Consider the following 144,179-nt stretch of genomic DNA (forward strand, 5'->3'; position numbering starts at 1 on the left):
AGGTATTTGGACCAATTGGGTATAATATTAACCTTCAACCATAAAGTTTATTATAGACAAATTTTGATTGGAGGAAACTATACTTTGCTAAATACAACATCATTCATTCCTAATCCAGATTATTATAGGTATGACACAAATTTATTCATATTCATATAAGTAGTTATATTAAATATCATTTTTTTAATGAATAACAATTTTATTTTCTTTAAACAGAAGATAGTTCACCTACGTACATATGCTCATTGTTCTAAAGAAAGGGTAAGCTAGTAATTTGATTTATACATTTTAAAAGTTTTTTATTTTCAATTTTAAGATAACTTTTCAAAAGTTATAACATATTGGATCTAATTATTGTCTCAGAGCAGAATCACATTACTACTAATAAACATGGAGAATTCGACATCTTTCGATGTGTCCCTTTTGAATCACATGAATCTTTATTCGGAGGAGTTGCTGGAATAAACAAAGTGAATTTGATGGATTCATTGAAAAGAGAAGAGTACCACTTAACGCCTAAAGATGAAAACATTCAAAGTGATGTTGTGCTTTTGAATGGAACTCCATTGGAACTTACCAAGTCAAAGAAAATTTCAGAGTTTAAACCAAAGATTGTTGATGCTTCTTCTTCTTCTCTAATCAAAGTTGCACCTCATTCAATAATCTTTGTGCAAATCAATAATTTCAATGCACCTGCATGTGCACCTCCTACAAAATATATTACTAGGGTTCGTTATTGTTTTTTTTTATTTTTCTTATAGAACTTAGATAGAGTTATTAAGACATAGAATATACGCATATATATGTACTTTGCTGGGAATAGTTTATGATTAATTTTTTTTATAATTTCTTTTATTTTCAATTAGTTATATATTTTTAAAGGATTCAAATTCCTTTTTTATATTGATGACTTCAAGGATACGCATATTATTTACATCATTAAAAACTAACTGATTAATTGTCACTATATATTAATATATAAATAATTTAAATTCACAATCGAATAAAATTTGAAATATTCATCATAACTTTTTAATATTGTTTTATAATAAAAATCTGGTATATTATAATACTTGTGGTAAATTGTCAGCAAGTTTCATTCTTAATAATGTTAATTAAGTTATTAGTAACAAGAATTATCTTTCTTAGCTATTTTAAGTTTTTAACTTTTGTATTATAATTAAATTTTTTTTCCTCTGCAAAAAAAAAGAGAAAATTTTTTTTAAAAAGTTTTAATAAAAAAAATCTCAATCAGCTAAACACGAGAATTTAATGCTTAGATGCAAATTTTAATAAAAGTTTACTTCATTTTTAAGCCACTGAATAATTATACTATAGCAATTTGTTGATTTCCTCGTTAAATTAGTATGAAATCACTCTTTTCAAGAAATAAGTATTAGTTCCATATATATCATTGAACTATTCACTTGTTGGACCTAAAAATCCGTATTTCAAACTATGTACAATAGTATTAAATATAATTAAAAAATGGGTTAAACTACACAACAAAATTACTAATTTTTTTTAATAAAAAATCTAAGATTTAAATTTTTAATATAATTATAGTAATTTGACCTGTTGCCAAAAATCATAAACTTGTGTTTACCAAAAAGAAGAAATTGTGCATATTAAGAGAAGAAATTAAGAGTCTTTGGACTACAAGAAAGATATTAACATAAACTTTTACTAATTTCCAAGATAATTGTCACAGAAATATTTGTCTACTAATTTATCTTAAGCATTATATTCTCATGCATACCTTAAATCATTGATTTTTCCAACAATGTTGAAATGTACCATTCATTCTTCTAAATCCCATCATGATCAATCTTCCTACCAGCGTGCCATCTAAGTCTGTTGAACCCAACTCTATCAAACATCGGCAAATAAGTTTCATTAACCTGTGATCCAAAGTAGAAGAAATGTTCAAGCCAGAAAATTTCCCCAGGTTTCAACACCCTATACACATCATATAGCAAAAACTCAAGCATGCATAGTCTCTGGAAACCAATTTCCTACGAATTTCATGAAATGAACAATATCAAGTGTGTTCTCAAAAAATAGAAGCCTCTGAGATATGCTGAGATGAATTGGAATCAATCCTCTTGATGCAATGAAGCGGCTGAATGGACCGTCCAAATCCAGTATGCTTGTGAGGATTATCACATTCCTTTCTTTCATCCTTGCAGCAAATGTCCCTGTTCCACTATCAATGTCAAGTCCGATACTGATCGTGCTGCCGGATTTTTCGTCCCAAAAACTCGGTCTATCCCAAAATCAAGTTCACCATCATCAAAGATCCACCTATCCTTTTTCCTTCCTTGTAGATCAGAGCAATCTTTATATTACCCTTTATTATTCTTCCTCTCAATGAGGCACTTGTGGCTCTTACAAGTATCAAGATCCCAAACAATGTTGTTATCTGGTGGAATTTTTCAAAGGCTATCTTGCAAATCTTGATTTGGCTCAACAAAATCTTTTGGAGACTTGGGATGCCACCTTCTTTTAGGGAGTGGCTCACACCCTTTTGACACAAGCATTTGTGCAAACGACTCATCTGTAAGGTATTCACGTCCTATGTCATATGACATGTATTAGTTCAACTCATCTTGGAACCTCAAACACACGGCGCCAATTGGAGAATGAATCTCATCTGATCCTATCCATTGCGAGTATCCAAAAGGGAGTCTATAAGAGGCAAGTGCAAAATTAAGCTCTTCATTCGAAAACCTTTCGCCATTGTTGTTTCTAGAATATTGCTTGTCTTGTTAGCGCGTTGTAAGATCAATGAGCAATGCTTGGACAAGAAGGTTAGTTGAGTTGAGTCTATGATAAAGCTCAGACAAAAGTGAATGGCTTGTAGCAAGTTGAGATTTTGTGGTGTTGAGTTCTTGTAAAATTGAGTTAAAGTTATTATTAAGATGAGGAGGATGATGATACAAAGAGCTAAATGGGCCAATAACAATGTATATGATGACAAGGTTTGTGACTATTACTAGCACAAGTGGATTCAACTTGTGTTTTAGGGTGTGACTATGACTATGTCCATGTTGATCATCATAACCTTAAAGCTTTTTTGAATACTCTGCTTCCTCTTGAGCTTCAATTCCCATTTCTTTCTTCCCTCAAAAGGTTTAGAAACGATGGTGGGGAAGAATTGCAAAGATAAAAATAAAATTATCAACATGGAACTAATGATACTTCACAAATATATATTGGTTTTTCATTGGCCAATAAATTATTGTACGTTAATGAGAATTGATTTAAGATGAGCACTACGGGGCCAACAGATTTTATAATTTGTAGCCATCAATTAGTCATCAATAGAGTTTTTAATGATGTGAGATTTCATCTAATGGTAGAGAATTACTCATCTTTCTTTTGCTGGCTAAGTGCTGGCCATATTTTGATAGAAGTGCTGGTCTTTTAAATTTTCTCTTAATTTAATTGTATTTTAATGGGATAAGTATGATTTTAGTTCCCAACGTAGGGGCTGAAAATTTATTTCGTCCCTCGCCTTTTTTTCGCTCCAAAATGGTCCCCAAGGTTTTAATTTGTTTTAAAATCGTCCTTTTTACCAATTATATTTTTTTATTACCAAATTACCATTTATTAAAAAAATTATAAAATAAAATAAATATAAAATAAATAAATAAAAAAGAAAAAAAAAGAAAGAAAGGGGGATACAGAGAAGCGGGGTGGGTGGGGAGAGAAAGGAGGGGAAGGGTGGAGGGGGGAGAGAAGGGGGATGCTATGCCGCCGCACTGTCGCCCGCCGCTTCTTCTTCTTCTTCTTCTTCCTCCCGCCGCCGCACCGCTGCCCGTTTCTTCTTTTTCCTGCCGCCGCACCCACCGCCGCCCGCCGCTTCTTTTTCTTTTTCTTCTTCTTACCGCCGACCCCACCGCCGCACCACCACTTCTTCTTCTTCTGTGAAATTTGTGAATTTGATTTTTTGTAAATTTTTTTATGAAATTTGTTATGAAATATTGTTGTTGCTGAAATTTGAATTTAGAGTATTGTTGTTGATTCTAGGTTCTTGATGATGATGATGATTTTCTGAGTTGAATTTTTGTTTGTCGGGTTCTGATGAGGATAACGATGATGATGTTGATTTTTTGAGTTTTGATTGGTGTGATGCAGATGATGATGGGGTGGCAATGGGTGGGGGGTGGTGGTGGTGGTTCTGAGTTCTTATGATTCCATGATGATGATGATGATGGTGGTAGGTGGTGGGTGGTGGTGGATGTGGTGGTGGTGGTGCTTATGCTTTTGTTTCTGCTGGACATGATTTTAGGGAAGAAGGGATAGGAGTATTTTGGTTCGAAGGACGATTTTAAAACAAACTGAAATCTTGGGGACCATTTTGGAGCGAAAAAAATGCGAGTGACGAAATAAATTTTCGACCCCTACGTTGGGGACCAAAATCATACTTATCCCTATTTTAATAGATATACAATAAGATAGTTTCATTCCAAATGTATCAATTATGTTTGACATATGTTTATTAGTTTATTTAGCAAAATATTTGTGAAGTAACATACATAGGCCGATATGAAAGGATCAACAAAGAGTGATCGTAATAATAATTTAGGTGCATACTATGATGTTTATATACATTTGTCTAACTTATTAAAATGAGATACAATTTAATATTTAAATTAAAAAATATAAAAGTAAATACTTTTTAATATTTAAAATTTACCATAAAATATAATTTTGACAATTTAGATACCAAAATTACAGGTACCACAGTATTGACCAATAATTTAAATGCCTCGTTAGTTGTCCGTATTTTACAAATAAAATTTTCTGAGAATTGGGTTATTGACTTTCTTATTATTTTAGCATTATATACGAATCTCATCTATCAATGCACCTTTCTTGTTGGATTTTGACGTCAACCCCTAATTAAATAACAAGTCTATATTTGTTAACACTAGTTAAGTTCCACGAGAAATTTGACGGGTTTATCGTAAACCGAAATTTGGATCTTATGCACATTAACCCAATTATTTCTCACAAACTTATTGAAGGTGAATCTGTTCTCCCATGACACGCACTGATCCTCTTTCCACCATTTAGCCAATTCAAGAACTGTAATAGTGACAGTAATATCTTCATACACACCCCCACCATCTTTTCCATTATAAATTAGGCCACTAATTAAAAGCCTTCAACACATGTTCTGGAGCTTGTAAACTCAAATCAGAACTCCTAGGAAAGTACCTTTTCATCCCTCCATCTTTTAACAATATCCACACTTGACACCAAGATGATACCATTACATCTAAAGCATCAATAATGGACATAGCTTGGATAAAATCAACCAAGATACATGTTTTATATTACCAATCCCTTCTGTTCCCCATCAATAATGCAAGCTTGTTTTGATAACAAGTGTCAAAAAAGTAAATTAAGATTAATCTATTAGGCAATGTTAGAATATATACAATCATTATTTCTTCCAAGTTTTAACTTCTGTCATAATAAATAAAGCAATGGCTATTACTTCATCTTTAGGTAAAATCTAAATTAAATATAAATAATAATATTAATTTTGTGAGGGTATTCTCTGCAAGAAACCTTTAGCTATGAGGCTCTCCACTGCTTCTCGCACAGCATCTTCAACTGGGGTAAACACAAAACCCAAATCTATTAGTCTCTTTGCTGCATCTTTATATGGTGTCAAGCCAGGTTGAGTTTCTTCAGGGAACCTGCATTTGGCCCTTTTTTTCAGAGAACTAGAATTCTATGTATAATTTAGCAGACTACAAACACAAAAACAGAATTTTCATGAGCTCCTAGTGATCTCATTTGCATCGAAGATGAATAGGATGAAAACCAAAGTGAGATAATGTGACATAACAAGCTACCTGCCCCTCTAATTGTTGAAATCATAACATTGCTTTCATAGTCATAACTAATAAAGAAAAAGCATTTGAATGTGTCAATAATATCACCAGACACCTCACTATTCCTACACAATATATGCAAACATAAACCAAGCTTTTACCCTATATTCTACTTATAACAGGAAGATTGGAGTAAAGGTTGGATCGAAGAGCCATACTTCAATATTTTAAAACTCAAGCACAAGGATTCAAGGAAAGATAACTGAAATACTTCCTTCAAGGGACATGAAACTATGTACAAGGGAAGTGAAACTAACTACTGCAGGAATCCAAAAGGAAAAAACATGTGAGGGGAAAAAACGTGGTGAATCACAATAGCAAAACAGAAAGGAGTTGCACAGTTTAAAAAGCAGAATTAACAAAACAAAAAGCAAAAGGTTTTAAACTCTTTCTTAGTCCATATACCATGAACTGAGAAGCATAGCCCCACCATCTAAAATCTACACTTCATACATTACTAGCAGTTAACTCCACCTAGCTACATAGCCGGTCCCAATCTCAAATAAAGGAGGAGGGTTGTGTTAGGCCCTTGATAGCCAACATAAAAACTTTATCGAATTTTCATGACATGGACCAAATGCGTTAGCCATCGCCACCTAGTTGGATAAGGCTTTATTGTTGATACATAACTAGCAGTTCATAGACTAGTGCCACATTACTAGATGGACATAGACATACTTCTACCAAACAGTTTAAGCGCCTTTGAGAGCCATAGTTCATGATACAGTATTAGATCATCTACCACTAAAAAGTCTAAACTTGGATGCATTTTATAAATAGTAATATGAACAAAAACTGCAGAACATAAGAGAATAATGAGAATTAAGAAACAAACCTGTAGATAGGAAAATCAGGGTACAACTCAGAGAGAATCTTTGCAAAGCTAGAGAACTGGTAGATACCATTGGTACACAAGTATCTAGCAGCAGCAGAAGGAGTCTCATAGATCAAAACCTGAGCCCTAGCAACGTCCCTCACGTGCACTGCACCCAACCAGTAATGTTCCTGCGTGTCCCTCGACCCCGTCATCAGCCTCTGCAGGACCGCCGAGCTTGCATTCAGCTCCTTCTGCAGCAGTTCCCCAAGACACGTCGACGGAAGCACTGCCACCACGTCAGCGCCGCCGTTCTTTTCCATTAACTCCCACGCCGCCTTCTCCGCCGCTGTCTTCGACACTGGGTACCACTTCCCCCTCTTCTTGCAGAATTCAACGTCCGTCCAGGAATCCTCGTCGAAAGGTTTGTTTGGAGGCCAATTAGGGTTCGGAACCATGGCGGATATTGAGGACGTGAGGACAACGCGCCGCGCGTTTGTTCGCTTCGCGGCCTCGAGGACGTTTAGGGTTCCTTGGACGGCAGGCCTGAGGAGGGAATTCTCCGGGTCTGCGGGGTCGTCGAGAGTGCAGGGGGAGGCGACGTGGAAGACGCCGGAGCAGCCGGAGATTGCGGCGGATATGGCAGCGGCGTCGAGGATGTCGGCGGGGAAGATTTTGATGCGGGAATTGGCGTCAGGGTGGAGGGTGAGGAGGTGGGAGTAATCGGAACCGGGGAAGACGGTGGCGTTGACGGTGTAGCGTGGGTGGTGGTGGAGGAGGGTGTGGACTAGCCAGGAACCGATGAAGCCGTTTGCACCGGTGACACAGACGAGCTCGGAGTCAGTGGTGGTTTGGTGAGACGACATGTCGTTTTGGAAGTGGTTCTTGTTGAGTGGGTTTGGATGTCGTTTTGCAATTTGCAGTTTGAAGTGAAGAAGTGCTACCGAAGACTCAAGACCGAAGTGGGAACTGAGGTGGTTGGAACTTGGAAGTGTTGAAGTGAATGATGATCCGATGCCAACTAAGCTAGCGCGGGTTTTTCTAACTCTTATTAATTGTTTTTTAAATAATAGAATATTAGAGCCTAGAGAGTTAGAGCAGGTAGCAGCTAAATATTGGTTTAATATTGAGTTTGATTTTAATCCATTTTAAGTGTTTATTTGGGTGCCATTAGGAATTTATTTGAGTGAGTTTAAAAAAAAAAAAAAGATTTTTTTTGAGTTATTTTTTCTTAAAAGATTTTATAAAAAAAGTTTGGATATTTCATGTAAAAATATTTTTTTATTTATCAATTAATATAAAAGTATTTTTTGTTTATTTATTATTTATAAAGCATCTTTTTTAAAAAAAAAGATCTTTTAAAAAAGATATAAATTGTAACTTTTAAAAAAAATATTTTTTTATTTTTCTAGTACTTTTACTTTTATTATTAAAAATTTGTCAAACACGTTAAAAAAAAAGATCTTTTTTTATCAAGATAATAGTGTCCAATGAAAAAGATATTTTTTCAATGAAAAAAAAAATATTTTTTTTTACTTTTTAGCGTGTTTGGTAAATTTTTAGTAATAAAAGTAAAAGTACTAGAAAAACTAAAAACACATCTTTTCTGAGAAGATGTAATTTACATCTTTTTTAAAAGATATTTTTTTCTTAAAAAAAAGATGTTTTTCAATGAAAAAATATCTTTTTTTATTCTAGTGTATTTGACAAATTTCTAATAGTAAAAGTAAAAGTACTAGAAAAATAAAAAAAATATTTTTTTGAGAAACTACAATTTACATCTCTTTTTAAAAGATTTTTTTTAAAAAAAAAGATATTGTTTATATAATAAATAAATAAATAAATAGTTTTATCTTATTTTACCCAAACATAATTAATAAATAAAAAATATTTTTATATGAAATATTCAAATATAAAATTATCTTTTATTTTTATAAAATATCTTTTAAAAAAATATCATTTAAAAAAAATCTTCTTCAAGAACGGCGTCTAAACAAGTCCTAAATATAGAATTTGCAGAACAATTATTTTTGTTGATAAGATCTTTCTATAAAATTCTTTTGCATGCATAAAAATTAAATTTATAAAATAATTATTTATTTTTAAATTTCGCATAAATTAATAAATTAATCGCATTATGTATATATAAAAAATTAGTTATCAAATTAATTATTAATATACAATACTTGTTAAAATAAAAAATATATTATAAATAAATTAAAAAATATATATTTATACATAAATATATAATAATTAATTTAGTAGTTAATTTTTTAATGTGCACATAAATTGTTTATTACTAAATAGTAAATAAAAATATTATGCACACACACAAAAATAAGCAATATATATTTGTATATAAATATATATATTATTTCAAAAATTATTTTCATATAAAATATGTATTGGTGTTTTTGCTGAATATTGAGGAGGGAAGTATTTTACTACTTTATGCGTGTCATGGTCAACACGGAGGGAGCGTAGTACCGGATCCGTCAGAGGTGTGTCAGTCCCCCAACAACACATTGTGGGCGTGGTGACGCAGCGAGCATGCAGGCGTAGAAGCTCTTTGGTAATACGCAGTGGGCGTGTTGCCTGCGAATCAAGCAGGTGTTGCAGAAATTTCTGCGCCTTCCCAAGAAGCTACAGCAATATGAGGTGGGCGTGTTGGAGGCTGTCTGCATGTAGGGGACAGCTCTTCCACCCCGGTAAGCAGCAAAGAGAGAAGAAGTTTAGCGAGAAAAGAAGAAGGAACTTTAGGATAGAGTGTTTAGTGATTTTAAGAAAAACGGAGAAAAAAATATTAGTTTGTATTTATTTAAAAAAAATAGTACGTAATTATACGGCACTCGAAAAATATATTATTAATTATTTGGATCATTCAAATTATGTAAGTTGATAAAATTTATTCTTTATATATTTAATTTTCTGTAATTTTTGTTATTGTTAGTATCATATGATGAAAATATAGTATTGTTATTATTTTTTTATAATTTATTAATATTTTCAAATAATATTTTTATTTGATTAATATAATCATATTTATTTTATATAAATATAAATATATAATTTTCTTTTGAATTTTTTTGTTATAATAGGGTTATTTTTCTGTACATTTAATAAATAATTTAAATATTAATAAATAAAATATTATAGAAAATATGTGAATATTTATATAACATGTTATTATTAAATATTGCAAAAATAAATATTTTAATAAATAGATATTAGCAAAATATTTTATTTAATTTCAAAATAAAAATATTTTTATTTATTTATTTTAAAAATAAATATAAATATTTATTTATAATATTAAAGAAATAAATATTTTTTAATTATGATTATAGATAACAATATTTATATTGATGTCGATTTATATTATAAATAAATATATTTTTGTTGAATCAGCCTAATAGAAATTTGATGGTACTGGATCCGCCGCAAACGTGAAATCCGATGGTCGAAAACTACTTACGCTCAACGAGATTCTACCATGTTTCTAGGATTGAGGTGATCAGAGGATTTTACCTCTTATTAGCTACTCTGGTGGAAAGGTGGAGGCCAGAAACTCACACCTTTATATTGCAGGTGGGTGAGGTTATTGTGACATTGGAAGATGTTTCTCATATATTTGGCCTATGCATTGATGGAGAGCCTGTGAGCGGCTGGATAGATAGTAGTAGCGACTTCCAATAGAGCCAGAGCATCGCTATATTTGGTCGCAAACCGGTTATCAGTAATTCTTCGAAATCTTATATAAAGTTAGGTTAGGTTCGGTGTATCAGAGACGCAGAGCCATTGGACACTGATGAGTCTATTAAGAGATACGTCAGATGCCAAATTTTCTATTTGTTGGGTTCAACCCTATTCACGGATAAGTCAACCGCATATGCCTACGCGAAGTATCTACCGTTGCTTCGCGATTTCGAGCGGACCCATACTTATAGCTGGGGTCAGCATGTCTCGCACCTTTACAGAGTATTATCCGTGCATCACGGTATGATACTAAGGAGATGGATGACCCTCTTAATCTGTTGTTTGTTTGGGCATGAGAGCAAATGTCGTGCATCACGGTATGCTCTTTGAGGTTTCCAGTTACCTCTGGAACGATTACTGATGCCCGGATTGACTCATATCGGTCTGAGATCATACCCACACCGTCTCTTCTAACAACATGCATTTGCAGATTCCTGAGAAGAAGTGCCATGCATCAGCTGTCTCCCCTTCCTCCAAGACAAAAGTGATAGGTACAATGTTCTGGTTCCCATCTTGTGCAACAGTAACCAGAAGTGTACCTTCGTATTTTTTGTATAGGTGTGTGCCGTCAACCTGAACTAGAGGCTTGCAATGCCTGAACGCCCTAATGCATAGATTGAAACTCCAAAAGACGCAATGAAGTATTTTGACACTGTGCACCTCCTCATTCCCGTTGTACAGTGGTCGTGTTTCTATTTGGATAACTGAACCAGGCATCTTCTGAACTATGACCAAGAGCCACCATGACAAAGTTTGGTAAGAATCATCCCAACCACCAAAAATTTTGACTATAGACTTCTACTTTGCCAACCAAGCCTTTCGGTAACTGATGGTATAGTTGAACCTTGACTGGACTTCCGCTATTATAGATTTCACCTTGATGGACGGATCAGTCTCGACCAATGGCCTTATAGCCTCAGCAACTGTATCCGAGTCCAACTTGGAATGATCCTGTGAAATTGTTCCCATTGTACGCGTGTGCCTACTATTGTATCTGTGTATCTCCCAACAACCTTTTTTTCGTATCTAGCTGGCTCGGATAAGCCAATCGCACCCACGTTCATGTCTTGCATTTTGCATAGAACGTTTGTAACTCAGACTCATACACATTGTAGTCAACTCCTTTAGAGATAGCATAACTTCTAATTGCTGCGACGATCGACTTTCTAGAACTATATTCCATTCCAATCCTGAACTCTCTGTCCTCAGGATCAATAATGCCTACAGAAAGCAGAAATCATCATTCATTAATCAATCCAAAATATAAATTCACAAAAACGTATTATTCACTTATCACGTACCTATGTTTGGATATTCTGAAAATTCCGGTACATACATAGCATCAAGATCCAAGTTACGCATAAAAGGTGGAACGTTCATTGGTTGACTAACTGAGGGATGAACTACTACATTCTCCGCTTCTGCCTCAACTCCCACATCACCATCCTCATCTTCGTCGCTGGCTTCATAAGTGGCTTCGAAGTCTTCTTCGCTATTACTATTCATTCCTTCGTACACTGCAGCTCTATCATCCTCTATATCTGAATCATTTTGAATCTCATCTGCCTCTATGTTTTCAAACTCAACATACAGCTCAATCTGTGGCTGTCGCATTTGAGTCTGCCGGTGAATTTGGAACATATTCTGCATACTCACTTCGTCAATGATCGGCATGATATCAAACTGTATTAGACCACCAAAAACTACAACTGAATTCCAGTACAGAATACTGCTCACTCTCCTCAACATACTGTTCTCCATGCTTTGACAGAGACCGTTTTGAAGCTCCATTAATGTCATAGTGCATGAAACTACAAATGAAACGGATTCTGACACACAAACTTTACTCTCTCATGAGTATACCGTATAATACTATAATCTCACTATTGCGATACACTACCAAGTTTACGGTACCCTCCATTACACTACCATCACACTCAAAGAACACTCTTTTTTGCAATGAAAATGGTACTGAGCTTTGCCTTATATAGAGGGGAGCACTCAGCATGCTCTCTACGTGTTGCTTCATTAGCCAATCAGAGTGAGCCACGTGTCAACACGCCCAACGCGTGCTGACTCAGCACGCCCCCGCGTGCTTCAGCTCCAACCAACCAGACTTTACCACGTGTCAACACGCCCCTGTGTGCTGACTCAGCACGCCCCCCACGTGCTGCAGACCCAACCAAGCAGACTATGCCACGTGTCTTCCACGCCCCCAACGTGCTGCATGCAACACGCCCCCCACGTGTTAGAGCTTGGTTCTGACATGTCCACCAAGCTGTAAATACACTCATTACACCCATTTCCAACCAAAACACGAACAATACATCCATAATCAAATTCTTGAGTCTTGTTATTTATCTTAATTATATATATTTTTTATTTCAACATATATTTTATATAAGTAACTAATTTAATAATTAATTTTTTATGTACATATAACGTAGTTAATTAATAAAAAAATTTTAAATTTTATGCACTCATGTTAGTAAAAGGTCATTTTTTTAACAACAAGTTAGTAGAATAATTATTCAAAAATAGTAGTTGAATAATTATGAAAATTATTTTATAGTATCAACTAATAAAAAACATACGTTTAAAAAAAATAAGTTAAAAACAATATTTAAATTGTGAAGAGTAAAAACTTTATAATTATTTATAAACATGTATAATGATTAACAAGTTAATACTTAAAACGACTCTTGAAATTAGAATCCTGATTTAATTTGGCCCCAAATTTTCAATTGATTCAAATTGCATCTTAAAATTTTGAGGCATGACTCAAGTTGGTTCTTCTGTCCATTTCCATCACCGAATAGATGACGTGGCAATTTTAATCGACAAAAGAGTGGTATCAACTCGAAGTTGTGCAGAAAGTGTTGTGCTTGATAGAGATTGCAGTAGCTGATATCATCTTTCTTTGCATCCTTAATCAAATCCCTAGTCTCAAGAGCTTTCTTCCTCATCGTAATGCCTTTTTCACTCTCATCCATAACTAACTAAATCTTTGCCACCAAATTCTCCCACTTAACTTCACACTTCTTCCCTCTCGTAACCTCAACACAAATCCCAATCTCTTCCTCTAAAAGCTTGCAGTTAAAAAATTGCTCCGTCGCTATCAGCTACCCTAAAATCAAAATTTTCTCACTCAACGATTCCATTACCGAGTTTCACCTACATTGGCTTAAAAACGTCGGCATAGTTGAGTACGACAGAATCTCCACCTGCATTGCCTAATCGTGAACAATCTGCACTTGATTTTTTAAATTTAAAATCAGCTCATAATAATAAATAATTTAATAATTACATAAAAATAAAAAAAATAAGGTACTACCAAACATAGCTCATATCCCTTTTAAAAAAATTCAAATTATTTCAATCTAGATCGAATCTAATCTTCACTTCAACTCTTCCCATTGAACTCAAACAAAAAGAAAAAACATACCAAAAAAAGGAAAGCCAAAGTGAGAAAGAAGAAGAAGAGAATGGAGGAACCTTTCTTAACCGATGGTGTCCCAGATCTAGGCCTTGATCATTTTGGAATCAATGTTCAAGGTGTGACTAGTGAACTCGACGCCAATGGTGAACTTAGACTCAAGGTTGAACTCGTTCTTAGTGAACCGTGAGAGGAGGTTGGATTTTTCGACGCAAGAATCGTCGATTAGGACCACCTTGAAGAGGCAATCGTAGTTGTCGTTGGCTCTATAACCCACCATTGAAGAGAGAAGAAATAAGGAAGTGATAGAACAGAACCCAAAATAAGCTGAAAAATCAAAGAAATGGACTCCTTTACCTCAATTTGATTTCCTGATGCAACAATTAAGGGAATCACTCTACTTCACCTGTTCACACCCAAGTTTCTCAAAGAAATTTTCATTCATAAAAATTAAGAAAAAAATTGGCTACCAAATTTTAGAAGGTTTTTATATGTCTTAAGTTTAAAACCCTAACTCATAAGTTCACTAAAATAAAATGGGCTAAATCATAACTAGGCATAAAATAAACAAAACAAACTAAAATAAACATAAAATAAATACTAATAAAGTGATTAATAAAGTGATGTCTATTTAATTCTGTAAATCATGTTGCTTGTATGCGAAGTTTGTATTCGTAGGTTTTGATGAATGACAAACCAACAAACGACATGAAAAAACATACCAACAAACAACTTGAATGAACAAGCATGAAGAGTTGAAAGCAAACACAACAACAACAAGAAACTCAAGTCCACAACAGTTGAAGACAAGTATAGAGTCTTAGGACTTAGGTAACTTCTTGTTAAGAACCAATTGCTAAATCTCTCAACACACACTCACAAAATGTTTTGATGCACATCTTGCAATTCGATGCTAGCCAAAAGGTTTAAAAACTTGTTTTCAAAAGTACAAAAGCATAGGAATTGACTCCAACAAGTTTGAGATCAATCCTAAGCATTTTGAAGTGATTTTAAGCCATTCTTTGAGGTTTGCATCGATGCACACTCATCTTGCATCGATGCAAAGCATGCAACGACTTGTTGCATCGATGCAAAGATGTTTGCATCGATGCAACCTAGCTGAAAATTCAAATTTCAGCATCAAAGACACATTTGCATCGATGCAAAGTGTTATGCATCGATGCAAATAATTCAAAAACATAAAAAACAGCTAGTTTTGACATAAATGCTCCATCCCATTAATTCCCCAACGTTTCTAAGGTTTGGGGAATCTATAAATGAATGGATTGAAGCCTTATTTCACAGGTTTTGATTTCAGAAAAATATCTCGTTCATATTCTTTCATTTCTACACATTTTTAAGTGATAGAATACACAATTTGAGAGAGAAATATCAATTGGTTCAATAGTGCTAAACTTGTAATCACACACTCTTCTAGAGAGCACTCATTTCATCTCAACAATTCTTTGAGAATTGTTTTCTTGTACACCTTGTAAATTGGAGTGTGATCTCCAAGGTTGAGTCAAGAGTTATAAACACTATAGTCGGTGAGGATACCAAAGAGGTATACTAAGTACTCAAGGCAAATCTTAGAGAAGGTATCTCTAAGTGGAGTGGGTTAGTATACGAGTGGTGATCATATACCGTGAGGTGTTAGAAACTAAGGACTCGGATTGTAAAAGGTTTTGCGCGAGCACCTTGAAGCTTGGCAATAGTGGAACTTCTCGATTGCGATTGAGAAAGAAAGTGGACGTAGGACAAGGATTGTGCCGAACCACTCTAAATAGTGTTTGCTTCTCTCCAAACTCATCTCTTCAATAATATTGTCTTTTACTTTTGAGCAAATAAATTGTGATCGAATAGTAGCTTCGTAAGTACTTAAGGAGTGGCTTAAGTCCGATTGGTGAAAATCTTGATCAATTTATTTGAGTTGGTGTCTATTGGAAAGTAAAAGCTCCTTATAAATGCTTAGCAATTGAGTTAAGCTCTTGGAAAAATACTAGTACAATAACACTTTTGTATTTTGTCTTTAAATTTCGTAAAAAGATTCATTGTTGTTGCATTACTCAATTCACCCCCCCTCTTGAGTAATTGTGCATAGGTTCTACAAGTGGCATCAGAGCTTAACCCTTTGAAAGACTTAACCGTTTAAGGGAAAAGATCATGGCAAGCACAGGCTTTAACAACAACAACACTAGCGAAGGTAACTCAACCGCTAGACCTCCTCTTTTTAGCGGAACAAATTACTCTTATTGGAAAAATAAGATGAGAATTTGGATTCGCTCTCAAGATGTGAGAATTTGGAAAGTAATTGAGAATGGAAATCATATTCCAACAAAGACAACAAGCGCTAAAGAAGAAGGAGTCTCCGTCTCGAAGCAAGTACCGAAAGGAGAAGATGAATATAGTGATGATGATTGGAAGAAAGTGGCTATGAATGATAAAGCCATCAACTTCATTCATTGTGCACTTAACGAGCATGATTATATGAAGATCTCTACATGTGAAACCGCTAAAGAGATTTGGGATAAACTCCAAATCACTTACGAAGGAACCGACCACGTTAAAGAATCAAAGGTATTTATGTTGGTTCATGAATGGGAAAATTTTAAAATGAAAGACGAAGAAGGCATTGAAGAAGCTCTTGAAAGACTCTCGAAGATCTTCAACAATCTAAGCATGCTTGGCACAAAGTACAATGATAAACAAATCGTGACCAAGGTGCTTACAAGCCTTACACCAAAATGGAACTCCAAAGTGAACGCCATTGTGGAAGGAAGGCTCTATGATCAACTTACATTTGATCAACTGCGAGGAAATCTTCTCACCTATGAAATGACTATGCTAAATAGACAAAAAGGTGAAGAAAGCAAGAAGAAAAGTCTCGCCCTTAAAACAACATCACTGCAAGAAGAGAGTGATGATAATGAAGAAGAAGGAGATGAAGAATTTGCACTCTTATTAAAAAGATTCAATAAGTTTGCAATGAAGAAAAACTTCAAGAGCAAAACAAAGGCACCAAAATGCTATGAGTGTAGAGAAGTTGGACACATCAAACCCAATTGTCCAAAACTTCAAAAGGAGGACAAAAACAAGAAATTTAAGAAGAAGGAAAAAGCATACATATCATGGGAGAACGAGGATGAATCCGACTCCGATGACGACGAGGTTGCAAATCTTTGCTTAATGGCAAGCGAAGAAAAGGTTAGTGATGATAACCCCACTTCTTTTAATTTACAAGATGAATATGATGCCTTACTTGAGGTGTACACAAAACTCACCCAAGATTATTCTCTCCTAAAGAAAAAGAATATGGAACTTTTAAAACAAAATGAGATGTTGAAAAACGAGAATATCAATCTTGGAAAAGATCAGTGCAGCACAAGTAGTGATCCATACAAATCTTGTAAAATGCATGAAATTGAAATTACAAATCTTAAGAACACTTTAGCTAAGTTCAATGAATCTTCAAAGAACTTAGATAAAATGTTGAAAAACCAAAAGCATGTTCATAATAAGGAGGGTTTGGGTTTTGAAAAAGGAAAATTTAAAAATACTAAAACTCTTATTAAGCAACCGCAAGCCCAAAAGGTAAGCATGCCTAAAAGGAATGAAGCCTTTAAACATCCTCCTCAACATGCTTCATTTAGAAATTATAATCACAATGCATATAGATCAAAAAATGTTGCATTTAGGAAACAACCATTTAGAAACATGCATAGGATGCATAATCCAAATGTCATATGTCATTATTGTAATAAAGTAGGTCATATAGCACCCGTATGCTTTACTAGAATTAAACACATAAACTTTCATAGTCAAGATACGAGATGGGCACCTTATGGGCATTATGCTCATACTAACCATCAAGGACCCAAATTCACTTGGGTACCTAAATCCAAATTTTAATTATTTTGTAGGTACGTGTTGGAGCTAAGGATACAAATTGGTATGTTGATAGTGGATGCTCCAAACACATGACCGGCGATGAATCAAAGTTCACCGCAATAGAGCCTACAAACGGAGGAAACGTGGTCTATGGAGACAACAACACCGGCAAAGTAATCGGCGTTGGAAAAGTTGGTAAAAATCCTTCTACCTCCATAGATAATGTTATACTTGTCAAAGGTCTCAAACATAATCTCATTAGCGTTAGCCAACTTTGTGACAAAGGAAACTTAGTCACCTTTGATTCAAAATGCTGTTTGATAAAAAGGCAAGACACTAATGAAATTGTGCTAATTGGGCACCGTGTTGACAATGTATACATGATTGATCTAAATGGAGTTTCCTCAAATGATGTGAAATGCCTTGTTAGTAAAAATGATGAAACTTGGTTATGGCATCGTAGAGTAGCTCATGCTAACATGGACCATCTTAACAAGTTGGTCTCTAAAGAGTTAGTAATTGGCTTACCAAAACTACGTTTTGAAAAAGACGTCCTTTGCGACGCATGTCAAAAGGGAAAACAAGTAAAGGCCTCTTTTAAATCCAAAAACATTGTTTCAACAACAAGGCCATTACAACTTTTGCACATGGATTTATTTGGTCCTTCTAGGACTATGAGCTTTGGTGGCAATTACTATGCTTTAGTTATTGTTGATGATTACTCTCGATTTACATGGACCTTGTTCCTAGCAAACAAGAGTGATGCATTTCGAGCATTCAAAAGATTAGCCAAAGTTATTCAAAATGAAAAGAATGTGCATATATCATCTATTAGAAGTGATCATGGTGGAGAATTTGAAAACAATCTTTTTGAAACTTTTTGTGAAGAAAATGGCATTGAGCATAATTTTTCCTCTCCTAGAACACCACAACAAAATGGTGTGGTTGAAAGGAAAAATCGTCATTTAGAAGAAATGGCGAGAACTATGCTCAATGAGGCTAATATTCCTAAGTACTTTTGGGCGGATGCGGTTAGTACCGCGTGTTATGTTATGAATAGGATTATCATTCGACCTATTCTTAAGAAAACACCGTACGAATTCTACAAAGGAAGAAAGCCAAATATTTCCCACCTTCACGTCTTTGGTTGTAAATGCTTTATTCTAAATAATGGAAAAGATAACTTAGGCAAATTTGATGCTAAGGCTGATGAAGGAATCTTCTTAGGCTATTCTTTAACTAGCAAAGCTTTTAGAGTATATAATAAACGCATCATGACTATGGAAGAAAGTATTCATGTCGCTTTTGATGAAACTAACAGTTATTGTGCTAGAAAAGATTTTGATGAAAATGTAGAAAACTTTGATTCACTAAATTTGAATGGTGAAGACAAAGAAAAAGGTTTAAACGAAGCCTCTACAAGCTCAACAAAGGATAGTGTTCAAGTTGAAGAAATTGAACCATCACAAGCACAAATAAATTCACTTCCAAAGGATTGGCGTACTTCAAAGGACCATCCTCTAGACAACGTCATTGGTGATGTTTCGAAAGGGGTAACAACTCGATCCACTTTTAGAAATTTATTTGCATATAGTGCTTTTGTTTCTCAAATTGAACCATCTACCATTGAGTCCGCAATTAATGATGAACATTGGGCTATGGCAATGCAAGAGGAGTTTAACCAATTCAAACGAAATGACGTTTGGGAATTGGTGCCTAAACCAAGTAATCAAACAATTGTAGGAACAAAATGGGTTTTTAGAAATAAACTTGATGAAAATGGTACAATTGTTAGAAACAAAGCTAGATTAGTAGCTAAAGGTTATAATCAAGAGGAAGGCATTGATTATGACGAAACTTATGCTCCCGTAGCTAGATTAGAAGCAATTAGAATGTTACTTGCTTTTGCATCCTCTTATAACTTCAAACTTTATCAAATGGATGTTAAGAGTGCCTTTCTTAATGGTTTCATTAAAGAAGAAGTATATGTTGAACAACCTCCCGGTTTTGAGGATTATGAAAATCCTAATCATGTTTTTAAACTCAAGAAAGCTCTTTATGGTCTTAAACAAGCTCCAAGAGCTTGGTATGAACGTTTGAGCAAGTTTTTAATAGAAAAGGGTTTTAAAAGAGGGAAGGTTGATACAACTTTATTTATCTTGATAGAAAACAAAAATATCCTTTTGATACAAGTTTATGTCGATGACATAATATTTGGTTCAACTAACGAATCACTTTGCAAGTTTTTCTCAAACCTCATGCAAAGTGAATTTGAAATGTCCATGATAGGCGAACTCAACTTCTTCCTTGGTTTGCAAATCAAACAAGGAAAAGAAGGAACCTTCGTTAGCCAAACCAAATATTGCAAGGAATTGCTCAAAAGATTTGGAATGGACAATGCTAAGGCAATGGACACACCAATGAGCACTACTTGCTACCTTGACAAAGATGAACAAGGTAAAAGCATAGATGTAAAGAAGTATAGAGGCATGATAGGATCATTACTTTATCTAACGGCAAGTAGGCCAGATATCATGTTTAGTGTATGCATGTGTGCGAGATACCAAGCTAATCCTAAGGAATCTCACTTAAGTGCGGTAAAAAGGATTATGAAATATCTCATAGGAACATTAAATGTTGGATTGTGGTATCCGAAAGGATCCACTTGTGATTTGATTGGTTATTCCGATTCCGATTTTGCCGGGTGCAAATTGGATAGGAAAAGCACTAGCGGCACTTGTCACTTGCTAGGAAATTCTCTTGTTTCATGGTATAGTAAGAAACAAGTAAGTGTAGCCTTGTCTACCGCCGAAGCCGAGTATGTAGCCGCCGGTAGTTGTTGCGCCCAAATTTTATGGATGAAACAACAACTTATGGATTATGGACTCATGCTTGACCACATTCCTATCAAATGTGATAATACTAGTGCAATAAATTTAACCAAGAATCCGGTTCAACATTCAAGAACCAAGCATATTGAGATTAGACATCACTTCATAAGAGACCATGTTGAAAAGGGTGATGTGGTTATTGAATTTGTCGAAACTAGTAAACAACTAGCGGACATCTTCACTAAACCTTTATGCAAAGAAAGTTTTTTTAACATCTGAAATGAACTTGGTATCTTGGATTCTAATCTAATATGATTTGTTTGAATTCATTGTATTCATATTGTTATTTTTTTTATCTCTTACTAACTTAAGCATTGGAGATATCCAATTAGCCATTGTTTTGTAGGTTTATGAGTTGATGAATGAGTGATTAATCTTGAGGTAGATTGAAGAATTTGAAGATTATAAACAATGGAGGATCAACAAATTGAAGTTTATAATGGTTTAAGTGAGTATATACATAATGGAACTCAAAGGTTTGAAGAAAGAACCACCAAAGGATGAAAATTTGGTGATTTTAGGCAAATGATGCATGTTGCATCGATGCAACCAAGCTCTGCATCGATGCAAAGCACACGACGTGCTATGTGCATCGATGCAAAGCCCTTTGCATCGATGCAAAGCACACAACGTGCTATGTGCATCGATGCAAAGCCTATTGCATCGATGCAAACTCGACCAAATTGCACAAAAACACGTGAATTTGGCATTTTTTGAGCAACAAAACCCCACTTTTTCATCATCTTCAACCTCACAACTCATATCCCCACATTCAAACCTCCATAACCTCCAAAACAAGCTCACATATACCTTCATACAACTCACAAAACTTTGATACCCACTACAAACAAACTACATATTTGAAGTCCCCACATTCTCCTCTACAAAACCCATAAAACAAAATCATCAACAATGCCTAGAATCAAGAGAACCATGAAGAAGTCAAAAGGCTCTTCAAGTGTGGTTCCACCTCCAAGTAATCATCCTTTGGCAAGGTACTTTGCTTCTAATGAAGATCTTCAATTCTATGAGGCAAGGCTCGCCGGAAGAAAGGAAATTCCTCCGAGGTATTTGGATCCGAACCTTCTTATCATTCATAAGTTTGATACTCTTAAGGCTATTCTAGTTCAACAAGGCCTCATGGATTTTGTTCAAATTAAGAGTAAATATTATCCGGATTTAGTTGCCATAGCCTATAGTACACTCATGATTGAGATTGTTGAGGAAGATGAATCAAGTTTCACATTACTCTTCAAGATAGGAAAAAAGGATTATAGGCTAGATGGTGATGAGTTAGCCACCATTTGGGAGTTGCCAAATCAAGGTGACTTGTTTCAAGGTGGTAAGACCCCAATTGATGAATGGGGTTATTCAAAGGAAAATGCCATGCATTTATTCAACCTTGTACAAGGAGCTCACTCAAAAATTAGTTGCAATTCCATGAGTGCGGAACATAGAACTTTGTTATATCTAGTCACCTATGTATTGCAACCTAGGATATCCGGGCATGCGAATGTAAATGATGAAGATTTGATTGTCATGTGGACTATGATAAATGGGATTAAGATTAATTGGCCATACTTTATATTACAACATATGATTAGGCTCAAGATGAAGGATAGGAATGGTGGATTAGGATTCCTTTGCCTATGGTCTAAAGTCTTCGATTATGTTGGTATTGATGTATCAAATGAGATTACCAAGGAAGTACCACCTCAATCTTGTATCAACACTCATCTTCTCAACAAAATGGGAAGAAGAAATGTTGATGAACAAGATCCTCAAGAGCAAGCTCCCCCACAAGCACCTCAAGCTCAAGAACCACCCTCCTTGGTTGATGTAATGAGAGAATTACAATCCATCAACCAAAACATCCAAAGGATTGAAGTAGAGCATAGTAGGTAACTTGAAGCACTTAATCGTCGTGTGTCTCGTGTAGATCATCGCACGGGTCGCTTGGATCGTCGTATTGATGACTTATATGAGCATTTCGGCATCACCCTACCGTATGAAGAGGATAGTGATGATAATGAAGACCAAGATTGATTATCTCCTCTTCATCAAGTCACTTTTTATTGCTTTATGTTTATTTGATTATATGAACTGTTAAACTAACTCTTAGTAAGCTAAGGATTTCTATTATGTTTTAAATACTTTAATATCTGTTTAAAGATTAATGCTTGTATGCTTATTTAGTAAATGACTCAAAATAGGCTTGGTACCCCTATTTTAAGTTAATGTGCATGCTTTGATATATTTCATTTCTTTAGGGGGAATTATGCATGCTTGTTAAAAATAAAAAGAGGAAATCAAATTCTTTTTGAAAGGAGGAATATCTCACTCTTGAGATTAATAGGGAAATTGAACTCAAAAATTCATTGTTTTATGCATGCTTCTATAACACATTTTCAAAAATCCTTTCTTTTTGATAATGTCAAAAGGGGGAAGAAAAGTTTGAGGATATTTGAAGTTTTGAATTTTTTTTTTTTTTTGATTTGAAAAGAAGAAATAAGTTTGCGAAACAAATGATTTCAAAAAGACTTCCGCTAAGCAAAAACTTTGATATCTAAATTGTTTTCTTTGATAAACGCCCTTTAAAGGAACAAATGCACATATTTAGGGGGAACTTCTGCAAAAATTTTTTTAAAAGCTTTCTATAAAACAAAGTGCATTATTGTTGCTTTCAAAATCATTTATAAATGCATATCCTCAAAATTGGTTTGTCATTATCAAAAAGGGGGAAATTGTAAATCATGTTGCTTGTATGCGAAGTTTGTATTCGTAGGTTTTGATGAATGACAAACCAACAAACGACATGAAAAGACATACCAACAAACAACTTGAATGAACAAGCATGAAGAGTTGAAAGCAAACACAACAACAACAAGAAACTCAAGTCCACAACAGTTGAAGACAAGTATAGAGTCTTAGGACTTAGGTAACTTCTTGTTAAGAACCAATTGCTAAATCTCTCAACACACACTCACAAAATGTTTTGATGCACATCTTGCAATTCGATGCTAGCCAAAAGGTTTAAAAACTTGTTTTCAAAAGTACAAAAGCATAGGAATTGACTCCAACAAGTTTGAGATCAATCCTAAGCATTTTGAAGTGATTTTAAGCCATTCTTTGAGGTTTTCATCGATGCACACTCATCTTGCATCGATGCAAAGCATGCAACGACTTGTTGCATCGATGCAAAGATGTTTGCATCGATGCAACCTAGCTGAAAATTCAAATTTCAGCATCAAAGACACATTTGCATCGATGCAAAGTGTTATGCATCGATGCAAATAATTCAAAAACATAAAAAATAGTTAGTTTTGACATAAATGCTCCATCCCATTAATTCCCCAACGTTTCTAAGGTTTGGGGAATCTATAAATGGATGGATTGAAGCCTTATTTCACAGGTTTTGATTTCAGAAAAATATCTCGTTCATATTCTTTCATTTCTACACATTTTTAAGTGATAGAATACACAATTTGAGAGAGAAATATCAATTGGTTCAATAGTGCTAAACTTGTAATCACACACTCTTCTAGAGAGCACTCATTTCATCTCAACAATTCTTTGAGAATTGTTTTCTTGTACACCTTGTAAATTGGAGTGTGATCTCCAAGGTTGAGTCAAGAGTTATAAACACTATAGTCGGTGAGGATACCAAAGAGGTATACTAAGTACTCAAGGCAAATCTTAGAGAAGGTATCTCTAAGTGGAGTGGGTTAGTATACGAGTGGTGATCATATACCGTGAGGTGTTAGAAACTAAGGACTCGAATTGTAAAAGGTTTTGCGCGAGCACCTTGAAGCTTGGCAATAGTGGAACTTCTCGATTGCGATTGAGAAAGAAAGTGGACGTAGGACAAGGATTGTGCCGAACCACTCTAAATAGTGTTTGCTTCTCTCCAAACTCATCTCTTCAATAATATTGTCTTTTACTTTTGAGCAAATAAATTGTGATCGAATAGTAGCTTCGTAAGTACTTAAGGAGTGGCTTAAGTCCGATTGGTGAAAATCTTGATCAATTTATTTGAGTTGGTGTCTATTGGAAAGTAAAAGCTCCTTATAAATGCTTAGCAATTGAGTTAAGCTCTTGGAAAAATACTAGTACAATAACACTTTTGTATTTTGTCTTTAAATTTCGTAAAAAGATTCATTGTTGTTGCATTACTCAATTCACCCCCCCTCTTGAGTAATTGTGCATAGGTTCTACAAATTCATCTTGACTAACGAAAGTCTTTAAAGCATCTTGTAAATAGTAAGACGTTTGGGTTTCCATAATCGTTAATAATTGTTTTAATGGACTCCTTGTTTAAAGGCAATCACATATGAAAATGTCTTAATGAAATTCCACTCATTTAGCATGTCTTTTATCAAACTTACCTTGTTCTTTTAAGTGCTTCAAAGATTCATGATCCGTGTGAATCACAAACACCTTAGGTAAAAAGTAGTATTGCCAAACCTCCAAAACTCAAACCAAAGCATATAATTCTTTGTCATAAGTTGAATATTTGTGCCAAGCTAAATTCAACTTTTCATTGAAGAAGGCAATGACTCATTTTTCTTGCATCAAAACAGCACCTATACTAATCCCAGAAGTATCACATTCAATCTCAAAGTTTTTATCAAAGTTAGGTAAAACAAGAATAGGGGAAGAACATAAATAATTTTTTAGGGTATAAAATATAATTTGTTGTTCCTTTTCCCATTTAAACCCAACATCTTTTTTTATAACTTTTGTGAGAGGCACAAAAATGGTAGAAAAATTTTTTCACAAATCTCTTGTAAAATCCAGCTAACCCATAAAAGCTTCTTACCTCAAAAGCATTCTTGGCGTTGGCCGTTCACAAATAGCCTTCACCTTTTCCTCATTAACCTCAATTCCACTAGCACTTACAACAAAACCAAAAAATACAACTCGATCAATACAAAATGTGCACTTTTTAAGATTGGCATATAATATTTTTTTTAAAAAAATACTTCCAAAACAGCTGAAACATGTGACAAGTGATCATCCAAACAAGTGCTATAAATAAGAATATCATCGAAATAAACAACAATAAATTTACCTAAAAATACTCGCAAAAAATGGTTCATTAAATGCATAAAAGTACTAGGTGCATTAGTTAGCCCAAAAGGCATTACTAAGCACTTATATAACCCATGTTTTGTTTTAAATGCAGTCTTCCATTCATCCCCTGGTTTCATTCTAATTTGGTGATATCCACTTTTCAAATCAATTTTTGTGAATATGCAATCACCATATAACTCATCAAGCATGTCATCTAACCTAGGGATAAGATAACAATACTTTACTGCAATCTTATTAACTGCATGACAATCCACACACATCTGTCAAGTACCATCCTTCTTTGGAACCAGCAAAACTGGTATAGTAAATGGACTCATATTATCCCTGATGTGACCTTTGGCTAATAACTCTTCCACTTTCCTGTGAAGTTCCTTTGTCTCCTAAGAGTTACTCCTATAAGCTGGTCTATTAAAAATGCTATCACCAGAAACAAAATTAATTTGGTGCTCAATCCCTCCTAATGGAGGCAACCCATATGTCACGTCAGTAGAAAAGACATATGCAAATTTCTGCAATAAAAGGACAAAATTATTTGACAAATTTGGGTTAAGTTTAAGGTCAGAAAATAAAGTATCACTAAATCAAAACTTTCTTGCCTATTAAAGCACTCTTTATTATATCTCTCTCTTTTGCAAAGAAACACAATTTGCTCTCAACTTTTTCATTTTTCTCTGTATTCGCACTATGCTCATAACATTGCATGTACTCTTTTCTTTCTTTTCACTTACCTTTAGGCCTTTTGTTATATTATTTTCTCTCATAGCCTCTTTTCTCTTAGATTTTTTTGTAATTTCACATCCCATTTTTTTCTTGGTATCCTGTTGAAACTTCAACTGGTCAAAGTAAACCTCCTTAGGTGATAATGGAGCAAAAGTGATCTTACAACCATTAAAATCAAAGGAGAACCAATTTGTAACCATTATGGAATGCTCGACAGTTGAACTGCCAAGGTCCCCCAATAATAATAATAAATGAGAAGCTTGCATTGGCACTACACCATACAATGCCTCATCAACATACTTTCCAACAGAGAATGTAATTATCACCTGCTTGTCAATTATCACTGTCATTCAACCACTGCAACATATATAGTTTAGGATGTTGAACACGTGTGAAACCTAATTTCTCCACCATAAGTGTTATACCCACATTAATCCAACTCCCGCCATCAATAATCAGACTACACACTTTTTCACCCACTAAGCATCTAGTGTGAAAAAATTTGCCGTTATTCTAGACTATCTTCTTTCACCTACAAATTCAAATCACGTCTAACAATAAGAGATTCACTATAGATGATAAGTGGATATTTTATACGCTTTTTGACATTATTTTCATATAGTTTTTAGCATGTTTTGTTTTGTTTTTATTAAGTTTTTATAGGTTTTACTGTTAAATTCACATTTTTGGATTCTACTATGAGTTTTTGTGTTTTTGTACAATTTCAGGTAATTTCTGGCTGAAATTGAGGAACTGGAACAAAACTCAGATTCAGGGACAGAGAAAGCACTACAGATGCTATCCGGATCTGACCTACTTGCACTCGGAAGAGCTTTTCTGGAGCTATAGAAGTTCAAATGAGGCGATCTCAATGGCTATGAAAAGCTGACTTCCAGAGCTTTCCAGCAATAGATAATAGTCCACACTTTGCTTCAAATTAGAAGGCAAAAAATTGGCGTCCAACGCCAGCTTCCTGCCCCCTTCCTGGCGTCCAACGCCCAAAGAGCAGAGATTAGCGGCCAAATGCCCAAATAGGACCCCTAGCCAGCGTTTCACGCCCTAGGAGCCTTATAGCACGTGGATCTCATCAAATTTCAGCCCAAACACTCACAAAGTGGGCCCCATAAGTGAATTTTAGCACTAAATAGACTGTTTTACCCTTACCAGTCATCTATTTAGTATTTAAAGTGTATTTTACATAATCATTCGAACATCATCGAGACTTTACACACCATACACATTTTTACTTTGTATTTTCCTTTTAGTATGAGTTTCTAAACCTCCTAGGTTGAGGTTAAAGACTATCAAAGTAAAGTCCTTGATGGAAAGAGAGGGAGTAAGAGACCCGCGGGTAGAGTGAAGTTGTTAGGTTGAATTATGATAGAGGAGCCCTGCTGAGCCCTATGATTTAATAAAAGTATTACTATTTCTTCTTCGATCCGTGTTTGATTTACTTCTAAGATGTATATCTGCTCTTCAACATGGTGAATAGGATGATCAGTGACAATTAGCTCTGTTCATCATACTAAGACGAATGTGCCTGACAAACACCCGTGTCTACTTGGGTTCGTGTGAATACGTGACTAGAAAGCGCAAACCAATAGCTATATTTATACATCTCTCAGACGGCTAATCCACGACTTCGTTGGGGATTTCTCGAGACACCAGTTCAAGCAATTTTTGGGGAGATCAGGGTCTCCGTGGTATAGGCTAGAATCCAAAGAAGCGGTATTCTCTTATTAGAAAGATTTGACCTTGTCTATGGCATTTTGAGTAGGATCGCCAGGAGAATGAACTGCTAGAGCTTCACCCTCCATCAGATTGGATGACCATGGCCAATGGCGTTTAATTTGAAAGCAGAGAAGATTGATGACCACGGCCCATGACGTCAATCACATACAGCCGGCCATTAAAAAAATCACTCACAAGCAAAGAAGACAGTAATACCAGAGTTAATCCAGAAAGGCAAAGCAACTCCAATCTTCAACTCTATTCCCATTACTGATTTTAACATATACAATATATCTGTAACCCAAAATGCTAATACAACTTCGTATCCAACAACCAAACCTTCTGATTCGCCTGACTAAGACCTGCAAGATAACCATAGCTTGCTTCAAACCACAATCCTCGTGGGATCGATCCTGACTCGCTCAGGTATTACTTGGACGACCCAGTGCACTTGCTGGTACAGCTGTACGAAAGTATGGAGATTCGTACACCAATAAACTGCATACTCAACATCACCATCAGAACAATCCTCCAAAGGTGGCATATTATTATGATCAAAATCATCACTATATTCAAAATTAGACACAATATCATCCCTTCTAATAACCATTGTTCTCCTGTTTGGACAATCAATAGCATAATGACCCATACCATGATACTTGAAGTATTTAATATCTCTATGCCTAAAAGTAGCAGAAGAAGAGTTAGAATTATCTTTCTTCTTTGTAACATCAAACAACTCCTTGGGTTCAACACCTTTAGTCTTTGTTGTGTTAGCACTACGAGACTCCCACTTTAGACTAGCAAGAGACAATCTCGTTGGTGCTCTTCTTTGTTGTTTTCTCTCCACCTTCATTGCCATACTAACTAAATCCTCCATCTCTACATAATGATGTAACTCTACCACATCAGCAATCGCTTTATTCAAATCACCTACAAATCATGCTATAGTAACCTTAGTGTCCTCTTCTATGTTGGCAGTGATCATAAGCATCTCCATTTTCTTATGGTAGTCTTCAACGGACTTGGAGCTTTAAATCAGCCAACGTAACTTCTGATACACTTCCCTGTAGTAGTACGAAGGCACAAATATCTTCTTCATGAGGTACTTCATAAGATCCCAAGTCTCTATAGGGTGATAGTCATTTTACCATCTTATCTTCACTAGTTCATCCCACCAAAGTAAGGCATAGTCAAAGAATGCAACTGCTGACGAACCTATTTTGCTTCAAAGTAATTATGACAAGTGAAAATTTATTCCACCTTACGTTCCCGCTCCAAATAAACTTCAGGATTATTTCACTCTTTGAATGGAGATATTTGCATCTTGATGACATTGATATTGCTACCTTGGCTTCTGTATTAAGGTGTTGGAGCCCCATCAGAGTCATCAATAGAAGGTAGATGATTCTGATGCCGATTCTAAAAAATTCTTTGTTTAATACTCCTGGACAATGTATGTGTCACCTCCTGCCTCCATGCTTCCAATTCATTCAATTGATTACTTAAGTGTTGAATGGCCCTTTGCATCAACTCCATGTCAACTAAAGTATCTTTTGAATGAGCCACCATAATAATGAACCTGTAACAAAAATGTTATAGAAAAGGACCTCACAACCACTTTCTCACATGTTTTACTCAAGGATAGACTCTCGTGTGTACTCTCAAAATTGACATTTATCCTCTATTGAACTCACTACTCTTGCCTTTTACCACTCTTGAATCTCTTTGACTGTTGTATTTTAGAAATCAAATAAAATAAGAAAAATAGAGAAACCTAACACAATGATAAGAGAAAAAAATGACTGAAATAAAAGACAAAAGACACAAAAATAAAGAGATAAAATAATAATAATAATAAATTATCTAAGTATGTTTTTTTTTTAGATTTTTTTAATTTTTTTTATGATAACACAATTCTTTTTTTTTTGTGCACTCAATGCTTTTTTTTTATCTTTTTTTGTCTTCTAACACTAGGTGTTCCAATTTAACTTGTACAAAAATTAAATTAGAAGGTAATGGTAAGAGTTTTTTTAATGGTGTAATTTTTTTTTAAATAAACCAAATGCTACCGAAAAAAAAAAGAAACCTAATGTTATGGGAAACAAAAGGAACCACGAACAGTAAGGAAACAACCTAATGCTATGGAAAAATAAAAGGAAACCATGGATAGAAAGGAAACAATAAGAGAAAGTATAGTAGAATAATGTATATAATAAACAATGAAAATAATGGATTAAAAAAGGAAGGTAAATTAATTCAAATTTTTAATTAATTAAATAATTAATATTAATTTTTGAAATTTCAAAAATAAGGATTCACGTAACTTTATTGTCACTCATATGATTACTCTATTGTCCCACGTCTGTCGCTTACCAAACACCTTCCATCTTCGGTCCACCACCACAACTCGACATTGTTGCTAGAGACAGCCGTCCAGGCGCCGCCATTCTCCCTCACCACATTCAGACGCAATAGAACACTATTGTCTCTCCGTCTCACCTCTCACCCGTCTGTTTCCGTCACCTTTTCGTGCTGCCTCCGTCTCACCCATTCACGTGTATAAGAGTGCCGCTGCTGTAGTTGTTGTCTTACTATTTTCGCGCCACTCTTCCCTGGCAGCGTTGCTATAGTGTCACGCCGGGAGTTGTTGCGGTGCTGCTACTGGCTGTTGCCGTGCGAGTGATGTCATAGTGTGCGTTTCACATGCGCCATTGCAGCTGTCTCGCGTTGTCTCATTGCCATCCTCCCTCCGCCGCCATGGTTCTCCTCCTCCTCCTCTTCTTCTCCGTTTTCAAATGTGGATGTTCATTTTACTAGGTATGTGGATGGTTATTTATATTTTAAATTAAATAGTCATTTAAATTGAATTGGATTTAAGTAGATACATTGAAATTTGCTGAATGTTCATTTTACTAGATATGTGGATAATTATTTTCATTCTAAACTGGCAACTTGATGGAGAAGAAGTTCGGTGGCATTGAGGCTAGCTGGTGAAGGAGGGCCGACGGGAAATGATAGTTTGGGGAGGGAGTATATGGTGGTAAAAGGTTAGAAGATGGATGGTTAAAGTGTAAAAGGTGAAAGTAGAATTTTTGGGAGGATAATTTGTGATAGACCATTTTTTTCATCTTTTATGGGCCGGAAGTGCAGCCTATAGTTTACGTTGTTCACAATCTCTGTTGTCTACCTAGCAGAGTTAAAATAATAAATAATAAAAGAGACAACGAAAAGAAGGAACAAAAGAGACGAAGGAAGACATGAAGATGAACAATGCACGACGTAGGAAATGATGTGGATTTTTTTATTTTTTTAAATTAGGATAAAGAAGAACGAATTTAGATTAATAAGGATTAATCTAATATCTGAAATCTGATACCAAATGATACAGAATGAAACCCAAAATAAGTTAAAAAATCAAAGAAAGGGACTCATCTACCTCAATTTGATTTTCTGATGCATCAGTTAAGGGAATCACTCTACCTCACTTGTTCACACCTAAGTTTCTCAAAGAAAGTTAAAGAAATTTTCATTCATAAAAATTAAGAAAAAAAGTGGCTACTAGGTTTTAGAAGATATTTATACCTCTTAAGTTTAAAATCCTAACTTATAAGTTTCCTAAAATAAAAATGGGTCAAATCAGATCTGAGCCTAAAATAAACATAAAATAAATACTAAGAAAGTGATGGCTGTTTGATTCATCTTGACTAACGAGTATCTTCAATGCATCTTGTAAATAGTAAGACGTTTGGCTTTCTATAATAGTTAATCATTGTCTTACCCAATCCTTGATGCATTTCCTAAACAAATGATTTAGCCTTGTTTGCAAAACCTTCTTTTATTATCTTAGTTGTTACTCTTGTAATTGAACCAATTGGCATATGACAGTTCTCAGTTTGTCCCACAAAAATCATATCAGGAACACAATGGTGTTAGTGTTGGGGTGAAGAGAAAAAGAAGAGGAGAGTCAAATGGACAGAAGGTACTGTTAATTGTTAAATGTGCCACATCATCTTTTTGGTGACGAAAATGGACAGAAGAGCTAACTTGAATTACGCCTCAAAGTTTTAGAGTACAATTTGAGTCAACTGAAAATTTGAGAGGCCAAATTATGTTAAAAATCTAATTTCAAAGGTCATTTTGAATATTAACTCAAGATTAATAGTAGCTGTGGTATTCATTTGCACTAATGATTAAAATTTGATTAGCAAGTTAGATTGAGAGCAAAGCAACAAAAGGCGAGAACTCACTGTAATTTTATTCTATACTTTTAAAAATTTCTATTCTAGAAGTTATAACTTATAACTCCTTTATAAGTTGCAAACTAAAATCATAAATCGTTCACAAAGAATTAAAACAAACTACAATATCTATCTTCTTGTTAAGGGATAGAGTCAGTTAGGCTGTAAGGATTGTTTAGAATCTGTTAGTTGACATTCAAGAATTTAAGAATGCATCTTGCTAGATATGCTGTGTGAATTGCAGCTATATATATAGTTGTAACTTAGTTTGTAGTGTTATCTAAAAGCTGATAGCAATAATATATAATTCTATTTTACCATTCATTTCTCAAAGTCTCTCTTAAATCTTCTCTACTTTCTAACTCGCACAGTAAATCTTTTAGGGTTCTGTTATGGTATCAAGAGTCGTTCATTTGCTCACCTATCACCATAAAAATTTTTCTATCTGATCCATCAAACAAGAGGTCATTCTCACCCATTGCAAATAAGTTGAATGAAAAAAATTATTCCAATGGAGGTATCAAGCATTGCTCACAATTCAGAGCCTAGAGATGGAAGATCATTTAGATGCAACAAAAACTCCACTCGTTTATACAACTGATGAAGACAGTAAAGTTGGAAAAGAATCAGAATCCTTCAAGACATGGCGTTTACAGGATCTTACTCTCTCTACGTGGATTATGGCATCTATGACTACCACCTTCAAAAATAAGGTACTTCATTATCACACATTTCATGAAGTGTGGAATATTATTGAAGAATACTTTTAGGTGGTAACAGTATCAAGAATTCAAAGCTTGAAGTCTCAAATAGAATCTTGCAAGAAAATTGGTATTGTTGAAGAATATCTTTCCACAATTCGAACATATGTTGATTCTCTTTTTGCATTGGGATATGAAGTTAGAGAGGATGATCATATACAAGCCATCATATATGGTCTTTATAAAGAATATACTGTCTACATAAGATCTGTAATGTCCAAGATGGGCTCTATTAAAGTCATTGAAGCTAAGTCTTTTTTCATATCTTTTGATGATATATTGAATAGATTTAAAAGACCTGAGACAAGTATGCCAATTGCATATCTTGCACAATCTTCTGGAAGCTTTGAGTTTGGAGGAGGCTTTAGACGTGGACGTGGTGGTAGAAACACAAGAGGTGGTGGCCGTTTTGGCTATGGAAACAATAGAATCATTTGCCAACTGTGTAGCAGACCTAGCCATGTTGTATGGTAGTGTTACTATCATTCTGATCCTTCCTTTCAACCTAATTTGATGAACTCTACATCACAAACATAGAAATATTTTGGAAATTTTTAACGTCCTCCTCCACCAGCAAAATTTTACCAACCAAAAGCATACTTTTCTATTCCCTCTTCCATCAGTGAAGCATGATCCCTGATTCGAGTGCTAGTCACCACATTACTCATGATGCAGTAAATCTTTTAACTTCAGCTGCAACTAATTCTGAATCTGATAAACTTTTTGTGGAAAATGGTACTGGTATCCCAATTGTTAACTCAGAATCATCAATTCTTTATGATAACAATGCACAAATTGCCTTTAAATTGAACAATTTACTTCATGTTTCCCAAATTACTCAAAACCTTTTAAGTGTTTCAAAATTTGTGGCTGATAATCATGTATTTTTTGAATTTTGGCTTGACTTTGTTGCTATTCGTGATCAGCAATCCAGGGAGCTTCTCGTTCAAAGCGAGGCTAAACATGGAATCTATGCATTTGACAACTTAGAGTTCCTAGAACTGCTACAGCTAATTCTATTTTTTTGTACAATGGCTTGAATCATACTTTTTCTAATTCTTTGTCTAAACCTGATTCTGATTTTAGTAAAAATACAGTAACTTGTACTTCTTCTTATATACCTACTGCTTATCAATGTAATAAAAATGCCAAATTAAGTTTGTGGCATAAAAGGCTTGGCCGTTGTGCAATTAAAACTGTTACTACTGCTCTTAATCAAAATGCTATTTCTTATTCTTCCTTTAAGCATGATTCTGACCTCAAATAAGTCTGTAAAATTTGTTCCTTAGCTAAATTACATCGATTGCACTTTGGTAAAAATAAAACTGTATACTCTCATCCATTAGAACTTGTGTTCATGGATATTTGGGGCTCTGCTCCAATAAATTCAAGAAGTGGTTATAGATGTTATTTATGTTTTGTAGATGCTTACTCCAAATACTCATGTATCTTTCTTTTGACTAATAAATCTAAACTCTTCATGCATTTCAGAATTACAAATTGTTTATGGAAAAGTAAACAAGTTTCGAATTAAAGTCTATTTAAGCTAATAAGGGAATGGAATTTTTATCCAAAGCCTTTACTGCATTCCTTGAATCAGAGGGCATATTTCATAGACAATCATGTCCATACACTCATCATCAACAAGAAAGTGGTGAGATAAAGCATCATAACATTACTGAGATGGGTCTTTCTCTTTTAGCAACAGCTTCCTTGCCAATGATGTTTTGGGAAGATGCCTTCCTAAGTGCTGTTTGTATTATAAATAGGTTATCAACCCAAGTTTTTCAAAACAAAAGTCCCTTTGAGATTCTTTTTAATCAAACACATGATTATCAATTCTTTAAGGTCTTTGGATGTGCTTGCTATCCATTTTTGAGGCCATATAATAAGGTTAAGTTCGATTATAAATCTGAGCAATGTTTATTTTTTGGCTATGACTCTAATCACAAGGGATACAAATGCATGGCTAAGAGTGGTAGAATTATTTGGCAAGACATGTTATTTTTTATGAACAAACCTTTTCCTATCCTTCCCTATTTTCTGCTACTGATATTCATTCTTCTACTACTGTTTCACCTTGTGAATCTTCAGTTTTTCAAATTTTAACTATTTCATTACCACCTCCACAATCACCAATTTCAAATCCTGCATCAAACACTTGTCTAGTTTCTCTACCTACACAGGACACATCAAACATCTCTACTACTTCTTGTCCTTTATCTTTTACTAACTTGAGACATATGCCTCAAACTTCTCCAAGAAATTCTCCACTTTCCGTAACAATTCCTACTACTGGAATTGAGATTTGTTTATCCCCATTATCAACTTAGAATCAACTTCCAATGATCACACGAGCCAAATATGGAAATTCAAGGCCTAAAGCTCTTGTATCACAAATTCCAGACCTTGGTCACAATATACCTAAGAATGTTGATCAACCATTGACATGCTCTCACTGGAAAGAGGCCATGGACAACGAATACAAGGCATTATTAATGTGTAATACATGAAAGTTAGTTGAACCACCACAAAATGCAACAATATTGGAAGTAGATGGGGTTTTGCCATTAAGAAAAATCCTTAAGGAGAGATTCTGCACTACAAAGCTCGATTGGTTAGAAGAGGTTTCCATCAGGTTGAAGGTGTGCGCTATAAACAAATTTATAGTTTCATGGTTCAACCAACACTAGTTCGTGTCATTCTTACCACAGCAGCATCTTTAAATTGGCCTCTAAGAAAGTTTGATTTCGATAATGCTTTCTTAAATGGTAAGCTTGAGGAAGATGTCTACATAGTCCAACCACAAGGATATATTCACAGCAACACAAATCTCGTTTTGTAAGTTGAACAAAGCTATCTATGGTCTTAAACAAGCTCCTAGAGCATGGTTTAAGACATTGACAGCAACGAACATTATTCAACTTTGGCTTTCATTATACCAAATCTAATATTTCTCATTTTGTAAGAACAACGCATAAATCTGTTATATATATCTTAGTTTATGTAGATGACATTACTGTCACTGGTAAAGATGCGGTGATGCCACAAAAATTAATAACTTAATTCAACAATTAAATACTATTTTTTCTTTAGAGGACCTTGGTAACTTCAGTTACTTCCTTGGCCTTGAAGCCACATACTTACCACAAGGAGAACTTCTAGTTTCTCAATCAACACATGCTAATGATTTGTTAAAGCGTGCAAGCATGAAAAGTTCTCATCCAATCTCAACTCCCATGATGTCTAGTGCTAAACTCTCTACAATAAATTCTAAATTTTTCCATGACCCAAAGCAATATAGGTCTATTGTGGGAGCCCTCTAACACCTCAGTCTAACTCGTCCTGACTTATCATTTACTGTAAATCGTGTATCTCAGTTTATGCATCAACCAACCTTACACTATTGAAAGTGTGTGAAGAGAATTCTTCAATATATGAAAGGTACAGCTACTCAAGGTCTTTTATTTACCAAGTGTACTAATTTTTGTCTTTGCAGATGCAGATTGGAGTGGTGATCTTGATGATTGCAAGTTCATTTCTGGGTTTTGTATTTACTTAGGCAATAATCTTGTTTTATGGAAAAGTAATAAACAAACTAAGATGAGTAGGAGCTCGAATGAGGCAGAATATAGAGTTATGGTAGTTGCACAAACAGAAACCATGGCACTTCAACAATTACTTGGCGAATTACAAATCTCAGAATATGTAGCTCCGATAATCTACTGTGATAACCAGAGTATGTGTTTATTGGCAGCTAATTCTGTTCTTCACACACCTTTCAAGCATCTCGAATTGGACCTTCATTTTCTTCGAGATCTTGTCAATCAAAAGGTTCTCTATGTTGTTCACATCTTCTCTATTAATCAAATTACAGATATCTCAACTAAAGCTTTATCTCATGTCCTCTAATAAATATAAAGTCAAACTAAGGATATGTAATAACCCATACCTTAGTGTGAGGGGGTGTTAGGGGACAGAGTCAATTAGGTTGTTAAGATTGTTTAGAATTTGTTAGTTGGCTTAGTTGGCATTCAGGAATTTAAGAATATATCTTATTAGTTATGCTGTGTGAACTATAGTTATATATATATCAGTTGTATTTTAGTTTGTAGTGTTATCTCTATGCTTTCTAACTCGCATAATAAACCTTCTAGAGTTTTGTTACTTGTAACTAGGGTTGGAAGTGAGTCGAGCTAGATCAGGCTCAAACTCGACTCACAAAAATTGAGCTTGGTTCACGGCTCGACTCATTAATAATCGAGCCTATTTCTTAAACTCAAACTCGACTCACCGAAAGCTCACAAGCTGGCTCAAGCTCACGAGCTGGCTCAAATAATAGAAACATAAATACATAATCTATAATTCTATATCAATAAATTATAACTTATATATTTTAAAAAATATTTAAAAAGATCAATTTTATATATTGTTATCTATTAATAAATTATAAATTTTTTATTTATATCCTACCTCAAAATTATATGTAAAAAATAAATATAAAATTTTAAATAATTAAAATCATTAATATATATATATATATATATATATATATATATATATATATATTACTATTTCATATGTGTATATATATAATATTAAAAGTATAGATTAAATGCATATAGGATATGTGTATTAATAATTATATATATATATATAATTGAGTTAGCTCACGAGCTAATAAGCTGAGCTTATCCAAGCTCAAGCTCTGCTCAGTTAATTTATGAGCTCAATTTTAAGCTCAAGCTTGGCTCACTAGCTCATGAGCTTAGCTTATCGAGCTATTAATGAATCGAGCTCGAGCTAACTCATGAGCGGGTTTGACTCACTTCCAGTCCTACTTGTAGGAATGACAATACCACCCGAATCCGCGGGTACCCATCCCGCCCCTACCCGTTCGGGGCGGGTTTGCGGGATGGGGTCGGGATTAGGTAATACTTGTCCCTACCCGTTCCGCTATATATATAATATATATAATTTTAATATATAATATGTATAATATATGTAAAATAATTAGTAAATGATTAATAATATTGTATCATATTTAAATTTTTACTTTAATTTATGTTATGTACGTGATGATGGTTATATAAATTTTAAAATTTAATTTTATTTATTAGATTTTAATAGTTATAGGGGCGGGTAGGGGAGGGGTGGGTACCCGCAGGAGCGGGTTAGGGTTTAACGTTTTACTACTCACAAATAAAAGCAGAACGAATTTTATGCAAATTGTTATACGATGAGACAGATCGGGTAGAGTAAAAATTCGCCCCTATCTGTGTTGTTGTCACCCCTACCTACTTGTAACTTCAAAGAGTGTGATTGAGTTATCTCAAAAAATATTATATAACAAAGACATAATAATAATTTACTAAAGCGTTATTTATACATTGTTATCGTAATTAGACTCTTGAATGATGTTTATAATTCAATTTTGTATCATTTTTTAATTTTTTGTTGGCCCAAAAAATTATATTTATAATACTATTCATATCAATTAATACTTATTTTTGAGTAAAAAAATATTATTATTATCATCACATCATCATATATTATAAAATAATACTCCAAAAAGAACTTTTGAAAAAAACTTAGATATTTTATTTGCTAACAAAATTTAATTATCAAAATAATCACCGATATAATATTTTATTAGATAAATCAATTTCACATAATATTCTGTTAAAATATTTAGACAAATTAATTTCGATTATTATCTAAGAAAAGTATAAAAATATTAAATAAAAATTTATTTACAAAATAAAAATTTTAAAATTAATTTAATGATTAAAATTTGGTAAAGATTAAATATTTTAGTGTTTGGTAAACTTTTTTAGTTATCTATAGTTTTTTAATTTAATTAATTTGTTGGTCAATAAATTATTAGATATATAAAATGAGATTCAAACTCTCAAACATTTATTAACGAACAAATGAAATCATCTCACCAATGGAATTTGACTTTTGGTAAATGAAACTTATAAAGATTAAATATATATTAAAGACATATAATTTTAGAAGAGTTTTTTGGGTATTACATTTGATACTAGACAAAGAATTCGATGGTTCCGGAATGTTTGGACCATTAAATGATTCTACAATAAAATATTTTTTAAAAATTTTTTAATAATTGCTAAATAGTCTTTTTTTAAATTTTAATTATAAATTAACCCTATATATTTTATTTAATTATAAAAATTAATTTTTATTTTATAAATTATTAATTGATTATTAATCTATTATGTTTATTAACAATAAAAATAATAACAATAACAAATTAAACTTTTTGGCAAACTCAATTGATTAAAGTTTATCTTTGATGCGTGACATTCGTTCCGGATTATAAAATCGTATTTCATTAAAAATCAATCGATTGGTATAGCAAAACAATCGATTCAATTTCAAATTTCCCGTAATTTCAATCGATTATTTACATTACTCAATCGATTGAATCCTAATCATTGGATTACAAGTTTCATTGGGCTTTCTTTTTAGGATTTGGATCCTCTGAAGTTTGAATTTCACTTTAGAGAGTAAAGTGTAATCTCTCACCATTGATTTCATAGGTGGGACCAAGAATAAATATGAAAGAGAAACTACTCAAAGGTAGAAGATCCCACTTTACTCTCTAAAGTGAAATTTAAACTTTAGAGGATCCAAATCTTTCTTTTTAAACCATCGCCACCACAAACAAATTCTCGATACGCATTTGCCCCATCAGGTTTCGAACGACTCTGAGCTAGCTTTGGGGTGAAACCCAAACGTCGGGCATACTCGTTATAGAAATTCTTTGCAGCATCTTCAGATTCAAACCCCATACCGAGATGTGGCTCGGAAGCCCCATCCTCAACATGACAACTAGAGTTTTCAGCATTATTAACTTCCCCATAACTAGGTTCAGCAGCTCCATCATTTGTAGCAGATAGATGGCCACTTCTTTCCCCATGTTTAAGTACCACTTCAACATCTACCTTCAATAATTTATGCTGCAAAATTACTTGCCAACTATTTAATCTACAATGTGTATTGTTAATATTTTGTGTTAAATTTTGTAGTAAATGAAGTATAAATTTATGTCAACTCCAATCATGCGTCTTTTAGAATATCAGATAAAAACCTGTGTATATGCATTTTTAATCGATTGAGTAATGTAAATAATCGATTAAAATTGTGAAAAACCTGAAATTCAATTGATTGTTTTGTTATTTCAATTGATTAATTTTCAATGAAATACGATTTCACAGTTTTAGACGAATGTCACGGATCAAAGATAAACGTTTTAATCAATTGAGTTTACCAAAAAATTTATTAGGATCAATGAAAGATCTAATTTGTTATTATTTTTGTTTTTGATTGTTAATAAATATAATAGATTAATGATCAATAAATAATTTATAAAATAAAAAATAACTTTTATAATTAAATAAAATATATGAGATTAATTTATAATTAAAGTTAGAATAGAACTATTTAGTAGTTATTAAAAAACTTAAAAAATATATTTTGTTATAGACCATTTAATAATCCAAACATTTTGGACCATCGAAACCGGTGCCTTGATATTATGTACATTATTTTGTTAAAGCCCAAAGACACACAACTAATAAAACAACCCAAGAACACTGGTCCACAGGCCTCCGACCTCCGACTAGCATAGGATTCATTTGGCGGCGTCGCAGCGAAACCGCCGGTGGAGGCGAAGGAAGGGTCTCTTGGGCAATTTGGTAATATCACTTTTTAAATCCAAAATTTCTTGGATTTTGAAGGAATCGGAACCCAACTTCAGAAGGAATTCAATTGCATGATAGTTTGCGAGATTTTCAGCAACTAAAAATGCAGGCCATGGATAAGGTTACGGAAGAGGTGGAGAAGGTGAAGAAGGAATGGGACGAGACTTGCAGGAAGACGCAAGAGCACATCACCGAGATCGCACAGTACGGCCGATCTGGCAGGCCCAACGACCAAGAGCAGAACTCGCTTCCCAGATTGAACGCCATTGCTCAGGATGGTTTGGCTCTACTTTCTTCTTTGATCTTCAAGCTCGATCTCCTCGCTCCGCAGTTGCCAACTGATTCAGAGGTCCAATCTGCTCGCGATTCGCTTGAATCATGGAAAACCCTCATTCAAACGTACACTCGCGCACTCTCTGTGTGGATTTGTTTTTGTTTGATTTATGCGTTGAATTCCAATAAGTTGCTTGCAATTTTTTGTTTTCCAGTTTGCGATTGAATCTGAGGAATGCAAATATGCAAGCAAAGGCTAATATGCGGAAAGCTGCTCAGGAGGAGGTAATATATTTAACTTTTTTCTTTCTTTCTTTTGTTTTCAATTTTTTCTGTTGTTACACTGTTTTTGCTACTCAAATGAAGCGATATTTGGAGAATGTTGACTTTGTGATGAATTGAAGATATTATTTATTTAATTATTCAATTTTATAGTGCGTGTTTAATTATTTACTTATATAGTGTGATGTTCTGCATTTTGGAAATTGCATGTGTGTGTGTTTTGCTATTTGATTATTTGGAATGTAATGTGAGGGCTTCTGGTTTCATATGATGTAGAGAGCACTGCTTCTAGGTGGGGGAGAGGAGTCCACGGCTCGAAGACGCAACTTACAGTATGTCTATGTTGCTATCATTAGCTGCGGTCAATTATGCTTTTCTTGTATTTATCATTCGATGCCATCTCGTTGGAAGTTCAGTTTGCAAGTTGCTGGGATTATGTATTATAGTTCTAAATACCTGATTTTCTTCCAGGACAAAAGCTGGAATGACATCTGCTGCAGAGAGCATCACTGAGAGCCTTCGTCGAACTCGTCAATTGATGGCTCAGGTTAGTAGCTAAGGCAACATAATTTTGTAGACATAGATTTACTTTTTTTTAGCTCCCTAGTTGTATTATAATGTTTCTTGGTCATTATCTTATTCTGTCATTGTTCTTTGCGTCTTCATGTAGGAAGTTGAAAGAAGCACAAGCACACTAATGACTCTTGGTGGGTACATTTACCTCCCTCTTGAGCTGACTGTTGATATTTTTCGCCCATGATTTTTATAGTTCAACTTTATGATTATGCTCTTTCTTTTTCCCATCAAGTGGTGAATATGAGAACTGAGAAGCATATGAAAACAAAGGGGAGAAAAATGCATAAAATGATTTTAAACTGGCTAAATAATTTAACACAAACCAATTAAGATCTAGCATAAGTACATATTTCGTTAAACATGAAGAAATCATGGAAACATCTAAGTTACCTATCCTACCTATGTACATTAAATTGTGTTGAACTAGTTAAGGTTATATAAATTTCCTAGAAAGTTTAACAAGTAATTGTGTCAGAATTTATTTAAATTTTCTGTGACTGTATTTCAAAATGCGGGGGTGCAGTTGGAGTTTGCTGAAGTTTAAGTTCATATTGTCATTATAAATTTTGTAATGTTGGAAGAGAACTGTTGCCAGATTTACTTTCCTGGTGATATTAAACATTTATTTAACTAATATGTTAGGCTTTATGTGAGAGTGAAGAAGAAAGTAAAGGGAAAGGTATTCAGGGTTAGTAGGTAAGGAGTTAGAACGAAGGAATAAGATGGTTGTCTATATCTTGTATAGATGTTTAAGAGAAAACAGTAGAGAGGTTGAGTGTATAAACCCGAATTTTGAGTAAATTTTGAGGATATCTTAATATGATTCCAATAAGGTCAGTAACTTCACAGATTTGCATATTCACCTCTGGCCTTTATTAGAAAACAAGGTTCTTGGCTAACATATAATCTGATTACAAAATTTTAAACTTTGTGTCAATTTCTTGCATCACAGTTTTGAGCACTATTTAACCAAGTCCCTTTAATTTTGACACTACCAAATATCAATAACTTTGTTTTACAGTTCTGAATTAGCTTGAGCTTCTCATATACATAAGTCACATACTACATCGCAGCTTTCTTCTCTCTAATAGGAGTATGACTATATGCATTATAATATCTGTTGTTTTTTCTGTCTTTCATCTCCTTTGAGGTATCCTTTAAAGATGCTGTTCTAACTCAAATGCTTGTTAGAATTTCAATTGAATGATATTTGTTATAACTTGATGAATTGAAGTGACCATACTGTTTTGAGAAATATGATCATGAGCAGTGTGAATAACACTGTTCTGGAAATTTGTTTTGCAAAATTGTTTCGATATATAGATGAATCAACTGGAGTATTGAGAAAGGCTGAAAGTGAATATAAAGGGCACCGCTCCCTGTTGATGAGAACACGGAATTTGCTCTCCACAATGCAACGTCAAGATGTTTTGGACAGGTATGGAAATAAAAAAAGGAAAATGAATTATATACTCCATTGGCTTCGTTTAGTCTTCTTCGATCCTGATGGATTACCTTGTGTTTTTCACAGGATTATAATGGCGGTTGGCTTTTTATTATTCTCCCTTGCTGTTCTTTATGTTGTTTCCAAGCGGATCGGACTGCTCACGTTGCAGAGAAAGGTTACTGAAGCCATAAAGGCTGGTATGGCTGGGAAGGCGGAACTTAGACCACAAGATATTGTTGATAAAATAAATATTAATCATGTTCGTAATATGGAGGCTCCTATAGATCAAAGAATACACGATGAACTTTGATGCATTTCTAAGGAGCAATAGCATGTTGTCCAGGGTTGTTAGAATATGCATTTCTGATGTTAACTAGGAAGCTTTAACGTTTATCTTAATATAATTCCTTTTGTTCATGTTAGAGTCTAGAGGCCTTTGAGCATGAGAAACTTGTCAATAGTGTGAAAGTATGTATAGATTGTTGGAGAAATAAGAAAACAGTTAACCACTTGTTAAAATGTTGAGAGCTTATATTTAAATCTCAATCGAGACTTTACCACATAGGAGATCAAACTAAGGTATAGTATATGGTGGTCTTATGAATTATGATAACTAGTGAATCTAACATAATCAAACACGGCCTAGTAGTGATTTTTTATTTAAATAAATAAAAACTTTCATTGTTTCCAGACTATGTAAATATAAAAGGAGTTGTGAACATAGCATTTTGTAACACCTTATTGCAATAAAAAAAAAGCTTCACATTTTGCAATATTTTATTGCAAAATAATCTCAATTTCATAATACAGTTTCTAGTAGTTGATTAAATACCCATTAATTAAATAATAAAAAAAGGAAAGAAAGCATAGTATTAGTAATTGTAGTTTGTAGGTAATAAAGTAGAAATAATGTGTTAAAATTAATAAAAAATATTATTCATACATCAAACACAATTGACATCTGTTATAAAAATATGGTTATTTCTAATTAATTATATATTTAAATTATTTTTTAACTAATAAAATAAAATGGTGTCAAAAAATACCAGTATTTTATTGTTAAAAAAATATTGGTAAAAAAGTTATTTATTATAAACTGCGTAGATGTAAGGGGATTGAAAATTAATCTATTCAACTTTTAACATATCTCCTTGTTTTCGTTCTTATTTTTAACTGTGGGAGTTTGGGACCGCAAAGCAGAGAGAAGAGGGGGGAAGAGGCTATGTGAAGTGGATGAGGCAAGAAGGAAAGTCTGTGGTGTGCTGTGGCCATAGACAGAGACAGAGAACACACAGATGATGGCAGAAGTCGGTGACCACAATAGCAACACCACCACATGTGCTGCAGTTCTCAACTCCGTACTCTCTTTCCCCAATTCTTCCTTTTTCTTAGGTTTTTCGTTTTCCTGTGCTTTCGTTGCTTCAATATTGAACATATATGCCCATTTCCCAATTTGATTTTTCATCCCACTTACTTTGCTCACCCTTAATTCGACGTTGAATGTGATTATATTATGTTTGATAACTAATGTTCAATATGTGCTATCTTGGACCCTTTTGATTTCTTGCTAGCTTAGATGCTTCAGCTTATATCATTACTAGCAATTAGTATCAGTTTTAAGTAGACCTGAGAAAATACATGTATTCTGTTCATGGTTTAGGGTTTAGGTTTACTTTGGCTTTTTGACCTTTTCGGTATATTTCAAGGTGCAAGAACTTGGATAAGGTATTAGGTAGCCTAGATAAAGATCAAACCTCCAACATCGTCATCACATCCCGAGCTAAGAGATTCGAGCCAGTGCTGGTTAAGTTGCATGCTCATTGGCCGGAACCGGAAGAAATGAAATATCTCTTAAAGATGCTTGAGCTACAATCTTAGTCAATTTGTGTTTTTTCACTTTACTAACAAACTTTGTCACTATGAGAAATTAAATAGATATTGGGCTTCCTAGCATGGGATGAAATGTTGCTTAACAGCTTTAAGCATTGCAGTGTAAGATTGAATGCGCTTTTGATGTCAGAGAATCTAGTAATCCTGTATTGTTGATTAAGTTTGTTAGCTTATTGATTTTGTTTGACAATGTGCTAGATGGAAGAGACCTCCTTTTGCTGTGAACAATTGCCAGAGGGTGAATGCATTGAGGCTCAGAAAGAAGAAGACAGTTCACTAGTTGAGTTGGATTGTCGAAATGCCTTTTCTGAAGGAAGAAAGGAGTTCGTCACACCTGCTGTCGGAATGGAGTTTGAGTCTTATGATGATGCTTACAATTATTATATCTGCTATGCCAAGGAAGTCGGATTTCGTGTAAGGGTGAAGAATTCATGGTTCAAGCGAAACAGCAGAGAAAAATATGGTGCAGTGCTTTGCTGTAGCAGTCAGGGTTTCAAAAGAATAAAGGATGTTAACCACATGAGGAAAGAAACAAGAACTGGTTGTCCTGCAATGATAAGGATGAGGTTGATGGACTCTCAGAGGTGGAGGATACTCGAGGTCACACTTGAACACAACCACATGTTAGGTTCTAAGATACACAAATCAGTTAAGAAGATGGGAACTGGAACCAAAAAGAAGTCATTGCCGAGTTCAAATGCTGAAGTGCACACGGTTAAGTTATACCGTGCACTTGTGATAGATGCAGGAGGTAATTCTAGTGCAATCTCAAATGCTAGAGAAGACAGAACTTTGTCGGAATTTTGTAATAGGTTGAACCTTAAAAGGGGTGACACACAAGCCATTTATAATTACCTGTGTCGTATGCAATTGACTAATCCTAACTTCTTTTACTTGATGGATTTCAATGATGAAGGACATTTGAGGAATGCATTTTGGGCGGATTCTAGGTCCAGGGCTGCATGTGGTTATTTTGGTGATGTTATTTACTTTGACAACACTTATTTGTCAAGCAAATATGAAATCCCTCTCGTGGCTTTTGTTGGAATAAATCATCACGGGCAATCAGTATTACTTGGTTGTGGTCTACTTGCAGGTGAAACAATAGAATCTTATGTATGGTTGTTCAGAGCATGGATTACATCTCTGTCTGGTTGTTCTCCCCAAACTATTATCACCGATAAGTGCAAGGTTTTGCAAAGTGCCATTGCAGAAGTTTTTCCCCAATCTCTCCACCGTTTTGGTTTGCCATTAATCATGAAAAAAGTACCAGAAAAATTGGGAGGGTTGCGCAACTATGATATGATTAGGAAAGAACTGATTAAAGCAATTTATGAGACATTGAAAATGAATGAATTTGAATCAGCATGGGCATTCATGGTTCAACGTTTTGGAGTTGGTGATCACGAATGGCTTCGTTCTCTATATGAAGATCGGAATTGTTGGGCACCGGTATATGTGAAGGATACATTTTTTGCCGGAATGTCTGCAACACGACCTGGTGAAAGCTTTACTCCATTTTTTGATAGATTTGTGCACAAACAGACTCCTTTAAAGGAGTTTCTTGATAAGTATGAACTAGCTCTCCACAAGAAGCACAAGGAAGAGGCTCTTGCAGACATAGAATCAAGAAGCTCAACCCCCTTGCTGAAAACTAGATGTTCTTTTGAATTGCAGCTCTCTAGAATGTACACTAGGCAAATGTTCTTGAAGTTCCAATTTGAGGTGGAAGAAATGTACTCTTGTTTCGGAACAACACAGTTACACGTGGATGGTCCGGTCATAATTTTCTTGGTCAAGGAGCGTGTCTTGTGTGAAGGAAATCGGCGCGAGATTAGGGACTTTGAAGTTCTGTACAGTAGGACAGCAGGCGAAGTTCGCTGCATCTGTAGTTGCTTTAATTTTTATGGATATTTATGCCGGCACGCATTGTGTGTGCTAAATTTCAATGGCGTGGAGGAGATACCTTCCAGATACATTCTTTCAAGGTGGAAGAAAGATTACAAGCGCCTTCATATTCCTGATCATAACACTGGTGTTCCTGATGATATTGACCATTCTCAATGGTCTAATCAGTTATTTAGAAGTGCCTTGCAAGTTGTTGAGGAAGGGACAGTTTCTGTGGACCAATACAATGTAGCTTTGCATGCTATTGAAGAATCACTAAATAAGGTTCATGATGTAGAATATAGGCAGATATAACTTCCTAGTTCCAACCCACCTTTTTCAATTAGAGTTATGTATGTTAACTTGTATATTTCTACCTGCTTAGAGTTGTTTAACTTTGATCTAGAGAGTTGTGTATAGCTAAGATTAAGATGATTTTTGGGTCAAACCCGATGTAACTTTCTCATGTAATTTTCTGCAACATCCTGATCAATCTAATTTTTATTTTATTTTATTGTTTTTGGGTAGATTTCAGCATTTTTTTTCTTTACATGGTGACATATTGTATGGTTTTGTAAAGTGAATCAAATTCCTAAAATCATTAGACCTTAGTTCCCCCCCTGTTGCATGTCACAAGCATTCAAAGTTGCCAAGTATAAACCATCGATCATTTTGGTCCTTCAATAAAATGCACCAAATATACAGAAAATATTTTAAATATTAGATTTCGATGTGTTTTTTTTTTTAAAAGTTTGGTTACTCACACAATAATGTCTTTATATCAAGCTATCATCTAAGATATTATTACATATTCTATTAAATAATTTAATTAAATATATCAAACGATTAAGTTGTTTCCGTATGACTTTAAAATTATGAGTTCAAAGTAAAAACAGAGTAAAAAGGAGTAATAATAAAGTTTGCTTCTTTTATGTAGAGAGAGAGAGAGAGAGAGAGAGAATCATGGCGCAACATGATGACCTCAGCGCGCCACCGCGGCCGCTGCCACCGTCTCCATCTCCCACTAAGACCGATCCGCGTGCAATTCACGGACGGGCTATAAAATCAGTTGCAACCGACAATGCGACATTCAACAATCTGGTAACGCTTTACTCGAAATTGGAGAGTTTGGCGTCCTACTCTGTCCGCGTGTTCAGCCAAATCCGGAGTCCCAACATTGTGTCATGGACCGCACTTGTCTCTGCCCACTCCAATACCCTCCTCGCCCTCCGTTACTTCGTTTCCATGCTTCGCCACCCAACACTCCCCAACAATCGCACCCTTGCCTCCCTCTTCCGCACCTCAGCTGCACTCTCTGCCCTCCCCTTTGCCCTTTCCCTCCACTCCCTCTCCCTCAAGCTCGCCCTTTCCAGTGATCCTTTTGCCGGTTCTGCGCTACTCAGTTTTTACTTCAAGTGCCGTATGCCGCACCACGGACACAAGGTATTCGATGAAATACCTGATAGAGATAGTGTTTGTTATTCCGCTATGATCGTGGGTCTAGCTCAGAATTCCCGCTCTGTGGATGCGCTTCTGGTTTTGGCTGACATGAGGCATCATGGTTTTGCATCCACAGAGCATAGCGTTTCGGGGGGTCTGCGTGCTGCTGCTGAGCTGGCAGCATTGGAGCAGTGTAGAATGATACACGGGCATGCGGTTGTTGCTGGGTTTGATTCAAATGTGGTGGTGGGCAGTGCTCTGGTTGATGGTTATGGTAAAGCCGGCGTTGTTGAGAATGCAAGGCAGGTTTTTGAGGAAAATTTGGCTTGGATGAATTTAGTGGGTTGGAATGCTATGATGGCCGGTTATGCCCAGCAAGGAGATCATAAATCTACTTCCGAACTGTTTGATTCAATGGAATGCCAAGGACTGGTGCCGGATGAGTATAGTTTTCTGGCAATGTTGACAGCACTCTATAATGCTGGAATGTTTCTTGAGGCTGATCAGTGGTTGACAAGGATGAAAGTGGATTATGGTTTGCAGCCAACTCTGGTGCATTATACTTGCTTGGTAGGTGCAATGGCCCGTGCTGGGCACTTGGAACAGGCAGAGAGGGTAGCATTGACAATGCCATATGAGCCAGATGCTGCAGTTTGGCGAGCCTTGTTGTCAGCTTGTGCTTTTCATGGTGAAGCCGATAAGGCTTGGTCTATGGCCAGGAGGCTTTTGGAACTTGAACCGCTTGATGACTCGGCTTATGTTATTGTTGCCAATGTGTTGTCAGCTGCAGGAAGGTGGGATGATGTTGCAGAATTGAGGAAAATGTTGAGAGATCGGAGGGTGAAGAAACAAGGAGGGAGGAGTTGGATTGAAATTCAGGGAAAAGTACATGTTTTTGCAGCAGGGGACTGGAAGCATGAGAAATCCGCGGAAATTTATCGCAAGTTACAAGAGATCATGGGGGAGATTGAGAAATTGGGATATGTTCCAATTTGGGATGAGTTGTTGCACAATGTGGAGGAAGAAAGGAGAAAGGAGGCTCTTTGGCATCACAGCGAGAAGTTGGCAGTGGCATTTGGTGTGTTATGTGGGTCTGCACCACCAGGAAAGCCATTGAGAATTGTGAAGAATTTGAGGATTTGTAAGGATTGTCATGAAGCTTTTAAGTATATGACCAGAATTTTAGAGAGGGAAATTATTGTGAGGGATGTTAACAGATACCACAGATTTGTTGATGGTAATTGTACTTGTAGAGATATATGGTAGCACCTAAGATGAATACATACCCAAATTAATCTCCTAAAGATCACTTATTTTATAATAAGATTTGTCATTTAAAAGATTTTAAGTTAGTCATTTTAGTTTTTCCGTCACTTTCATTGCTAATAACGTCAAAATTTGTTGATATGACAAGTTATGTAACACCACAACACACATTTAGTAGTCTTAATTGACGGCTAAGTTTATGAAATTAAATCAAATCAATCCCAAATTAAGGGATTCCAATGCCTCAAGTTCTCTCCTTAATTAGATTTTGATTTGACCTAATTTCATAAATTTATCAAGCTAATAGTCAATTAAGACTTTTATATGTTAGTTGTAGTATCACTTAATGTGTCACATTAATGAATTTTGGCGTCATAAAAAAATGACAGAAGGACTAATGCGATTAATTTAAAATCTTTAAAGTACGAATTTGATTAAAATAATTTTTTAGAGACTAATTTAAAATACTAATGATGATTGACGAATTTGACTATTTACCCGCCACGAATGATAGTATGATAGATACAAAATAGATTTGTGTGAAGCTTCTTTGTACTAGAGAGTAGAGACAAAGCGATGCAATGTTGAACAAAGGTAAGTATTAACGCTCTCCAACTTAGGCTACCATGAATACATTTATACACAAATGAAATATAGAGAAAATGCTCCAGTTCTGCTTTAGCCTCAAATTAAAGGTTACGTTGCTGAGCCACAGAATACTCCCATTTTTTGAGACAAATATTCAATTCAACTCAAATATTCCGGACTTCTATAGCCAGCAGTGCCCGATATACATGCCTTGACTGATCTAATTAGCAAATATATATGTGTGACCAAGTTGAGTTGAATATTTGTCTCAAAAAATGGGAGTATTCTGTGACTCAGCAACGTAACCTTTAATTTGAGGCTAAAGCAGAACTGGAGCATTCTCTTTATATTTCATTTGTGTATAAATGTATTCATGGTAGCCTAAGTTGGAGTATTCTCTCAAAAAATGGGAGTATTCTGTGGTTGGTCTTTAATTTTGTATCTGGTTATGGATACTTCTTTGTTTTGTAGTTGCTGGTTTTGCTTTGATTTATAGCTGGTTTTGCTTTGATTTGTAGTTGCTGGCTCCTAATTATTGCTGGTTTTGCTGGCTTTGTTTGTTGCTGAATGTTGGTGGTAGAATTTAGATATGGTCATGTTGGTAATTTTTTTATTTTTCAATGTGTTGTGGCTGGTCTTTAATTTCGTATCTGGTTATGGATACTTCTTTGTTTTGTAGTTGCTGGTTTTGCTTTGATTTGTAGTTGCTGACTCCTAATTATTGCTGGCTTTGTTTGTTGCTGAATGTTGGTGGCAGAATTTAGATATGGTCATGTTGATAATTTTTTTATTTTTCAATGTGTTGTGGCTGGTCTTTAATTTCGTATCTGATTATGGATACTTCTTTATTTTGTAGTTGCTGGTTTTGCTTTGATTTGTAGTTGCTGGCTCCTAATTATTGTTGGTTTTGCTGGCTTTGTTTGTTGCTGAATGTTGGTGGCAGAATTTAAATATGGTCATGTTAATAATTTTTTATTTTTCATTGTGCTGGTCTTTAATTTTGTTTTAATTAATAAAATTTTTATTAATTTCAGTTATGGATAATAGTATTAATCAAGAAGCAACCGCTGATAATAATGCATCTGTGAATAATAATTTGTCTGTCAATCTTCCTATTTCGAATGATGCTGCAAATACTAATCTTAATCCACCGAAGCAAATTTACAACAAGTTCTTGCAAATTTTGATGATTGATAATCATGATGTTGGGATATAATATTTAGATATGTTTTTTTACTATTTAATTTTTGAGTTTGTATTTTAATAAGATCATATAGATTTTGTTGATGATATTTTATATAGTGTTTTAAATTTCGAAGATATTTTAATATTTATACTAGACTATAATTATATTTTAGAATGTTTATTTATAATTTATTTATTATTTTATTTTAAAACGATTTTTCTAATTAAACCACCGGTTAAGCCGGTTAGACCAATAAACTAATAAATCAATAACTAGATTATTAGATTAAATTGTGATACTTATAAATATATAAATAACATTTGGGTAGATTAAGTACTGTTGTTAGAACCTTTATTTTACTGCATTGCATATTTGCATTGTGATTCAGCCTCCAGGAGCAAAGTCGAAGAGAGGGGCAAAATTGTAATTAGGCGAAAGACGAAGCAAGCAGTTTTTAGTTTTTAGCATAACAAGAGACGAGAGAAAAGAGAGGGCATAACAGGTTGTTAGAAGAAGCATGTCCATCAACACCAACAACGACCTTAACGAGAATACGGTTAGGGTGTGTTCTCCTTCTACCAACGATAAAGCCTTCTCCCTCACCACGGTAACTAACTAACTAACTACTCTATCTTCCATTTCACTTTGCCCTTTTCTTTTTCTCGTTTATTATTATTATTAGTCTTAGAAGTAAAGGAAGGGTTTGTGCTCGTTTTGGGGGGAATTTCTTGTTAGCTACTTCCTACTTAGCTCAATTAACTGTCTTGTTTTCACTGTTGAAAAGTAAAAGAGAATGATGAGTGGATCCTCATTTTCGTTCCCATGGCTTCGGATTTCTGCTGGTAGCTTTGGAATCACATTTATTAGTGGATTATGGATCATTAAATAGATCATGCTTTTGTGTATGAAAAATTCTTGTGTGTTCACGGAGATTTTAGGGTTTCTGGATATCCAGCTAGGCTCTCTATGATGTTCTCAATTTGAATGGATACTAAAGTTTGGTATATCTTGTTTTGAATTTGACAGTTTATATAATTATGTCTGATTTTTCCAGATAGATGATGGATCTCCAAACAGTGATCAGCTGCTTGAGGTTGCGGATGAGCAAAACATTCTTGTGAATGGCTGCAGTCAGTTATTTGAGATTGATGGAAGTGAACATGAGAATGGGAGGGATGAAACAACAGTGGTTGATGGTTATGGTCAAGAATCTCAAGGGAAAGGCTACCCTCCGCCGGTTGTGGGTATGGAGTTTGATACTTATGATGATGCTTACAACTATTATAATAGCTATGCTAAGGAGATTGGATTTGCTATTCGGGTTAAGTCGTCATGGACCAGACGTAACAGCAAAGAGAAGCGCGGTGCTGTGTTGTGCTGCAACTGTGAGGGCTTCAAAACACTTAAGGAAGCAAATAGCCACAGGAAAGAAACAAGAACAGGTTGTCTGGCGATGATTAGGTTGCGATCAGTGGAATCTAACAGATGGAGGGTGGATGAAGTCAAGCTTGAGCACAACCATTCATTTGATCCTGAGAGAGCACAAAACTCGAAATCACATAAGAGGACAGACGGTGGGTCGAAAAGAAAACTCGAGCCAACTCTAGATGTTGAAGTACGAACAATCAAGCTATATCGAATGCCTGTTGGGGATGCATCGGGTTATGGAAGTCCAAATTCTAATGAAGGAGGAATTAGCACCACCCTTAATTTTTCTAGGCATTTGAAACTTAGGAAAGGTGATACAGAACTTGTTTCAAACTACTTCTGCAAATGTCAACTCATAAATCCCAATTTCTTCTATGTTATGGACTTGAATGATGATGGACAACTGCGGAACATTTTTTGGATTGATTCTAGATCTAGAGCTGCATATAATTATTTTGGTGATGTGGTTGCATTTGACTCTACATGTTTGTCAAACAATTATGAGATTCCACTTGTTTCATTTGTCGGTGTTAATCACCATGGGCAGTCTATTTTACTTGGTTGTGGTCTGCTTGCAGATGAGACATTTGAAACATATAATTGGTTTTTTAGGGCGTGGCTTACATGTATGTCCGGCCGTCCTCCTCAAACTGTTCTTACAAACCAGTGCAACAAGGCCATGCAAAGTGCAATAGCGGAGGTTTTCCCGAGAGCTCACCACAGAATTTGTCTATCACAAGTCATGCAGAGTATTCTCGGATGTTTGGTACAGTTTCAGGAATACGAGGCAATTCAGATGGCATTGTCTAGAGTGATATATGAAACTAAGACAATCGATGAGTTTGAAAGGGCTTGGGATGAACTTACCCAGCATTTTGGAATAAGAAATCATGAAAAGATTCAATCCTTGTATGGTGAACGTGAGCACTGGGCTCCTGCTTACACCAAGGACACTTTTTTTGCTGGAATTTCTGATCAAGAAAAAGGTGAGTCCGTGGTACCTTTTTTTAAGGGTCATGTGCATCAGCAAACTTCGTTGAAAGAATTTTTTGAGATTTATGAATTAGTTATGGAGCAAAAGAGAAAAACTGAAGCTATTGATGATCTCAAGTCGCGAGATTCTAGTCCTTCACTGAGAACAAGGTACTACTATGAGTTGCAACTGTCCAAATTGTACACAAATGCAATGTTCAGGAAGGTCCAGGAGGAGATCGTGCTGATGTCCTCTTGTTTCGGCATCACAGAAAGTCAAACAAATGGATCTACAGTGACATACATGGTTAAAGAACGCCAAGGCGAGGAACTTGTCCAAGATGCAGGGCATGTTGAAGTCACATATGATAAAACCGGAGCAGAAGTTCGCTGCAGTTGTTGTTGCTTTAACTTCAAAGGCTATTTGTGCAGACATGCCTTGTCTATCCTCGATTATAATGGCGTGGAGGAAATTCCTTGTCAATATGTTTTGCCGAGATGGAGGAAGGACTTTAAACGATTGTATGTACCTCACCTTAGCTCTGATAATGTTGATATCACCAACCCAGTTCAGTGTTTTGATCATTTGTACAAACGGGCGATGCAAGTTGTTGAAGAAGGGATGATATCCCAAGCTCATTATATGGTTTCTTGGCAGGCTTTTAAAGAGTCTTTGAATAAGATTCGCCTTGTATCAGATAAAATTGAGTAATTTAATCAAGAATAATACATATCAAATGTTGTGCATAATTTGTTATCCATTTCTTCAATTACACACACAGATGGTTCTTTAGTTGTGTTCAGGCAAAGTTTGCGAAAATTATGCGACTTTGTAGAATGTGTTTCCGGTAGCCTAGTCTGGCCAGACAGTTGTTGCATGTCAATTTCAGCAAAAGATAACAACAGCTGCTGCTCATGGATCTGTTAATTTGTCTGATTTTTGTATGCAGATAGCATTTTTGTTTTTGATAAAGTGATACTTCTGAGCCAATATCAACCTCCTGCTAAAAGTGCATTTAGATTTTTCAAGTTTATTCCAACCCATTTATTTTCAGTTGCACTTTTTGCCTTTTTATCTACAAAAGTTTAAGCTTCTCTTTTACATCACTTAATCTCCCATCTAAGTTTTATAACTCCTTTAATTGAGTAGCAAACTAGCAACCCCAATGATTTCATGTCTTTCAACACCACTGTGGTCAACGATGTAAAAAACCTTGTCCACCCACAAAAAAAACTTGCAATATGCGATTTCTTCCTGCTATTACAGCAACAATGAGTGGATACGTATAGATTTGGACAATTCCTTGAAATTGTAAGGTTAAGTTGAGATATGAGAAAACATTTCTCACACTACTACCCCCGTAAAATTACTGTTGTCCTTGAAATTTTGTAATTCCTACAAATTAAATAATGAAAAAAAATCAAAATGAACTTTCAACTTTGTTAAAAGAATATAACATTATTTAAAACCCTTTTATGATCTTCGGAGGTTATAAACGTCTCTGATATTATTATCTATCAAAGGAAATCTTTGTTATATATAGGAATATGCTAATATTTTTTGAGGAATTAATAATATATTCAGCGAAATGTTTCAAAAAATAATGGAGTAATTTGTTTAAAAGAAAGAATAAAATATTTAGTACTATTCGAATTCCGCCTTGTGGATAACTCATTAGGCAGCAATAAATTTTTAAATGGAGCTCATCTTTAACCTGTCGAGTCGAGACTTAAGAGATATGGTGAAAAATTAAAAAAAAATATTTAGTATTATTAATCAATAGAAATTCAAAATGAGAAACCTGGTAGATAAATTTTTGTTTGTTGAGAATGTAAAATGTTAAAGATTGAAATTACGCGTGTGAATATACATATATAGGGGTGGCAAAGCGGGCCGGCCCGCTCCAACCCGCCCCGCCTAAACCCGCCTCATATACGGGGCGGACCGGCCCGCCTCGCCAACTAAAATGGGTTCAAAATGCTAGCCCGCCCCGCTTTATGGCGGATTGGCGGGTTGGCGGGCTAGCCCGCTTGACTCTTTTTTTTTTTTGAAAAATAAAATTTATTAAAATTAATCAAAAAATAATAATTAAAAAATTAAATACAAATAAAAAATAGTCAAACTATAATATAATTTTTTACTTTTTTTTTTAATTTTTAACTTTAATAAAATTGTTCAAAATAATATTTGTCAATAAAATCATCTTTATTTTAAAAAATAAGTCACATAATTTGAGCATATATACGAAATTGTAAAATAAAATAAATAAAGTTAATAACTAAAAGAAGAATAAAAACAAAAAATGAAAAAAGTGTTTAAAAATTCTATAATTATTAATTTTATAATAGTAATCACTCTTTTATTTAATTAAAAAAAAAAGAAAAATAAAAAGTTTTCGGCCCGGCGGACCGGCCCGCCCCGCCCCGCCAAAAATCCTCCAATTTGGCGGTGCGAGTTTGGCGGGTTTTTTAAATTTGGCGGGCTCCAAATCCTAGCCCGACCCGTATTTTTTAGCGGGTTTAGCGGATCGGCCTGACGGGCTCGACCCGTTTTGCCACCCCTATACATATATAAGCACTAATTTTATAATTAATTTTTAGTTTATATATAATATTTTTGTCAAAAAATTATTTCCTTGCAAAATTTTCATTTTTTATTTTATTTATTTTGGCACAATTAATTAGTATTATTACAAGAATATTACTATTGGAGTGTTAGAAAAAGTTGAAACTTGAAAGAAACGAAGGAAGCTGAGAAGAACGAGAGGAAACTACAGTTGACACTAACACACCTCAACGAAGAACACAAAGCTCCGTCTTTTCTTCTCTCTCTCTCTCTCTCTCTCTTCACCTACCATTCAACCATGTCTGCTCCTTACTCTGTAATCTCTCTCCCTCTCAACTCAATTCGATTTCAATTCAGTTTAATTTCAGTTTTTTCCCCCTTGGTAGCAATTCAGATCTCATCGCTTGCATTTTGCATGAATTCCATTTGCTTCCATTGTTCTCTGTCTCGCTTCAAATTCTGATCACAATTACACACATCTAATTTCACCTACAATTCGATTCATTTTTCATCTTACAATCCGCGAGAAATCGTTTTTTTATGTTGGTGTTCTTGCTGTGTGTGTGTGTATGGGGAGAACGGGGATGGGGGTGTTTTAATTTTGATTTCGTTCTATTAGCTGCATAGTTTTTTTTTTTCATTTTTTGGGAAGTTTTATTGCTTGCATTGTAAGTGATGTTCATCATGCTTCTGCTCCATGATGATATCAAAGCATGAAAGATTATACAATTTATCTTAGACTCAAGAACCTTGTCAATTTGTTCTCCAAAAGGAAAAAAAAAACATAGATTAAATTTATAAATTGGATCAAGTGCTGTCGGCTCCTTGAAAGCAAAGTTCTAGGTTCTGATTAAAAAGAGAACAAAACCAACAACTATGAATGCTGTAAAATTTGAGATGTTCTTTTCTCTTGTAAGGGAGGTTCTGAATTCTGGTTCTGTAATGTGTGCTCTTTGTTAGGAGGCATGCCCTTCTGTGAAGAACATCCTTCTTCTGGATTCCGATGGGAAGCGTGTAGCGGTCAAATATTTCTCAGATGACTGGCCAACAAATGCTGCAAAGGAAGCTTTCGAGAGAGTTGTATTCACCAAGACTCAGAAGACCAATGCTCGCACTGAGGGTGAGTGATTGATTCCTTCACAAGAATCGCGGCATTTCTTTAATGTTCTGGGGTATCACAAATGATTTTGTCATATACCATGATCTAGGATCAATAACCTTTCATGGTTTTGTTAAAATCTTCCTGTGATTCGAAACGGATTTCTAATTGCTACTCTGTATGTGACATCATTTTGTAGATGTATTGAACTCACTTTTGTTTTCATTATTGGTTTTCCCATTTGACAGCTGAGATAGCAATGTTCGAGAATTACATTGTTGTTTACAAATTTGTTCAAGACCTTCACTTCTTTGTTACTGGAGGAGATGACGAAAACGAGCTTATCTTAGCCACAGTCCTTACAGCTTTTTTTGATTCCGTTGGCACTCTGCTCAGGTTGCTTTCTTATACTTAAATAGTAATCTATCATGTACATACACGCCTAACGGCACTAGAGATTATCGTTATTTGCATACTAGTCCTTGATTTTACTGGGTTTCCTCCTTTTCTCCTTCAGAGGCAATGTGGACAAGAGGGAAGCACTTGAAAACTTGGATCTCATCCTATTGTGCATTGATGAAATTGTGGATGGCGGGTAGGCTTGTGTTTTCCATGATAGTTATATCTTTTCGATTGTTTGTTGTTAAGATTTCCCTTCCAAACTACAGACTAAAAGTGCCATATGATACACCAGAGAGTTATCCTGCTAGGAAGGAACATAAATACCACAATTTGGAACTTGCATAGTTTGTCATGATACTTTTCAATTCTATACACTAATAGTTTGTCATGTATTGAGCTTATATTAATTTTATATACCACTAGATTTAAGTGACTAAATATGATTCACTCAATTGTTGTGTTAATGACTTGTGCAGCATCATTCTTGAGACTGATCCAAATGTTATTGCTGGGAAAGTTGCAAGTAATAGTATAGATTCTGCTGCTCCTCTGTCTGAACAGGTACCATTCACATTTCATTTTACTACCAGAATAGAATATTGATCATTGAAATGAAATTCAATCTTTATTAACTGATTTTCATTCTGTTGCAGACACTAACTCAAGCATTTGCCACAGCAAGGGAGCATTTTACAAGATCCCTACTTAAATGATCCGTATGGTTTTTCGCAATGGAGGAAACATGTCTGTTGGTCTCTTAGAAACGTTTATAAGAATCTCACTTGTTATTGTATTCTGAACCTGGATGATGATGACGCTTGAGCTGTGAAAAGTTACTTTTGCATGAGAATATAGTTCTATTTTTTTTTCTTCTTTTTAAACACTTATTCATGTGACATTTGTTTATTCACCTACCCATTACATCTATGAAAGGGCATTTCATATAACCAACTCTACTTGCTGGAACAAATTCTTCTTGTTGGCATATTTTTGTGAATATCTCGTTTAAATGGATTTTGTTGTTCACACTAGTTCTAACTCATTAGAGTTGGTTATATTTGGTAGTAAAAAGTTTTATAGATAGATATACTTTATGTATGTAATTTTTCTAATTTACTCTTCATTCTAATTATTTTTTATGGAAGTGGATCCTCTCGGGTGAAAAAAAACTGGATGGTGTCCAGTATTAAATCTAACCCTTTATTATTCTCTCTCGCATATTTATTTTGTCCCACTTATAAAATTAAAGGTGAGAGATCACACTTTATTTCCTCAAGTGTTGAAAAAACTAGAAAGGATCTATTTCCATTCTCATAGTGATTGAATAAAATTTTCATTGTCTACTTATATTTTTTCAATAAAATATAATTAATAAAATTTTCATTGTCTACCTATACTTTTCCAATAAAATATAATTGATGAGTGGCATCATCGACAAAGAAGTAACAATCTATAAACATTTTTATCCCATTTTTTTCCCAAACATAAAAAGTTGCTAGATAAAAAAGTTTGGCGTTTAAGTTAGATCTTACGATGACATAGTAAAACTATATTTTTTAACGTGCTAATAACAAGTTCAAAAATGCTAATTTGCTATGGGTCATTTTTATTTGACTAATTGGAAAGTATAAATTTTCACTAGTATCGTATTTTTCACTTCCCTTCAGTGTTTGATAACAGAAACTTTCTACATATCCGCTTAACTACATCTTCAATGAAAGAAAACAACAACAAAAAAGATAATCATTGTTCTCCAGAAAGATAAAAAATTGATCTATATGGAAATTTTATTTATCTGGTTTTGATGAATAGTATACTCTTGGAAGAATTTCAACCTTTTGAGAATAATGTGGTAGTGACAGTATTTCCTTAAATAGTCATCAACTAATCACAGATTTCTCATCCTGCCATAGTTTCTGATTAGAGCTAAAGAACTGCTTTTTCAACTCATGCCTTTTCAACTTTAGACTTGGAAAAACTTGTCGCCTCCAAAGTCTAAATTGTTGTAATGTCAAAACATGCTTGAGCGATCATATTATCTTCTAACGTATGAGAAGAGAGTCCGGATCAATATGTACACCTTCGCTGGAAGTAGGAGGCAAGTTATTCCGGGACACATTTCTGTTTCCCCGGACTTGCGCATGAGTCTCTGCCTCGTGTTGAAACATCTTCACTAATGTTTGAAGCTCAAGCATCCTAACCTCAACCTGGCCCTCATTAATAGGTTTCTTCAGGCCAAGGTACGCCAAGCCAGCCGCAATCAGCACCGCTGTTAAAAGGACAAGGACGGCCGCGAAGACACCAAATGCATATGGCGTGTTTTCTCCCCCAGGCATTCCATCAACATTGATCCCAAATAACCCTGTAACGATGGTAAGGACAACACCGACACCACCAAATACAGCTAAATTATGGGTCACCCGAAGGCTTCTATCCTGGATAGATATGTTTAAGTGGATTAAAAAAATCATCATATTAAAGATATGGAAAATTGTGCAAAAATGTTACTAGGCAGTGCTTGAGAGTTAGAAGCATCCTAAATGAAAGCTCAGAGGTGTTGGTACCTGCAGCCAAGCTCGCACATTGCTCTGCATAACATCTTGAATGGTAAACAAGCGTCCACGGACTGCTTCTTGCTCCTCAATCATTTCCCTTGTACTCTTTTTAATTTCTTCTAATAAGCTTTTCGCTGTGTTTCCTTTCAAATGTTGGAGAAGCTCAAAGACAATCTCATCTCTTGCATGGAGTGACCACTTCACTCTGATAACCTGCATGGAACACAGTAGTCAGAGGGTTCTTCAGACTATAACTGTCAAATCATAAAATCATTTGAGTCCTCTAATGACGTCACGTAACTAGGCTAAGTGAGAATCGGCATACCTGTCTTGATAACCTTCTGATTTCTTGATTTAAAATTACGCTAAAAAGATTTAAATCTTCATAGTTTCTCCTAGCCAAAGGAAAAAATAAAAAAATAAAAAATAAAAAATAAAATAAACAACTTAGTGTAAAGACAAGTTGTGGAACTGAAACAAACTTTTAGTATTAGTACTTGTTCATAAACTTCAGTTCAATCTCATCTGCTGCCCCAAATATAGATTTACGGAATAACCTGAAAAACTAAACAAGAAAAGTTAAACAGAATTACATGAATTGAAGATTATATAAAATGCAGTAATAGAAAAATAACTGCATTAGATTATGCCCACATAAGCAGAAGTTCACAAGTTAAACATTGAGACAAAGAAACTATATACAAAAGAGAAAGGTGAACAAGGATGGCTTTACTGATTAGATGCTAAACATGGACTACTTTATCTGTTCTTTTACTAAGTTATGATGGCATATGTTTAATATTTAAAGTAAATGAGGAAAACTTATGTTGAAGATCTCATAGTAAAGGCTAGAAAGATAGAATGCATGACACCAACACACGTATTGCTTCATATGTGCAAATCAATTATGTTCTGCAACAAATATAAAAATAAAATAAAATAATAATTCAAAGGAAGTTCTATTACCTATCATCCCACCGAGAAAGACGGCATGCAAGATGTGCTATAATGTCATGCGCTGTTCTTGGCATGTTATAACCTCCAGCAGAAAGAAGCTCCTAACCAAAGTGCAGCACTGAGTGAATTACATATTTCCAAAATAATGCATACAATGAACCAGTAATTTATCCCTTTGATTAAATAAGAAATGTTATTAACATGGGAGAGAAGCACAGTGAAGGAAAATTCTTGCAAGAACAACCTGAACTTCTGTGATACCGAGAACGTTTATCCGGGACACTGATCCTTTTATATGCATTGCAGTTAATAGGAACTTTTGTGCTTGCCAAGATCTAACGACAACTGGAATGTCATCTTCTTCATTAAAAGGATCACCTGCCGATTGGCCCAATAGCTCAAATAAGAGCCCTCCTGCAACTCTGACTGGGACCTATATAGAAGAGTAAATTCTAATCAAACATTGAGTTAAACGCTAGTCCAGGACTTAATTTTAGAGAGAAACATGAATTTTGTCAATTTGCTGTAAATGTTATATTATATACCATGAAAGGGTTCCTGATTTACTCTCTACATCGGTTAATCTCTAACATAATGTAAAGTAAAGAAATTCAAGATATAAGATTTCATTTTAAATCATATTGAACTATATGCAAAAGGAAACGACTTACTTTTTGGGAAGAAAAGTAACCTTTTTGAAGATCATGTCATGCAACTTTCATATACCAAATACTTGTTTTCAGTTGTAGAACTTTTCTAGTCATGCTTTATTTTTGTATACAGTAGTAATATATAGATATATCTCAACAACATGTAGATTTTCACAAAAGGATACTAAAATCACATCCTATTTGTTCAATCAATTGCACATTTTGAACATTTTGTATATACACAACCTCGTATGCCCTTGGTATAATAGTGCATGTAATTCAAGAGAAGGTTACCAGTTATTACACCATTACTGCTAGCAGCTATGAATGCTGAAAATGCATCGTACCTCATAGAAAAGGTGTTTCATCTTCTCACTTATTAGTTTACTTTCATCTCTCAAAGCTAAACTAACAGCAGGGTGTAGCCATTTAGCATTAATGAGCCAAGTCTCAACATTGGGATGACCTGCACAAACATGGCACCACCATATAGGCCCAGCTGGGTACTCCCAATAAGGAGCTGCCAAATCTGCTACAGTTAATTCATCTTCTTGATCCTCGATTTCAATTTGATGATAACCCCAGTCTGCATCAACCTGAACTGTTTGAACAAGTTGCACAATTCTTTTCCATCCAATCGGTACCCAATGACCACCCTCGTATTTTCCTGCAGCATTAAATTGGCCACCCTGAGAAACCTGGCTCTCTTTGTCATCATCGGAGGCACCAAGCGAACTGTCCCTCAAGGAATTTACAGATGAATGATGTGAGAGATTATCTTTATCTGCCCTGCCAGAAGCAGCATGTGTTAAACCTTCTGAAGAGCCGGACCTCTTGCACTGATAAACATCCAAATTTAGTTTGTCTGAGATCTTCAATGGGGACCTATGTTTAATTGGTTTTTTTCGTCCTTGAACAAATTCGAAAGCACAAATAAGCCCATCTGTCCAAAGGTTATTTCCAGGGTTGGATTCTCCAGTATTGTAGGTGCTATTGCTTTCTGATTTTTGATGTTTTACTGAGGAACGTGGTTGGTCTTTCATGTAACTCATTTTCTCAGCTCTTCATGAAGCTAATGTAGTGAATTTACATTAGACCTTTACTTGAAAACCACTCTTGTATGAGCAAACTTCTACACAAAACATGCTGTTTGAAAAGCTTTTGATTTCAACCATGGGTTCGACAACCAACAGCAACCCCACTGATTATTTACAAATCAATGCTGCAATCCTCAAACTGAAGGGAAAGGTGTTAGTTTTAAGTATAGCACAGTCTGATATTCTAAAATCAAAGAAAGATTGAGCAATTAACTATCTTAGAGAACTATCAAACAGAATTTATCGGCGAAAGCACAAGAATAAGCAGAACTTCAAGGCTCCAGCTTAGATAATAGTACATTAGATTAGGTTAGGTGTATACTTTTTAAGTTAGATTCCAGCATATCAAACTACATTATCTCTGTTGATACTGCATAGTGTATTTATTGATCAGAATTCAAATCACCTCTTAATTACACCAGAAAGGCATAGCCATAACCATTTATTTTAACTAGTAATGCTATTGCTTGAACAATGAATCAATCAACCTATTCATCCAACAACTGTTTCTCGTTCGTTCCTCTAAAGTCGCATCAATTCAAATCATGCTTCAAAAAAATAGAAACAAAACAACAAATTGGCAACTAGAAGACAAGGAATTAACAATCTAATAAACAATAAAGAAAAACGAAAACAAAAAATTATATATAAAAATATAAAAAAATAAAAAATGGAAACGGAACGTACCAAAGAGATAGATGAAAGTGCGAAGTGGCTCCGAATCCTGAAAGGAAAGTGAGCTTAAGAATATAGTTGATTGATATGAAAGCAAAGAAACGCGCACCTTGCGCACGTAAAGGGAGAATGATGTTTAAGTTGCTAACGTACGCCACATGCACATTGTAATTTGGAGGGTGCCATGCGCAATGACCATATTCTGTTCCACTCTTTATGTGGCTTTGGTTAATTTGATGAGTGATTATGGATATGAATTACGTTAATGCATAAACTTTAAAGCTAGATTCATCGAAGCAGCTACGAATGAGTAATTTTATTTCATTGGCAGATTCATACCCTAACAAACAACTAACAACTTGGTCCAGGATGTTCCATGATTCCATCATCTATGGATGATAGGAGTTGGACCAATCTGTATTTTCAGCAATTTACACTTTACATGGATTTTTATTGTAATTTAATTTTGGAATTCCCTAATAATTTGTTCAAAAGACCATGAGCCCCTTAATTAAAAAAAAATTATTTTTAATATTTAATTTTATGAAATTAATTAATTTTTTTAATAATTTTTCGAAATATGTTTATGCAACAAGTTAATCTCTAATATATCTTTTATTTAATTTTTGTAAATAAAAATAATTTAAAATTAATAATATTTCTTGATTTTACATAATAAATTTAATTAATATATTTAAAAATAGTAAAAATATAAAAAGTTAATCAATATATTTTAAAAAATAATAAAAATATAAAAAAACTAAACAATCCTGATAATTATCTTCAAAAAACAATATGATTTCCAACAAAAAAGATTTTATCAATTCTAGTTGGCTCTTAACGGATAAATCAATAGTTTAACGTGTCATGTAAGCTTATTCTGTTAATACAGAAAAAAATATTAACAAAAAGACTAATCAGTCTCACAAAAATAAATACTAAGAGCCGGAAATGGTATTTTTTTTCTTGAGAGTTTTGTTGTCTTTCAAAAAAATTATGGTTTTTTCTCTTTAATTTTAATGCATTAGCAACGTAAAATAATTTTAGATATGTATTTAATTACGTAACATCACATCAACAAAAAAATTATATTTTATATTAATTATGTGAATAATCATCTAATTAGATAATTGTATAAAATATTTTATACTTTTAATGAATTAAAATTAAATTACTATTATTATTATTATTATTATTATTATTATTATTATTATTATTATTATTATTATCCAAACGATTAATTTGATAACAAATTTACACATAATATAATTATAAAATATATATTAAAAGTCTATATAATAATATAAGTATTTATCTAATAAATAATTTTTAGTTGAATTAAACCTTTTTGAATATATGTTCTCTTGATCCAAAAAGGAATACGATAATGCTTTGCATTTAAGTGATTTCACTAATCAACTCCAACTAAATGATTTAGAGTCACGTGCCATTTATAATAGATTTTTCACCTAAACCTTCTCTTCTTCGTTTCTCTTCAACGTAACATTCTCTTCTTCTATATTTATTCTGTGTTTTTTTTTTTAATTATTGTCTCTTTTTCTTTAGATTTTCGTTTTTTTCTTCAATTTTTTTGTGTTCTCTTCGAATTTTATTCTTTTTCTCTTCAAATTTTGGATCTGCATTTTTTTTAAATCAAACAGTGTAATTAAAATTGTTTAAATTTTGCGTGTTCCAAAACAATTAATGATTCAAGTTCAAATCAGTTGAATCGGGGTGATTTGGATTATTCTTCTTAATCGAATCAAGTGGACGAGGTTTGGATCGTTATTAATTTTATCTAATTTTATTCTTTAACAATTTTGAATTGAATGCAATAGAATGGAATCTAATGCAATTGAATAAAGTGATAATGAATTTGGATAAAATGCAGGAGTTTCTGAATTTTAGAATGTACAATTTTTGGTTCCTTTGTTATCACACAATGGTGTTGCTATGATAATATTTCGGTTCATTCTTTAACGATTTTGAATTGAATAGAATGGAATGGAATCTAATGCAATTGAATAAAGTGATAATGAATAATTTTATTCTTTTTTGGCTAGAATCAGTGTTGTTCATGAATTTAAATTTGGATAGAATGCAGGAGTTTCTAAATTTATAGAAAGCACAATTTTCAGTTCATTTGTTAGTGCACAATGGTGTTGTTATGAGAATATTTTAGTTCATTCTTCAACAATTTTGAATGGAATAGAATGGAAGCTAATGCAATTGAATAAAGTAATAATGAATAATTTCATTCTTCTTTGCTAAAATCAACATTGTTTATGAATTTGAATTTGGACAGAATACAGGAGTTTCTGAATTTATAGAATGCATAATTTTCGGTTAATTTGTTATTACACAATGGTATTGTTATGAGGATATTTCGGTTCATTTGCAGTCTAGGTGTGTTGTTAATAAACAATTTATCCCAAAAGTTGGGATGACTTTCAAGACACTTGAAGAAGCTAGAAAGTTCTACAAAGATTATTCCAAACTTGCTGATTTTTCTACGAAAATAAGAAACACCACTTGGAAAGAAGATAAAATTAAGAATTAATTAATTACATGTAGTAGAGAGGAAAAATGAAAATTCAAGATATCTCAAACTCTGAAGACAAATCCCTCAGCAGGAATAAACTGTCCAGCCATAATTTATGTACATATATTGAAGAACGTTGGTCTTTGGATCATTTCTAAAGTTGTTTTGAATAATTCAGATCCATGCTGTTCAGATCGAGCAGAGATGCTTAAACAATATAGGGAGCTAAGCATGTTTGTGCGTCGTACCATTGAAAATAAAGAGGAAGCCAGAATTAGAACGAGTAAAACATATTAGTCATTTGTAGCAGCAGTGAGTGGTCATCGTAAACTAAATTTTATTGAAAAAGATATGAGAAATTACATTACAAGGGAAGTATAGAATGTTTCTAAACAAGATGATGCCAAAGAATTTTGGAAGTACTTATTAAGAATGAAAGAGAAGAATCAAAATTTCTTTTATGAGCTTAATCTTGAAGTTGATCACTCTATCAAAAATACATTTTAGGCTGATGCAAGAAGCAGGACTACGTATGAGTATTTTGGAGATGTTGTTTCATTTGATACGACTTACAACACAAGTAGGTAATTTTTTCTGTTCTAGTTTCGGTTCTTTTTAATATAGTATTCGGTTCATACGCGCAACCAGTTTCTGTTCATAATGGATTTTTCTTCTCTTGTCCATTGCAGGTACAATTTGGTTTTTTGTTCTTTTGTTGGTGTGAATCACCATGATCAGTGACACTTCTTGGATGTGCTTTGATGAAAAATAAGAATATTCAGTCATTCAAATGGTTATTTGAATGTTGACTTCATTGCATGAGAGGAAAGGTACCAAAAGGAATTCTTACCGATTAATGTGTATCGATGCAAAGGGCTATTGAGATCTGTATGCCAACAATAATTCATAGATGGTGTATTTGGTATATTATAAAGAAGATTCTACATAAATTAAATATGGCTACAAAAGACACAAAGAAATTGAACAAGAGATGAGTCATATTATTTAAAACTCGTTTACAAAAGATGCATTTGACGAAAATTAGAATGATTTTCTCATGAAGTATGGTATTTGAGACAATAAGTGGCTTTTAGGTAACCGTGGTTTCATTCGAATTAATTGATATTGTTATTTTTCGGTGAAAACAGTTATAACTTTCGATTCATTTTGTGTCTGATTTTTTAATTCTGTCCCATTTTGCAGAGCTATTTGAAGATCATCATTTATGAATTTCAGTTTATATTGATCACCATTTTTGGTTTGGGATAAGAAGCACACAAAGGAGCGAGAGTATGCATGCTTTTTTTTAACAAGTTTATTATAACAATAGCTCCTTGATTCAATTTGTGAAGCAATATAATAATTGCCTATGAAGCAGAGAGCATAGAGAGAGAGAATTTGATGCTACAGATTTTTATACTATCATACTGTGTGCAACAAAATCATCAATAGAGGTTCAATTTCAACATGTGTATACTCATGAGAAGTTCAGGGAAGTTCAAACACAATTTAGAGGAAATGTAAATTGCATCACAAGATCAACGTAATCTGCTCTAGGTTTTACGGCATATGAAGTTGTAGAACAAGTTTCTAACTCTTCTTACATATCATGTGATATCATGCGAAGTAAAATGCCAATGCTTATTGTTTGGGTCAAGGAGTATATTGTGTCGTCATTCTTTGAGTGCCTTAAGTTTTGAGCGAGTAGATAAAATGGCACCGAAATATATATTGCAACACTGGAGTAAGAACGTAAAGAGGAGGCACACATATCAAAAGTAGCCAAGACAAGCCTTTATTGGAGACAAGAAGCAAGAGATTTGATGATTTGGTGTTTTGCTCGTATAATATTTGTGAATTTCTGTCAGAATCTAAGGAGTTGACTGAAATTCAGCACCGCACTTTTGATAATGTGGGTGAAATGCAAGAATATCAAGCGAAAAGTAAAGGTAAATTTTCGTTATCTCATGAAGATGCTACATTGAATGATTTTAACGACCTTCAAAGTCCCCCACGTGTTAGAACAAGAGAACATCCCAAGAATAGACTGAGATCGAATATGGAAAAAAATATCGCAAATGCGTCAAAGAAAAAGAAAAAGGCAGCTCTAAGTGAGGTAACATTAATTTGCTTTTGATTAAGCAAAAATGTGTTTGTGCATATTAGTACATTTGCTAATATATGATTTACTTCTTTTGCAATTGAACCTTTTAGATAAAGAATCAATCATTCAGTCAAACTCCAGCCTTTATCATGCACAAGATATGAATTATCCTAGAGAAGATATGTGTAAACCATAGGTAATTAGTAAATAATTAACCAATAAATTAATTATTATTTAAAAAAATTAGAAACTTAAATTTTATAGTTTAATGAAGTAGAAATAATTAAAATAAGAATTTTGACACTAATTTTAAAGATTTTGGCCCAAAATCGAACCAACAGACCAAACCAGTAGAACCAGACTCAAAACAAGTCCAAAGCCCACCTATAAAACTCCCAAAATTGGCTTTATTCATCATTTTTCACCCTGGATACACAGAAGAATAGAGAAATCGCGTTAAAAACCCTAACCTCACATTCAAAAATTCAATCGTCTATAACTTTCAATCCATAGCTCTGATTGACGAACCGTCAACGGCTACGCGTTCATCTCGAAATTCTCTACAAAACTCACCCAAATAATTTGGTAAGAAATTTGAGATTTCATTCTCAGTTCTTTCCTTTCATTTTTGTAATTTAAGTTTTGAAATTGAGAGATTTTGTGATTTTGATGGTTTTGGAGTACTCTAGCGGTGGATATTCACTGGGTTATGTCCAATTGATCAGTAAATAAGGTAAGAAACTATTAGACCCTTGTGAATCGTCGAGTTAGTGAACCCTATGATGATTATAGTGATATTGTATGAATTAGATTGTGTTCTTGTTGATTTGGAGTTCAATCGGGCAATTTGGAATGAAATCCAGGTGATTAAGCTTGAGGAATTGATGTTTAGAAGCTTGGAGCTTGTGAAAGGAGAGGTTTTTGAGGAGTTCCGAGATTAAGAAGGAATCGGCAAAGGTATGGTTTTGATTTCTCGTAGATAATATATAATGTTTCGTGAAAATATAGGCTAGATGACCATAGGATAAGTTGTATGATATAGAAGGTTAAGGTTTAGTGACTCATTGTTAGAAATTATTAAGTGGATGGTTGAAATGCATGATTATTGATTATTAATGATTGTGAATAATGATGATGAGAATGATTGATGGTTGATGAATGATATTGAATTATAATAATGAGCTTTGAAAGGGATAATGAATGTGATAAATAATATTGATAGTAAATGATGATGAGGATAGATTGTGGAGAATCGTAGAATATGTATGTATGTATGTATGTATGTATGGGACCCGAGGAGGGTGGCAAAGTCTGAGTTTTAGGGGATGTGCTGCCGAAATTTTTTGAGAATTTTTTGGAAGTTTTGTATTAGTTAATTTGGATGGAAAAATCGTTTATCTGATTAAAATTGAATGAATGTATGTTTGTGATACCTGGGCAGTAGCAAGTTTTGTGGTTCGTCCCGCTTACTCCAGGTCAGTGATTGTGACGCCTGGATAGTAGCAACAGTAGTGGATTATTTCGCTTGCTCCAGGATGAGTCTTTAAACACCCGCCTGGGTAGTAGCAGCAATAATGGTTATCCCACTTGCTCTAGGTTAAGCGGGTAGTAGCATAGGGGTTGTGACTCAGACCCACTTGCTCTGCAATGGGTGTTTTTATCCACGGTTAGCTACCAGGACATGTCGAAGTTGGCTATGTAACTGATAGATGATATCATCAGCCATAGGGCAGACATACATCATATGCATATGTGTGTTTTGTTTGATTTGTATTAATTGGACTTGCCTATGTGATTATTATGCTTACCTGCTATATTTGCTACCTGCTGTATCTATATCATACTTGTGTTTCCTTTGTTTGTATTGCTTGTCTATGCACCGGAGTTTTGGAGGATTGGAGGAAGGCGGAAATTAGGGCTTAAGTTAGAAAGATTAGAAATAAGAACCTTGGATAACATACCCTGTTTATGGTTTTTAATTTATAAACTTTAAGATTTAAATCTGAGTGTCGAAGTTCTAGGATTGCCTCTGGCTTTTCCAGCACCTTATATCTTATGTACGTGGGCACCTTTACCATATTGAGAACTCCCGGTTCTCATTCCATACATATATTGTAATTTTCAGATGTAGGATGCGAGGCACCACACTGAGCATTCTGGAGACTCTTAGAAGTGAAGAACTATCTTGGGACTTGGTGTTTATATTTGGTTTATGTTTATATATGTGTATAAATTCTCCATCTTGTATATATTATGTTTTATCCCTCTTAGAGGTTGACTTGGAGAAACAAGATTTATATTTATCTATTGGATTATTTTTTGGGGTTGTATATATTTATATTCTAGCCGACCTTTGCTTCGCAGGTCGAGTCTAGATCTTGATTATATAACTATCATTTGGAACTCTACTATTCTTATATCTGTCTTCTGGTTTTCTGTACATGTTCTCTATATTTTTGTTTCTCGTGAGTGTCGTACCTTCAATTTTGTTTTCGTCGTACTCCTTTTCTTTCAAGGCTCCCAGATATATTATCCTTGTTGTGTACATATATTTTTACTTTTAGAGGTCGTAGCGCCTTACCACCTCTGATTTACATCCTAAGTGTAAAGCTTTGTGTGGTAGGGTGTTACAATGTGAGGCACTATGATAGGAGTTTTGGTGTTTAGTAAGATAAATTTCGATTCATTTATATTTTACTCATATAATATTTTCCTTTTGATGAAAATGAGGGTTAATTTCTGATCTGTTTTATGTTTTATTAAATAGTCACTTTTTGATTGTTTCAAATTAGCTTCAGCAATTGTGTTATGGTAAATAATTTAGGTGTTTATTAAAATACATTTTGATTCATTTGTGCCTAAATTTCGGTTAATTTATGTTTTACATATTGTAAGACCCCGAATTTTGAAAAATTATTAAATAAATTATTTATGATCTATTATATTTATTTAAGAATATATTTTTAGAGTTTTTTATATATAAGCCGAGTAAATTCTTATTTATTATTTAGAGTTCTTATAGTTGAAAAATAGTGAATATTTCATATGCCTTAATTTTAAATATTTAGATTTTTAATCTTATTTTATAAATAAAAAAAAATTAATTTACTTATCTCTTATTTTTATTAAAATAGTATTTAACTAAATATAATTTACCAATTTAGTAATTAAAAAGTATTTTAAAGATGAATACTTTAAATTTAATTTGATTTTTAATTATTATTCTATCTTTTATTTATTTTATAAAATCACACTACTATCCCCATTTTTAATAAAAATACCTAAACTAACCCACACCATCCCAAATCCTAACACTACTACCCTTACTCACTCAACCTCACTCACGGTCACAAACTCACATACACTAAACACAACCTACCCAACAGCTGAAACAGAAAGAAGAAAAGAAAAGAAAGAAGGAAAGGGAAAGAGAGAAGAAGGGGGGATCCGAGAGAGAGAAGGAAAGCGCTGGGGAAGGGAAAGCCGTTGCGCCATCACCGCGCCGCTCAGAACTGCTGCCTCGTCACAACCGCCGTCGCGTCGCCATTTGTGCCAGCGCTGAGGAGACCGCGCGGAAAAGAGAGACGCACGAAGGAGGAGCCCGCGGGTTGTCGGTTTGTCCACGAGCCGCTTCCAGAACCGCGAAGAGAAGAAGAAGCTCGCACCGTCGTAACCTGTCGCCGCCGTTCATCCTTGCCGCCGCCAGCTGCGCCATCGGGAAGAGGAGATGCGCGAAAGAGGGAAGGTCGATTCTGTCACCACCGCCGCGCCGCGCTCCATGTTGACGCCGCCACGAGAGAAGGGTGTGCGAGGGAGGAAACAGAACCGCGTGGGAGCTCAGCCATGGAGAGAAGAGACGCATGTCGAATCTGTCGCCGCCGGTCCGCCCAGCCGACCCGTCGCCAAATCACGTCACCGTCCGTGAAGCTGTCTCCGTCGCCGCTGCCGGAGGTCACCATCGGAGCCGCCGCTCCACTTCTGTCATTCTTCATTTTACAGTGAGTTTCCCGCGCCTTGAAGCTCTTTCTGTAATCATTCTAACTATCTGTGGTTAAGGATTCTGATGTATAGATGTCGTAGGGTTAATTTTATGAGTCTGCATGTCAAAAATTAAGGTTGTTGCTGAGCCACTGAAGCTCCTGGCCGCTGTCGGAGCAGCTGCCGGTTAAGTTTGGGGTGGCTGGCGTGTCGTTCCTTTATTCTAGTAAGTGTTTATATCTCGAAATCCTCGCCTTTGGTTTTCTGTTATGTGTTTTGAGGTTTCCATGATATTGATGTTTTAGGAGTTAATAACCGGGGTTGCATGTTGTGACTTAAAGATGTTTATGCTGTTGCGAAAGGGTGCGGGCTATGAATTAAAGCTGTCGTTGGTTTCGAGACAAGATGAAAGGAATTCGTTAACGCGTTTGGGTTATAGGTTCACTTATCGAGGTAGGGGTCTTTTCAAAGAACTTAATTTTATAATTTGGAGTTGTTATAAATGGATATTAATGTGATGAATGTACTTTTGGTGATTGTATTTGTATAAGCCTTATGTATTGCTGGGCTGTTTTGTGATGAATGTATTTGTGGTTGGATTGAATTGTTGTTTGATTTGGTTATACGGTTGGTTGCTGAAATATTTCATTACAATTTTGGAAAACGAGTTGGTTAATTGAAAATGGATTGAGTTTGGATTTGATCTCTTGAATTATAAGAAGGATATGAATTTTCGAAATTAGTCTGATTTTAAACTGATTTGGTTTTGAACCCGTGGAAGGGATTGTATACTGGTTTGGTTGGGACCCGAACCGGGTGGCAAAGTCTAAGTCTTAGGGGAGGTGCTGCCAAAATTTTATGAAATTCAAGATTTTGTTTTCAAATATGATTTAGAAAAGGATTGGATTCGAGAGGTTCTATTGTTTGGTTCTTGATTTATTAAGAAACAGGTGATTCAAGTTTAATCTTTTAAGGAAAGCTTATGTTTTAAGTTTGATTTAAATATGAGGGGACCTATGTTTTGCGGTTTGGTAAAAGAAGTTCCCTTGGAGGATTTTTAGCCGATTTTAAAGAAAATTGAACTTTGATTACTTAATTTCGCATTATTTTTGAAGTATTCTTTGAATTTTAACTAAACAAATATGAGTCTTTGGGAAAGTTTCCAATTTAAGAATGAAAAGAAATTGGGTTTTTGGACTTAAATAATGTTGGTTTTGAAACTGGTTCAGAACTTTTGGCCTACATGCCTTGGTTTTGGTTTTAAGTCTCCATTTTAAATGATTTCAATTTGAGTAATTATGATTCCGAGGATTTCTAAAGAGTTTAAGAAGTGAGGCAGGTTATTCTTCCTTAAAGTCTTGTGTCTTCTCAAAGAAAGTTCCGTTTTCAGGTGATGATTGAAAGTCTCTTGGAAGTTTTGTAAAATGTTATATTAAGCGACTAAGATTTAAAAAGGAATTGATTTTAAGGAAAGTTGAATTATGAGTTTGAAGAGATTTGAGAAATAAAAGGTGACTTATGGCTTGAATAATGATTGGTTTGATATGAATTGTTAATGAAATGCGGAAATGATGATGGATGAATGATTATGAATAAACATATGTGGCTTCCGCACGTTTATATTATCTGAGATACGAGTTCCCTGGGTAAAAGAACCGTGGCTTGCCACCACATGTTCCAGGTTAGATCTCGATACTCTGTTGACCTTACGTCGTAAGGGTGACCGGGCACATATAAATTTCCGGGTATGGATAGCCCCCAATGAGTGATTTGAATGATGTATGAATGTAAAATATATGCATAGACTCATGGGAATGTGCAACGGATGACAGTCTAAGGACAATTCAAACTTGTCGGGTTGGCTGGATAATCGACAGATGAGCCTCATCAACCATAGGACAGGCATGCATCATCTGCATTTGTATGCTTTGTTTGGGTTTAAACTTGTTTGGGTTTGCCTAGTTGCTAAATTGTTCTTAACTGCTACTTGAACTATTTGCTGTAACTGCTACCTACTTGTGCTTTCCTTGTCTGTCTTGCCTGTGTTTGTCCTGACATGCTACATTTGAGAATGAATTTTGGTGCTGAATTAATGATTGTGTTGTTGATTGTGTGGTTGGTTTCTGTTCTGAGGGTTACCTGAAACTGTAGGTCGATCTTAGATGAGATCTTTTGTACTGGTCGGCGCGGTTGTGTCTGACTTGTTGGACTTGGTGGTTGCGCTGATCTTTCGTCACCGGAGGGTGGTGGTACCTGCGAGGGACTCCGATGCTTAAGTTAGCAAGGGTCTTAAGTAAATTTTTTAGTAGAATCAGAGTATAAGTTATACCTGGGTGCTTCAGTGTATTTATAATGGCGTAGAATGATCTTTCTTTGGGATAAAATAGTTATCTTATCTTATCTTTGAGTGAAGTTATCTTATCTTTAAGGGAACCACCTTTATCTTTCTAGGCTTTGGGCTGCCTTTAGATTTGGGTCGTGTTCTTCCTTTTTGGACCTTCTTGGGTCTCTGTAGCGATTTGGCCGACCTCTTTCATAAAGAGGTCGGGTAGTCCTGGTCTGAACAGGTCGGTCGATTTGTCGTTGATCAGCCCGGGTCGTATAGCTCGACCCAGGGCATGAACAGTTTCTGATTGAGATTTTCTTTTAAGAAAGGAAAGGTTTCGGATTTCTGAAAGATTAAACATTGTTTCTTTGAAAAGGTTTTGAACGTTTACTTATTGGTTTTTAAAAGATTCATAAGGTAATGATAATCACTGAGCTTGAAAACAGTTTTCTTATTAAATATCTTCTTATGACAACTTTGAAACTCCGTGGTGAGACCGTATGGTTAGGTTCTCACCTCCCTACATCTTTACCTTTTCAGGAACCGGAAGAAGAAGCATCAAGAGGATTTATACTGCGTTTGGTTTATATGTTGTTGAATTAATTAGATTATTTTCTTCCCTCGTCTTTGTTATTACAATTTTGTAAGAGGGATAGGAATTGTATGTTTTATATATATTATATTATAAGATATTATGTAAGAAGTCTTGTATTTGAATCTATGTGTTTGTTTTTTTTTTAAATAAAGTTTTTATTTCCGGTGTTCAAAGAAAGCAGCGATACGGCGTTGAGTCACATGCTTCTATTTTAATATTAAGTATATAAAGTAGTCGTAATACTTCTTGCTATCAGAGTTGCGCAGCCGGAAGCGTGACTTTCTGGTAGTGAGGGTGTTACACATATAATATTTTTCCTTTGATGAAAATGAGGGTTAATTTTTTATTTGTATTATGTTTTATTGAATAGTCACATTTTGGTTTTTCAAATTAATTTCTGCAATTGTGTTGTGGTAAACAGTTTAGGTGTTTATTATAATACATTTCGATTCATTTGTGTCTAAATTTTGGTTCATTTGTGTATAAATTCTGGTTCATTTGTGTTTTTGCCGTTGTTGAGATTTTATAGATACATTCAATCTATTCAGTGTGGACCTAGATTCATTCAAATTAATGTGATCTCAATATAGTCCAGATATTTCCAACAAATAAATCAAAAGGAATTTAAAAAAATATTTTCAAATATAGGATTCTATAAATGTATTGATTGAAAATATTTATTTATCATTCTCTTTAGTTCTATAGTAAATATTTCATTTAAATTGTAAGAAGAATGATAAATAAATGTATTGATGCATCCACGGTTGATTTTGTACCTTTGGAGCTTGTACTTATCCTCCAAATTATGACCAAAACAGGATTATGCCCAAGTTGTAGGGGACCAATTTAATATTTTTCCCCCACACACACACATTAACATTTACAAAGAGTGAAAGAAGTGTTTGCATTTTTATAATTTCTTACAAAATAGTGTTCAAAAATATCAATAGAAATTCATTATAATTTAGAAGATTGAACCTATTTACTTTCTATATCCCCATATGAAAATCTATAAAAAGCACTTAAGATGGCAACGGATGGCTTTGAGATTCTTATCCCTTCAGATTCTTCAATGACCTTGTCTCTCAATTTATTTATCTTGTCCAAGAGAATGGTTGGACCATATTTAACCTGAAAGCATCAATTTATTCCTAAAATTGAAAGAAATTTATTAATATGTATTAATTTAGAAATAAAGGATCAATTATGTTTAATGATACTTACATGTTTCCAGTTTTTACATTTGTATTTTTTCTTTTTGATCTTTTTGGGATCGATTATTTCCAACCATTTCATGACGTATATTCCGCAATCTCAACTAATAAAGAAATAAGAAAATAAAATATGATTAATAAGACAAACACAGAAAAGCACAATAAAACATATTAAATAACACTACTATAGTAAAGAATAATAGGAAGATTGATACGTTGTTTATTTACTATTGATCGAAATATATGGCGCATCAATGTCCTCTTTGTTGTCCACCAAAGATTTTGCCCAGCATAGACCCTTATTTGAAATACTATCAAGCTCTGAAAATGATAGAAATTCAAATATAAGAAGCACAACACAAAACCAGCAAAAAAATAAATAAATAAAAAGTGCACTTCAATTCAATAATAATTGCACGAAAACAAGTATACAAACAATGCTCAATCAGGCATAAAAAGTGATTGATATGATTTAATTAGAGAAAAAGTACTAGAAATAAGAGATTTCATAAGAAAAACAAAAATATGTATTATGTAAATAACTTACAACATATTTATTCAAAGCTCTTCTTTTATCAGACACATTTTTTTTTGATTGAGTCAAGCATATGAAAAACCTTCTGAACATTAGCAATCCACAACCACCAATGGGTTCCATAACAAATTGGTGCAAACAGCTGAAGTTTGGGCAAATAATAGAATATTTCAGTTTAAATGATATCAAATGATAGAATTATTTAAGAAGTTTTAGAAATCATAACTTACAAATATATGGGATGCTATTTTTTTTTGTCCTGAAAAGGTAGGTAATCCTTAAATTCATTGATCTGAAAGGTCTTCTTAGTGTTTGGATCAATGTACTCGTGCTTATGCTTCGACAACATGAAATTTTGCAAAATGAATCGAAATATGTTTCTTGTATCATACCATACATAATCAAATTGAACCAAAATTAATGATAAACTTTAATGATAGCTTACCACAATATCTGTTGGGACGCATTATATTTCATCATCAAATCTGTGACATTTTTCGTTGTTGAGAAGCATACACAGTGTAGAGACCACCTATAGAACCAAAATTTATTAGATATATGGGAATATAATTTTATAGAAAAATCATTAATGTTAATATAATAACAGAATAATTTACCATATTTTCTATGTGTTCTGTGGGTCTTAGAGACATGAAGTGGCATCTACTTCCCTCTAAGTGAGCTTTGTGGTCCAAGAGGAATATGGTATCGAACTCATTGCTTGACCCATCTTTGTTAGTCTTGACATGCGTCATCCATTGATAAAATTTTTCCCTTAGATCCTCTATTATTTTCTTTTTTTCTATCAGAGTCTTGTACTTTTTAAGGGTGCTCAAACTCGGCTATGGACTTGTTTTCTTCGCATATTGTAATGCTGCTGCCATCCCAGCATCCATCACCACCTCTACGAAATTTTTAATTTGTGTTATTGTTGGTGCAGAGCTTGGTGAACTTATGCCAAGGTAGAATAAATGTGTACCAAAGTCATCTTTCAAATGCACTGCAAGATGACAAAGGAAAGTTTACAAAAATAATCAAAAAGTATTATGGTATAACATCAAAATTAATAAAAAAGATTTTCAATAGAACTTACTCATAAACAGGAGCTTCTTGCTCTTATTCCCTTGTCGAAGTTTTTGCAGAGGCTTGCTGTTGAGATTGTGGATGGCAACTAGATTACATGGTAAAGTGTTTTAAAATGAATCGAAATTATTATGATATAGCATCAAACTAATAAAAAGGATTTTAAGTAGAACTTACTAATTAACAGAAGCTTCTTGCTTTGATTCCCTTGCCAAAATTTTTGTGGAGGCTTGTTGTTGAGGTTGTGGAGGGCAGCTGGATTACACAGTAAAGTGTTTTAAAATGAACCGAAATTATTATTATATAGCATCAAAACTAATAAAAAAATATTTTAAGTAGTACTTACTTATTAATAGAAGCTTCTTCTGTTTGAGTTTGTAAAGGGACAGAGGTAAAGATTTTTACTTGTTTTAGTTCTTCCTTAAGAGAACTTAGAAGAGCAATTGCAATAGAAACTTTAATGAAGGTAAACAAAAAAGGAGTTAATATGCAGTAAAGTAAATTGTAAATCTGCATTAATAAAATATGCACATTGATTAGAATAGGAAAGTAAATTAGAAAACTCACATATATAGAGGATGAGACTGACTTTGTCGTCGAATTACAAGGATTTATTTTATACGATCAGTTATAGGGCTACTCATAGTAAATAAAATTCCGTGTCAATAATTAAAAAAAATTATTATTATCTAAATTTAATAGAGCAATGTAAGTATGTCAACTTACATAGTTGCAGCTTGTAAACTCTATTTTTCCTTTTTTTTCTGCCATTTTTTTCTTGTAAAAGTCATCAGGTGTACTTTTTCTAATAAAAAAGATACAAAATTAAAATCATCAACTAAGATATTCTAATTAAAAGTAGAAGTAGTAAATAAATATTAAGAGAAATTACATGGTATTGTTCGGTGCATTTACAAACCGTTCCAAGCTTGTCTGTGTTTGAAACATAGGTTCATTTTCGCTGCCCAAATTTACAATTGACAGTCTAAGAAAAAAAATTATTCAGTAAAACCAAAGAAATTACATCAGGCTTTAGCATAGAAAGAAAAAGAATGTTATATAAGAAACTAAATCTTACGTCTGGGATGAATCATATCGCACATCTGTCGAGTCTCGATTATTTTGTTGTGTTTCTGCCTGAACAACTTTTCTTTATGCAGGACTGTCATTCTTTTTCTTCATCCTTTTTTCTGTTTCTTTTCTTTTTCTTTTTTTTTTACTTATCTCCTTTATTTCTTTGCTTCTGAAAATTCATACAAAAAAATTTGATTTAAAATTAGGATGAACCTTAATTCAAAAAGAAATAAACCAAAATTTTTAAATGATTGCAACATACAACCCATATTTGAAAACAAGCAGAAAAACAAGAATGATCAAAGAAACTATAATGAAAATAACGTAATTGGTTGTTAGTTGGAGCAATAGTAAAATTCTAGTTTAAAAATCCTATATTGGTTTTCAACAATGTTACTAGCAGCACAAACTATTCTCCAAGTCAGGGAAACGAATATCAACAAAAACACATCGATCGTATACAACTGACAAATATCAGAGCTATAACTAACTAAGAAACCACACGTGAACAAGTTCAATAATTCAAGCGAAACAAAATCAAATAGACCTAAATTAAACAAGAAATGAACCGAAATTTTTTAACGAATAAAAATTATGGTCAATACTTAACAGCAACATCAAGTGAACCTCAATTAATTCACAAATGAACCAAAATTAGTTTAGATTTGAACAAGTAGTCAAAAAGACTCAATCATCAATAAAAACATATTAAATGTATACAACTGACAAATATCAGAGCTATAACTAACTAAACAAGCAGATATGAACAAGTTCAGCAAATTCAAGCAAAACAGAACTAAATGAACCTCAATTAAACTAAAAAATGAATCGAAATTTCTTAAGGAATAAAAAATTTGATCAATACTTAATAGCAACATCAAGTGAACCTCGATTAATTCACAAATGAACCGAAATTAGTTCTAATTTGAACAAGCAGCCAAAAAGACTCAATCATCAACAAAAACACATCAAATTTATTTCTGAATCCAAATGAACCTCAAATAAACTAAGAAATGAACCGGAATTATTTATCAAAACTAATAAACTAACAGCACAATTTCATTCAATGCCCTTGATCAGGATGCTGAGCACATGAGACGCCTAATTCTATTCTCAGACTGTGTCCACTTGAAGGACAGGTGGCTTATGGACTGAGGAGACTGTGCTTATTGTTGTCGGCAACAAAAAGCATTTCTGGATAACGAGGATGAATGTCGTCTTAAATTTCAGCAGATTTTCCTTCCTTTCAACAATCATCTCTAGCACAGATTTTGTCAAAGACGCCAAAGTAGCACCTTTAAAGCTGTCAATAATTTTCTTCTGCTACTCATTTATTTTGTTATACACAACCTTTTCAGGAAAATTAGCCCTACAATAGCACCAGCACCGAAATAGTTTAATATAAACAAATTAATATAAAAATAACAGTAAAACTTTATTGATAGAATATAGTAGAAAAGCCTTGTTTTTTATCGCTTGAATTTAAGCCCAATGCATCTCTTATCTTGGCAGGAGTTATATAAATTTTCCTAGAGCGCTTCTCCAAGAATCCTTTATAAAGATCGAAGGAAAGTATCAATTCCCTCAAGAGCTTGTGCGGGACTTTTAGTGATGGGATATGTCTCAGTCCACCAAATCCCATTTCCTCGGCAATAGCTTTCTTTCGATTACTCATGTTGGTGAATACTATAGCTATCGTTCTTGTTGAGCATCCCAAATCGTGAATTTTCTGCAAGAATTTAAAATATTATGTTATATGATATATTTATAATATAAAAATAGAGTTGATTTAATGTGTATACGCTTACATCGTAAAGTGGCTTCTCCTTTTTTGAGATGGTCTTCTTTGTCATTTTGGTTGTAAGGAATAAACAATTTGGCCAATACTTTAATAGCAGCATCAAGTGAACCTTAGTTAATTCACAAATGAACCGAAATTAGTTTAGATTTGAACAAAAACTAACTAAACAACCACACATGAATAAGTTCAGCAAATTCAAGCGAAATGAAACCAAATGAACCTAAATTAAACTAAGAAATGAACCGAAATTTTTTAAGGAATAAAAAATTTAGTCAATACTTAACAGCAGCATCAAGTGAACCTCAAATAATTCACAAATGAACCGAAATTAGTTCATATTTGAACAAACAGTCAAAAAGACTCAATTATCAACAAAAATACATCAAATTCATTTTTGGATCCACATGAACCTCAAATAAACTAAGCAATGAACCGAAATTATTTATAAGAACCAATAAACTAACAACACAGTTTCATTCGATGCCCTATTTACAGAGAATAATAAGAAAAAAATTGAATCAAAGAAACTCGATCTACTAAAATGAACGAACTCGATCCACTAAACTCTAAACCGAACTAGTAGAAATGCCAAAAATGCGAGAAATACGAAGGATAAAACTGAACATAATAATGAATAAGTAATTTTATCAGTATGTTGAGAAAACTTTGTTGTTCTTTTTCTGTGTTTTTTATTGATGATCTCAAATGCAGCACTGGATTTTTCTATAGTTTTCGCAGAAAATTTAAAAGATTTTTGAGAGATTTCAAATTCTATAAGTAACGTTTTTTGGTGTTTTAGTGCATGTTACATGCTCTTTTAATAGTTAAACTTAAATGATAATAAAACTTAAATATGTAGTAGATCTAAAAAAATATATGCTCTTCGAACATCATATCATTTTTTTATTTAATGGTGAAATTCTTTTGTTTTACATATTGAGATAACCTATTTTTTTTTATTTTAGAAGATTTAAATTTTTTTGTACACGTTTATAATGAAAGAGTAGTGACTAATAAAGGATAACGAATTTAGATATACATAAAAATCAACTATTAAAATCTGAATATATATATTAAAAATATAAAATATATATTAAAAATTTTAAATAATATATTTATATATAAATATATAATAATTAATTTTAATATACATATAATATTTATGAATAAAAAATTTAGTGTATTTTTTTAATTTTATTTATCAATATTATTTTATCTTAAATAAAATGATAAAATTGCATTTATACTGTTATAGAATATTTTACTCAAAAAATATTATTTTTGTGAAATTAATATTTAATTTGGTCTTTAAACTTACATATGAATTTTAATTTAATCTTAAAATTTTAATTATTTTTATTTAATCCTCAAATTTTATAACCGTAAATTATATTACATTAGTTCCTGAGAGAATTTCTAATACACAAACATTAATAAACATAAAACACTGACATGAATAATTAACACCAAAATAATGTAATTTTGGTTTTGGCTTTGTTTTGGTCGTCAAATAATCTAAAAATGTTGTATCATTTTTTTTTTTTGGAAGAAAAATTTTAATTGACAGTATTATATAGAGTCCAGTGTAATATCTAATTGTTCATATCAACATTTCTTTAACATTATTGTTTTAGAGATTAACATGAATTATATTTACAAAATTTAAAAATTAAATGAAAATCATTAAAATTTTAGAACTAAATTCAAAATCGCCTATAAATTTAGAGACCAAAATTAAGTATTATTTCGATTTTGTGTTATTGGTATATAAATTTTTAGCTTTTAATTAAAAAGCACTTAGTTGAAAATTTCTAAATTTTAACACTAGTCTTAATTTTTTTAGTAGATAAGGATTTTTGTGTTTGATAGAAGTGTCGTGATATACTTTTCCTCACTGATATGATAGAGAATACCAACGTGAAGAACGGCTTCCTCACAACCCTCGCCAAAAAATGCAACACCCTCACCCAACTGAAGCAACTTCACGCCCACATTCTCCGATGCCGCGTGAAACACACGCCCTTCGCCATCGCCCCTCTCCTCTCCGCCGCAGCCTCCTCCAACCACTTCTCCTACGCCCACTCCATCTTCTCCACGCTCCACCTCATTCACCGCAATACCTTCATGTACAACACCATGATCAGAGCCTACCTTCAACAAGCCCATTCACCCCTCTCCGCAATCTCCTGCTACGTCTCCATGCTTCGAAACGCCATTGCCGTTAACAACTACACCTTCCCGCCTCTCATCAAGGCTTGCATCGCACGCAATGATGCTGTTGTTGGTCGTTTGGTGCATGGCCATGTCGTTCACTTCGGGTACTGTGAAGATCCCTTTGTCCTCAGTGGGCTTATCGAGTTTTACTCCGCTTTATGCCACGTGGACATGGCAAGGCTGTTGTTCGATAGAGAAATGACGAAAGATGTGGTGGTTTGGACGGCCATGATCGATGGCTACGGCAAAACTGGAAACTGTGAGCATGCAAGAAAGCTGTTCGATGAAATGCCTGAGAGAAATGTTATATCGTGGAGCGCCATGATGGCGACTTATTCGCGGGTTAGTGACTTCAGGGAAGTGCTGGCTTTGTTTGGAGACATGCAAAATGAAGGCATAAGGCCGAACGAGTCGATACTCGTTACTGTTCTTACTGCGTGTGCGCATCTCGGTGCGCTCACGCAGGGAATTTGGGTGCATGCCTATGCCGTGGGATCCAAGCTTGAGTCGAATTCAATTCTGGCTACGGCTTTGGTGGATATGTACTCTAAATGTGGATGTGTGGAAGCTGCTTTATCAGTTTTCGATAGGATCGCATCCAAAGATGCTGGAGCATGGAATGCGATGATTTCTGGTGTTGCCTTGAATGGTGATGCAAGGAAGTCTTTAGAGTTGTTTCACCAAATGGTTGCTTGTGGAACTAAGCCAACCGAGACCACATTCGTGGCTGTCCTTACTGCTTGTACTCATGCAAAGATGGTTAAGGAAGGCCTTCAATTGTTTGATGAAATTAGTAGCATTTATGGCGTCGTGCCACAGTTGGAGCATTATGCATGCGTGATTGACCTTTTGTCCAGAGCTGGTATGGTGGAGGAAGCCGAGAAATTCGTGGAGGAGAAGATGGGTGGACTTGCCACTGGTGATGCCAATGTCTGGGGTGCACTTCTGAATGCATGTAGAATTCATAAGAATCTTGATGTTGGAAATCGAGTATGGAAGAAGCTGCTTGATATCGGCGTAGCCGACTGTGGTACTCATGTTCTTACATACAATATATACAGAGAAGCTGGGTGTGATGCAGAGGCAAACAGAGTTAGAAGTAGGATTTCGGAAGCAGGGATGCAAAAGAAACCCGGTTGCAGCATAATAGAGGTTAATAACGAAGTCGAAGAGTTTCTTGCAGGAGATCATTCTCATCCGCAAGCACAAGAAATGTGGAAATTGCTTGATTCTATTTTCAAAATTTCCAATCTAGAAACCTTATGATGGGTGAAAGTTATTGTTCACACCCGAATTGTTTGCTTGACTGGAAGAGAGTGAAGTCGTTCTCACTTTGCCTCATTTGTACATTTTTTTTGCTATAGCTCCCAAATCTAATACACCAACATTCCTTCAAAATCTTTTTCCCGATCCAAGTAAAGGAACAAACGGAAGGTCGAGAAAAGGATTTACATTTACTACACATCATGCCTTGTCTTGGCTAAAAATAATTAAACATTGTAAAATGTCGATTAATCCGATTCCGATCTAAATAACGTTTAAAGCTTTGTGCTCGCATGTTGAAAGTATTTCCGCAGCATGAACAAAATAAAGTGTGCAAAGGAACAGCGAGCTGTAGATAGGAACAAAAGATTTTTTTTAACTATAACCATGATACTAAATAGAAAAGATGTACCAAATAAACCAAATTAGCACACTTAGTACCTACGTTAAACATGACAAACATAATTTATGTAAAATACACCCTCGTGGCAGCGGGCAGCAGCCAATCATGGTCCCTTCAGACCAAACAGTAACACATTTGGCCGTATAGACCGTGGAAATGCCTCTAATTCGTCACTTACAAACTCACATCAGAACCCTGAAAAACTGGGTAGTGATTAGGATTAGTAGCTGTTTTGCCATAATTGTTGGGACTGCTTAGCTGGTTGGTTTTGTGAACCACCCAAGTTTGCTTCCCTAGGATGCTGCTGCTGCTGAGGTTCCAAAGAAACGCCAGCCTGAGACTGGTAGAAATTAGGGTATCCAAGGGATCCGAAATTCTGTGAAGGCTGCTGCTGTCTTTGCCGAAATCCACCTTGTTGATTCTGTTCCGGCAAGTTGAAATACATGCTGGGAGGAAGTGCAGACACTGATCGTGATCCAGGTCCATGAGGCCACATTACAGAGTTCTCATTCTGGCAGATAAAAATAAATAAATAAAAGAGAAACAACCAATTCAGCTTCACCAGAAAAAGTGACACAAAATGAACCACGTGTCACATCATCTATATTGTCGTGTAAACAGCCTTCAAATGCAAGTTAACAGAATTTCATTTTTATTAACATGTTTTATTTGAGAGCCGACTGTACCTGTTGTAGTGACATCATATGACTGTTGTCCTTAAACTGGGAATTTATAACATCATCATATCCAATGGTTGTTCCAGTAGGAGCAGTAGGGGGGTTCAAAGGAAAATTTCCTCCAGGAACGTTTGTTGAACTCCCAAACCCATATCCAGGTGGAATAGCAGTAGACTGAGTCATACTGCTGACAGAAACACCATTTTTATATTGAGGAAGCAATGCTGCCAGAGACTGGGGGTATGTGCTATTTCCAGCAAAGCCCTGCTGAAAAGCCGATGGCATATAGGTATAGCTCTGAGGCAAGATAGGATAGCTAATCATATTAGCAAAATGTCCCATCGGAAGAGAAGGTTGAGAATACGGATGCACAGCCACATGTTGAGGGAGCCCAGGTCCGGTAGCAACATTGCCACCAGGCAGCGTCTGTGGATTGGGTTGAGGTGCAGAAATGCCACTTGATCTTAGAGCCTGCACATTGACGGGAAAATTATCAAAAACCAGATTTCAGTTTCCATCTTTCCCAGAACAATAACTTCAGGATCTCAGAAATCATAAAAACAAATCTATAACAATGCAGAATACACCCACAAAGCCATGACCATAAGATGTGTCAACTTTAACCAATGTACAAATAATTGATGTTGTAATAGCTGTGGACATGTGAAATTTATGGTATAACATACCTTCGAATATGTGGTTAATGTTAAATGTAATGGAATAGTTCTGCAGCAATTGAATATTCACGGGTGTACGCGGCGCAGTCTGGATTGGTTTTGAAGAAAAATCAATCCATCCAAAGTATATAATTTGTTGCAGTTTGGATTGGATCGGTTTGATTTTATTTTTAAATATATCATAAGCCAGATTGCTTAGTTTCACTTTCACCACGCATTTTAAAGGTTGCTGATATAAAACTTTATACTCTATAAGCCATATTACTATGTTTCATTCATACAAATCATCTCCCAGCTTGTATACGAAGAAACTTAAATTAGGAAGAATAGAAGGTTCACCTCTGACATTGATAAGGAAGGACCGCCAATTGAAGAAGTGATGTTGCCATATTTTGCATGCATTGATTGTGTTGCTGAAGGGAAAGGAGAGTATGGACTATCCTCCCTTGCAGTTTGAACTGTTGAAGCCAACAGAGAACTGGGCAAAGAATTTGTATACGCCTGCTATAATATCAAAAAGAACTTTAGAGCTGGAAAGCAGAACCACTGGATAACTTTACAAGACAAAAGACAGAAACTAAAGCAATAACTTTACACAGATTCACAATCCCATCAAGGAACACAAAATTACAATAACAAGACTTCCCACACTATCTGGGAGTTGCTATATAGATCAAATGGCGTTTCTGTTTTTCTTCAGAAAACGTTATTTAGATTCTAGGTATTAAATTGGTGTATCTTGCAGTGTTTTTTTTGGCCTTCCTCTACTGCTATCTGTTGGTACAAGATGTCAATATCATATTTTAATGTATAACTGATCCAATGATATTGAAAATTATTTATACAATTTGATCCAATGCTCTACTCTCAACGAAAGGTTTGCAAGATTACAGCGTTGATATATTCTCCAAGGAGAGGACAAAGGCACAGTATTGGCCATCCAAGTTTAAACACCACAAATTTTTTGTCAATCATTTTAAAACCTACTCTAGTTCATTGGAGTTCTAAAATAATATCCAGACATCAAATCAATTCAATCTACATAGCCAACATATAACAAGTATTACCATTACATTAGAGAAGGGACCTAGGTTTTGCATCGGCAAGCTTGTCTGTGGTTGAGGGAATGGGACCTCTGGTTGTTGTGCGGTTTCATAATTAAATCCATGCGAGGATGAAGGAAATGAATATTGATTCTCCTGAGCAGCTTCAGGGGGTTGAGGTTTTAAAGCCTCTTGGGAAACAGATGCTTGTTCGTATGTTTCAACATTCACACCATTTCCATGAACTAAATTTTCACCTGAGGTAGTAGCAAGATGCTCATCCCTGTAATACTCTGGATTTCTGGGAGGAAAAATATCCACAAGAAACTATGAATGGCTAGAATATTGCAGTTCGAAACAACGTAGACCGTCATATAAGAAACATACCTAGTTTCTAAGGATCCAATGGCTGAAACATCTGCCGGTGCAGATGCATCGTCCAAGTTACTTTTGAAGGGCCCAGATGCATATGAGGCAGGTCCCGAAAGCGAAGCATTGTTCGCAGGCCCAAAACTTCCTAAGCTCAGATTCAAGCATTCTGGAGTATGGAGCTGCAGGTGATCTGGAATTACTAAAGAAGGATTGTCCTCATCTGGTTCTGTTGCACTGTTGTCTCTCTGTAAATTTAGCTGCCCCATGTTTGCAGTTACAGATGAAATACCATCTTCGGCTGAAAGAAAGAAATTTAAGAATTATGGCTAGAGTATGTACATCAGCACATCTCTAATATCATTTAAAAAACAACTAAGACTCTTGTATTAGGAGTGGTTCGCTTCATGAACCAAGTCTAACAAACAATTATAAGTGTCTTGGTGTGTCCCTTGTACAAGCAACAATTACATCGAAAAACAGATATACCTCCTGTGTTATCTTCTGACGTACTTTTAGCAGAAATAGAAGCAGATTCAGTATTGTCTGCATTCTCAACAGAACCATCATCAGCTACATGTTCTTCTAGGTGAGTCCTCTGGTGCCAATTAGCTTCACCATCATATTCTGAATTCACTTGTGGATCAACCGCAGTAGATACACTAATATCTTGTTGGTTCTCCATACGAGGCCATTCATCATCCTGTGGTACGCTAGCATAGCCTTGATCAGTATTTGTCTCTGAAATCTTGGAAGCATGGCCTTGAAATGATTGGGAATTATAATCCAATGGTGCTGGAGGGGCCACAGCATTTTGATGATGACCACTGTGGAGAGAAGAGTTATGCATAGGCACCTTGGTCTGTGGTCTACCCATCTTAACAATGTCAGCCATTGAAAGTTGACCAGCATTCCGCACCCATGGAGATTGCAATCCACCCTGTTGTGATGACGATGATACTGCATCACCCATTCCTAATGCAGATGTTTTATTTTCAGTAGTCACAGAATCACTGCAACAATTTTAAACATAAGTTAAATGTCGTAAGTGGGAACTGGAACTCCACCTCAGCTACAGCAGTAATACCCGCATAACTAGGCAACTAGCTGTTTCTGTTTATAGGAAGTATGAAGGAAAAGCTACCTGTAGGATGGTAGTTGCCTGTTCCCATTATTCCCCAACAAACCGGGTGCAGAGCCTCCATAAGCAGGAGTTCCATTTCCCTTCTTGTATACAGGTTTTCCCAGAAGACCAGCATCTAATATCCAAAAATAGCACAGAAAATGTAAGCCATAACAAGAAAACCAGCTTAAGATAAATAATACAAACTCCAGACTCCAGAGCAATGATTTAACAAAAATACATATTGGTCCAAAGACTAGTAAGAAAGAAAAAGGGCATCATTGGCTTACCACTACTGCTGAACTGGTTTGTGCCACTACGTCCACCATGGCGATCTGTGCCAGTCCTAGCACCACCACGATTCGACGTGTTATTTGTCCCACTAGGCCTGTAATCAGCTGGGTCCTTACTCTGAAATAAGTGCAAAACAGGATGGCAGCGGTTAGCAGAAGCAATCGGGTAAGTTAAACTAACCCTTCAAATCCGCTTATCAAAACTAGCATACGACTAATTTATAAGCCTACACGCATAACATGGTAAAAGCATCATACAACATATACAATAATAGCAGGCAAACACACACTCATAGATGAAAAGCCAGAATTCACAAACAGAGAATCAACTTTGAGCAGCAGAAACAATATGCAGACTTCCGACATAAAACGCACCTCTTTTTTCTTCTCTCGTTTGCTCTTCACCTCATGAAAAGTATCTACAGTACACAATTCATAAACATATTAGCAGGAAAAAAAATGATCACCGAACTACTGCACTATCTAAATATATCAACAAGAAGAGCCAATTCATGTCACGTGCAGGTCACATGCCACACAATCCCCTATTGAACCGAAGAATCACAGAAACTCCATAGTGTTTGAGAAAGGAAAACGGCTGAGTTCAGTTCAGTTAGTTTCGGTTCGAACCTTGTGAGAGGAGGCGAGTAACAGCTTCGTCAGGGTCCATGTTGCAGTCGCGGAGGGTGGCGTAGATCTCGTGGTCGGGGAAGTTGGAAACGATCTCCTTCACGCTCTGAACAATCTTCCTACACGACGCCGGCACCGGAACCGGCGTCGTGGTCGTCGTCCCCTTGCCGCTCATCTCTGTCTGTATGTGTCTCTGATCAGAGTTTGGGTGGCTTTGAAGGAACGCCGCCCCAATAAGGGGTCGCCTGATATTCTAGGGTTCCGCTGAGCGCGCCAAGAGTTTCTCTTTCTCTTTCTGTCGCCGAGCTTAGGTTTGCAGTGAAAGCAAAAGCGAAAAACTCATTACCACTCTCCCCCGACTCCTTTTCTTCTCTCCCTGTCACCAAATTTTCTTTTTTTTTTTTTTCTTTATTATAAAAAATTGTGGATATTTCGAATTTTATTATTTGTATATTAAAAATGTCACTAAAATAAATCAGAATTTTTTATTTAAATAAATAAAATAAAAGTAATAATTATTAAAATAAATAATTTAAAAAATATTTACCAATTTAAATTTTCTAGTCTTATTTCGTTTATACTGTAAACGAGATACCGTATAAACGAGATAAGGCCGTCTCGCGCCTATAAGTATAAGTCGTTTACAGCGTGACTCTGGCTCCATTTTGACTTAGTCAACCTCTTTCTCCCCTCTTTTTACCCTTTCCTACCATATTTGAGATTGATACGGTCATGTCACGCCAGGTGGGGAAGACGCGGGCATCAACAGACTGAACGAGATGTCGCATTACGTTGGGGCGGCCGACTTCGAGGTTAGTTGCGTTTTGTTTGGTTAATCTTAGTATGTGGACATTGTTAGGGTAGTCCCGTAGTGACCAGCACTGAGTTAAATGCTTTAGAGATTGGAATGTATGATGAATTTAGAACTGTATTTGCTTGTGTGAGATTGTTATGACTTAATTAGGATTTGCTTACCGACATAAATAATTTAGAGACATGTGTAGATTAGAGACATGGAAGTATGTTCTTAAGTAGAAATAGCTCTATGTTCTTAGGTAGACAACAAAAATTTATGATTATCTCTTTGTAAGGTAAAAAAAATTTTATTTCGCAAAGGCCTCGCCTTCTACTGCCCCGGCGAGTCAGCTATACCCTTTCTCCACCGGACGCCATCGTCCCGTATCTGGTTGAGGCTGGATTCGGCGACACGGTGCCCCTCAGAGACTTCACTTTTGACAATTCCCTAATCTTAGCACTCGTGGAGCGATGGCGTTCGGAGACGCACACGTTTCATCTCCCGTGGGGTGAGGTCACTATCACCCTGCAGGATGTGGCGTACCACCTAGGCCTACGCGCACACGGGAACTCCGTTGGGGGTGCCTTCATGACTTCGGTAGGTGGTACGGCACAGAGACGTGGGCCATGGTGGAGCAGCTATTTGGTGTCAGGCCTCCGATGGCGGCCCAGCAGACTGCGCAGAGGAATGAGTCCTTCACGTTGAAGCTGGTGTGGTTGCGTGATCGAGTCCCTCAGATGCCCCTGACCGACGACCCGGAGACCCTCCGACAGTATACTCGGTGCTATATTATGTTACTGATCGGAGGGTATATGTTGATAGACAAGTCCAACAACCTGGTGCACGTATGTTGGCTACCGCTTCTCCGGGACTTCGCGGAGTGTAGGGCGTTATCTTGGGGCTCGACTGTGCTGGCCTGGACATACCAGTCTCTCTATTTGGCGGCACAGTGGGGTGTCACGGACATTGTCGGTTGCACTCCGCTTTTGATGAGCTGGATTTATCAGAGATTTCCTCAGTGGTGTCTGCCAGATAGAGGAATCTACTAGTATCTGCTAGCTGCGTGGTGCAGGATTTTTATAACCCACAAACTAACCGGCAAGTGCACGAGTCGTACCAAGTAATACTTCAGGTGAGTGAGGGTCGATTCCACTAGAATTGATGGACTAAGCAATAATGGTTAAATGATTGGCTTAGTTAGGCAAGCAGGAAATGGTTTTGAGATGTTCAAAAGGTTTAAAAAGTGACTTCCAAATATCAGAAGGCAGGCACGCAAATAATTAAGTTGAAAATAAAATATGGGAGAAAACAGTTAAGGCTTCAGAGTTATCTATTTTTCTGATTGACTTTTCTTATTAACTATTTTAATCATGCAAGATTTAATTCATGGCAAACTATTTGTGACTAGACCCTAATTCCTTAGACCTTCCTAGTCTCCTCTAAAATTCATCAACTGTCAATTCCTTGGTCAATTAATTTCAATTAGAGGGTGATGATCAAATTCCAGTTTATATGCCACAAGAATCCTAAATCCAAAAATAAGGGGATTATATGTCACGTATCCCGTTAAATACAAACAATTAGAAATTCAGGATAATATGTTTTCAATCTGTTGTTCAAGTAAAGAGCTTTTCCAAGTTATACAAGAACTCAATTATAACATGGGTCATACTTCCGTTCCACCCAAATTCATAAAATAAAGAACGAAAATAATTATTGAAATATAAATCAAAACATGAATTAAAATAGAGAAATAATAGTATCAATCCATACAATAGACAGAGCTTCTAACCTTAACAGTGGAGGTTTAGTTGCTCATGATTGAGAGGGAAAATAAGGATTCAGGTAATTGTCTGAGATGGAATGTAAAGTTAACTAATTAATGTTGTCCTTTATATCTAATCCTAATAAACTCAAATCCTAATTTTTAAAACAAAAAATATCTTTTCCTATCTTAAAATAATATTTAAATTTAAATCAAAATTAATTATGGCAATCAACAAGTCTTCAATTGATGGTTGGGGACCACTTGATTCCTTCACTTTGCAGCCTTTGATTTGTGCTTTCTGGGCTGAAACCTGGGTCAAAAGCAGCCCAGAAATCGCTGGGGGCGAATTCTGAGTTTGCAGTACGTCGCCTGGCGCGTATGCGCTGATGGACTTTTCGCCAATGTGTGCGTGCGCGTGATGTGCGTCTTCGCACCCTTAAACGCAAGATCAACTATGGAAAATTGTATATCGTTGCGAAGCCCTGGATGTTAGCTTTTCAACGCAACTAGAACCGCCTCATTTGAACCTATGTAGCTCAAGCTATGATTGATTGAATGCAAAGAGGTCAGGCTTGACAGCTTTGCGATTCCTTCCACTTTTGCATGCTTCCTTTCCATCAAATCCAGCCAAATGCTACCTAAAATAAATAGAATTGCACAAGACTCAAAGTAGAATCCATAGTGGCTAAAAGATAATTAATTCTTATTTAAACTTATCAAGTTAAATACAAATTTACTAGGAAAAGATAGGAAAGATGCTCACGCATCACTGCGAGGTAACCAAATATTATTATTGTATTTGCATTAAACGTTGTTGTCAATTCATATGGTTTGTTACTTAACGAATTGTATATATCTCCGTTACTGTCAGGTCGGTTGCATTGCAGCAGCAGAGTTGGGATCAGCATCAGACCAGGGTCCTATTTTGGAGGGTGTAAATCGACCGGTTACGGTTCGATGAGGTTAGTCATAAAAAATATATTGTGATTTTATTTACTCGCTGTGTTGTATTACAGTATATTTTTTACAGTTAGATAGATAGTGTATGGTTACTGTTCATATCCTGGGTCGAGCTATCCAACCCGGGATGTTCTACTAATAAGTCGACCGATCTCTTCAGGTCAGGACAAATCCGACCTCTTCTCAAAAAGCTCGGCCAAATCACCAGGAAAGATCGAAAAGGGCCCAAATGGAGGGCCGCGCCCCAAAAGCTAAGGCAGCCCAAGCCTACAGATAGAAAGGCGGTTCTCTTGAAGATAAGATGACCTCACTCAAAAGATAAAGATAAGATAAGATAACTAACTTATCTTATCTAAGAAGGTCGTTCCACACTATTATAAATACGCTTGAGCACCCAGGTATAACTCATACTCTGATTCTACTAAAAACATGCTTAATACCCTTGCTAACTTAAACATCGGAGTCCCTTGCAGGTACCACCACCCTCTGGTGACGAAGGATCAACACCACCATCAAGTCCATCAAGTCGGACACATCAGCTCTGACCCTTACGGAAGATTTCATCCGAGATCGACCTACAATTTCAGGTAACCCTCGGAACATTGGCGCCGTTGCCGGGGAACCTGGAAGTCATCCCATCTTCATGGCGGACGACCATGACAACGACCATGATTCGGGTCTAGAAGACAGAACACCGCACAAAAACGCAAACACTACACCAAACGATACCCTGCAACCTAACGGGGACAAAATTTTACCAAACCCAGGAGCCCTTGAGATGCTTCAAGATCATTAAAAATAACTTGAGAAAGAAGCCCAACATCAACAAGAAGCTCGGAAGGACCTACAAAGGGAGAAAAGGCGACACCGGAAATTGGAGGACAAACTCCTACAACTCGAAGCCGATCTCAAAACCAAGGCAACTCGACCCACACACGAGGACAGCTCCCGCAAGGACCAAGATCCATTTACTAAGGAGATCATGAAGACCAAAATTCCAAAAGACTTTAAACTCCCGGATATGGCCTTATATGATGGCACGACAGATCCCAGCCATCACCTCAGTAATTTCAGAAGTCGAATGTACCTCACTGACACCTCAGACGCGGTCCGTTGTAAAGCCTTCCCGACTACCTTAACAAAAACGGCAATTAAGTGGTTCGACAATCTATCCCTCAGGTCCATCTCAAGCTTCAACGACCTAGCCAAGAAGTTTCTAGCCAGATTCTCTATCCAGAAAGACAAAACCAAGCACGCCCCGAGTCTATTAGGAATCAAACAAGGAGATCGGAAAACTCTCCGCAGCTACATGGAAAGATTCAACAAGGCATGTCTAGACATACAAAGTCTACCCACGGAAGCGGTCATCATGGGCCTCATCAATGGCCTACGAGAAGGGCCTTTTAGCCAATCCATATCGAAAATCATCCAACATCTCTGAATGAGGCACAAGAACGAGCAGAGAAGTATATCAACATGGAAGAAAATGCTCGACTAGGAGAAACCTCAAAATCTGGATTCTCCTACTCTTCCCGAGATAAGGACAAAGAATCCAAGAAAAAAGAAGATCGACATGGGGAAAAGATAAAAAAAAAACCACAATTATACCCCCTTCGGGTATCCGTTGTGGATGTCTACAGAGAAGTATGCCATACTGAAAAGATACCTCCAGCTCGACCACTCAAAAGCAAAAAAAGAGGAGGAAACCGGGCAGAATATTGTGAATATCATCGAATCTACAGACATTCCACCAATGAATGTTTCGACTTAAAAAATATCATACAAAAACTAGTAAGAGAAGGAAAATTAGATCGGTACTTGGCGAACCGAGCAGACGATCCTAGAAAAAGAAGATGGGACGAAGATATCGGACAGGCAGAACGACCACCTCATACACCTGAGAGACACATCCACATGATTCACGGAGGATTTACGGGAGGCGGGATCTCCAAATCATCTCGCAAAAGATATCTCAAAGAAGTATATCATGTTGAGGGAAGAGAAGAAACACCCGACATCCCCACAATTACTTTCACCAAAGAGGACGCATCTGGTATCATCCCAGGACACGACGATCCTATGGTCATCACTATCGTATTGGCAAATGCAAATCTTCACCGCACGTTGATAGACCAAGGAAGCTCCGCCGACATATTATTCAAAACTGCCTTCGACAAACTCGGCCTAGAAAAAAAAGAACCCAGAGCATATCCGAACAGCTTATTTAGACTAGGAGACACCCCAGTTCAACCACTTGGATACGTCTCACTACACACGACCTTTGGAAAAGGAAACCAGTCAAGAACACTCAAAATAGACTACATTGTGGTCGACGTAAGCTCAGCCTACAATGCCTTAGTAGGTCGGACAACATTGAACCAGCTCGGCGCAGTGGTCTCGACTCCACATCTATGCATGAAATTTCTAACTACAGAAGGAGAAGAGAAGAATTCCACACCATCGAACTTGGAGGAGCTCAGAGGCGGGAAGAACTCCGCCCACAACCCGAGGGGAAGTAGAAAAAGTCCAAATCAGAGATATCCCGGACCAAACAACCAATATCGGCACAATTTTAAAAGGAGACATGAAAGAATCACTTGTACAGTTCTTGCGAGATAACGTCGACCTCTTTGCATGGAAGGCTGCAGACATGCCAGGCATAAACCCCAAATTAATGTGCCACAAGCTAGCAGTCTACCCGAGATCTCGGCCAGTACAACAGAAATATAGAAAGCTTGGGCCAGAACGATCCCAAGCTGTGGAAGAGTAGGTACAAGCTCTACTGGAGGCAGGATTCATAAGAGAAGTCACGTACCCACTATGGCTAGCCAACATTGTCTTGGTGAAAAAAGCGAATGGGAAGTGGTGGATGTACACCGACTACACTGATCTCAACAAAGCTTGCCTAAAAGATCCTTATCCACTCCCAAGTATCGACGCTCTGGTAGATGCCTCCTCCGGATATAAATACATCTCGTTTATGGACGCATATTCGGGATACAATCAAATCCCAATGTATCCACCCGACCAAGAAAAAACCTCGTTCTTAACCCCAAAGGCAAATTATTGCTACATCGTCATGCCTTTTGGACTAAAAAACGCAGGAGCTACCTATCAGAGATTAATGAATAAGATCTTCACGGATCACATCGGAAAAATTATAGAAGTATATGTGGACGACATGTTAATAAAGACACAAAGTGAAAAGACGCTGCTGTCCAACCTCACCCAAGTATTCGACACTATAAGAAAGCATGCCATGCGACTTAATCCTGCAAAATGCACCTTCACAGTAGAAGCGGGCAAGTTCTTGGGTTTTATGCTCACACAAAGAAGAATCGAGGCAAATATGGATAAATACCGGGCCATACTCGACATGAAGATCCCGACTTGTGTCAAGGAAGTACAACAACTCAATTGAAGGTTAGCAGCCTTGTCCAGATTCTAGCCGAATCAGCAATAAAATCTCTCCCCTTCTATGCCACTCTAAGGAAGGGAAAGAGGTTCAAATAGACAACGGACTACGAGCAGGCCTTCCAAGATTTTAAAAGATTCCTGGGGCAGCCACCTGTCCTGACTCGGCCTCGGGAAGGAGAACCACTTATATTGTATCTCGCAGTAGGAAGTCGGGCAGTAGCCTCAACATTAGTTCGAGAAGACGACAATGGGCAACAACCTGTATGCTTCATCAGCAAAGCATTACAAGGATCCGAGCTGAACTACCAAAAAATAGAAAAATTCGCCTGTGCCCTCATACTAACCTCTCGACGGCTCTGTCCATATTTCCAAGCTCACATCATTGAGGTTCGAACCAACCAACCCATAAAAGGGATTTTGCAGAAAACGGACCTAGCAGGCAGAAGTTTGCAATGGGCGGTCGATTTGTCCGAATTTGACCTTCAATATGAAGCTTGGACAGCCATCAAATCGCAATATCTAGCCAACTTTGTTGCAGAATTTACAGACACTCCGAAAATTCCTACAGAATGGAATCTTTATGTGGACGGTTCCTCAAACAAAATTGGAAGCAGCGCAGGCGTTATCATAGAAAGCGACCAGGGAACCCAAATCGAACTTTCTCTCAAATTTGGGTTCCCTGCCTCAAACAACCAAGCCGAGTATAAGGCACTACTGGCTGGTTTGAAGCTGGCTAGGGAAGTCGGAGCTCAAAAGCTCATCATCTTCAGCGACTCACAAGTAGTCACCTCACAAATAGCAGGGAGCTACCAAGCCAAAGATCCCACCGTGAAAAAGTACTTGGACAAAACTAAGGAGCAACTCGGACAACTGGGGGAATATGAGGTCCGCCACATACTCCGAGAACAGAACACCCGAGCTGATGTACTCTCAAAACTAGCCAGCACCAAACCAGGGGTAACAATAGAAGCCTCATCCAAGAAACACTACAGAATCCGTTAATCATGGAAGAAGAAAAAGTCATAGCCATAACAGGTCAGGATCAAGGATGGATGAGTCCCATAATCAACTACCTCAAAACAGAAACGCTCCCCGCAAACAAAAAAAGGCAAAGAGGTTAAAACGGGAGGCACAATACTACACTATTATAAACAATACTCTATATAAAAGAGGGATCTTAATACCATTGTTAAAATGTGTGCCGACTTCCAACACAAAGGAAGTTTTAGAAGAAGTACGCAGTGGCATCTGTGGCAATCATCTTGGGGCACATGAACTCACCAAAAAGATACTCCGTGCAGGATTTTATTGGCCAACTCTACAAAAAGAAGCCACAGAATTCGTAAAGACATGTCCACCATGTCAGAAACATGCCAACTTCCACATCGCCCCGCCAGAGGAACTCATCAGCGTAATTTCACCTTGGCCATTCGCAAAATGGGGACTCGACCTTCTCGGACCTTTCCCTCAGGAAACGGGATAAGTCAAATTCCTCATAGTAGGGATAGACTATTTCACAAAGTGGATCGAGGCAGAACCCCTAGCTCACGCCACCACCCAAAAAAGTTGAAAATTTCTATATAAAAACATTGTCACAAGGTTTGGGGTTCCATACTCCATCACCACAAACAACGGTACTCAATTTACAGATACGGGCTTCCGAAAATTAGCGGTCGATTTGAGCATAAAACACCAATTTACGTCTGTAGAACACCCTCAGGCCAATGGACAAGCAGAAACTGCCAACAAAGTCATATTGTCTGGGTTAAAACGAAGATTACAAGATGTAAAGGAAGCTTGGGCTGAAGAGCTCCCACAAGTCCTATAGGCGTATCGAACAATGCCACATTCAACCACAAAGGAATCCCCTTTCAGATTAGCTTATGGGATGGAGGCAATGATCCCAGTAGAGATCGAAGAAGGGTCACCCAGAGTGATCCACTACAGTGAAGAGGTCAATTTCCAACTTCAAAGGGAAGAACTCGACCTGCTGCCAGAAATTCGAGAAAGAGCTTGGATCAGGAAAGAGGCATTAAAACGTCGAATGGCTTCAAGATATAATCAAAGGGTAGTACTGCGAAGTTTTGCCGAGAACGACCTCATCCTAATCTGAAATGATATTGGAACAACTCGACCCGGAGAGGAAAAGCTGGCAGCAAACTAGAAAGGACCCTACCGAATCATAAAAGTATTGGGAAAGGGCTATTACAGACTGTTCGAGCTCGAAGGGCAAGAGCTTCCCAGGTCATGGCACGCCTGCAACCTAAAAAGATACTACAGTTAGAGGTAATAAAGATCTTAGGATAAGGTACACTATTTTTCCTGAAAAGGTTTTTTAACGAGGTGCCAAGCCAAGATCTACTAATTTGCTCGACCTAGAGGGGTAACACTCCCACATGTATATATATGCATTTTTCTTCTGAATAAAGTTTTTTAGATTTCCTACAAATTCTCAAGACGCATTAGTCTGAAACGCTAAATAATTCATCGCCCGATTATAAAGCTACAAGATCGGTAGAAAGTGAAGATCAAATTCACTATCCGACCTCAAAGATAAAAAAGGATGAAAAACCAAATTCATCAAAAGGTCAACCAAACAAAGGATCAAACCTGACTTTGACAAAATCGGCAAAGAGGAAAAAGCGACAAAACAGAATAATGCAAGAAGTTATCGAAAGTGATCCATAGAAAGGACCTGACGAGGTCTTAATAAAATTGGTTGCTAAAATTAACTTAAAAGACAGGCCAACGTAGAGAAGTCGGACCAGTCGACCACAATAACCAAAGTTATAAATAGTCAATCCCTGGAAAGAAGCCTGGCCAGCCTTAAAAAAGAGGATTACTAAAAATAACTTAGAAGGGACCGACGCAAAGAAGTCGGCCCCAAAATCAGAAAAGTTATAAAAAGTAATCCCTGAAAGAGACCTGACAAAGGTCCAAGAAAGAGGATTACTAAAAATAATTCAGAAGGGACCGACGCAAAAAAGTCAGCTCCAAAATCAGACAAGTTATAAAAAGTAATCCCTGAAAGAGACCTGACAAAGGTCCAAGAAAGAGGATTACTAAAAATAACTTAGAAGGGACCGACGCAAAAAAGTCGGCCCCAAAATCAGAAAAGTTATAAAAAGTAATCCCTGAAAGAGACCTGACAAAGGTCCAAGAAAGAGGATTACTAAAAATAACTTAGAAGGGACTGACGCAAAGAAGTCGGCCCAAAATCACAAGTTATAAAAAGTAATACCTGAAAGAGACCTGACAAAGGTCCAAGAAAGAGAATTACTAGAAATAAGTCATAAGGGACCGATATGATGAGGTCAGCCTCCCACGAACAAGTTATAAAAAGCAATCCCTAAAGGAAGCCTGACAAAGGTCCAAAAAGAGGATTACTAGAAATAACTTCAAACCGAAGAAAGGAAGTCAACATACAAGTTGAACCCGGATACATCCGCAACCTCAATCAAGCCACAAAGTATGAAAATACAAGGGCAATCCAAAGAGGTCGGGCAATAAGGTTTCAACAATCTCAAAAACATAAAAAGGTACTAGACAGATGCAGACAAACATGTCACAAAAAGCACAAGTTATAATAATAACAAACTCAAGAGGCCACCAAAATCAGCCCCAAGAGCTTGAAAACTACTTTATTTTTCAAAATAAAGTTGCTAAACAAGCAATTAGGAAAGTAGCAGAAAGTCAGAACTACCAATTACAAAATATAAAAAGTTCAAAAGCCCACAAGCCGGGCTATCTACACAAACACCCAGAATAATCATTGAGGACCCGAAGACTTCTCAACAGCATCAACACGAGGTGGAGGAGGACGAGTCTGAAGAGGCACCGCATCCACTGTCCCATCATCCCGTTTCAAGATTTAACAGTCAGGTTCCGACTCAGGATGACCAGCCTTAGCTGAAGAAGTTAAAGAGGTCGGCGCAACAGAAGTTTTGGTGGCAGGCATTGAAGGGGGGACGACATCATCATCACCAAGGTCATCGGAACAATTTTACCGTCTTTCATGACGTTGTCCAAACTGAAGAGAGTAAGGTCGAGCTCGGGTGCAAGAACCCGAACCTGCTCCTTCAGGTTCTCATAAGCAGCATTTACACTGCCTACAAGGTGACTCTGGAGCTCAGCATAATCAGCTCGATCAGACTCTAAATCATCCCTGAGACGCATCATCTCCCTATAAGTCATGACATAGCTATCCTTGTGCTTCAATGCCGTATCCTCAGCCAACCTCACAGAAGCCGCCAAGGCAAGAGAACTAGCATTTTTGCCCTCTAACTCCTTCTCCAGCTTGGTCACTTTCACCTCAAGCTCCTCCTTTAAACCCTTCATCCAGTCGAACTCCGACTTAGCTTCCTCCATAAAGGCTTTTGTAGCATGAATGGGAAGATCTTGGGCAATCTGATATAAAGCCGCTCCCATGTGTGCCATCTTGACACTGCTCCGAGTAATAAAGTCCAAATGACGAAGAAGAGAAACATCGTCAGTAGGCATGGTACCATAAGGACCAATTTGCTGGTCCACAAACTCGACGACGTCAAAGTCAAGAGCATCAAGGTTAAAGGGCTCAACAGTTTTTTGCTTTTTCGAAGGAGGAGTGCCGGTAAGAGAAGAGGTAGCTGCAGAAGGTTGGGGGAGATCGACCAAACGAACTTGAGGGATAGGAATCAAACTCGACGACGTCAAAGTCCAGGAGAGCTCGGCACCGATGGCTTGGACAAAACCTGAGAGGACCCCTCCCCAACCACCTTGGCCGGGACGTTCTGAGCCGCAATAGCCTTCTTCGCCTTCTTAAAGGCCTTCATTGAGTAATTATTTTTTACCATCTCTGAAAAATAAAATACAACAGCTTACAAGCCAGAAAAGAAGAAGAAAGCAGAAAACAAAACCAAAGCATATCAACTTAAAATTCCCAGCACAGTTCGGATTAGGGATGGATCCCCCAAAAATTTCTTGGTATCAAGATGGGAAGGCTCCTGCTAAATATCCTCCAAGACAGCCACAAAAGCCTGCTCAACCTCGTCCAACATCTCCCAAGTATACCTAGACACCACTACATTCTTCTGCCATTCTAAGGGAAAACAGGGTTCGCCATTCTCTTCCAAAAAGAAAGGACGAGCTCCCTCAATAGCTCGGATCTTAAAAAAGTAATTCTTAAAATCCCGGAAGGACTTATCATACATGGAAAAAACTTTATGTCCCTGGGCCGACCTAAAAAAAATCCAAGAAGCTTTCTTTTTGGTAGTCCCAGGCTTGGTCAACACAAACAGATACAGAAAAAGAGTCTGAGAAGGCGTAACACCAAGTTCATGACAAACCAACTGAAAAATCTTAATGAAACCCCAAGAATTCGGATAAAGCTGAGAAGGGGCTACATTACAAGACCATAACAGGTTGGTCTCAAAAGAAGTAAAGGGAAGGGTGATGTTCATCTGGCTAAAAAAGAAATCATATGCATAAAAGAAGGGACGCTCCCCCTGGGTTGGAACAGGAAAGCAGACCCTTTCATCAGAATCAGGTGCTACCAATTCATGGTTACTTTTTTGATCCCCACTACTACATATTTGATGATGTTTCCTAAGCTCCACACAGAATTCCGAATTAGCTAGAGATACACACAGCAACACAAGGGAGTCCAACCAGTCGGACATCCCCTCAGGAACCTTAGAAGATGCCTCGACAATATTTTTGTGAGAAGACATGGCCAACTAATCCTACAAACAAGAAAAGAAAATGGATTACTAACCAAACAACAGCTCGGGCGATATTAAAACAACTCAGACAATATGATCAATGCAAACAGTAAAAGGAAAGCCCCAAGACACACACCAAAGATCCAGGGGCATCCTTTGGAGGCAGTGATACAGAGTGGAAGACTCAAGAAAACACACAGGAGCTAAAACAACCTACCGAAAGACTCTAAGCAAAAAAAGGCATAAATCAGAGCAAGATCACCAAGAAAACCATCGTTCTCTATAGAAGCTACCACAACAAAAGAGACTCTTTTTCAATCAACACTCCAAAGAGAAAAATGGATTAAGCCGCCTCTTAACTACAGTTTCAGTCTAAAAAAACTATCAAAATATACCAAGGAAAATCATCAAAAATGCAACCTTTCCCAGAATCAAACAAGCCATTATCTCAACAAAGCTACAAAATCAGAGGGCAGCAAAGCATGCAAAGCCCTAAAAAGCCTCAATCAAGAGAAATACTAGGAGTACGCATAAAGACGAAAATACATCATAGTGACGAACAAGCACAAAGGTACAAAAAGATTCAAGCTTCCCAACATACAGGCAGAATCAAAGTTTTACCAAAAATAAGAAGAACCAACCTGAACAAAGAAGAAAACTTCGAAGAGATTGAAGACGGAGAGACGGAATCACCTTTTCGAGCAACAAAAACACCAAAACGGCGTCGCAGAGAGAAACGCAAAAGTCTCAGGCAAACAGAAAGGTAGAAAGAAAAGGGGGAAGTTACAACAAAAAATGAGAAAAGAGAAACCATTTTTTGTGAGAAGTTTAAAATGAAATGAAGAAACGGAACATTAAAAGTATTAATGAAGTTATTAAAACTTTCGCGCATTTCCAAAGCAAGGAGACGCGCATTTTCAAAAGAAATAAAAGTTCAAAAGAAAACGTTCTGCATTCAAAGGAGAAACCCTACAAAGAAGAAGTCGACAAAATGCTCGAGTTCGGCTTCACCATAAAAGGATCGAAGTCCCAAAGCTTAAGACTCGACCTCAAAACAGAAGACCGAGCTCGAGCAGGCGCACTGTTCATACCCTGGGTCAAGCTGTCTGACCCGGGATGTTCTACTGATAAGTCGACCGACCTCTTCAGGTCAGGACAAATCCGACCTCTTCTCAAAGAGCTCGGCTAAATCACCAGAAAAGCCCGAAAAGGGCGCAAATGGAGGACCGCGCCCCAAAAGATAAGGCAGTCCAAGCCTACAGACAGAAAGGCGGTTCCCTTGAAGATAAGATGACCTCACTCAAAAGATAAAGATAAGATAAGGTAACTAACTTATCTTATCTAAGAAGGTCGTTCCACACTATTATAAATACACTGGAGCACTGGTGCGGTATTTTACAACCCACAAACTAACCGACAATTGCACCGGGTCGTACCAAGTAATACCTTACTTGAGTAAGGGTCGATCCCATGAGGATTGATGGATTAAGCAACAATAGTGTTTGATAGGCTTAGTTAGACAAACAGAAAAGAGTGTTTGGATGTTCTAAGAGCATTAAACAATCATACAGAAACTAAAATAGTAAGATAAAGGACTTGGGAATAAAATATGGAGAAAATAGTTAAGGTTTCAGAATTATATCTTTTTCCAGATTAACTTTTCTTACTAACTAATTTAATTATGTAGGATTTAATTTATGGCAAACTGTATGTGACTAGACCCTAATTCCTTAAACCTTCCTAGTCTCCTCTAAAATTCATTAACTGCCAATTCCTTGGTCAATTAATTCCAATTAGAGGGTGATAATCAATTTCTAGTTTATATGCCACAAAAATTCTAATTACCCAAAAATAAGGGGATTATATGTCACGTATCCTGTTAAATCCAAATAATTAAAATTTAGGAGAAATTGTTTTCAAGCTGTTGTTCAAGTAAAGAGCTTTTCCAAGTTTTACAAGAACTCAAATAGAAAGAGGGTCATACTTCCGTTCCACCCAAATTCATAAAATAAAGAGCAAAAACAATTCTTAAATTATAAATCCATGCATAAATTAAAATAGAAAAAGCAATAAAATCAATCCATACAAATAGACAGAGCTCCTAACCTTAACAATGGAGGATTAGTTGCTCGTGGAATGCAGAATATAAATTTATATAGAATTCCCAAATGGAATCCCCCTTATGTCATCCCTCTAATGGAAGAGAAGTCTCCTCTTTTTATAACTAATCCTAATTAATTTAAAATATAATATCTAAAATTAAGATAATATTTTTTTCTATTTTAAAAATCAAATTTGAATTTAAATCAGAATTAACTAATTACTCCGCGTCTGGTAACGTGGGGGACCACTTGGCTTTACTGGGTCCGCTCCTAACTTGGGTGCTAAAATGGGGCCCAGAAACACCCCTCAGCATTTTCTGCGTTTTCTGCACGTGGCTGACGCGTACGCGTCGCTAGTCTTTTCCGCAAGTCACGCAGATGAATCAATCATGCGTCCGCGTCGCTGAGCAAATCTTCAAATCATGCATACGCGTCGCCATCGATACCTCCAAATCACGTGCACGCGTCAGTCACGCGTACGCGTCGCTCCTCGCTACCATCTCCTTTGATTCTTGTGTTGCAGAAACTCCATCAAATTCCGCCGAATGCTACCTAAAATAAACAAAATTGCAAAAGACTCAAAGTAGCATCCATATTAGCTAAAAGATAATTAATTCTTTATTAAACTCAACAAATTAGATGCAAATTCACTAGAAAAATATAGGAAAGATGCTCGCGCATCACAACACCAAACTTAAACTGTTGCTTGTCCTCAAGCAACCAAAACTAATATAAGCTTAGGATGTGAATTTGCATGAGAATGAGAGTTCGATTAAGCTCATGTCTCTTCTTATAGTGGGGTTTACAACTGTAATCCTAAATAGTTTTGGCATTTCACTTTATCCTTTGAAGTTCAGAATGATTGGAATCCATAGGAACTCAGAATTTAGATAGTGTTATTGATTCTCCTAATTCAGTATGTTGATTCTTGAACACAACTATTTTATGAGTCTTGGCCGTGACCCTAAGTATTTTGTTTTCCAGTATTACCACCGGATACATAAATGCTAGAGACACATAACTGGGTGAACCTCTTCAAATTGTGACTTAGCTTTGCTAGAGTCCCCAGTTAGAGGTGCCTAGAGTTCTTAAGCACACTCTTTTTCCTTTGGATCATGACTTTAATCGCTCAGTCTCAAGCTTTTCACTTGACACTTTCACGCCACAAGCACATGGTTGGGACAGCTTGATTTAGCCGCTTAGGCCAGGGTTTTATTCCTTTGGACCCTCCTATCCATTAATGCTCAAAGCCTTGGATCCTTTTTACCCTTTGCCTTTTAGTTTAAAGGGTTATTGGCTTTTTCTGCTTGCTTTTTTCTTTTTTTTTCTTCTTTTTTATTTTTTTAATTTTTTTTGCAAGCTTTGTGTTTTTCACTGCTTTTTCTTGCTTCAAGAATCAATTTTATGTTTTTTCATATTATCAATAACATTTCTCCTTTTCATCATTCTTTCAAGAGCCAACAATTTTAACATTCATAAACTTCACTATAAAAAATATGCACTGTTCATGTCATGCATTCAGAATTACAGAAAATACTACCACATTTAAGTAAATAAGACTACTCTTAAAATTAACTCAATTTCTCATGCAATACATCACTTCTGTATTTTTTATTTGAATTCAAGCTTAGTGAGTAATACATAAGACATCTTTTTAAAATTAAAGCATTTAAGGGAAAACTAAACTAGACCTAGGGTTCTCACTAATAAAGGATCATGCAACAGACAAAGCAAAATAGCAGAAAACTGGAACATAACATAGAAAAAGAGGGGAGGAATAAATATGAAAGAAACTCAACCACCTTAGTTATCCTAGCGGTCGCTTTATTCTTCAGGTTGTACTCCTCAGTAAAGATGATTCGCCTCCCTTTTTGATGCCATAGAAGTAAACAGAAAACCCTTAAGCGAAGTGTCAACACCAAACTTAAAGGTTTGCTTGTCCTCAAACAAAGAAAAACTGAAAATAAAAACAAATAGTAAGAGGAAAGAAGAATATAAGGATAAAAGAACAAGAGGGAATTAGGATTGGAAGAGAGAGAAAATTAAAAACTTGGGCGGAGAACTAGTGGAGTTGTGCGGCGCAAGCGACGCGTACGCATGCAGCACGCGTACGCGTGGGGCGCAAAATTTTCTTAATGACGCGTACGTGTCTGCGTGCCCTGGGTTTTGCACGATTCGCGCGAAGCCAGCCGCGCGCACGCACAACTCTCTGTTCGCGTGGCTTGGGAACTACTATTTTCATACGACGCATGCTCGTCATGCACGCGCATGCGTGGAGGGCCATTTATGCAAATGACGCGCACGCGTCAGTGATGCGTACACGTGAGTAAATTTGTGCCTCTAGCACGCTTCCAGCCCCAAGCCAGCACAACTCTCTGCCCAACATATATTTACGTCGATTTTCCAGGTCACGTGTTCGCGTCAGTGACGCGCACGCGTGGAGTGTCAAAATCACCAATGACACGCACGGTGGGGTACGCGTACGCGTGGGCTTATTTGTGCGAAAGGCATTATTCCTGCGCCACTCCCGCGCAACTCTCTGTTAAATTTTATTTTTCACGCACATGCATATGACGCGTACGCGTCAGCGACGCTTGCGCGTCATGTGCTCCTCTTTTTTTCTTTTATTATTATTATTATCCGGTTCCTATTCTAAATTAGTTGCATGATCAGAAAATTAGTAAGAATTCAATAAAAAATCAAATAAGTAAGAAAACTACTACTACGAAAAATAACTAAGAATGAAAAGGAACGATCATACCACGGTGGGTTGTCTCCCACCAAGCACTTTTAGTTGAAGTCCTTAAGTTGGACATGTGGTGAGCTTCTTGTCATGGTGGCTTATGCTTGTACTGATCCAGAAATCTCTACCAATGTTTGTAATTCCAATGGCTACCGGGATCCTAAACTAGGCACATAACGGGGGAATCACCCTTCCGATTGACTCGCGGAGTGGAGGCAATGATCCCAGTAGAGATCAAAGAAGGATCCCCCAGAATGATCTTCTACAATGAAGAGGTCAACTCCCAAATCCAAAGGAAAGAACTCGACCTACTTCCAAGAGTCCGAGAGAGAGCTCCGATCAAGGGAGAGGCGTTAAAACGTCGAATGGCCTCAAGATACAATCAGAAGGTAGTACAGCGAAGCTTTGCCAACAACAACCTCATCCTAATCCGAAATGATATCGGAACAACTCGACCTGGAGAAGGAAAGCTAGCAGCCAACTGGAAAGGACCATACCAAGTTGTTTAGAAGAACTGAGGAAAGGTTGCTACAGACTGTCCGAACTCGAAGGGCAAGAGCTACCAAGGTCATGGCATGCCTGCAATATAAAAAGGGCGCCAGGCCGAGATCCAAAAAGATTGCCCAACCTAAAAAGGTAAGTACTAACATGTACACACTTTTATCTTTATATTATTGTTTAAAAGATTGCAGATTCCTTAAAAAGTTTCCTACCAAGACGCCCGACTACGGCAGGTCGGCAAGGTGAAACACCAAAATCACCGCCCGATCACGACAAAGTCGGCAAGATGAAAACCAAACTCATCGTCCGATTACAAAGCGACAAGTCGGCAAGGTGAAAACCAACTTCACCGCCCGACCACGATGAAAACCGAATTCATCATTTGATTTCGACAAAGTGAAAACAAAATTCACTACTATACCAAGACGCATTAATCTGAAACGCAAATTTCACTGCCAGATCACGACAAGGTCGGCGGGGTGAAAACCAAATTCACCGCCCAATCATGATAAAAGTCGGCAAAGATGAAACCAGAATTCATCGCCCGATTTTGACAAGGTCGGCAAAAAAGTGAAAGCAGAGTTCATCGCCCGATTATAAAGCAACAGATCGGCAGAAAGTGAAAAACAATTTTACTGCACGGTCACGATAAAGATAACCGTCCGATAAAGGTGAAAACGCGATTCACCCCAAAGACGATCTAAAGATGCCAACCACTTTCTACAAATCGGCAAAGATGAACACAGAATAATGTAAGAAGTTATCGAAAGTGATCTAAAAAAGAACCTGACGAGGTCTTACGGATCGCTAAAATAATAACTTAAGGACTGGTCGAACGTTAAGAAGTCGAACCAAGTCAACCCAAGCTATAAGTAAACCCTGGAAAGAGGTCTGGCCAACACTATAAAAGAGGATTACTTTAACTTAGAAGAGCCTGACATAACAAAGTCAGCCCAAAACAAAAAGTTATACAAGTAGTCCCTGAAAGAGATCTGACAAAGATCCAAGAAAGAGGACTACAAAAAATAACTTAAAGGAGACCGACATAACCAAGTCGGACTCCTACCACTAAAAAGTTATACAAGTAGTCCCTAAAAGAGATCTGACAAAGATCCAAGAAAGAGGACTACAAAAAATAACTCAAAGGAGACCGACATAACCAAGTCGGACTCCTACCACTAAAAAGTTATACAAGTAGTCCCTAAAAGAGATCAGACAAAGATCCAAGAAAGAGGACTACAAAAAATAAGTTAAAGGAGACCGACATAACCAAGTCGGACTCCTACCACTAAAAAGTTATACATGTAGTCTCTAAAAGAGATCTGACAAAGATCCAAGAAAGAAGACTACAAAAAATAACTTAAAGGAGACCGACATAACCAAGTCGGACTCTTACCACTAAAAAGTTATCAAAGTAATCCCTGAAAGAGACCTGAACAAAGGTCCAAGAAAGAGGATTACAGAAATAACTAAGGAGAGCCTGACATGACAAAGTCGGCCCAAACGACGAAAGAGTTATAAAAGTAATCCCTGAAAGAGACCTGAACAAAGTCCAAGAAAGAGGATTATAGAAATAACTCAGGAGAGCCCCGACAAGAAGAAGTCGGACCAACAAAAGCTACAGCTTGGACCGACAAGAGAAAGTCGGACCAGCAAAAGCTAAAAGCTTGGACCGACAAGAGAAAGTCGGACCAACAAAAGCTAAAAGAAGGGTCGACAGAAGAAGTCGGACCAATGACAGCTACAGCTTGGACCGATAAGAAGAAGTCGGACCAACGAAAGCTAAAGCTTGGACCGACAAGAAGAAGTCAGACCAACGAAAGCTACAGCTCGGACCGACAAAAAGAAGTCGGACCAACGAAAAACGTGCACTAAAACGGACATAGCTCCGCCCAAAAAGCCACGGCTTCACGACAAGGCTATCAAAATTGTTCAGAATGACTAAAAAGTGTTCTACGAGAACACTAAAAAGTCGTCGAACAAGTTAGCCCCAAGAACCACCTCGACCAAGCAGAAAGTGGACAAAACCAGAAGTGATCAAGAGAGGTCAGACAACAAAGTACCGACACTCTACAAAGATTCACAAAAAAGGACAAAGACATCTCGCAAACGGCCAGACGAAGGCCAGGAATGCTTTGCTAAAAGGTACGAAGTCTTGAAAAAAGACACTACTTAAAAGGCAAAAGCACAAATCAAAACGGCACTAAAAAGTCATCCAAACAGACTATAAAAAGGTTCTCCATCGGAACACTACCTAAAAAGTTGTTGGATTATGACTAAAAAGCCCGAGCAGTGAAGACAAACAAGTCAGAAGAAGGCTGAAAAGTCCCCTCAACAAACTAAAAGGGGCAATACTAGACTCGCACAAGGAGAAACTACTCAAAGATCGACCAAAGTCAGGATGCTTGAGCACGACTTCCCCGAAGAGATCGAAACTCTGAAAGCACGATCTCACGGAAAAAGTCCGAACTCAAGCAGGGGCAAAGTCATACAGGTCGACGTCAGCTAAAGAAGAGGCACAAGTACGACTTCAAAAAAGAACAAGCCAAAAGGTTGGGAAACAACTTAAGGCTCAAATGCGCTTAGCCAAAAAGGATACAAACTCCACTCAAAAGAAGGCACAATCTCAAACAGGGCTACGAACATCATCCAAGACTAAAAAAAGGGTTCTATATAAAGAACACTAAAAAGTCATGGGACAAGTCACTAAAAGCTCGGATATCAAGCCGCAAGGATAACTTTGCCAAAGCAGAAGGTTGTCAACACAAACTTAAAGCAAGGCGTGATTCAGAAGGCAAGGGTAGAAAACCCGCACTACCACTCAAAAGAGGTTGGACTATGAAGTACCAAACCTCTAGAAAATCTGCAAAGATTGCGAAGCAATGAAGAAACAAGCCAGACAGATGCTTGAGCACGACTTCCAAAGATATCGAAGCTCTGAAAAGCACGATCTCACGGAAAGATCGAACTCAAGCAGGGGCACTGTTCATACCCTGGGTCAAGCTGTCCGACCCGGGATGTTTAGCGACAAGCCGACCGACCTCTTCAGGTCAGAATATCCGACCTCTTCTCAAAGAGCTCGGCCAATGCCCGACCTCTTCTCAAAGAGCTCGGCCAATGCCCGACCTCTTCTCAAAGAGCTCGGCCAAATCGCCAAAGGAGCCCAAAGCAGGCCCAAAACGAAGGAACACAGCCCAATCTAAAGGCAGCCAAAGCCCAGAAAGATAAAGGCGGTTCCCCTAAAGATAAGATGACCTCACTCAAAGATAAAGATAAGATAAGATAAGATAACTATCTTATCTCCAGAAAGGTCACTCCTCACCATTATAAATACACTGGAGCACCCAGGTATATCTCATACTCTGATTCTACTCAATACCTGTTTAATACCCATGCTAACTTAAGCATCGGAGTCTCTTGCAGGTACCCCCCACCCTCCGGGGACGAAGGATCAGCATCACCACCAAGTCCAACAAGTCGGACACACCAGCTCCGGCCGATACCCACCTGCCGGACACGTCGGTTCCGACCAACACAGACGATCTCATCCAAGATCGACCTACAGTTTCAGGTAACCCTCGGAACATTGGCGCCGTTGCCGGGGACCTTGGAAGTCATCCCACCACCATGGCGGACAACCATGACAACGACCACGATTCAGATCTAGAGGATAGAATGCCGCATAAAAGCGTGGACGCCACCCCCAAAAGCACACCCCAAAACGGGGGAGATAAGTAACCTGCAAACACAGAAATCATGGAAGCACTACAAGCTCAACAAAACCGCCTCCAACAACTCAAAAAAGAAGACGAGCATCAACGGGAAGCCAAGAAGGACCTCCGAAGGGAAACTAGGCGACGCCGAGAGTTAAAAGATAAGCTCTTAAAACTCGAAGTTGATCTCACAACCGAGACGGCTCGATCCAGTCACGAAGATAGCCCCCACAAAGATCAAGACCCATTCACCAAAGAGATCATGAAAGTTAATGGTCCCAAAGGACTTCAAAGCTCCCAACATGACTCCGTACGACGGCACATCAAGATCCAAGCTATCATCTTAGAAATTTCAGAAGCAGGATGTATCTCACGGAGGCCTCAGATGCAATCTATTATTCTCCATCCAGAAGGACAAAGCCAAACACGCATCAAGCCTATTAGGGATCAAGCAAGGAGATCGAGAGAGCCTTCGCAATTACATGGAAAGATTTAACAAAACATGTCTGGACATACAAAGTCTGCCAACAGAAGCAGCTATCAGGGGTCTCATCAATGGTCTACGAGAAGGACCTTTTAGCCACTCAATATCCAAGAAGCACCCAAACATCTTGGAACGAGGTACAGGAATGCGCAGAGAAGTACATCAACATGGAGAAAAACTCTCGACTAGGAGAGATATCAAAAACCGAACATTCCTACTCCTCTCGGGATAGGGATAAAGAGTCCAAGAAAAAAGAAGATCAACATGGAGAAAAGCCTAGAAAATACCACAATTACACCCCCCTTCGGGTGTCTGTTGTGGATATCTACCGAGAAATATGCAACACTGAGAAGATTCCATCAACTCGCCCAATCAAAAACAAAAAAGGTCGGACGCGTTGAAGGTCCACCTCACACCAAAGAGGTCGGACAAAGTTGAAGGTCCACCTCACACCAAAAGAGGTCGGACGCGTTGAAGGTCCACCTCACACCAAAGAGGTCGGACGCGTTGAAGGTCCACCTCACACCAAAGAGGTCGGACAAAGTTGAAGGTCCACCTCACACCAAAGAGGTCGGACAAGTTGAAAGTCAACCTCACACCAAAGAGGTCGGACAAGTCGAAGGTCTACCTCACACCAAAGAGGTCGGACAAGTCGAAGGTCAACCTCATACCAAAGAGGTCGGACAAGTCGAACGTCTCACACCAAAGAGGTCGAACAAGTTGAACGTCCACCTCACACCCCTGAGAGACATGTTCATGGAGGATTCGCAGGAGGAAGGATCTCTAAATCATCTCGCAAAGGACACCTCAAAGAGGTATATTAAGGAAGGGAGAGAGGTTTGAATAGGACTACAAAGTGCAAACAAGCCTTCCGGAATTTTGAAAATTCTTAGGGCAACCACCCATTCTTACCCAACCAAGGGAAAGTGAAAAGCTTATATTATACCTCGTAGTGGGAAGTCTGGCAATAGCCTCATCACTAGTTAAAGAAGACAAAAGTGGGCAACAATCTGTCTACTTCATCATCAAGGCCCTACAAGAGGCCGAACTAAACTATCAAGAGATAGAGCAGTTTGCCTACGCCCCCATACTCACCTCTCGATGACTCCACCCATACTTTCAAGCTCACACTATCAGAGTTCGGACCAACCAGCCCATCGAAGGCATCCTACAAGAAAACAGACTTAGCAGGCAGGATTCTACAGTGGGAAGTCAAAATCAATCTTTGACATAAAGCTCAGACAGCCATCAAACCATAGTATTTGGCCGACTTCATTACAGAGTACACTGACACCCCGGAAACTCCTACAAAATGGAAACTCTACATGGATGACTCTTCAAACAAAACCGGGAGTGGTGCAGGTGTAATTATAGAAAAGCGATCAGGGAAGCCAAATCAAGCCAAATGACCAAGCTGAATACGAGGCACTACTGGCTGGTTTAAGGCTAGCCAAGAAGGTAGGAGCTTACCATGTCCAATGACTCACAAGTAGTCACCTCACAAATAGAAGGGAGCAACCAAGCTGAGGATCCCACCACAAAAATACCTCGGTTAATTTGGGGGACCCTAGACAAAACCAGAAAACAGCTCGGACAATTCAGGGAACCCTGGACAAAAATAGAAAACAGCTCGGACATTTCGGGGAATATGAAGTCTGACACATACCTCGGGAGCAGAATGCTCGAACTGATGCATTTTCAAAACTAGCCAACACCAAACCAGGGGGCAATAACAGAAGCCTCATCCATACCACATTACAAAACCACAAAAGGAAGGAAAACAAACCCTCTCCTGAGAGTCCAGCGACACCAGCTCATAATTCTTTTCCTCATCCCTATCCCTACAAATTCAGAGGAACCTCCTAAGTCGCACACAGTACTCAGGGTCAGCCACAGTAACACGCATTACAACTATGGAATCCAGTCAATCAGACATGCCGACCGGGATCTTAGTAGACATCTCAGCAATATTTTTTCAAGAAGACATAGGTCAACCATGAGGTTATTACCAAACAACTCGGACAAATAATGGAAACAACTCGGACAATAACAGCAAAACATCAAGTGTCAGATACAACAGTAAAAGGGAAACCCCAGGACACACACAAAAGTCCAGGGGCACCCTTTGGAGGCAACAACAGGGCAAGAACACAGAGAAGAGAAGCCGACAATCTATACCCAAACAGTCCGAACACCTCTCAAACAAAATGTCAAAACAAAAGCTAGAACTTTTTGTACAAAGGGAGTCAGGCAACAACGAAAAGAAACAGGAACAGTAACTAAATCCTAAGCAAAGCACACATTCTCCTCAAAGGCGAATACGCAAAATTTTTGCAGAAAGAACCAAAGTTCTTCAGATCAAAAGGGAGCTTGGGCTGAAGAGCTCCCACAAGTCCTATGGGCATATCGGACAACTCCACACTTCACCACGGGGGAATCACCCTTTCGATTGACTCGCGGAGTGGAGGCAATGATCCCAGTAGAGATCAAAGAAGGATCCCCCAGAATGATCTTTTACAATGAAGAGGTCAACTCCCAAATCCAAAGGAAAGAACTCGACCTACTTCCAAGAGTCCGAGAGAGAGCTCCGATCAAGGGAGAGGCGTTAAAACGTCGAATGGCCTCAAGATACAATCAGAAGGTAGTACAGCAAAGCTTTGCCAACAACAACCTCATCCTAATCCGAAATGATATCGGAACAACTCGACCTGGAGAAGGAAAGCTAGCAGCCAACTGGAAAGGACCATACCAAGTTGTTTAGAAGAACTGAGGAAAGGTTGCTACAGACTGTCCGAACTCGAAGGGCAAGAGCTACCAAGGTCATGGCATGCCTGCAATATAAAAAGGGCGCCAGGCCGAGATCCAAAAAGATTGCCCAACCTAGAAAGGTAAGTACTAACATGTACACACTCTTATCTTTATATTATTGTTTAAAAGATTGCAGATTCCTTAAAAAGTTTCCTACCAAGACGCCCGACTACGGCAGGTCGGCAAGGTGAAACACCAAAATCACCGCCCGATCACGACAAAGTCGGCAAGATGAAAACCAAACTCATCGTCCGATTACAAAGCGACAAGTCGGCAAGGTGAAAACCAACTTCACCGCCTGACCACGATGAAAACCGAATTCATCATTTGATTTCGACAAAGTGAAAACAAAATTCACTACTATACCAAGACGCATTAATCTGAAACGCAAATTTCACTGCCGGATCACGACAAGGTTGGCGGGGTGAAAACCAAATTCACCGCCCGATCATGATAAAAGTCGGCAAAGATGAAACCAGAATTCATCGCCCGATTTTGACAAGGTCGGCAAAAAAGTGAAAGCAGAGTTCATCGCCCGATTATAAAGCAACAGATCGGCAGAAAGTGAAAAACAATTTCACTGCACGGTCACGATAAAGATAACCGTCCGATAAAGGTGAAAACGCGATTCACCCCAAAGACGATCTAAAGATGCCAACCACTTTCTACAAATCGGCAAAGATGAACACAGAATAATGTAAGAAGTTATCGAAAGTGATCTAAAAAAGAACCTGACGAGGTCTTACGGATCGCTAAAATAATAACTTAAGGACTGGTCGAACGTTAAGAAGTCGAACCAAGTCAACCCAAGCTATAAGTAAACCCTGGAAAGAGGTCTGGCCAACCCTATAAAAGATGATTACTTTAACTTAGAAGGGCCTGACATAACAAAGTCAGCCCAAAACAAAAAGTTATACAAGTAGTCCCTGAAAGAGATCTGACAAAGATCCAAGAAAGAGGACTACAAAAAATAACTTAAAGGAGACCGACATAACCAAGTCGGACTCCTACCACTAAAAAGTTATACAAGTAGTCCCTAAAAGAGATCTGACAAAGATCCAAGAAAGAGGACTACAAAAAATAACTCAAAGGAGACCGACATAACCAAGTCGGACTCCTACCACTAAAAAGTTATACAAGTAGTCCCTAAAAGAGATCAGACAAAGATCCAAGAAAGAGGACTACAAAAAATAACTTAAAGGAGACCAACATAACCAAGTCAGACTCCTACCACTAAAAAGTTATACAAGTAGTCCCTAAAAGAGATCTGACAAAGATCCAAGAAAGAGGACTACAAAAAATAACTTAAAGGAGACCGACATAACCAAGTTGGACTCCTACCACTAAAAAGTTATCAAAGTAATCCCTGAAAGAGAACTGAACAAAGGTCCAAGAAAGAGGATTACAGAAATAACTAAGGAGAGCCCGACATGACAAAGTCGGCCCAAACGACGAAAGAGTTATAAAAGTAATCCCTGAAAGAGACCTGAACAAAGTCCAAGAAAGAGGATTATAGAAATAACTCAGGAGAGCCCTGACAAGAAGAAGTCGGACCAGCAAAAGCTACAGCTTGGACTGACAAGAGAAAGTCGGACCAGCAAAAGCTAAAAGCTTGGACCGACAAGAGAAAGTCGGACCAACAAAAGCTAAAAGAAGGGTCGACAGAAGAAGTCGGACCAATGACAGCTACAGCTTGGACCGACAAGAAGAAGTCGGACCAACGAAAGCTACAGCTCGGACCGACAAAAAGAAGTCGGACCAACGAAAAACGTGCACTAAAATGGACATAGCTCCGCCCAAAAAGCCACAGCTTCACGACAAGGCTATCAAAATTGTTCAGAATGACTAAAAAGTGTTCTACGAGAACACTAAAAAGTCGTCGAACAAGTTAGCCCCAAGAACCATCTCGACCAAGCAGAAAGTGGACAAAACCAGAAGTGATCAAGAGAGGTCAGACAACAAAGTACCGACACTCTACAAAGATCCACAAAAAAGGACAAAGACATCTCGCAAACAGCCAGACGAAGGCCAGGAATGCTTTGCTAAAAGGTACGAAGTCTTGAAAAAAGACACTACTTAAAAGGCAAAAGCACAAATCAAAACGGCGCTAAAAAGTCATCCAAACAGACTATAAAAAGGTTCTCCATCGGAACACTACCTAAAAAGTTGTTGGATTATGACTAAAAAGCCCGAGCAGTGAAGACAAACAAGTCAGAAGAAGGCTGAAAAGTCCCCTCAACAAACTAAAAGGGGCAATACTAGACTCGCACAAGGAGAAACTACTCAAAGATCGACCAAAGTCAGGATGCTTGAGCACGACTTCCCCGAAGAGATCGAAACTCTGAAAGCACGGTCTCACGGAAAAAGTCCGAACTCAAGCAGGGGCAAAGTCATACAGGTCGACGTCAGCTAAAGAAGAGGCACAAGTATGACTTCAAAAAAGAACAAGCCAAAAGGTTGGGAAACAACTTAAGGCTCAAATGCGCTTAGCCAAAAAGGATACAAACTCCACTCAAAAGAAGGCACAATCTCAAACAGGGCTACGAACATCATCCAAGACTAAAAAAAGGGTTCTATATAAAGAACACTAAAAAGTCATGGGACAAGTCACTAAAAGCTCGGATATCAAGCCGCAAGGATAACTTTGCCAAAGCAGAAGGTTGTCAACACAAACTTAAAGCAAGGCGTGATCCAGAAGGCAAGGGTAGAAAACCCGCACTACCACTCAAAAGAGGTTGGACTATGAAGTACCAAACCTCTAGAAAATCTGCAAAGATTGCGAAGCAATGAAGAAACAAGCCAGACAGATGCTTGAGCACGACTTCCAAAGAGATCGAAGCTCTGAAAAGCACGATCTCACGGAAAGATCGAACTCAAGCAGGGGCACTGTTCATACCCTGGGTCAAGCTGTCCGACCCGGGATGTTTAGCGACAAGCCGACCGACCTCTTCAGGTTAGAATATCCGACCTCTTCTCAAAGAGCTCGGCCAATGCCCGACCTCTTCTCGAAAAGCTCGGCCAAATCGCCAAAGGAGCCCAAAGCAGGCCCAAAACGAAGGAACACAGCCCAATCTAAAGGCAGCCAAAGCCCAGAAAGATAAAGGCGGTTCCCCTAAAGATAAGATGACCTCACTCAAAGATAAAGATAAGATAAGATAAGATAACTATCTTATCTCCAGAAAGGTCACTCCTCACCATTATAAATACACTGGAGCACCCAGGTATAACTCATACTCTGATTCTACTCAATACCTGTTTAATACCCATGCTAACTTAAGCATCGGAGTCTCTTGCAGGTACCCCCCACCCTCCGGGGACGAAGGATCAGCACCACCACCAAGTCCAACAAGTCGGACACACCAGCTCCGGCCGATACCCACCTGCCGGACACGTCAGTTCTGACCAACACAGACAATCTCATCCAAGATCAACCTACAGTTTTAGGTAACCCTCGGAACAATTGGTTTTCTCACTTTCTTCTATTGGATCTTGCATTGTATCTCTTGGGAAGGAATTTACTTGTTCCCCTTTCTGGTTCTTAATCATCATTTGCACATAATTCTCTACATTTTTGACACTCTTCTTTATATCATGTAGGAATTCTTTCATGAGGAGCTCAAGATCTGATGGTATTTGAGATTAATAAGGAGATTGTGGCTCTTGATATGAATAAGAAGGAGATGATGGTTCTTGATATGAATAGGGAGATGGTGGCTCTTGGTATGGGTAGAAAGATGATGGTTCTTGATATGAATATTGAGATGGTGGTTCTTGATATGAATATGGAGGTGGTGGCTCTTGATAGTTGGAACATGGAGCATTGAAGTCTCTTTAGTTTTGACCTTGCCAACCAAAATTTGGATAGCTCCTCCATCCACAATAATATGAATCACTACTCGGGTGTGAGTAGTAACCCATATGATCTCTCTCCATTATTTTTCCTTAGCACAAAACACCAAAAAGGATTAAACGCACCATGTGGTAAACAGGAAAGCAAAGAAGAAAGAACAGAATTCTAAGAATTAAAATAGGAAAAAATTAAAATAAAACTAACTAGGAAACACCAAACTTAATTTCAGAAATTAAGAAAAATATTGGTGCTATTTATTTATTTAAATTTTTTTCAAATTTTTTTTAAAAAAATATATAGATTTTAATAAAATTAAAAATAACACACCTAATCTAAGCAATCAAACAACTGGTAGTTGTTAATCACAGTCAATCCCCAGCAACGGCGCCAAAAACTTGGTGCAGTATTTTACAACCCACAAACTAACCGGCAAGTGCACCGGGTCGTACCAAGTAATACTGAAGAACGAAACTCTCGCGCGATCTAGAATTTTCACAAATAAATTTTCATTGTAAGTATAGCTTCTAGACCGACAAGAATTCCTTTCTTACAAACGTTTTGGTTGTCACAAGTAACAAACCTCTTTGAAATTGATAACCGAAGTATTTAAACCTCGGGTCGTCTTCTCAAGGAATTGCAGGGAGGTGTGTTTTATTATTGGTTATGGAAAATAGTGTTTTTGGGTTTTTAAAAAGGTTTTAATAAAAGAAAATAGATTGCAAGAATTAATAAATCAATAGCTAATAAAACTATTGGCAAGATATGAAAACTGGAAGTCCTATCCTAGTTATCCTTATCAATGGTGATGAGAATTATATTTTTGCTCCCACTAAGTCAACCTCTAACTATGAAGGTAAGTCAAGTGGAAAAATCAATTTAACACCTAAAGTCCTAGTCAACTCCTGAGGAAAGACTAGAGTTATAGGAATCTAAATCAATCAGCAAAAATATCAACTATCAATCACGATAAGTTTGACAACTCAAGAGTTACCAATTAATCAACCAAAGCCAAGAATGTAGAAAGCTAAATTAAAATCATATGTCTGAAATACCTCAATTATTAATAAAAGAAATCAGATCCAACATGGAAAAGTTCATAAACAAATGAAAGAGAAAATACCTAAGAAAGGAACATTGAACCTGTGATGAAGAAATCCTAAATCCTAATCTTAAAAGAAATCCTAATCCTAATCCTAAATCCTAAGAGAGAGGAGAGAACCTCTCTCTCTAAAAAAACTACATTTAAACTATGAAAAGTGTGAATTATGAATGAATGTATATTGTATGAAGTATGGATGCATTCCCCCACTTTATAGCCTCTAATCTGTATTTTCTGGGCCGAGAAATTTGTCAAAAACAGCTCAAAAATCGCTGCTGGTTCGTACAGGTTGCGGCAAAGTGACGCGGAGGCATCGTCCACGCGTTTGCGTGGATTGAAATTCGCAGATGCGATGCATGCGCGTCATCCACGAGTCTGTGTCGCCTAACTTCGGGGCAGCAATGGCAAATTATATATCTTTGCAGAGCCCCGGATGTTAGCTTTCCAATGCAAATAGAACTGCGTCATTTGGACCTTTGTAGCTCAGGTTATGACCGTTTGAGTGCGAAGAGGTCAGGCTGGACAGCTTAGCAATTTCTTCAACTTCTTGTATTCCTTCCACTTTTGCATGCTTCTTTTCCATCCTCAAAGCCATTCTTGCCCTGTAATCCCTGAAATCACTTAACACACATATCAAGGCATCGAATGGTAATAAGAGATGATTAAAATACATAAATTAAAGACTCTAGGAAGTAAGTTTTCAATCATAGAACAAATTCTGGGAAGGAATTGTAAAACCATGCAAATAGTATGAATAAGTGTGCAAAGGCTTGATAAAAACTACTCAATTGAGCATAAGATAAACCATAAAATAGTGATTTATCAAATACCTTACGTGAGTAAGGATCGATCCCACGAGGATTGATGGATTAAGCAACAATAGCATTTGATAGGATTAGTTAGACAAGCAGAAAAGAGTGTTTTGGTATTCAAAGAGCATTAAACACAGACAAATAAATAAGTTGGGAATAATATAATGAGAAGATAGTTAAGGTTTCAGAGTTATCTATTTTTTTGGATTAACTTTTCTTACTAACTATTTTAATCATGCAAGATTTAATTCATGGCAAACTATATGTGACTATACCCTAATTCCTTAGACCTTTCTAGCCTCCTCTAAAATTCATTAATTGCCAATTCCTTGGTCAATTAATTCCAATTAGAAGGTGAAGTTCAAATTCCAGTTTATATGCCACAAAAATTCTAATTATCCAAAAATAAAAGGATTATATGTCACGTATCCCGTTAAATCCAGATAATTAAAATTTAGGAGAATATGTTTTCAAGCTGTTGTTCAAGTAAAGAGCTTTTCCTTTGATTCTTGTGCTGTAGAAACTCCATCAAATTTCGCCGAATGCTACCTAAAATAAACAAAATTGCAAAAGACTCAAAGTAGCATCCATATTGGCTAAAAGATAATTAATTCTTTATTAAACTCAACAAATTAGATGCAAATTCACTAGGAAAATATAGGAAAGATGCTCGCGCATCACAAATGAGAAGATAGTTAAGGTTTCAGAGTTATCAATTTTTCCGGATTAACTTTTCTTACTAACTATTTTAATCATGTATGATTTAATTTAGGTTTAATTACTCTGTTGGTCCCTATAGTTTCGCAAAATTTTCAATTAGGTCCTTATACTTTTTTTCCTTTTAATTGGGTCCCTATACATTATTTTTTTTTCAATTTAGTATCTCTTAACGTTAAACGTTAAAAAAATGTTAGTAAATTGTGAAATTACTTGTATACCCTTGGGGACCAAATTGAAAAGAAAAAAATATAAGGACCAAATTGAAAATCCGGTAAAACTATAAATATTCAATGAAAGATATTTCTATAATCATTATTCATTGATTCTACAACATGAAAGATATTCCTATAATTTCTTTTATTTTGTCACTATCATTCTTTTGCTTATTTATATATAAATTATATCAAAAATATCTTTTTTTATTTTTAAAATACCTTATCTTAAGAACATACAAAAAAAAGAATGGATAAAATAAAATAAAAATAATAATAATAAATATATATAAAATTCAGTTCCATCCTTTAATTATTCATTATGATAATGTAATATTACATTTGGCTCAATATAAAAGAAAGGAAATGCAGCTCCAAGGCCATCTCTAGCCAAGTAGTTTACAAACCAATGAGCTTCTGCCTCCTCAGGATTCAGTCGAAGGGTGTTCTGCGGACGAAGACTAATACAGGCACGTAGTAAATTGAGCATGTCATTTACCGGTTGGATTAATGACCATAAAACATGTTCGAATACTTAACCTTACAAATATATAAGCAAAATCATTAAAACACAGTTGCATCTTTAAAAATCTCAGAAACAGGTATACAAACATCTTTCATTCTTAAGACACTGTTGAAAACTTCTGTATGGGAAGAACCACGCAAGGAACGCTTTAAGACTACAGCTTCCACAGCAGCATCACCTTCAACAAACTTATCATTCAAATCGGAGTGTAAGTACAAGAGCTTCTACCCACATCACCAACCCTGTCTGGTAAGAATGCAGCAGTATCTATAATTCCATATTGTTGGCATAGGTGTAAACAGTGTTCCACACAATAACTATCAAACTTTTCAAGAAACTTGAGAACTGAACCACCTTTATACTGGCATAGTAACTTCAAAATCAAACCAAGAAAACACTAAACTAAGTTCCCGCCACAACTAATCATTATAAGATAAGAAAAATTCAATTTATCTTGTCAAAGCAAAAACATTGGTACAAGAATTCACCTCTAGGTAACGCTCAATAAGATCATCAGGTATACAAATATATTTGAGGAAATTAGATATATTCTCTATATAATCACTTAATTAGACAAGTCTAGGGTGCCAAACAAGTGAAGCTCAATGGTGTCTTTTAATAAAGGAAACTTCTTGGATGAGAGTGAAGTTCAGTGATGATTCGAGAATTTTCATCATTAAAATGACTGAACCATATGAAATGTGCTCTCCCTGGATGCAAATAAATGTAAACAAGGAATATTTAGGCAACATAAATAGAGATAAATAAACCACAAATGTAGCATAAAGAAGGATCACCTGCTTAGTTCAACCAACTCAGGAATTCGAGATACAATGGCTAATCAAATAGTAGCATGGTCATTGTATATAAAATAGTCAATTAATTATAGATAAAATGATCAATTAAACTCATAATCAATTAATTATAGATAAAATACATAATCAGAACTTGTAATCAATTCAACTCTCTCAAAGGCATTTAATCAAACACCTTATCTCCAATCTCACCTCTTTCCTTATTTCTAACATAATCAATTAATTACAAATAAAAATTACAGAGTCCTAATAAAGCAGCATCATCCCAGTAACAACAAACAACAATCAACGATCAACAATAAACAAAATTCATCATCAGCAAAAAATTAATTTATATGTCAATTCACCAATTAACAAAATTTCTGTACATAAATATTCATATTGTAAATCCTAAATTACTATATCAAAACAATTCAGAAATCAATTCAAAAATTAGATACTCAACCAATGCCATATTTTTTGAAAATTAAAATTAGCATGAACATGTTACATCAAGTTTTAAAAGCTGGACAAAAAATTAAATGTTATATGTTACCTGTTTTGTGACAGATCGAGTACAGGGAGATCGAGGAGAGGCGCGGCGTGGGGACGAGAGGCCAGACGGGAGGTCAGGAGCAGCGAGGCTCAGTGCAGTGCGGTGCAGCGACGTCAGGCGAGGCAAAGCACTGGGAGGGACGGCGACGGCTTAGATGGGAAAATAGCGCAGAAGACTTCCGAACAGAATAACGTAGAACAAACCAACGTAGAGAGAAGGAGGTGAGGGACAGCCGACCACCAAGCGTCCGCTGCAGACGACGCCACAGATGGATGAAGACGATGGACCGACGCAGGAGATGATAGTGAATGCGATCTCCACAGAGCAACTGAGGGCTAGCTAGATTTTTTATTCTAAGTGTGGGAGGGTTATTTTGGTATTTCAGAAAATAAGTGTGAAAGAGAATTAGAGATTTAGGAAAAAGTTAGAGAATCTTTAATTTAGGAACGGAATATTCTGTTAAATCTAACTGATTGGTCACGGTAGGGACTTAATTGAAAAAAAAAATTAGTGCAGGGACCCAATTAAAAGGAAAAAAAGTATAGGGACTTAATTGAAAATTTCGTGAAACTATAGGGACCAACAGAGTAATTAAACCTTTAATTTATGGCAAACTGTATGTGACTATACCCTAATTCCTTAGACCTTCCTAGTCTCCTCTAAAATTCATTAACTACCAATTCCTTGGTCAATTAATTCTAATTAGAGGGTGATAATCAAATTCTAGTTTATATGCCACAAAAATTCTAATTACCCAAAAATAAGGGGATTATATGTCACGTATCCCGTTAAATCCAAATAATTAAAATTTAGGAGAAATTGTTTTCAAGTTGTTGTTCAAGTAAAGAGCTTTTCCAAGTTTTATAAGAACTCAAATAGAAAGAGGGTCATACTTCCGTTCCACCCAAATTCATAAAATAAAGAGCGAAAACAATTCTTAAATTATAAATCCATGCATAAATTAAAATAGAAAAATCAATAAAATCAATCCATACAAATAGACAGAGCTCATAACCTTAACAATGGAGGATTAGTTGCTCATGGAATACGGAATGTAAATTTGTATAGAATTTCCTAATGGAATCCCCCTTATGTCATCCCTCTAATGGAAGAGATGTCTCCCCTTTTTATAACTGATCCTAAATAATTTAAAATCTAATATCTAAAATTAAGATAATATCTTTTCCTATTTTAAAAATCAAATTTGAATTTAAATCAGAATTAACTAACTACTCCGCGTCTTATAACGTGGGGGACCACTTGGCTTTACTGGATCCGCTCCTAACTTGGGTGCTAAAATGGGGCCCAGAAATCACCCCTTAGCATTTTCTGTGTTTTCTACACGTGGCGCATGTCACGCGTACGCGTCGCTGGTCTTTTCCGCAAGTCACGCGGATGCGTCGGTCACACGTCCACGTCGCTGAGCAAATCTTCAAATCACGCGTACGTTTCGGCCACGCGCACGCATCGCCATAGATACCTCCAAATCACGCGCACGCTCCTCGCTGCCATCTCCTTTGATTCTTGTACTGTAGAAACTCCATCAAATTCCGCCGAATGCTATCTAAAATAAACAAAATTGCAAAAGACTCAAAGTAGCATCCATATTGGCTAAAAGATAATTAAATCTTTATTAAACTCAACAAATTATATGCAAATTCACTAGAAAAAGATAGGAAAGATGCTTGCGCATCAAGAACCCAGGTATAACTCATACTCTGATTCTACTAAAAATCTGCTTAATACCCTTGCTAACTTAAGCATCGGAGTCCCTTGCAGGTACCACCACCCTCCGGTGATGAAGGATCAACACCACCATCAAGTCCATCAAGTCAGACATATCAGCTCTGACCCTTACGAAAGATCTCATCCGAGATAGACCTACAGTTTCAGGTAACCCTCAGAACAGTTACTGATGTCGGACATATTTTTTATTCAGTTTGCTTGGAGAGTCTACGATGACCCTGCGATGCAGGCCCTGTGCCTGCATTGGTTCCGTGAGGAGGACGAGTGGGGTACCTGGTTGTCAGCCGTCTCGTTGGTCTGCTTCAACATTGTCCGATTTCACCACATGGATTGGGTTTCAATGGGGAGCAGCAGGTGCCAAGCACTCCAGTGAATCTTGACAGGTATGAATCGTTGATTATATCTTGAAAGTTATATGATTATAGTTGTTTCTTATTCTGATAGTGATACGAGTTTATTTACTTACTGTGTTGAACAATAGGTATTTGACAACCACTGGCCGCAGTGAGGATATCTGGTGGCCGGAGTGACTCCAGCAGTGGTACGACGATTGCAGGCAGAGGTTCAACCCCGGTCGCAGGATTACTGTGCACCATACGTTCGACACTAGGCCCACTAGAGAGTACTACGACTGGTGGTGTAGGGCTTGCTGTGTGCGGCATCTATCGGAACAGGAGGTTTTGGAGGACCCCAGGCTGGTAGAGTTGCCCTCCGACGTCCAGTCCACTGCCAGCTAGCCGAGATACGGTCTCACCTTCTCGAGGGGCGTGCCAAATTAGAGGAGACGAGCCAGGGAGGTGAGAGAGGACATTCGACGACCAGCTAGGAGGGAGCGGGGCCATAGAGAGCGTCAACCAGGTGAGCCGGTCAGGAGACAGAGGGCCAGACTTCGACGGGCTAGGGGTGATGCAGAGTCTGAAGAGGAGGCGGAGTACGACCACTAGGAGGATGAGGGTGACATCCCAGTTCATAGTGTGGCTTCACCTACAGGACCGACTCCTCCACCTCCTCCCCCTCCCCTTGGGCAAGGAGCATGGCATTCATCCGGTTCCGGTGGGCAGCAGTCTCGGCCAGCTTGGGATACATCACCCCCAGGTTGGTATGAGGGAGGTCCATCCGGGACCCAGTAGGATGAGGAGGTACTCCTTGATGAGATTCTCATTGACGACGCCTTCCAGCTTCACACCGTCCAGCCCATCACCATGGATCGGTTAGCCAAGGCATTCCGCACAAGTAGGGAGGTTGGCATTGCGGATTCTCAGCACCCATCAGCTCCCGCCCAAACCTCCTCCTCGATGCCTAGATTTAACCGGCTTCTGGGTCGTCATACGGGACGGGTCTTTGGCCAAGTAGCCAGTATGTGACACCCCCTTTCACGACTATAGTATGTACCTGACCCAGTCCCAGCCTCAGGTGACCCCACCGACAGTTCCACATTCCCAGACTCAGCTTCAGTTACACTAGTATGCCATAGGTCCACCGTCCAGATGGCTCCAGCCATATCATCTTCAGATGCTCTAGGATCAGGCAGCCCCGGGCGTAGATCCTCGACCTTCTCAACCTCAACGCCAAGCTCAGCCTCCGCCATGTGGCACCGGACACAGGCGCCACTACCAGGATCCCCACCATCGATGATGACTGTAGTTTTGTATGTACTTTAGTTGAATTAAGCTTATGTATGTACTTTTGGATTTTAGTTGGATTGCATTTTAGTTGGATTGTAGTTGTGTATATTGTTATTTATGATGGTGTATATTGTTATGAGTATTTACGTATATCTTACTGTCGTTTTGAAGAAAAATACCAAAATATCATAAAGAATCACTGAATCATAAAATATTTCATTTGAAGTTAAAATATTACACATACAAAGTTTCTAGAACATAAAATATTACACTACAAAAAAAGACCAACACATGCCACCTACAGTAAACATAGAAGCCTAGTACGACCTACATATCGCCCGTGGGCTGATTAGGACATCCCCATCTTGAATGACCGACTTGCCTACACAGGCCACACCGCTTCTCATGTCGCTCGGGATCATCCATGTCATTCCGGAATTTGGTAGACATGGGCCTTCCAGTCGCCTTCCGACACATGGCTGGGTTAGGACGCAGCCTCGTCCCATGCCACTCCGCCCACATTGACTCGTCTGGGATAAGAGAAAACTCCATCTCATACACTTTGAACACAGCTTCCTGTTTGTACATGATGCAGTATTTGTAACCCACTAACTTACCGGCAAGTGCATCGGGTCGTACCAAGTAATACCTTACGTGAGTAAGGATCGATCCCACGAGAATTGATGGATTAAGCAACAATAGCGTTTGATAGGATTAGTTAGACAAGCAGAAAATAGTGTTTGGAAGTTCAAAAGCATTAACAGTAAATTCAAAAAATTAAAGACAGGCAGATAAATAAGTTGGGAATAAGATATTGTGAAAACAGTTAAGGTTTCAGAGTTATCTATTTTTTCGGATTAATTTTTCTTACTAACTATTTTAATAATGCAAGATTTAATTCATGGCAAACTATGTGTGACTAGACCCTAATTTCTTAAACCTTCCTAGTCTCCTCTAAAATTCATTAACTGCCAATTCCTTGGTCAATTAATTCCAATTAAAGGGTGATGATCAAGTTCCAGTTTATATGCCACAAAAATCCTAATTATCCAAAAAGAAGGGGATTATATGTCACGTATCTTGTTAAATACAAACAATTAGAAATTTAGGATAATATGTTTTTAAGCTATTGTTCAAATAAATAGCTTTTCCAAGTTTTACAAGAACTCAATTAGAACATGGGTCATACTTTCGTTCCACCCAATATTCATAAAATAAAGAGCGAAAACAATTATTGAAAAATAAATCAAAACATGGATTAAATTAGAAAGATCAAACAAATCAATCCATACAAATAGACAGAGCTCCTAACCTTAACAATGGAGGATTAGTTGCTCATGGTTCAGAGAGAAAATAAGGATTGTCAAAATGTACAGAGTTTCAATCTGATGGCCTCTAAATTAACTAATGGAATCCCTTTTTGTAACTAATCCTAATAAATTTAAAATCTAATTTAAAAAATAATATCTTTTCCTATTTTTAAATCAAATTTGAATTTAATTCAAAATTAACTAACTACTCCGCATCTTGTAACGTGGGGACCACTTGGCTTCACTGGATCCACGCCTAACTTGGGTGCTAAAATGGGGCCTAGAAATCACCCCAGCGTTTTCTGCACGTGGCGCATGTCAAGCGTACGCGTCAGTCATGCGTACGCGTCGATGGTCTTTTTCGCAAGTCATGCGGACGCATCGGTCACACGCACGCGTCGCTGTGAAATTCTTCAAATCACGCGTACGCGTCAGTGACGCGCACGCGTCGCCATGGAAAGACCAAATCACGCGCATGCGTCAGTCACGCATACGCGTCGCTCCTCGCTGTCATCTCCTTTGATTCTTGTGCTGCAGAAACTCCATCATATCCAGCTGAATGCTACCTAAAATAAACAAAATTGTAAAAGACTCAAAGTAGCATCCATATTGGCCAAAAGATATATAATTCTTTATTAAACTCGACAAATTAGATGCAAATTCACTAGAAAAAAATAGGAAAGATGCTCACGCATCAGTACACAGGATGCACATATGGGGCCCACTCAATGCTAGCTGCGGCGCACCCGGCAAGTGTGTGACGGTACGGATAGTGGATAGATTGGAATAAGCCACGGTCACACATACCCTCCGATAGTTGAACACGGAAGGAACCTCCCCCCATCCCTCGAATGGCTCTAGCTCCTCCACAACAAACACAGAGGCCTGCCTGTTACAATTAGTGACATGCATCTTCGGTATCCCTTCTCTGTTCTTTTCAATGGCGGCCAAGAGGCTCTGTGAGAATCGGCATCCAGTAGCCAGCTGGGACTGCGCCTCTCTGCCCTTCGCCATGAATAACTTCTGTAATCTTTCGTATGTGATGCGCACAATGGCAGAAATCGGCAAGTAACGAGTCCCCTTCAACACTGCATTAATGCACTTGGACATATTTGTCGTCATGTGACTAAATCTACGCAAGCTATCGCAATGTTGTAGCCGAATCTCCTTTCTGAAATGACCAGCCCAATCCACTATCGACGGGGAGACTCCTCTCAAGGCATCCATGTACCACTCGTATACAGCCTTGCTTGGACTATAAGCAACGTTAATGAAGTATCACTTGCCCTCGGCTGACTTAAACCAAGTCATGAAATTCGCAACCATATGTCTGATGCAGTAAGCATGGAAGACTCTTGGAGGATGCTAACCACTATCATCGGTGCTAAGCGTGGCCTTGATGGCCTAAGATCTGTTGGAGATAACCAGTAGGCCGTCTTGTGGGGTGACCTGGCATCTCAGATTAGTTAGGAAGAATGACCATGACTCGGTGCTCTCGGACTCCACAATGGCAAAAACAATAGGCAATATGTTGCTATTCCCATCTTGCACCACCTCAATGAGCAACACACCACCATACCTGCGATACAGATGTGTACCATCTATAGAGACAAAAGGCTTGCAATGCTTGAAGGCCTCGACACATGATGGAAAAGCCCAAAATACCTTGTTGAACATACTGCAGTCGCGTACCAGGAGGTGTCCATCATAGAACGGTTTGACGCGTAGGTCATAAATGGTACCAGGAAAATAGCTCTACAGTGCCTGAAGTAGCTTCGGAACCTTATTGTATGACTCTTCTCAATTCCCGTATATCTGTGCAATTGCCTTCTACTTGGCCGTCCACACCTTTCTGTAGGTTGGTTTGAAGTGATAGCTTGCTTGGACCGCACCTTGCAATACCAGAATGCTTACAGAGGGGTTGGACTGAATCAACGATAAGATGACCCTACAGATCAGACTGCTATCTAACTGACGATAGTTTTGAGACATCGTGGGTACTAGACAACTGTGCACTCCACCCACCCTCCGAACCTCCCTGAACACAACAAAACAGTATTGCTTAAGCCATGACGTACACCTACTTAATATATCGCATTGAAGTACTAAAAAGCACAAGTAAATTTAAGCTTACCAGTATTCGAGGTTCTGTCGAAAGGCCACATGGAGGCTCCACTGACATTCATTCTAAGCTTGACGGCATTGCACATGGTAGTTTAATCGGTCTAATTCGATCACCCGGTACTCCGCACTCCTCTGAATACTGTAGTTCTTCACACCCTGAAGCATTACCTCTCGGCTTCAAAACTCGTGGCCGACCTAAAACTCTACACCGCCGTCTAGATTGTAATCCTCTTCTCCTGTATTAAGAAACGGAGTCCTCTCATGCATGGCGTCAAGATCCAGACTGTGATAGTGAGATGGAACTGCTGAAAGTGTCAGAATTAGGAGAGGTGGAGGCAGGACATGGCACGCCACAGTCAGAACAGGTGTCCGGAACACACTCATCCTCATCCCCACTATCGAACAAGTCGCTGTCTGCACTGTCCGCCATGTAATCCTCGTTCGACTCCTCCTCGCCCTCCTCTGCCTCATCCACTGGAATGGCGACATGAATGGGCGGTGGTGTGAGGGGTCGGACGTCCTGTACATAGGTCGAGTGTACGTAACTCCCACCACCACTGTGTCCCACCTCTGCTGAAAGCTCCATTACCTACTCCACCATGATCCTCCCATGGATGTCGAACATTAGTCGCATATGCTCGTCCCCAAGAAGTCAAAATAGTCAAAACCGTAAGACTCTATTACCCATGGGTGCCAGCAACCTATTCACCACCCTTTCGATTTCCCTCGCTTGTGTACCACCGAGCTTGCTCAATATCAAACTTTTCAAATCGGACAACGTCTTCACACGCCGGGTGCGAAACAATATCAGATCCTCACACTCAAATATCACTCCATTGTCGCCATTTCTCATATGACAATTGGGATACACAAGCACAACTATGTATGGACTATTACTGGCTATTAATCCCTTGTATTTGCGAGAAATATGAGACACATAAAGTATATGAAAACTTTGTAAAGAATACTAAGGGTTACACATCTTTTTATAGCTGCTGGGATTGTCTTCTATATATCTCATTTACAGTATAAACGAGATGAACATTTCATGTATCTCGTTTATAGTGTAAACAAGATATATGTGTATCTCGTTTATATTGTAAACGAGATAGACATGGTTTGGCTGACGTGTCTTATCTAGTTTACAGTGCAAACGAGATAAGACTAGAAAATTTAAATCGGTAAATATTTTTTAAATTATTTATTTTGGTAATTATTACTTTTATTTTATTTATTTAAATAAAAAATCCAATAAATCATCATATACTTTTTATATAAATAATTAAAAATACATAGCCCCCAAGCTTGACATAGAAAACATAGTTTTAGCAAGTTGAGCTTACCTTGTGGTTATAACTCGGTGTTTAATGGGAAGTGTGTAGCCCCCAAGCTTAATGCGCATTACTACTACTTCGAGCTTGAGTTTTATGATTATTATTTAGATACCTAACGGGTTTAAAAAAGAAAAGATAGGTTTTGAATAATTATTTACTTTGTTGACTGGGCTGCAATAATTTTGGTTGGCCGATTGGGATATGGACTGTTTACATTGGCAATGTGAATAGTTTCGATTGTTAACTTCCCACTAAATTAGTGGATTGTAATTAAATATTTTTGCCATTTTCTCATTGGGAAGAAACACAACGCACGACTCAAGCCACTTTTGCTTAAGTGGAAAAGGACATGTCTCCGAAATGTTTGTCTTCTCCCCTTTTTGTCCCTTTCTTTGTCTCGGTTTCTTTTGAAAAAATGGTTAGAGAAAAGGAAAAAGACAAGGTCAAAGTAGTTGATGTAAATAAGCAGAAACCCTACCATTGGGTTCACATTGATATGAAAACCCGAGCATCGTTGTGTTGCGATGTCGAGTCGCTTCGTGAGCTGAAAGCTTTGAAGCATGTTAGAGAGGAGTTGGGGTTTTTCATTAAACTTCTCCCTTGTACTAGTGAGGAGAGAGTCTGCGAAAGGAGGGGAGATTGGGGGTATTTCTATATGTATACTTCTTACTTTACTGAGTTGCATGTGAAATTCTCCTTTTCTGACTTTGAATGCAAAGTCTTGACTCAGCTTAATTGTGCCCCGTCGTAGTTGCACCCTAATTCCTGGGCATTTCTGCGTGCATACGAATTTTTGATGGATTTTCTTGAGTTTTTCTATTCTCTGAACGTTTTCTTTTCTTTATTTCAATCGAAGGATGTGCGGAAGGGCCTTTGAGTTTTTCTCAGTAGTTTCCCCAGACGCTCCATTTTTCTTTTGTACAAGTTTTCATTTAAAAACTTTAAGTCTTTGTTTGTAAAGGTTCGATCTTTAGAGACCGAATATCCTTTTTATTTAGATAATTAATGAACTGATAGAGAAGTATCCTCTGTATTGGAGTTTGGAGCCAATGCAGATTCTTGAGGCTAATAAGAGAAGTGAGGAAGAATACATTTTTTTAGATTTTCTCATAGAAAATTTTTCTGCTGGCAAATGCTTGTCTATTCTGGATATGTTACATTTTGAGAGGGAAATGATAAAGAGGGGATGAAAGCATATATAGTTAATCATGAACCTGTGTTTTTGTTTTTGATGATTTCTGATTGTTGATGTTTTGTTGCTGTTTCTTGTAGGTGGATGAGTTCCTCATCTGAAAACTTCTCGGCTCTAGTCCTATTTGAGTTGGAAAAAGAAAAAGGTTGGTAGTAGTTCTGGGGTGATGAAAGAAACTGGTGGGGACGCTGCCTACTCTGCTGCTTAACGTTCTGTATCTTTGAAGAGGAGGAAAGATGAGTCGAACAAGTCTTTGGAAGTCATATCCAAGGAAGGTATGGAAGCTGTTACTGGCGATAAATTAGTATTTGAAAGACATAAAAGGCTTCACAGGTTTATTGATGGAGTGAATCTCCAATCTCTTTAGAGCGACCAGTTCCCTATTGGTGAACTTGTCACTGATTAGTTGTTATGTAGATTGTAGCGTCGCGTTTGTTATGCGTTGGTTATGCGACCGAGTTGCTACGAGCGGAGCAACAAATTGCTGTGGACAAGGTGGTTAGCTTGGACCGGACCTTGAAGGAGAGGGATGACGTCATTGTTGACGTAACTGCAAAGATGAAAAGTGGGGAGGAGGAAATTACTAAACTTTAGGATCAAATCCGTCTTCTCCAGGCCGAGATTAAGGAGAATGACAAGACCAAGGGTGAGATGACATCCCTGATTCATGAGCTGGAAGGTGAGGGTCTTGAGATGTTTGTTGCAGGATTTGACCGTGCTGTTAGCCAAGTTGCTCTGTTTTCTCCCGACTTTGACGTCAGAAGGCTTGATCTGACGAAGATTATGATTGGCGCTCGACTTGTGGAAGATAAGCCGGGCGAGGGTCATGCTGAGAATATTCCTCCCCTCTCTTAAAGAAATTTGTTAATATTTGTAATTTGAAATTTACGAGTATGTTTGTTTGGTATTGTCATTTGGAAACCGATATTTAAGATGGTTATGTTTTGAAACTTTTTTACCAATGTATCGTGTCAGATTTGACTTTTATGAATATTCTGAATAGTTGTTGCATACATATGAATGTGATTTCCAACTTGTGTTTTGTTGGTTTGATATTGATGATTGTCAAAGAACAACTTAGGTATAATAATCGGGAAGAAAAAAATTATTAGATTTTTGTATACGTGAAATAGACCTCTCTGTTGTTGAGAGGTGTGGGGTGGTCGGCCTCGTTAAAACCTGTCAGAGTAAAACCCTCCTTAGAGATAAAACCTCGTAATCAGGAAAAAGAGTACCTGACCACTCCACTTTTACAAGAAGAGATTAACTATAATAGATCTTCAAGAATGAAATATTCCAAGTGTTGGAGAGGATCGTTCCTTCCAACGTTTCGAGGGAGTATGCTCCTTTTTCCAACGACTTTGGAAACTCAGAAGGGGCTTTCCCAATTAGCTGCTAATTTTTTATGCCCTGGTGGTTTTCAAACTTCTTGTATTTTTCTTAGCACTAAGTCTCCTTCTCTTAGAGTTCTCAGTCATATTTTTTGTTATATTGCCTTTTCATGGCTGCCTGTATGGTTCTTTGTCTGAGTTCGGTTAAGCATCGTTCCTCGCTTATTATGTCGAGCTCTGTTGACCTGGCTTCCGCATTTGCCTGTTCATCAAAGTACTCGGTCTGAGTAGACCCTTGGCTGACTTCTATGGGAATCATGTAGTCAGCGTCGTACACTAATCGGAACAGGCTTTCTTTTGTTGTGGATTGTGGTGTTGTGTTATAGCTTCACAGTATTTCTGGTATAAGTTCGGCCCAGTGTCCTTTAGCATCTGTTAATTTTTTCTTTAAGGCCTGCAAAATAACTTTGTTAGCCGCCTCTACAAGTCTGTTACCTTGCAGGTGCTCGACGGAGGAGAAATGATGTTTGATATGCAGATCGATTAAGTATGAAGCAATTTTTTTATCTATAAATTGCCTGCCATTATCGGAGACAATTGCTCTAGGTATACCAAATCTACATATAATGGATTTCCAAATAAAATTATGTATCTTATCCGACGTAATTTTTGCAAGTGGTTGTGCTTCTATCCATTTTGTAAAGTAATCTATAGCTACGAAAAGGAACTTTACCTGTCTTGGTGATATCGGAAATGGTTCGAGTATATCCATTCTTCATTTGTGAAATGGCCAACTAATATCTGAGGTGTGTAACAATTTGGCTGGGCTGTGAATGAGCGGTGTGCATTTCTGGCATGCATCACACCTTTGTACCTTATTTTTGTAGTCTTCTCGTAACGTCGGCCAGTAGTATCCTGCTCGTAGGATTTTTGTGGCTAAGCTTCTGCCTCCAGTGTGATGTCCATAGGTTCCATCGTTGACATTATCTATGGCATTTTCTGCATCTGCTCGGTCGAGGCATTTTAGTAGTGGTCGAGAGATTCCTCATTTGTATAGGTCGGCACCCATGATAGTGTAATGGCCTGCTCTTTGTCTAAAGGACCTCGGGTTTTCATTTTCTGGTATTTATCTAGTTCTTAGGTAGCAAATAATTGGGCTTCACCAATCTTCTTCATGCAACCCACTTAGAACAAATTTGATATCTAAACTTGGTTCTGTTAATGTGAGATGGTATAATTTGTCTGACAGGTCGGTTACTCTATATGTGGCTAATTTGGATAAAATATCGGCTCTACAATTTTGTTCTCTAGGTGTATGTGATATTTCAAAATTTTAAAAAGGTTGTATCATATTTTTTGCCGAATTTAAGCACTTTTCTAAAAGCGGATCTCATACTTGAAAGTGACCATTTACCTGTTGTACTACGAGGAGGGAGTCACAATATACCTTTAGATTTCTGACTTCTATTTACTTTGCTAACCTTAGGCCTGCTAGGAGCGCCTCATATTTGGCTTGGTTATTGGTTGTTTTAAAGAGAAATTTGATTGACTATTCAGCTTGAACTCCAGTGTCGTCTTTCAGGAGGATCCCTGCTTTGCATCCATTCTCGTTCGACGCTCCATCTACATATAGTTTCCATGTCTTGGTCGTTTCTTCTGTGTTGGTAAATTATGAAATGAAGTCGGCCAGTGCTTGTTCTTTAAGGGATCCTCGTTATTGGTAGGAGATATTGAATTCTGAGAGCTCTATTGCCCATTTCGTCAGTCGACCTGCTAGGTCTGATTTTGATAATATTTGACGTAGGGGTTGTCCAGCTCGAACTATTATCTAATGTGTCTGAAAATAGAGTCCAGACGCCAAGCGGTGATGACTAAGCCAAATGCTAATTTTTCGATTATCGGGTACTTTGTTTCGGCATTTTGTAATACTTTACTCACAAAGTATACTGGGTGTTGTTCTTTCCTTGTTTCTACTACAAGCACGGAGCTGACCGTGTTAGTTAAAATTGAAATAAATACGAAAAGGGGTTTACCTTGTTGTGGCTTCTTGCAGATAGGTAGTGAACCGAGGAGGTTTTTGAATTCAACGAAGGCTTTTTTATATTCATCTGTCCAGAGGAACTTTTTGAACTTTCTCAAGGTGTTGAAGAAGTGATATAACTTGGCAGCTGCTGTAGGTAAGAATCCGGACAGGGCTGCTAGGCGTCCTGTGAGTTGCTGCACTTCTTTGATTGACCGACGTTATTGCATTCTTATCACGGCCTAACATTTGTCAGGGTTGGCTTCTATCCCCCTGTTTGTCAGTAAGAATCCAAGGAATTTGCCTCCATGTACTTCAAATGCACATTTCTCTGGGTTTAGTCTCATATTGTGCCTTTATAATTGCTGAAATATTTCTTTAAGATCGGCCTCGTGTTGTTGTTCCGAGCTTGATTTGACCACCATGTCGTTGACATATATTTCAATGTTCCAGCCGATTTGATCTTTGAAGACCTTGTCTACTAATTTTTGATATGTTGCTCCTGCATTTTTTAGTCCGAAAGACATAACTTTATAGCAAAAATTACCTTGGTCAGTTACAAATGCTGTTTTTTCTTCGTCATCAGGGTGCATTTGTATTTGATTGTAGCCGGAATAGGCGTCCATGAAACTTACCACTTGATACCCCGAGGTGTCGTCCACCAGTCTATCTATATTCGGTAGTGGATAAGACTCCTTCGGGCAAGCTTTATTTAGATCTGTAAAGTCCACACACATTCGCCATTTTTCTGTGCTCTTCTTAACCATTACTACGTTTGCCAGCCAGAACGAAAAACGAAGTTCTCGAAAGAAACATGCATCAAGTAATTTCTGTGTTTCTGTTATTGCTGTATTTCTTCTTTCCGTACCAAGATTTCGTTTCTTTTGTGTTATAAGGTCAGGCGTTAGGATTGACCGCTAACTTATGGCATATAAAGTTCGGATCAATCCCTGGCATGTCAGCAGGCATCCATGCAAATAGGTCAGAATTGGACTTTAATGTTTCAATCAGATTTTGTTTGGTTCCTGCAGAGAAAACAGAGCCGATGTTAGTAAACTGGTCTGATTTCCCAACTTGTACCTTTTCTAGGTCATCTGCAGGGGCGGGACGGTTGTTGCTGTTCCTCGGACTAGCTCGGCTAAGGTTGGAATGCTTTCTGAGTTGTAAACAGAATGGACTTTTGTAATAATCTCCTTTGAGGTGGCTTTCAGACCCGCATTGTAGCATTGTCTAACCCACTTGTGATCTGCATGGACTGTCGTTATTGTGTTATCCTGCACAGGGAACTTAACACAAAGGTGAACCGTGGAGATAATGGCTCCAAAAGAGTTAAGAGACAGATGCCCCAAAATAACATTATAAGGACTTGCACAATCAACCACTAAAAATTGAATATCTAGGATTTTTGAGTTCGGAGACTCCCCTAGTGTTGTTCTCATCCATACATAACCTGATACAGGGACTCTTTCTTTGGAGAATCCTACCAATTCTGTGGGTGATGGTTGTAGGGCTTTATCACTGAGTTGCATCTTCTTAAATATAAGTAGAACAAGAAGTCGGCACTATTCCTAGGGTCAAGTAGAACCTTTCTGACTGTTAGTTTCCCCATGTGTACCGAGATTACCACTAGATCATCCAAGTTCAGGCATTGCAACTTCAAGTCGGATTTGTCGAAAGTTATTTGGGCAGCTGGGGCCGAGGTTTGGGCTTTTTTCTGGGACCTTTCCATTGTCATCATGGCCCTGTAACTTCGTTTCCTGGCTATATTGGTTGCTCCTCCTCTCGCGAAGCCACCTGAAATGTAGTTTATTACTCCTTTTGATGCAGGAGTTTCGACTGGTCCATACCAAGTTCCTTTTTCTTTGTGGTCGGAGCTGTAGCTCGGTTTGTTAGTGTCCTTTATTTCTTTCTGACTTCTAGAAGTGACATATTTATCCAATAGACCTTGTCTTGCTAGCCTTTCCAATAAATCTTTGGCCATTACGCATTAGTCAGTGGTATGGCTGTATTTCTAATGAAACGCACAATGCTTGCTTCTGTTTATATACTTTTGATCCTAATACGTCCCTGCCTTGCTTGGTTGTTGTGTAATATTTCCTTGATGATGTCTGATGCGTGAGCATCTTTCCTATCTTTTCCTAGTGAATTTGCGTCTAATTTATTGAGTTTAATAAAGAATTAATTATCTTTTAGCCAATATGGATGCTACTTTGAGTCTTGTGCAATTTTGTTTATTTTAGGTAGTATTCGGCTGGATTTGATGGAGTTTCTGCAGCACAAGAACAAAAGGAGATGGCAGCGAGGAGCGACGCGTACGCGTGACTGACGCGTGCACATGATTTAGAGCTTTCCATGGCGACGCGTGCGCGTGACTGACGCATACGCGTGATTTGAAGATTTGCTCAGTGACGCGTGCGCGTGACATGCGCCACGTGCTGAAAACGCAGAAAAATGTTAGGGGCAATTTCTGGGCTGTTTTGACCCAGTTTTCAGCCCAGAAAACACATATTAGAAGCTATAGAATGGACAAAACATGCGGTCCCCACCCATCAACTGAAGACCTGCTGATTATTCTGATTTAAATTCAAATCTTATTTTTAGGAAAAGATATTATTTTTAATTTTAGATAATTAGATTTTAAATTTATTAGGATTAGTTATAAAAAGGGATTCCATTAGTTAACTTAAAGAGGCCATCAGATTGGAACTCGGTACATTTTATCAGAATCCTTATTTTCTTCTCTAAACCATGAGCAACTAATTCTCCATTGTTAAGGTTAGGAGCTCTATCTATTTGTATGGATGATTTTATTACTTTTTTATTTTAATTCATGTATGGATTTATAATTTAAGAATTGTTTTCGCTCTTTATCTTATGAATTTGGGTGGAACAAAAGTATAACCTCTTTCTATTTGAGTTCTTGTAAAACTTGGAAAAGCTCTTTACTTGAACAACAGCTTGAAAACATATTCTCCTAAATTTTAATTATCTGGATTTAATAGGATACGTGACATATAATCCTTTTATTTTTGGGTAATTAGAGTTTTTGTGGCATATAAACTGGAATTTGATCATCACCCTCTAATTGGAATTAATTGACCAAGGAATTGGCTGTTGATGAATTTTAGAGGAGACTAGAAAGGTCTAAGGAATTAGGGTCTAGTCACATATAGTTTGCCATAAATTAAATCCTACATAATTAAAATAGTTAGTAAGAAAAGTTAATCCGGAAAAATAGATAACTCTGAAGCCTTAACTGTTTCTCCAATATTTTATTTTTAACTTATTTATTTGTGTGCCTGCCTTCTGATATTTTCAACTTAAACCTTTTGAACATCTCAAAACTATTTTCTGCTTGCCTAACTAAGTAAATCATTTAACCATTGTTGCTTAGTCCATCAATCCTCGTGGGATCGACCCTCACTCACCTGAGGTATTACTTGGTACGACCCGGTGCACTTGCCGATTAGTCTGTGGATTATAAAATACCGCACCAATGTCCTCCTTGTTGGTATTGAATTTGGTGTATGAGTCGAACTTTGGTATTAGTTTGAAAGGTTTTTTGGGGTCCTTGCTTTGGGACCTGGGAAGTCTTTCCTCTTCCTTTCAAGATAAGGGTCTTTCATTCCTCTGAGCTTCACGTAATTCCTTAATTTCAATTTGCCCAATTGCCTTCTCTATGGATTCTTCCAATATCTTCGGCTTTGCAACTGCTATTGCTTCTTGGAATTTCCCAGGTAGGCCACTTTTTATCGCATGCAACTGTACTTCCGGATTGAGGTCTGGGATTTCCATGGATGCTGTTGTGAAGCACATCATGTAATCCTTTAAACTCTCATGTTGTCCTTGCTTGATTTTACTGAGGTAATCTGAATCTCGCACGTAAATTTTGGATGCTACGAAGTGGTTTATGAACAATTTGGAAAATCCATCGAAGCTTGATATCGAACCTACAGGTAAGTTAGAAAACCACAATAAAGCAGCTCCATCTAGAAAAGTTAGAAAAGATCAGCACAAGATGGGATCGGAGTCACTATTGAGAAACATCATAGATTCGAATTTCGTAACACGAACTTTAGGATCTCCGATCCCCTTGTATGGTGTTAAGGTCATTGGAAGCGTACAATTTTTAGGCATTTTAAAATTCATTATTTCTTCTGAGAATGGGCCAACCCGTCGTCTTTCTGTTCTAGGAGGTGTTTCCCCTGTCTTTGCGTTTGACTTCGACTGACATTCCTCATGGAGGTTGGCATTGGCCTTCTTGTTCTCATTCTTTTCTTTGTCGTTGTTCTGCATTGTTGCTAACAGTTCGGCCATTCGTTGGTTTTCCGCCTGTAGAGCGGCATTAGCAGCCAAAAGTTCGGCGTTGGTTGGATTGGCCTGCGGATTCACTGAATGATCTGTCATGCTTTGGCTTCTGCAAAAAGAAAAGAAAACACAAGTCAACTGTGGTAGTGTTAGATAAAAACTAAGCGAGGCGGGGGCCCTATGGCGGGTACCAAATGTTCTGGCAAGGATACTCTTTCCGAGCTATACGTCAGTCTTGTGTTAATCCGGAGCGCCTGACATTTCGAACTGAACTGGGACTATTCTCGTGAAGTCGGACCCAAGGGTAGTACCTGTAAAAAGGACTCTGACGCTCACGTTAGTGAAAAATCACTTAGAAAAATGAGTGTATGATTAGTGAGTTGTTGTTGAATGATCTGTCGGCCCTAATCGACTTTATTCTCGTTTTATAGATTGGTTGGTGCTAAATGAGTCATTAATTTGAGTCGTTGATTTGAGCTGAGATCTTCGTGGCTGACTTTGGGGCGAGATCGTGATGAGTGGTTTGTTAGGATAGAATCGTTTAATTTTTGAATGTGGGTTGATGTGCCGAAGTATAACGCAGTTCATCCGATATTATAAGAATATTATATAATATAATAATATATTATTCTTTTTATTAAAGATAAATATTTTATTCATTAAAAATTATAAAATAATTAATTTTAAAACGTCAACAAAACTTACTATTAATTTGGATTTCTTAAAGAAAATAACTTCTTAAGAATAATTATAAAAAATACACATAATCCGAGATGATATAGAAAGTTAGAAACCGCTCCATTGTTGAGTACTTCATATTGTTCTGCTTCTTTTAAAAATTTTTAAATTTCTTCTTTTAAATTTACTATATAATTGTTGCCCATAAATATTTTTTTATACTCATCCTCCCGTTTTAGTTTTTAATTCGTCTAAATCCTAAATTTATTTTTATGTGAGTAGTTTATTAAGTAATTGAGTACCAATTTATAAGGTATAAAAATATAGACATTAAAAATATAAAAATAAATTATTAATATATATATATATATATATATATATTATGTTTAATAAAATATTAAATAAGATATAATAAAATTAAAAGGTTCATATTTTATAAAAATTAATAAAAGATAAACTTATAAACAATTGATAAAAGATAAATATGTAAAAATTGATAAGAAATAAAAATATAAAAATTAATAAGAGTTAAAAATATAAAAAATTATATCTAATTAATTATGTTTCTGTGTTTTAATATTTTGAAAAATTTTGTATGTATTTATGTATTAATGTGCCTATTTAAAATTTATGTCTCAACAAAAAAATAATAAACATATATTAACATATCCATATTTCTACCTTATCTCTGTATTTTTAAGACCAAACATTGCCTAAAGCACGGATAATTAAGTGAATTTAAAAATAGTATATATTATTTTTATTATTTACTAAATTAAAAAAATTAAATATCTTATATAATTAAAAAATATATTAAAATAATTTAAAATTAATTTATATTTAAATATTAATAAAATATTAAAATACATTCTAATTAATTTAAAAAATTTTATATTTTATACATATTTTGTCTCGAATATCTCATAAAAATTTAAAATTTGTTGAGTTATATCACTTGTCTACGATCAGTATCTGTATATCGTAAGTACTAGTTCTTCTTGTCGTTGGCAAGGAAGACAATGTAAAGTATCTATTTTCCAGAAGTTTTGTAAAATGGTTTAGTGTTGGATAGACATTAAGGTTGATTAATTTGGTTATTTTTATTTTTATTTTCAATAAAAATAAAATATAAAAATAAGTTTAGTTAAATATTTTAATATTATTTTCAGTTAAAATATTTTTTAAAAAGAGTACAAAATTAAAATATTTCAATTTTTTAATTAAAAAAAATTAATCCAAAACATGTTTACCGTGTTCTATCCTTCAACCCTCCCTTTATATATATCCCATCAAAACGAAACCCTTACTTTGTATCTTGAAATACACAAAATGAGCGCCTCCAACCTCTTGTTTTTACTCTCTTGCGTTGTTTCTTCTAACCACTCTAATAAATTAATAATAGTTCTTTTTCATTTTTTTTTCTATTCAAAGGTAAAAGATCTCTTTTAAAATTTGTTTGTTATTTGTTTAAAAATTCTTGGTATAGTTGAAAAAATATTAGATTTTGATATGGTATCAACACTTCCAACCCTTCAGTCTTTGTTGACGTTATCAATTTGTTCTCTGTTAATTATATATTTGCGGTTAGTTTTCTTTCACTCCGATAAATTGAAAGCTCTTTTATATTCTTTCGTCCATGTGTTTTGATTTTTTGTGTGTTCTAAGATTTTTGTACTAAGATATCTTTTAATTTGATGGAAATATAATAATTTTTCTGTTATTATATTTTTTTATGTTAGTGCATTTTTTTCTATTTTTTCTTTGATTTTAAGTTCTTACAAATCATCAAAGAAAAGAGTTCTAATTTTTTTTTGTTATATTCATCTTTTTAAAAAAAATTGAAAGTTTCTTTATGTTTTCTGTGTCTTTGATGTTTTAGTACTCGGTTGGGCGCCATTATTTTAATAAAAAAAAAGATATTTTTTCAATTAAAAAAAGATTTTTTTTTATTTTTTAGTGTGTTAGTAAATTTCTAGTAGTAAAAATAAAAACGCTAGAAAAGATTAAAAAAAATATTTTTTGAAAAGCTGTCATTTATATTTTTTTTAAAATATCTTTTTTCTTTTAAAAAAATATTTTTCATGTAATAAATAAACAAAAAGTATTTTTATATTATTATACCCAAATATAATTGATAAATAAAAAGATCTCTTTTCATGAGATATTTTATGTTTACTTTTTCATAAAATCTTTTAAAAAAAATAACTAAAGAAAAAAAATTTTTTTTAGAAGATCACCTAAATAATCCTTTAATTTTTTTTTGTATTCTTCTCAAATTTTTGTATGGGTATATTTTTCCATTTGATAGAAATAACATAATTTGTTAACTAGTATATTTTATATGTTTGTGTATTTTTTAGTGTTTTCTTTTTTATTCAAAGTTTTTACAAATTATAAACAGAAAAAAGTATTAAAAATACAGTGAATTCGACCATAATTAAAAATAAATTAACTAAATATATTTTTATTATTTTTAATTTTTAAAAATAAATTATCTTCTTACACATCAATTACCTTTTTTAAAAAATAAAAATTTAAAAATAAAAATTATTTTTACAAACCAATTAATTATATTTTAATTTTTTTTATTGACTCTCTTGTAGAAATAAAAAAGAGGACAGAGTGAAAGTAGGCTGAAGTTAATTTTCTTCTGTCATCAGGTAAGCGGATCTTTATTTTATTGTTTATTTTATTTCTATTTGAAGTATTATTTGTTGGATGACATACTTTTGATTATCGTATAAATTATTATACATTAGCCAAATATATGTAGTTAAATTATTGTCTTAAAATTAAA

General features: G+C 36.6%; 9 protein-coding genes and 2 pseudogenes across 21 annotated transcripts; 7 read left to right on the forward strand and 4 right to left on the reverse strand.

Annotated features, from left to right (window-relative positions):
- The window catches only part of LOC130974558 (heparanase-like protein 2), a 2,999-nt pseudogene extending 1,628 nt beyond the window's left edge, over positions 1-1,371 (forward strand).
- A 389-nt stretch (positions 1,372-1,760) lies between these two features.
- Positions 1,761-3,113, reverse strand: LOC130974559 (probable methyltransferase At1g29790; annotated as a pseudogene).
- A 2,285-nt stretch (positions 3,114-5,398) lies between these two features.
- On the reverse strand, positions 5,399-7,730 carry LOC130976297 (cinnamoyl-CoA reductase 1). The gene is made up of 2 exons (XM_057901121.1): positions 6,748-7,730; positions 5,399-5,714 (listed from the first exon to the last, which is right to left on the reverse strand). Exons 1-2 carry the CDS (start codon positions 7,590-7,592, stop codon positions 5,552-5,554), a joined length of 1,008 nt encoding a protein of 335 aa, XP_057757104.1. The 5' UTR covers positions 7,593-7,730; the 3' UTR covers positions 5,399-5,551.
- Positions 7,731-40,847: 33,117 nt separating this feature from the next.
- Positions 40,848-44,061, forward strand: LOC130973189 (uncharacterized). The gene is made up of 7 exons (XM_057897628.1): positions 40,848-41,373; positions 41,463-41,532; positions 41,806-41,861; positions 42,001-42,076; positions 42,200-42,236; positions 43,429-43,543; positions 43,637-44,061. Exons 1-7 carry the CDS (start codon positions 41,078-41,080, stop codon positions 43,860-43,862), a joined length of 876 nt encoding a protein of 291 aa, XP_057753611.1. The 5' UTR covers positions 40,848-41,077; the 3' UTR covers positions 43,863-44,061.
- Positions 44,062-44,702: 641 nt separating this feature from the next.
- On the forward strand, positions 44,703-55,208 carry LOC130974560 (uncharacterized). Its single transcript, XM_057899431.1, has 5 exons — positions 44,703-44,910; positions 45,641-47,634; positions 48,226-50,006; positions 51,658-51,827; positions 52,864-55,208. Exons 1-5 carry the CDS (start codon positions 44,848-44,850, stop codon positions 54,919-54,921), a joined length of 6,066 nt encoding a protein of 2,021 aa, XP_057755414.1. The 5' UTR covers positions 44,703-44,847; the 3' UTR covers positions 54,922-55,208.
- LOC130976169 (pentatricopeptide repeat-containing protein At4g33170-like) lies at positions 48,249-50,129 on the forward strand. The gene has a single exon (XM_057900944.1). The coding sequence runs from the start codon at positions 48,293-48,295 to the stop codon at positions 50,033-50,035; it is 1,743 nt and encodes a 580-aa protein (XP_057756927.1). The 5' UTR covers positions 48,249-48,292; the 3' UTR covers positions 50,036-50,129.
- Positions 55,209-56,911: 1,703 nt separating the features above from the next.
- LOC130976170 (coatomer subunit zeta-2-like) lies at positions 56,912-59,159 on the forward strand. The gene is made up of 6 exons (XM_057900945.1): positions 56,912-57,091; positions 57,736-57,895; positions 58,123-58,270; positions 58,392-58,469; positions 58,753-58,837; positions 58,930-59,159. Exons 1-6 carry the CDS (start codon positions 57,074-57,076, stop codon positions 58,987-58,989), a joined length of 549 nt encoding a protein of 182 aa, XP_057756928.1. The 5' UTR covers positions 56,912-57,073; the 3' UTR covers positions 58,990-59,159.
- A 722-nt stretch (positions 59,160-59,881) lies between these two features.
- LOC130973421 (uncharacterized) lies at positions 59,882-64,571 on the reverse strand. Of its 3 annotated transcripts, none has more exons than XM_057897921.1 (9): positions 64,550-64,568; positions 64,223-64,259; positions 62,786-63,674; positions 62,033-62,221; positions 61,798-61,889; positions 61,329-61,388; positions 61,157-61,226; positions 60,841-61,044; positions 59,882-60,711 (listed from the first exon to the last, which is right to left on the reverse strand). In XM_057897921.1, exons 3-9 carry the CDS (start codon positions 63,488-63,490, stop codon positions 60,319-60,321), a joined length of 1,713 nt encoding a protein of 570 aa, XP_057753904.1. In that variant the 5' UTR covers positions 63,491-63,674; positions 64,223-64,259; positions 64,550-64,568; the 3' UTR covers positions 59,882-60,318. The 3 variants fall into 3 exon arrangements, with proteins under 3 accessions (XP_057753904.1, XP_057753903.1, XP_057753905.1); XM_057897920.1 differs by having other exon boundaries at positions 64,364-64,566; XM_057897922.1 differs by having other exon boundaries at positions 60,310-60,638; positions 64,223-64,571.
- A 7,641-nt stretch (positions 64,572-72,212) lies between these two features.
- Positions 72,213-75,883, forward strand: LOC130973785 (uncharacterized). Of its 9 annotated transcripts, none has more exons than XR_009084289.1 (4): positions 72,213-72,854; positions 72,937-73,060; positions 73,140-73,287; positions 75,701-75,883. XR_009084289.1 is itself a non-coding variant. In XM_057898451.1 (3 exons), exons 1-3 carry the CDS (start codon positions 72,717-72,719, stop codon positions 75,805-75,807), a joined length of 393 nt encoding a protein of 130 aa, XP_057754434.1. In that variant the 5' UTR covers positions 72,213-72,716; the 3' UTR covers positions 75,808-75,883. The 9 variants fall into 9 exon arrangements, 2 of the variants coding, with proteins under 2 accessions (XP_057754434.1, XP_057754435.1); XR_009084288.1 differs by having other exon boundaries at positions 72,972-73,060; XR_009084291.1 differs by having other exon boundaries at positions 72,972-73,060; positions 73,143-73,287.
- A 7,478-nt stretch (positions 75,884-83,361) lies between these two features.
- On the forward strand, positions 83,362-84,942 carry LOC130974561 (pentatricopeptide repeat-containing protein At5g48910-like). Its single transcript, XM_057899432.1, has one exon. The coding sequence runs from the start codon at positions 83,362-83,364 to the stop codon at positions 84,940-84,942; it is 1,581 nt and encodes a 526-aa protein (XP_057755415.1).
- A 329-nt stretch (positions 84,943-85,271) lies between these two features.
- LOC130974047 (uncharacterized) lies at positions 85,272-90,501 on the reverse strand. Of its 3 annotated transcripts, none has more exons than XM_057898784.1 (10): positions 90,155-90,501; positions 89,900-89,943; positions 89,522-89,642; positions 89,253-89,367; positions 88,598-89,121; positions 88,127-88,409; positions 87,770-88,040; positions 87,036-87,197; positions 86,029-86,490; positions 85,272-85,853 (listed from the first exon to the last, which is right to left on the reverse strand). In XM_057898784.1, exons 1-10 carry the CDS (start codon positions 90,327-90,329, stop codon positions 85,563-85,565), a joined length of 2,448 nt encoding a protein of 815 aa, XP_057754767.1. In that variant the 5' UTR covers positions 90,330-90,501; the 3' UTR covers positions 85,272-85,562. The 3 variants fall into 3 exon arrangements, with proteins under 3 accessions (XP_057754767.1, XP_057754766.1, XP_057754765.1); XM_057898783.1 differs by having other exon boundaries at positions 87,764-88,040; XM_057898782.1 differs by having other exon boundaries at positions 87,036-87,200; positions 87,764-88,040; positions 90,155-90,500.
- Positions 90,502-144,179: the final 53,678 nt, after the last annotated feature.

This window comes from Arachis stenosperma, chromosome 4 (genome assembly GCF_014773155.1).
Source record: "Arachis stenosperma cultivar V10309 chromosome 4, arast.V10309.gnm1.PFL2, whole genome shotgun sequence".
NCBI classification, from domain to species: Eukaryota; Viridiplantae; Streptophyta; class Magnoliopsida; order Fabales; family Fabaceae; genus Arachis; species Arachis stenosperma.

Coding starts and splice junctions, on each gene's coding strand:
- LOC130976297 (XM_057901121.1), bottom strand. CDS start 7,592: ATGTCGTCTCACCAAACCACCACTGACTCCGAGCTCGTCTGTGTCACC. Junction 5,715..6,747: donor CCTGATTTTCCTATCTACAG/GTTTGTTTCTTA, acceptor GGCCAAATGCAG/GTTCCCTGAAGAAACTCAAC.
- LOC130973189 (XM_057897628.1), top strand. CDS start 41,078: ATGCAGGCCATGGATAAGGTTACGGAAGAGGTGGAGAAGGTGAAGAAG. Junction 41,862..42,000: donor GCTCGAAGACGCAACTTACA/GTATGTCTATGT, acceptor ATTTTCTTCCAG/GACAAAAGCTGGAATGACAT. Junction 43,544..43,636: donor CGTCAAGATGTTTTGGACAG/GTATGGAAATAA, acceptor TGTTTTTCACAG/GATTATAATGGCGGTTGGCT.
- LOC130974560 (XM_057899431.1), top strand. CDS start 44,848: ATGATGGCAGAAGTCGGTGACCACAATAGCAACACCACCACATGTGCT. Junction 50,007..51,657: donor ATACCACAGATTTGTTGATG/GTAATTGTACTT, acceptor TATTAATTTCAG/TTATGGATAATAGTATTAAT. Junction 51,828..52,863: donor TGATGATTGATAATCATGAT/GTTGGGATATAA, acceptor TGATTTTTCCAG/ATAGATGATGGATCTCCAAA.
- LOC130976169 (XM_057900944.1), top strand. CDS start 48,293: ATGGCGCAACATGATGACCTCAGCGCGCCACCGCGGCCGCTGCCACCG.
- LOC130976170 (XM_057900945.1), top strand. Junction 58,470..58,752: donor GATGAAATTGTGGATGGCGG/GTAGGCTTGTGT, acceptor TGACTTGTGCAG/CATCATTCTTGAGACTGATC. Junction 58,838..58,929: donor CTGCTCCTCTGTCTGAACAG/GTACCATTCACA, acceptor ATTCTGTTGCAG/ACACTAACTCAAGCATTTGC.
- LOC130973421 (XM_057897921.1), bottom strand. CDS start 63,490: ATGAGTTACATGAAAGACCAACCACGTTCCTCAGTAAAACATCAAAAA. Junction 62,222..62,785: donor TGAAACACCTTTTCTATGAG/GTACGATGCATT, acceptor TCTTCTATATAG/GTCCCAGTCAGAGTTGCAGG. Junction 61,045..61,156: donor TCAGAAGGTTATCAAGACAG/GTATGCCGATTC, acceptor TGTTCCATGCAG/GTTATCAGAGTGAAGTGGTC.
- LOC130973785 (XM_057898451.1), top strand. CDS start 72,717: ATGTCGAATCTGTCGCCGCCGGTCCGCCCAGCCGACCCGTCGCCAAAT. Junction 72,855..73,139: donor CTGTCATTCTTCATTTTACA/GTGAGTTTCCCG, acceptor TTGATGTTTTAG/GAGTTAATAACCGGGGTTGC. Junction 73,288..75,700: donor TTATAGGTTCACTTATCGAG/GTAGGGGTCTTT, acceptor TTACCTTTTCAG/GAACCGGAAGAAGAAGCATC.
- LOC130974561 (XM_057899432.1), top strand. CDS start 83,362: ATGATAGAGAATACCAACGTGAAGAACGGCTTCCTCACAACCCTCGCC.
- LOC130974047 (XM_057898782.1), bottom strand. CDS start 90,329: ATGAGCGGCAAGGGGACGACGACCACGACGCCGGTTCCGGTGCCGGCG. Junction 89,944..90,154: donor TACTCGCCTCCTCTCACAAG/GTTCGAACCGAA, acceptor TGTGTACTGTAG/ATACTTTTCATGAGGTGAAG. Junction 87,201..87,763: donor GTCCCTTCTCTAATGTAATG/GTAATACTTGTT, acceptor TTGATATTATAG/CAGGCGTATACAAATTCTTT.